This window comes from Anastrepha ludens, chromosome 4 (assembly GCF_028408465.1).
Source record: "Anastrepha ludens isolate Willacy chromosome 4, idAnaLude1.1, whole genome shotgun sequence".
NCBI lineage: Eukaryota > Metazoa > Arthropoda > Insecta > Diptera > Tephritidae > Anastrepha > Anastrepha ludens.
The window spans coordinates 594,280-738,458 of record NC_071500.1 but is presented as its reverse complement, the minus strand read 5'-3'; the positions used below and the strand labels follow the sequence as shown (position 1 = coordinate 738,458).

Sequence of the window (144,179 nt, the reverse complement as noted above, 5' to 3'; positions counted from 1 at the left end):
CAAAATGGAAGCTGTTTCAAGCGGTATGCAGAGCGATCCAAACCTACGCAGCGCAAGTTTGGGGATATGCCTTATTCGATGAGGTAAATAAACTTCAACGTTACTTTATTAAAAGAATCCTCAAACTACCCGAGTTCACTCCAAATTATGCAATAACATTAGAAACTAATATAGAAGATAGCCACATGTATTCTTTAGAATTACACATGAAGTATATCTGGAAAACTAATAGGACTATGAATAAGTTCGTGCGGTTTTACAACAGATGGCGTAACTTGATTATTATTCCATCGATCCACATTTCCAAACATTCATTGGAGAGCTACTGTCGTAAGGCACAAACGTCAGTATAAGTTTTTTATTTGAAGCGTAAACAACAATATTTTTACCACACTTGAAAATGTCGAATTTCGTGCCAAATAATGTGTTTTTGCGGGGAATTCTTCTTCATTATTTTAATATGAAGAAAAAAGCAGCCGAAAGTCATCGTATCTTGGTGGAAGTTTATGGTGAGCATGCTCTATCTGAGCGAACGTGCCAGAAGTGGTTTGCACGCTTTAAAAGTGGTGATTTTGGCTTGGAAGACGAAGAACGCGAGGGTGCGCCGCCAAAGTTCATGGATACCGAATTGGAGGAATTGCTCGATCAAGATCCGGCTCAAACGCAAGAAGAGGTTGCAAAAACCTTGGGAGTTGATCAATCAACCATTTCCAAACGTTTAAAAGCCATGGGAATGATCCGAAAGGTAGGCCATTGGGTGCCGTATGAATTGAAGCCAAGAGACGTTGAACGCCGTTTTATGGCATGCGAACAACTGCTTCAACGGCACAAAAGAAAGGGTTTTTTGCATCGAATTGTGACTGGCGATGAAAAGTGGGTCCATTACGACAATCCAAAACGTCGGGCAACGTATGGATACCCTGGCCATGCTTCAACATCGACGTCGGCGCAGAATATTCATGGCCTGAAGGTTATGCTGTGTATCTGGTGGGACCAGCTGGGTGTTGTGTATTATGAGCTACTGAAACCGAATGAAACGATTACGGGGGATGTCTACCGACGACAATTGATGCGTTTGAGCCGAGCACTGCGAGAAAAACGGCCGCAATACGCCGATAGACACGACAAAGTTATTTTGCAACATGACAATGCTCGGCCACATGTTGCACAAGTGGTCAAAACATACTTAGAAACGCTCAAATGGGATGTCCTACCCCACCCGCCGTATAGTCCAGACCTTGCGCCATCCGATTACTATCTCTTCCGATCGATGCAACATGGCCTGGCTGACCAGCACTTCCGTAATTACGATGAAGTCAAAAAATGGATCGATTCGTGGATTGCGGCAAAACCGACCGAATTTTTCACAAAGGGAATCCGTGAATTGCCAGAAAGATGGGAAAAAGTAGTAGTAAGCGATGGACAATATTTTGAATATTAAATTTGTAACCATTTTACGTCAATAAAGTTTCAAATTTCGAAAAAAAACGCACGAACTTATTCATAGTCCATTATTTATAAATATAATTGCAACAGACTCCCACACAAACTAACACAAGGCATCTTAAGTAAAAATGTGTTTTGGCTTAAACATCTGAACGACATGGGAACGGAGTTCAGTCTGAAGTTTGAAGAAAACATCACCTCTATAGACTGGCACGATCGCTGTGTGCAACTTCTTACCGAAATGAAAATAAAAGATATCAACATGGCAAGGCAAAAAGCACAGTCAAGCGCGAAGCGAATTTATAAACATTTGGACTACTCAAAAGGGGAATCATATATTAAAGAAGATATGCGGCTAGCTGATATTACGACAATTTTCAAAGCAAGATGTGGTTTACTGAAGCTAAATGCAACTACGTACGGAAATGCTCAGAAAATATGCACCCTCTGCAATTTAAACGAGGAAGAAAATATGCAGCACTTCTTAGGAAGATGTCCGGTACTGAAGGAGATCAGAATAAAATACCTAAACGCAGCGAAGCTAAATGAAGCACAAGTAATAGATATACTTAATGGCCATAATTGGAAAAGACTAACTTGCTTTATATACTCAGCCTTCCGCAATAGAAATTTTCTTATTGCAGAGTTCAATTTTTGATTAATTTTTGAGTTGTGATAGACAACATTGTTATTGCTACAAATTTATTATTTCTTTCTTTATGTATTTATATATTTAAACGAATTATTGTAAAAATTATTGAAATGTAAGATGAAATATTTATAAATAAATAAAGAATTACTACTACTTTTTGTATATTCACTTGTTATTTGAGATATTTTTTAACTGAACATGTAAATATTTATATTAAATATTTCATAACGGGTTGCTTCATTTTTAATATATATTTAATACGAGGGTGGTTCAGTAAGTACCCGTGTTGGAAATGAAGACACCATTTTTTCCAAACTTTTTTTTTCAACATAGTCCCCTTTTTGAAAAAAAAACCCTTCTCTGAACACTCCGGCCATTTTTATAACCAAAATACGTCTCTGTCTAGACTCTGACTTCCTCATTTGAAATAAATGTTTGTCCCGCGAGCCATTTCTTCATGTCAGGGAACAAGAAAAAGTCGCCGGGAGTCAGACAGGTGAATACGGGAGGTGCGGCAGCAACTCATGCAGTTTGGCGGCGACAACTCCGGATGATGTGCTGGTGTGTAATCGTGGTGACACAGCACCTTCTTTTTCGTCGAATGTGGCCATGTCTCTTTGAATTTTTTGTGAGAGCGGTCCAATAACTCACTGTAGTGTTGTCCAGTGATCCATGAGAGCAAGGCCGTTCGCTTCCCAAAAATCGTGACCATGACTTTTCTGGCCGATGGGACTGTCTTCGCCTTCTTTAGAGCAGATTAACCGATGCTTGCTTAGTTTCTGGTGTGTAATGATGAATCCAGGTTTATCAACGGCGACAACTGGACGCAAAAGTTCCTTCGGATCTCGCTTAAATTGCTCCAAACACTACTTCGAAGTTAAATTTTTTTATCGCCAACTTATCATATAAAATATGAATTGCCATTGTCGACACTCCTATGGCCTCTGTTACTTCGCGCACTTTCGTTCGTCGATTAGCGAGAATCGTGACGTCGACTTTTTGAATGTTTTCGTCGAAAACCACGTCTGCCGGGCAAACTTTCATCTTCTCCTAACACCAACTTCCCTCAGGAACGCCCTCTGTCATCAAACACGGCTACTTATTGAAGCGCCCTCGTATTATATATAGCAGTGGGCTATTCACATCAATAAAAGTTGTTGAAAAAAAAAAAAATTGAAAATACAAGATTGTATTATTTCTTGTTTTCTTGAATTCTTTTATATATATCTCTGGATTAATATATTTCGCTTTGTTTTTGTTCTATTTCTCTAATGATAATGATAAAAATACTGCGCCAGGTACTAAGACAGAAAATGGTGTCATGATGCTAACCTGTGATGTGATTAAGTGAAAAGTTTACAAATCAGATTGTTTAATATTCTGAATGTCTGACCAAAATTGCCGACATAAATCTTCAATGGAAAATAAGAAAGTCAGGGGATTTCGCTTTTGGATATACAATTAATATCATACCTCACATTTCGACAGAAGATATTTGTATACTTAAGAACGATTAATATCACGATACTCTTTTAGAAAATAAAAATTTATTAAATAAAATAATTATTACTGACAATTCAAACACGTTTCGTCCGTGCAGTGTGACATCCCTGTAGTGAAACCTACCACATAGTTCGTGTTCATGTACGGAATATTAATTATCAGCCCCTACATCAGCAGTATATATACGTACCAGTTAATGTACCAGTTCATAATAGCGGAAATCACTAGTTTTGAACGTGTTGATGAAGTACTTACTTAAAAGAAATAAAAATTGATAAATGAAGGTTTCAAAAATGATTTTTGTGAATTAAAGCGTACACAAAATGGTGGAGTAGTTTAGCTTTTGCATGTGTTCTATTTTAAATCTTTATCTAATTAATGAGCTAAAGAGCTTAAACTATACTTATAGACACAAGTTGCAACTACGCTACGGAAAACAGACTATTTATATTATGGCCCTACTTTTCATTGGATTCGTGCATGGAAAGAAAATTCATTTGTAAGCGAGTAAATGTTTAAACGTAGAAATTGTATTTGGTTTTCCCCAAAAGCTTTACCAATAACAAAATTGTAACTTTGTACTAACATTTTTGAAGCTTTTTCCACTACTAATCAAGTAGAAAGCTCAGTTGCTTACGTGCGCAAAATATAACAGCTGAGCATTCACCGCCAAAAATGTTGTAAAAGCTCTAAATAAGCGGCAGAGGCAAAGAGTGAGGGACAACTTTTGACAGCAAGAGCAGCTGTGCATCTTCAGGTGCAACGATACAAGTAAAAATTTGTAATTGAAAATTCGAAACAAACTAAATATTGTGTTCATATCATTATATACACACCCAAATTTCTTGGTTGAGATCCTCCCATTCTTCGTTCAACTGTTGATTGAGGAGAAAGCGTTGGTAAAAAGAGCCGAGGTCAGCCAATTTGCTGTTACTATCGGCCAAGCCACTGAACATTTCAATTTAAAAGATGCAATCAAATTACACAAAAACACTGAACAGAGCAACACAACTCAAATATGAACTTATGCTGCTATCTATGAAAACTTATAAAACAAATCGAAATTTAAATAAAAACTAAAATTTGGGGTATGCACAACACAAAATAATTTAACAAATAACATTAAACGCCTAGCTGGAGCCGCAGTCGAGTTGCAACTGAGGTCAGTAGTAGCTGCAAAGCGGCTGTATAGCGGAAAGGAGAAACGGAAGCTAATGGAGTTCCAGTGAAAGGAAAAGGAACCAAAAGCAAACTACATAAAAGCGTTTGGTATTAGCGCCATCCAGTTCCCTTGCGGTTGTTAGGCGCGTGGTAAGAAACAATAAGCAAAGAACGTAAATCTGGAGAACGTAGTAAACGTTCTTTTCTTGCAATTCTCTTCTATAAATTTACGTTCTTTGATATCATATTAATTTACTTAGTAAAGACTCCTACCTACTGATTGCACAAATTTACCGCAGGAAACTGGCGCTTTGGCTTAATTCTGATTCTAGCTCAATGAATCGTCAGAGTCGTTCGCTCGTTGGCCGAGTTGTGCTTGTGTTGATTTTCTTTACTTTTCACGGACAAAGTTTAATATTTCTGTGGCTAAATTGCATGGTGAAAAAAAAATAATAATAATAATGCGAAAGTTAAATAAGTTTGTAGTATTTTGGTGGGTTAGAGAAAAGTTTATCACCGCTTTTCAATTAAATAGGCGCCAAGTAATGAAGAGGATGAAAAGGAGGCTTTGCAGCGAATAGTCTAAAGCGAAAAACTTTGCAAAAAATTCTTTTTAACATTTATAACTAGTAACACTAACAATAATCCGATGAAGTTTGAAGGAAACCAGTGGCTTACGTTTTTGAACTCCATATACACAGGAGTGCAAAATGTTCAGGAAGATAATACAAACAATAGAACAAATAACAACAAAATGACAGCGTAAATTTTCAATGACGATACCTCGATTGCTATGCATGAAAGAAAAATTGCGCGAACCTGGTATAAGGAAAGACGTCAAAGTAAGGAAACAAAGTGAACATTTTTGGAAAATGAGCGAGACACTCCAGTCCGAAACGAATAACTCGAGTAGATATTCTGAATAAAACTAAGCAAAGACGGTAGTATTTGAAAACGACGGAAAAGGCCAATAACCGCAGCTATTTTCCGAATAACGGAAATTTTCAAAAATTTAAAGAGCTGTTAAAAATTTGCTCAAATTAGATTTAAATGAAAACTTTAAAAAAATATGTAACAATCCAAAAGTGCTATCTTTGCATTTTGGTAACAATAGATAGGAGGTTGAAAACAAATCAAAAAGCAACGCTCACTGCCTATTTGTCCATCGAATGAATGACTAGAGCAAAAAATAAATCTTATATCTACTGACTGAAGTCACATGATACTCTTAAAATAAGGTATGTCAACGGATTAAATCGAAGTTAATCGAAATTACACAAATACAAGATTTTGTTTCACTTTTTGACTTTGAGTGGCAGAAACATGATTGCTAGCGTATGAGAAACATATGTACATACATACGATTTCAAAAGTTATGTAGCAGCACTTTAGTAAAAAATAAAATAAAAAAGTGTTGGATTCATTTACTGCGATGTATGCAAAAACAAAAGGCTGGGAAGCACCCGGAATTTAGTTATTCCTCACCAGAACTACAAACTTTTGTGTTCCAATTGGTGTTTTCTGCAGTAATCCGTAAAAATATTCTTTACTTCTCAATGGGAAATTTGATTGGATTTTAAACGAGTTGTTACAACTTTCAAAAATATCTGGAAAACAAATTTTCTCTGTCGAAAAAAAGTAAAGTTACCTGAGTTAACGGAATACGTGTATTTATCGTTGTTAAAAAATATGGAGACTCACCTGACGTTGATGAAAGTCCATAACAGATATGGATCCATTTAACTCCATGGCCGACATTTAAAGTGATTGCAATGCCTAGTCAAGCTGTTGTAAGCCAGGTACTTCTTGTTTAAAAAGCTTTGCTGATTTTCTGCTGAAATATGTTCCACTCTAGAAAACTTCAAGCTGTAGAGCTTTTTTCTTTTCAATTACTAATGCACATAAATTGGTTTGAGTCGAATAAAGACGTTTGATTTTCTTTTTTCCTTGAAGCTATTTTCAGGTTGGGTAAACTGTAGTCTACTGTTTCTCACACTCGCTGCTGCTTCCAGTTTTATTGATTTGGACGGTATAATGCATCATATAGTAAATTTTCTCTATAATCCTCTCTTCCTCTTCGTGTTTTTCCATTCTCTTTATTTTTTCTCTTCCACGCTTTTCACTTTCCTTTCGTGTGTTTTGTTGATATCTGTGTAAGTTACTGATCTTTACTTTATCTTTGGGTGGCAGTAGCGGTTGTTTAAAATCTTTAAGCGTTTACACTCCTTAATTTTCCGCCCAATATGGTCTGCGATCATACTTCTCTATCGAAATTGACATGGCATCGAAGGTACGATTTTTCATAATGATATGTATCATATGAGATAGGGAAGTATTTCGTCTGGAAATAAAAAAATATAATATATTAAATATTCTGAGTCTGAGAAAGCATTACTGGTTTATATGAAAAGAATGAGAGAAGAAAAATCACAAGACCATTAATTCGAAATGTATTTTCGTCTACCCTTCAACTTAGCAATCGCATTTATATTAAAATAAAACTTACGCTGATCGGCTGCCCCCTTTTTGACTTATTAACAGCCAAGTCAAGAAGATATTCCATTTCATATAAAGCGATTACCAGTTGCAAGCTTTTATTACCACCAACAATTTGAGATTCCCGATAGCTGCAGGCATCATTGCATTAAATTGAATCACAAGCAGCAATCATTCCTTTGCTGTTTTCCATGTTGGCAAATCACACTGAATCCGTCCAAGCCATGTGAAATACATACACGATGCTCATGGACTACTCGATTGAAGCTACGTCTAAAAAAATTCACCCCTAGGCGGCCGCTGTATTTATTTGACAGGAGGACTACTTATTTGTAAAGCAAAAAGCCATTGAACAAATACTACGGTCTATGACAATAGTAGTGGCAATGGAAGAGAAAATGTTCTGAATGGAAACGTACGAGTATACATAAATATTGTATATAAAGGCACGTCCGAGCAACTAATAGTTGAATTCTTCATGGTTGGAGAAATCACTGATGCTGAAATTCCAATTGACTGCATTTAGCTACACTGGGAAGTGCCATTAGATGGCAGATCGATTCACCAATACATTTTTTGAAACGAAATTTTGGTTCTTGCACGGACTTAAAACAAAAACATGTGTTCTAAACAAATCATAGTTCTAAAAAGGATACTTTATAGAATTTTCTTGAATCAATCTACTACCTAGATTGATTCCCAGAAAAGCTTGGGATAACATATACACACATATACTTTCCTCTTAATTTCAGATTTTTTAATTTTTAATTGAATTTTTTAATTGTTTTTCTAATCCAAATATGTGGTCGAGGACCCTGCCTAAATGTACTTCTAAGAAAGTTTAGGTTCGAGAATAACTCCTAGAAGTTCCAAGATTTGATTCTTCTAAAAATTTGGATGTCGAATACCTCCTAGTCCTCCTAACCTCTTATTTTGATGTATTCAAACATTGACAACGCTGCAGTCTCCTTTGCAGTAGCCCTTGCTTCTTCTCCACTTACTATTATGGAGCTTTGTTTCATGACCTGTTGCCAGATAGACTTTATTAAAAGAGATCGTAGGACGAACGACTTGTGTCTGTCACAATTGTTTCCTCCGGAAGTATCCATTTGTCCGTTTAGGTTTCCGTTCCAATAAAAATAGTGGTGAGTCTTTTGGAGTTAGGTGGCTGAATAAGAAATGTATGCTTCTCAGGAAAGTATTAAAACTGCATCTTTGTTATACCTCTTTACTATTGTTCCTCAAAATAGATAAAATAAAATAAGTGAAACAATTCAGCACTTATCTACACTTATTCGCTTGCAAAAAGAGTTCAGATTGAAACTAACCCAAAATTAGATGTTACCTGTGTGCCATTTGAAGTTAAAAAGTGTTCAGAGTTCATAAAATTAAAGAGCTCAGTAAAAATTCATTGGCATAATTTAATCCTTTTCATTTTACCTATTATGCTATTATTCTTCCATTAAGCACTTGCCTCTTTGTGTGGCATTTAAATTAAATTCACTGTTTTTTAAATGTATTATCATGCGCCTAACAAAGCGTTCAAACTTTTGAACAAAAAAGGTTTTACTTTGTTTCAGCGGGAGCATTTTGCATTTCCACTTCTTGTCCACTTGAACTTGTATGGTTCGTTGCATCAACATCAGCGACGATGTACTGCAAAGTTGCAACAACTTTGGTAAATAGCAGAAGCAGAAATTCCACAGCTGTTTCATTTAACTTTTCGGCTACACTCAGGCCGAAACAGTCTTTGCTTTCCATTTGTCCAACCGCTGGTCTCTCTGAGTTTTGCAAACAGAAGTTGAACTGCAATTTTGGAAAAATTGTTGACCAAAATTCAATCGTTGATGGTAGCGCGCAACTAAATATGTTTTAGCTTTCGTGATGCGATACGATTCAATTATGTTTAAAGCGCGCACGATGATAAATATGGTTCTTGCACAGCGGCTCTGTAGGGAAAACAGACAACTAAACAGGAGTGCCGGCTGATTGTTAAATTGCAAGAAGAAATAAATGGGTAATTTAATTATCAATACTAATTCCACAGCGCAAAACATATAGCAATTTGAAGACACGAAAATTGCTCTTCGATTTCAAACAAAAGCCGACTAGACCAAGAGAAGAAACTTAATGATCGCAAAGAATGTGTGACTTTAATTTGAGCTAAAAACCCTTTGCATCACTTCTAGAAGTTAACAAAATGTTTAAGGAAAATACTAATAAAACGGTTTGCGATGAAGAATTTCGAAATGTGTTGAAAAAAATTCCTTTCACGTGCGAATTGCGCAAATGAAGTCCTTTATTAGTCTGAAAACAAAAGCAGGGGCATGGAATTTGCCACTGAATATATAACTAAGGATATACCATAGACTTCTGGAGAACAGTAAAGTCTAACTAAATCACAAATTTTGAACATGCATTTTTAAGGAAGTAACACATGGACTAAAAAGTCCCGGACCTAACACATAGACGGCACTAGATTTATTGCATTCATCTCTTTTTCAGTTAGTACTAACCTTAAAAAGACAGCTGTTAGAATTCCAAGATATTCTATTCATTGTTTCGTGAGTTATTGTGCTAAGAGTGACGCTACTTTTGTTATTTGCAAAAGAGTGGATTAAAAGAATTTTGTGTTTCAATTTTACACTGGTTCTTGATGGGGACAAATACCGTTTAAGCGAAACAATGGCTTGAAAAATGTTATGGGGACTCCGCTCCATCAGAAACAACAATAAAACGATGGTTTACTGACTTCATACGTGGTCGCAGAAACACCAGAAAACATCAAAAAAATCCTCAAAATCGTTTTGAATGATCGAAAAGTGAAGTTACGTGAGTCAGCTGACATCGTAAAGATATCAAAAGAACGTGTTGGCCTTTGACTATGAGAAATCTCTGTTTAAAGTGGGTGCCGCTTTTACTCACTGTTAACGAAAAACAAGAATGTGTTGATGATGTCACAGCAACGGCAAAACTACATGAATTGAACTTCGAATTGCTCCCACATCCATCGTATTCGCCAGATTTGGCTCAAAGCGACTACTGGCTGTTCGCAGACCTAAAAAAATCATCGCCGGGAGAAATTTATCTCGCATGGAGAGGTTATTGCTGAAACTGAGGCCTATTTTGAGGCAAAAGATAAATCGTTCTACAAAAGTGGTATTGAAATTTTAGAGCGGCGCTGGATTGATTGCCTTGTTCTAGATGGAAATTACGTTGATGAATAACGTTAATTTTGAACAAAAAAAAGAAGCGTTTTCTTTGTTAGGCTTGCGACTTTTCAGCCCATGTTCATATTATTTGTTTTAAATAATAAACCTTTTATGCAACCTGTAATAAAATGGAGATGAATAAAATTTCTTTCTACAAAGCAGCAACTTACATTAGTGAGAATACACTGCATAACAGAAATGAGTTAAGGATTTCCTCGCTGTCGAGCGTTTTCTGAATGTGGACTGATATATTTAACCAATTAAGCGCTGCATCTATTTCGTAACAGCGAAATACTAAAATATGTATTTTTTGCTTTCTTTTTTCTAGCTTATCTTCGTGAATGAAGGTAAGTGTAAATACGTAATATAAGGGAAATATATTAACTTTGTTTTACATCATCAATTTTCTTTGCCTAATTAAAAAACTAATTTTTAATACGATGAAACTGTAAATACAATGCGAACATAGTTTAGTTTGATTTTTCTACAGAATTTCAGTTACAAAATTTTGCGGGAAGCTTCGAGTTTCAGGAAAAAATTGGAAATTCGAAAAAAGTCGGACTTTCCTCCAACCATCCATCTCTAATTGCGAAAAAATGAAATAAGAATAAAGTATAAAAAAACCCGCAACTCTTTCAGCTGTCAGCCGTAAAATGCAAAAATAAGAAAATGTTGGAAAACAAGGCAATAAAAATGACGTACGTACATCAGCACCAAAATGACGAGTGTAAGTAGCTGCGCAACAAAAAAGCTCTTACTTGATTTTAACAGATTTTTCTCGCTAGACGAGATGTATGATACTTCCGCACAGTTATATATGTACATGAACGTACCTACTTATAAATGAATAGGAAATATTCACGTTTAAACAATTAAAGGAATATATTTATATGTGTATATATACGAGTATATATACATTGATAGCTTTAAAAATTCAAACAGTTTTACTGGCAAATAAAAGAGTGAAATTAACGAAATACTAAATCGTTTTCTTCTATTAAAGTAAAGATTAATTTATCAATTCGCAGCAATCACCATATTACTTCAGAATCTTAGGTAAGAATACAAAACTGAAACCTGCAAGAGCCTTTGGGTCAGTAACTCCCGTCATCGATTTTCTCTCGGCTCTTCTGCAGTTATCAATTAGGAAAACAAAATGCCTGTTATGAACTTAAGATCCCATAAGTCGACCAAAACTTTAAACAGAAAAATTTTATAAAAAAACACTTCGAAAGTTTATTGTGAAAAACTACAGTAACTTAATGCAAAAAGTAATAAAGTTATAATATTCTAAAGCTCTCTCCAAGTGAATATTAAATATAAGCTAATTATCTAAGCATTTAAACGGATTTCTTTAGCAGTAATTATTCAATTATTTGAAAATTTTCAATAAATTAGTATAAAACTTGAAATGAAAAGCAAAGCGAAAACCACTGGCATACTCTCCATCATAATATGAATTTTACTGCTATTACCAGAATTAATAACATAGAAGCAGCATGCTTTTGGTGTTGTTGCTTCCTCATCAACCGTGTGGAATCACAAGACACTCACTTGCACGTGCTTTAAACCATTTTTATCGTTGACCCACCAACGTTGGCTTTTATCAACGGGTATCACTAAAACGGAGTTAAACGAGCGAAAGCTCATCGTATGACTCTTTGCGCACGGGACCGCTCTTTAGCGCACAGCAAACTAGTATACTCTCTCTCTCTCTCTATTTTTCTCCTTCTCTTATTGCTCATACCATTCATTTTACTCATAGCCTTGCATTCTCTAAATCTCAACACTCGTTGGCTTTGCATCTTCGCCTATGGCATCCAAAATGTTGCTTTTACACTTCGTACATCCTTCGGCGTGTCAATTTTGACCTTGAGTTTCACTTTTATGACGCGCAACGTATCACAAAGTACACCTCAGCTTTGTTCTGGGCGTTTCTAACGACAATTTTTGCCCTGCTTCTTAAAATCCACAATATTTCTAATATTGTTTATACCACATGAAAAGAATTACATCTGGTGGAAAACTCAGAGCCGCCAGGGAAATGCCATTGCAGTGAAATAATTTTCATTGACTCCAGTGAAGCAAAATGCAAATTGTTTACGATTGCCGTCCGATTTTTCGATCATACTGCCGAGTGTTGTGGTTTGTTTTGTCAATTCTAAAAATTTTACCTTATACATACAGATATTCCCCTTGATGTAGGTTGCAGGAAAGCACTATCTTTCACGGATGCCATTGGGAGATGCTTAACGAATGTCTTCTTTATTGGTTTACTCTAGTAATACCTGAAACTCCTTGTGCCTAAATGAGTTTCAATATGACTACAGTACAAATATTACTGCGAAGTTTGTAATTGGAAAGTTTGGTAACGAATTCAAAGGTATAATCACATGGGAGAGATTTGGTAACCCGTAGCGCTATACTTTGAGATTCAAATTCCTTTATTTTTCCCTTTGTAGCATAAATGCTCAGTTCATGTAGCAAATAATTTGTAAAAATTGTTACACACTATCAAGCTTTGGTGTTCATATACCCTAAACACTTGCAAGGTAGGAGAAAGTGTGAAGGCAAAATGACATTTCATTTTGAGGGGAAGTTGCGAGTTTTTACTGAGAGCTGATCGCAAAGTAAAAACCAATACAAATTAAAATTTACGGATTGAATCAAAGTTCTAAATATAAATAAAAAGAGGTTGTCTGTAAAGTCGGTTTACTGACGATAGTTTAACGTGATAATGAGAATGAGTTAACATTAACATAACATAATATAACATAACATAACATAACACAACACAACACAACACAACACAACACAACACAACACAACACAACACAACACAACACAACACAACACAACACAACACAACACAACACAACACAACACAACACAACACAACACAACACAACACAACACAACACAACACAACACAACACAACACAACACAACACAACACAACACAACACAACACAACACAACACAACACAACACAACACAACACAACACAACACAACACAACACAACACAACACAACACAACACAACACAACACAACACAACACAACACAACACAACACAACACAACACAACACAACACAACACAACACAACACAACACAACACAACACAACACAACACAACACAACACAACACAACACAACACAACACAACACAACACAACACAACACAACACAACACAACACAACACAACACAACACAACACAACACAACACAACACAACACAACACAACACAACACAACACAACACAACACAACACAACACAACACAACACAACACAACACAACACAACACAACACAACACAACACAACACAACACAACACAACACAACACAACACAACATAACATAACATAACATAACATAACATAACATAACATAACATAACATAACATAACATACCATAACATAACATAACATAACATAACATAACATAACATAACATAACATAACATAACATAACATAACATAACATAACATAACATAACATAACATAACATAACATAACATAACATAACATAACATCACATAACATCACATATCATAAAGCATTCACCAACAGCTTTCATTTGATACCCATATTGTACATACACGTCCGAAGGTTACCCGGGTCCACGTTTTGACCTATATCTCGAGACCCTATCTACCAATAGGTATTAAAACTATACGGAAATCATCTTCCATACCTACTTAACAATGTGTGTAAGTTTGGTTTAATTCGGTTCAAAGACACGGCGGGTCCACGTTTTGGCATATATTTCGAGACCCTAGTCATCAATAGGTATGAAAATTACCCCGTATTAAAGCCCTTATCAACAGCTTTCATTTGATATCCATATTGTACAAACACATTCTAGGGTCCACGTTTTGGTCTCTATCTCGAGACCCTAGTCACGGAACGGATGGAAATACTCTGAACTAAAGCATTCACCAACAGCTTCCATTTGATACCCATATTGTACATACACATCCGAAGGTTACCCGGGTCCACGTTTTGACCTATATCTCGAGACCCTATCTACCAATAGGTATCCAAACTATACGAAACCATCTTCAATACCTCCTTAACAATGTGTGTAAGTTTGGTTTAATTCGGTGCAAAGACACGGCGGGTCCACGTTTTGGCATATATTTCCAGACCCTAGTCATCAATAGGTATGAAAATTACCCCATATTAAAGCACTTATCAACAGCTTTCATTTGATACCCATATTGTACATACACAACCAAAGGTTACCCGGGTCCACGTTTTGTTCTATATCTCGAGACCCCAGTCACGGAGCGGCATGAAAAATACTCTGTACTAAAGCATTCACCAACAGCTTCAATTTGATATCCATATTGTACAAACACATTCTAGGGTCCACGTTTTGGTCTCTATCTCGAGACCCTAGTCACGGAGCGGCATGAAAAATACTCTGGACTAAAGCATTCACCAACAGCTTCCATTTGATACCCATATTGTACATACACATCCGAAGGTTACCCGGGTCCATGTTTTGACCTATATCTCGAGCCCTATTTCCAAAATAAAATATAATCCATGTTACTCGTGGATGATGTAGCTTTCGAATGGTGAAAGAATTTTTAAAATCGGTCCAGTAGTTTTGAGCCTATTCATTACAAACAAACAAAGTTTTCCTCTTTATAATATTAGTATAGACAACATATCTTATAAGGTATATGGTAAATATTACCATACATTTTTTCCTTCATATATATATTAATAAAAAAATTAATAATTATAACATTAAAACAACAGGTATTATTAACAAACTTGGTTTTATTTTAAATTCTTCAAGTGAATCAAATTAATAATAATCAATAAGAAGGCATATGCAAATACAAATACGTGAATTTATATATGTACATATGCGCATATACATACATATATACGCTCACTTAAGTAGGAGAGAGCAAGATGTCGAACGTTGCCGTTCGTTTGCTTTGTTTGCTTTGTCGTTCGTTCCGCGCTTTCGCTTGCAGTTCATGCAATGCAATGAGCAAAGTAACTACATATGAGCAAGGTAACACTAATGAGCAAGGTAACACTAAAGAGCAAGGTAACACTAAAGAGCAAGGTAACACTAAAGAGCAAGGTAACACTAATGAGCAAGGTAACACTAATGAGCAAGGTAACTACATATGAGCAAGGTAACACTAAAGAGCAAGGTAACACTAATGAGCAAGGTAACTACATATGAGCAAGGTAACACTAAAGAGCAAGGTAACACTAATGAGCAAGCATAAAACACAAAAGATGCCTTCAATGCTTTCGACTTGTATTTTGGAAACAGCAGCAACGGTGACTAAATATATTTACTTTCATTCTCAATTTTAATCACTTTTTGACGTGATAACGTCTTATAATTCGATTTAACAGGCTGCACGCACGAAAAAATGTGTCGTTACCTTGCTCATTAGTGTTACCTTGCTCATATGTAGTTACCTTGCTCATTAGTGTTACCTTGCTCTTTAGTGTTACCTTGCTCTTTAGTGTTACCTTGCTCATTAGTGTTACCTTGCTCATATGTACTCATATGTAGTTACCTTGCTCATTGCATTGAATGAACTGCAAATTCTTTCACCATTCGAAAGCTACATCATCCACGAGTAACATGGATTATATTTTATTTTGGAAATAGGGCTCGAGATATAGGTCAAAACGTGCACCCGGGTAACCTTCGGATGTGTATGTACAATATGGGTATCAAATGGAAGCTGTTGGTGAATGCTTTAGTCCAGAGTATTTTTCATGCCGCTCCGTGACTAGGGTCTCGAGATAGAGACCAAAACGTGGACCCTAGAATGTGTTTGTACAATATGGATATCAAATTGAAGCTGTTGGTGAATGCTTTAGTACAGAGTATTTTTCATGCCGCTCCTCTCGAGATATAGGTCAAAACGTGGACCCGGGTAACCTTTGGCTGTGTATGTACAATATGGGTATCAAATGAAAGCTGTTGATAAGTGCTTTAATACGGGGTAATTTGTTATGTTATGTTATGTCATGTTATGTTATGTTATGTTATGTTATGTTATGTTATGTTATGTTATGTTATGTTATGTTATGTTATGGTATGTTATGTTATGTTATGTTATGTTATGTTATGTTATGTTATGTTATGTTATGTTATGTTATGTTATGTTATGTTATGTTATGTTATGTTATGTTATGTTATGTTATGTTATGTTATGTTATGTTATGTTATGTTATGTTATGTTATGTTATGTTATGTTATGTTATGTTATGTTATGTTATGTTATGTTATGTTATGTTATGTTATGTTATGTTATGTTATGTTATGTTATGTTATGTTATGTTATCTTGTGTTGTGTTGTGTTGTGTTGTGTTGTGTTGTGTTGTGTTGTGTTATGTTATGTTATGTTATGTTATGTTATGTTATGTTATGTTAAAGTATATTATGTTATGTTAATGTTAACTCATTCTCTATATCCATACAAAATATCTATCAAACAAATAAAATTAAAATTTTCTTTTGAAAAATGCAACCATTCAGTCAGTATTTTCTTATGACGTTATCACGTTAAACTATCGTCAGTAAACCGACTTTACAGACCACCTCTTTTTATTATATATGAAGGAAAAAATGTATGGTAATATTTACCATATACCTTATAAGATATGTTGTCTATACTAATATTATAAAGAGGAAAACTTTGTTTGTTTGTAATGAATAGGCTCCAAACTACTGGACCGATTTTAAAAATTCTTTCACCATTCGAAAGCTACATCATCCACGAGTAACATGGATTATATTTTATTTTGGAAATAGGGCTCGAGATATAGGTCAAAACGTGGACCCGGGTAACCTTCGGATGTGTATGTACAATATAGGTATCAAATGGAAGCTGTTGGTGAATGCTTTAGTCCAGAGTATTTTTCATGCCGCTCCGTGACTAGGGTCTCGAGATAGAGACCAAAACGTGGACCCTAGAATGTGTTTGTACAATATGGATATCAAATTGAAGCTGTTGGTGAATGCTTTAGTACAGAGTATTTTTCATGCCGCTCCGTGACTGGGGTCTCGAGATATAGAACAAAACGTGGACCCGGGTAACCTTTGGCTGTGTATGTACAATATGGGTATCAAATGAAAGCTGTTGATAAGTGCTTTAATACGGGGTAATTTTCATACCTATTGATGACTAGGGTCTGGAAATATATGCCAAAACGTGGACCCGCCGTGTCTTTGCACCGAATTAAACCAAACTTACACACATTGTTAAGGAGGTATTGAAGATGGTTTCCGTATAGTTTGGATACCTATTGGTAGATAGGGTCTCGAGATATAGGTCAAAACGTGGACCCGGGTAACCTTTGGCTGTGTATGTACAATATGGGTATCAAATGAAAGCTGTTGATAAGTGCTTTAATACGGGGTAATTTTCATACCTATTGATGACTAGGGTCTGGAAATATATGCCAAAACGTGGACCCGCCGTGTCTTTGCACCGAATTAAACCAAACTTACACACATTGTTAAGGAGGTATTGAAGATGGTTTCCGTATAGTTTGGATACCTATTGGTAGACAGGGTCTCGAGATATAGGTCAAAACGTGGACCCGGGTAACCTTCGGATGTGTATGTACAATATGGGTATCAAATGGAAGCTGTTGGTGAATGCTTTAGTTCAGAGTATTTTTCATGCCGCTCCGTGACTAGGGTCTCGAGATAGAGACCAAAACGTGGACCCTAGAATGTGTTTGTACAATATGGATATCAAATGAAAGCTGTTGATAAGTGCTTTAATACGGGGTAATTTTCATACCTATTGATGACTAGGGTCTCGAAATATATGCCAAAACGTGGACCCGCCGTGTCTTTGAACCGAATTAAACCAAACTTACACACATTGCTAAGTTGGTATGGAAGATGATTTCCGTATAGTTTGAATACCTATTGGTAGATAGGGTCTCGAGATATAGGTCAAAACGTGGACCCGGGTAACCTTCGGACGTGTATGTACAATATGGGTATCAAATGAAAGCTGTTGGTGAATGCTTTATGAGATGTGATGTTATGTGATGTTATGTTATGTTATGTTATGTTATGTTATGTTATGTTATTTTATGTTATGTTATGTTATGTTATGTTATTTTATGTTATGTTATGTTATGTTATGTTATGTTGTGTTGTGTTGTGTTGTGTTGTGTTGTGTTGTGTTGTGTTGTGTTGTGTTGTGTTGTGTTGTGTTGTGTTGTGTTGTGTTGTGTTGTGTTGTGTTGTGTTGTGTTGTGTTGTGTTGTGTTGTGTTGTGTTGTGTTGTGTTGTGTTGTGTTGTGTTGTGTTGTGTTGTGTTGTGTTGTGTTGTGTTGTGTTGTGTTGTGTTGTGTTGTGTTGTGTTGTGTTGTGTTGTGTTGTGTTGTGTTGTGTTGTGTTGTGTTGTGTTGTGTTGTGTTGTGTTGTGTTGTGTTGTGTTGTGTTGTGTTGTGTTGTGTTGTGTTGTGTTGTGTTGTGTTGTGTTGTGTTATGTTATGTTATGTTACATTATGTTATGTTAATGTTAACTCATTCTCTATATCCATACAAAATATCTATCAAACAAATAAAATTAAAATTTTCTTTCGAAAAATGCAACCATTCAATCAGTATTTTCTTATGACGTTATCACGTTAAACTATCGTCAGTAAACCGACTTTACAGACAACCTCTTTTTCTTTAATTTAAGGTAGCTCAACGGAACGTTTTTTTTAATTTTTGTGGTATTTCCTCCAAAAATTTAATCAGCCGTTCATAAAACTTGCAAATTGTTACTGGACTTGTGCTCATGTGCTGTTTCTGATATTTTTCTCTTTGAGAGCGAATTATCGGAAATTAAGTTACTGGCAAGTTACTGGATAATTTTTACATGAACAGGCCTATATATACTTACATGTACGAATCTGAGCAAGTACCTCAATATTTAATTTAAGCTTATTACAAGCACTCGCGAACACATACGTAGGTAATCAAATTTAGGTACATTCTTACTTGATAATCGACTAAATTTGGGTATATAAAATGATAACAAGCCAATGTTGCCAAACTCACTGTTTTAAATGTAAATTATAATTTTTTAGACAAGTTTGCAGTTATTTTAAATTATCTAATACGCCGGCAGCCGTAGCTGAATGGTGCGTGATTACGCGGAAACGGGAAGACGTTTTTTCTAATAGCCGTCACCCCTCGACAAAACCTCGGCAATTGCAAACCTCCAAGAGCCAAGTCTACTATGAAAAAGCTCCTCATAAAAACCGATCTGTCGTTCGAAGTCAACTTAATTTGTGATAAAACAATTATATATATTGTAGAATATAAATATATGTATAACGGTATAGGTTACAATTTTTTCGAAATTCAGGTTTGAACAAATAAATTAAAATATCTATCATTCATAGTCGATTATCAAATGTAATCGGCAATGAAGAAGATTGAAGTTGAAGAAGATTAGCACGAGCTGCAACATCAATTTGTGTGCGTCTAAAATTAACTTTAGACGCCACAGTAAACGTGGAAAGAATATTTTCTCAAATCAATTTGAATAAAATAAGGTAAGAAATAAATTAGAAATATCCGTATTCTCAGGTAATATAAGAAATCAAATATATGAAAATATTAAAGAAGCAATTAGCAAAAAATAATGGCAGACATATACTCGGATTTATTCTATCATTTTGTGCTTCATGCCCGGGGTTTCAGGTGTCACACGCCCACCCATTCGGCTACGGCGACCACTGTTTTATTTTATATAAATCGGCTTTGTTATTTACAGAAATACAGTTTTTATTGGAAATTTATAGCATTTAAAAAATAATTATTTTCATAATAAAAATATAGTATATTTTATAATTAAAAATTTGTTCCGAGTTATCAGCATCTAACACTTCCCTGAACATCGACATGGCTTTCAAATTTTCAATTAAAAAAAAAAAAATAGTTTCCAGAATATATGAGGGATATTGGCAAGACTTTTCCAACAAAACGTGGGCACGTGAGTAACAGGAAACCAATTATTGAAAACCCTATCTGCTTGCTTATTATAGGTACGAGTAATTAGGTAAAGACTACATAAAGCAGCCAGAGCCTTACACTTAATCCAACTCCCTAGAAACTCAAATTTCTTCGGTCACTAGAGCTGCGTATGTATATGTGAATGTTGTTTAGTGCTATTTGTTGTTATCTGCCTGTGGTATTTACGTAAGCCAATGCAAAAAAACTAAACGGAAAATAAATCACAAGTTCTACCCTTTTTGTTTTTGCCAAATATTACACATACGCACGAACTATTTTTGCTTCTCGCATTCTGTTGCATTGGTACACGTACTGGTTTTTGAGGGCTGGCGTGCAACTGTAGAATTACCCTTTTTTGTTGACACCTTTTTCCTTCAAGCTCAAGGTTGCAGTTTTGAAAACTTTCAAATTGTTCAAGAAACTCTAATTTTTTAAACCCTCAGACAAGCGATACAAACATTCACACTGACTTATTATTTAAATAAATGTTACGAGTTATAAGTAGGGGTGAATTGTAGAACCAAGAGCAGAAACTGATTGAGTGCAATGGTCTACCAGGTAAGTATATGAGTTAGAGGTTATCTGCTCAAAGAATCCTGGGAAGGTAGTTGAATTGATACGAATTTTGCTACAATACGATTTCACAGTGATATTTTACCTATCAACACAGATATTTGGTGCTGGATAATTTTAAGGCAATATTTTTTGGAATGGCTAATATATATATATATCATGCAGCGATATCGATTACCATTGACAGTTACGGCACGACCTTCGTCATTCCCGAAAAAGAAAGGCCCCATAACGTTCGTAGAACACACACCGCACCAAACAGTGGCACTAACATTAGAACTTACTTGAAACTACAAATAAAGATACGCAGTCTAGGTTAGAGCGCAAAAACCTATTGTGGGAAGATTCCAGTGCGCACTCATTTCCCTTCAAATATCAACTTCGCGTTTTTTCGTAGGGCAAATTTTAGGAACCACTTTTTAAAAATTGGAAGTCAGCAAATTTCTGCTCTAAAGCAAATGTCAAGCATCGATTCTTCTACTCGTATTTGCGAATGCCATGATCTAATAATTCCATGAGGCAACCTAATTTTGTCTGCAGAATATTTTTACTCTAATGTAAGCAATATCATTTTCCGCAGATGTACAGCCTGTATATTTTTGTCTTCCTCAATCCCGTCTCCATGTTCTTTCATAATTAAAAATTTTCTTTTCCTGTCCCTACAAATGCAACGCTAAGACATTGCGAACCATGCGTAAAATTAAGTTTAATATAATAATAACATAGTGAATGGCATAGCTAAGCAAATCTTACATGCAAACAGTTGTTGATTAATTTTTGCGTACTTCCTCCATTCACTTATAGTTTCTATTTTGATATACAGTGAAAGCAATAATAAATCCGTGATGTCCTTTGGAAAATCTAATCTTTATTTCAGAGCAAATTCAAACCCAAAGAAATGAAAACTGGTTCGCCCATTCCCATTTGTTTTGACTTTCGCATCTTTCAATTCTGTTATTTACACACCAAAAGATCACCGTTGCCTTGTGAGTCGACTGTCTCAAAATGGCTGCAAAAACTCTAATTCTGCGTATATCTATATTTACATTCTTCTAACATGGATTTCATACTTGTAACTTTACAGGTAATGTGTGACTAGCGGCCGTGACGAAATGAAATAGAAATTTTTTTTTCGTTAAGAGTTTCCTCTATATTTATTTTATTGGTTACTTCAGTGTAGGTTCAGAAGTGGAGCTCAAGTGTAGTAAAACTAACCTTTTTCGTATGAATTAAATTTTACGGCAGGCGAAAGATATTAGTATATTCATCTTTCTAAAACCTGAAAAAGGCATAACTTGTCTACAATTACAAACAAAAATACTATGAATTATAATATAAAATCGCTTGAAAAGTCCGTGCAAAGTCAGAGAGATGGATTGGCGCGCATCGAGGTTATGTTTAGTTAGTAGCATCTAGTGGAAGAACAAACAACATGTTTCAGACAGGCTGGTATAAATCTTTGTGTTTGGCATTCGATTGAATCGAGGAAGTCGAATGAATTTACTTTTCCGTCACAAAATTGCATTAACTCACGCCTCAGCAGTTCTGGTCGCAAAATTATTCTTTTATAATCCAACTCGTTTAACTCACTCCTATACTCCAGATTTGGCTCGAACGGATCCCTCGGACTAATATTGGTTCCCCAATTTAATGATGTGGCTAACGGAAAAAATATTTTTTTTTAAACGAGGAGGTGATCGCAGAAACGAATGGCTTTTTAGACTTCGACAAAACCTATTATTCGGAAGGAATAAGCAAACTAGAGCAGCGATGGACGAAAGACGATTGTGTCGAAAAATAAAAAAAGATTTATTCCAAGCAATTAAGTAGTTTACATTTATGTATGCAAACGGGCTTTTCAAACGAACCTCGTATATGTAGATGCGCTTCAACTTTTTTCCGATAGGGAGGGCGAACGACGCAATATTTTTTATTTTTCGTTTGTCATTTGTAAACTTCATTAGTATACATTTCATCATGGAACGCTACACACTTGAGCAACGCTTGCAAATCATTGAATTTTATTATAAAAATGCGTGTTCTGTTAAGAAAGTTTAAAGTCGAAAAATCATCTTCAGTGATGAAGCTCACTTTTGGCTCAATGGCTTTGCAAAATATGCGTTACTGGGCAGAAAGCAATCCACACGTGATTCATGAGGCACCGTTGCATCCCGAAAAAATCACTGTTTGGTGCGGTTTACATGCCGGCGGCGTAATTGGCCCATATTTTTTCGTTGACGAGAACGATCGCCACGTTACTGAGAATGGAAATCGATACCGCGACATGATAAACGATTTTTTTTGGCCACAATTGAATGGTATGGACTTAGACGACATGTGGTTTCAACAGGACGGGGCCACAAGCCACGCAGCACACGCTACAATTGATTTGTTGAAGAGTAAGTTCGATGAGCGCATTATTTCCAGAAATGGACCGGTCGAATGGCCGCCGCGCTCGTGTGATTTGACGCCTCTAGACTATTTTCTTTGGGGTTATGTGAAGTCATTGGTCTACAGTAACAAGCCGGCGACGATTTGTGAGCTCAGAGCCAATATTGAACGCGAAATCGCTGGAATTTCGGCCGATTTATGCAAAAGAGTGGTCGAAAATTGGGTTCAACGATTGGACTTCGAAAACGTGCACGCGGTGGTCATGCAAAAGAAATCGAATTTCATACTTAAATGTATATGTTCAAACTCGATAATAAAAAAAAAATTAGTTAAAAAAGTCAAACCGTTTGTGTTTTATACAAAAAAAATTTGAAGCGCTCTACTGAAAAACGCTTTATATGTGACAATCCACTTAACCATAGTTAAAAATACCATAATAGTAAGTAAGTACCGTTCATAAAATAACATAAAATTATTGTATGGTTCACACCGACCCTTTTCCAATTTTTTATTACCTTTACAGAAAGGGGATAATAAACTTAAGCCCTTTTTCCTCTTAGTTCCAAATTGCATCAATGGATTAAGTAGCGTCCGAAATCAGGTGTCAAACTTTACTCAGCCTTCTAACCATGTAATCTCGTCTTGTTTATATTGTTTCTGATTTGGGTATTTTTCGTTTTTCATAATTTTTTAATTTTTGCAGGGGTTGCTTTAGTTTATTGGTAAAGCACTGAAATACTGTACAAGAACAATCCAGTCTAATGTTGACTCTTCCATTATTTGACAAAGTTGACTTATTCCATCAATTAAGAAGTTTTTAACATTGAAAGAAAATGTGAAATAATAAACGCCTATGACAATGAACAAGATTTTGTTCGATTTTTAGTAAAACGGTTTAGCACCTTTGATTTCAAAAAGGAAAGAAAATACCAAATCTCAGTGGCAAAATGGAGTTAATCAGAACATAAAAAGAAAATCTACGTGCAGTAATGATCTAACAATGAATAAGTTGTCTATGGAGTGGTGGAAACTTTCACTGCACACATAAAAGAGTCTTAATCTCGTTTATGCTGTCAGGAATCCGTGAAGTGGAACGCCCCCATTTAATTTATATTATTAGTCAAAGTCAAAGGAATTTATTTACCGATGTCGATCTGACGAGCACAATGGCGCATGCCTCACTGGCCCTCTTTGGAATTCTTGTAAGCCGGTGCTGCCGACTCATAATACACTTCATGAACCAAATATAATTCATGCCACATTGTATACACAGCGATGCTAGATGAAGTCGGCTTACCCATAAATGCGTATTTTGCTTAAACACGGTGCTATAACCACTCTAAATCGAGTCAAAATCGTATTTTGTTAAGACATTTTAGAATTGAATAAATATTTGCAGTTTTCTCATTTTCTTTTTTATTTGGGTTTGAAAACTTTAGAAGGCCGCAAGTCCATTGAGTGTTTTATTGCTATCTTTTCTTTGTTTTTACTCAACAAACGTATTTTCTAGCAATCCCATGAAAGCCTATGTAGCTATCGGCCACATACATACGCCCACTTATTTTAGGGTTTGAGTAAATGTCGATAATGAATATAATGCGCCAGCAAGTCAACTATGTAAAACTACCAGTACTGTCGCAGTGTTGCATCCTTTCGCCCATTAAATGTCCCATTTTCTATTTACACCACTATTTGGTTTATATGCCGCAGTATTAGCATCGTTCTATGTTTATGGATTTACGGTTTGCCTGCCGTGAATTCCCTGGAAATTGACACTTAGTGAAGAATGCAGTACCATTTTGAATTTGTTTATTTATTAAGTTGAGAGATCATTAATCCTAGACAGGGAAATCAAATTCATAGATACCAATACGCGCACATAGCTGCAGTCAGTTAATAGAAGAAAGTGATTATTTCAAAACATGTTTTAGTTACTGTCATTACATGGTTCTACCTTTAAATAACGCCGTCTGCCCAAAGCATTATAATACGTTCGGATTAATGATGGCTGAATGCGTTCAGTACAAAGTCGGTACAAAATGTGGCATTGGCACTACGGAGCTCATTAATGGGGGGACTTCTTATTCGTTTATGCATAATTATTTGCATATGTATGTTGGTTGTGGCAAGCATACAAGCCCATATAACACATACCACACAAATTTGGAAAATTTTATTTTACTCGCTTACGGTCTCTTAATTTCCGCCCACAAAGCATTTGGTGAAATTTCAGAATTACAAATAATTTTGGTGATGGTAATGCCTAGAATATGCAAGTAAATATATATTTTCAGCCCGCCCATAACGATTATTTTCCATATTTGACGTGTTTATCAAACCACTCATACATTCGGCGCCTTCGTTTTTTTGCTATTTATGAATTTGATATGTTTCCATTTCCCCGGATTGCACGTGTAATAGTGTTATGTGATCTGGTGTTGCCTAAAAGAAGCAGGGGATCAAACGAATTTTAATTGGCTTCCAATTTAACGAGTTCGCTTGATATTTGTGACGGTATCAAAAAATAATAATTGGATTATGTGCGCCATGTTTTTCCCTCCAACAACATAATCAGTTTTTGCCACAACTTTGTTGCACCGATTATATTTACTAATATATAATATATATATACACTCTTTCTGGGTGTTTGGCCGAGCTTCTCCTCTTGTTTGTGGTGTGCGTCTTGATGTTGTTCCACAAATGGAGGGACCTACAGTTTCAAGCCGACTCCGAACGGCAGATATTTTTTTTATGAGGAGCTCTTTCAGGGCAGAAATATGTACACTCGGAGGTTTGCCATTGCCTTGAGCGGCGACCGCTTTAGAAAAAACTTTTTTTTTTCATTTTGGTCTTTCATTGAGATTCGAACCTACGTTCTCTCTGAATTCCGAATGGAACCCATTCGGCTACGGCGGCCGTTATATATATCAGATATAAAGTAATTATTTATTTTTGAGTGACGAAAAATATATATTTATAATTGTGCTTTTTAACGCAACAGTTTAAAAACTCAGTAAAATCAAACCAATCTATGCATATCGAGACACTTTGACTAGAGTTGAATTCACTTTGGGGTATATAGCCGTCAAACCATCGCTAACGTTTGTGTTTTGGATGTGTTTTTGAAAAGTGTATTGTTTGTACGGAGGATGCGATTTTTGTTTAAGTTAAGTATCCGCATTTCAAACTTCCCATTGCACCACTCATTTGCAATTTTTAAATTGAATTTCAACACTAAAATTGTCTATTTATTGTAAGTGCTCTGCACTTATTAATTATTACCATTGTTTTGAGGGGTTAGAGAATTGTTATTTTCAATAAAGAGATCAAAAGATAAGCCGACACTCGAAAACTACTCAGAGAGTTTTGAGAATACATGGCGATTGTCAAAAACAATTATGCTCGCCTCTTGGCAGAATAGGGCCTCTACCAAGATAGTAGTAGCAATTGAAATGTATAATGTCAAAATCTAATTTAAACACAATTTTACAAATTATAGACCAAATAAATAGAAAAAATTCAAATCAGATTTATAAAATCCACGCAAATTTATACTCTTTATTGGGTACTTGGCAGAGCCCTTCCTCCCATTTGTGGTGTGCATCTTGATGTTGTTAAAATTATTGAAACTTATAATGAAAGTGGAAGATCTCTAAGAACAACAAATCACGAAATTCAATTTGGGGGAAACCATCGTCCGAATGAGCCAACGATTAAAAGCTTGCTGAAGTTCCTTCACGTCACAAGCCTCTAAGCACTTTTTTCTAATGGAGAAACATTGTAAATTTTACAAAATTTCACCCCATAATTTTCGCATACCTACCGCTGAATAGCGTAACCTGAATGGTGTGAAATCCCCAAGAGTTTCTGAGTCCTCCGTATATTGTAGTAGGGAAGGGTTTTCGAAATAGCACATGAGGAAATGCGCTTTCCTGAGAAATAATTTGTGCAGTTCCCCTTTAACAACTGTCAGGGCGATGCCGATGACCGGGTAGGAGGGCCCTGAGGCCAATTCAGTCCCCTTCCTGGCAAGCTCGTCAGCAATTTCATTTCTACATTTACGACTTTACCAATTTAAATGAAACAATTGCTTGTTGTTGATCAGCTTCTTCGACGGTGATTGAAAATAAGTTTTGTGCGGGCAAACACTAAATGTTTGTAGTGTGTTTTTTTGGATCTAAGGAGACTTATTTCATGCTTTATCTCTGACTGCGAAGCCAAAGAGTGTTGAGAGATTTTATTGAGTAAAGTTTTCAGCGCTAGTTGTCGGTTTTTTTTTTTGCCATTCTTCCCTAACTTTATTTTTTCGGCTTTGAGAGAAGAGATTTGATCTGGTGTACTATACCATGAATTGACGAAAAACTTGATTTATCCAAAGTAACGCTCGAAAATTTCGGGTGTGCGGATACTTGTTGCCCATACGTCAGTGCTGTTCGAAAATGTGTAATCCTATAATAGTTTTTATAGTTTCAACATGCCTCGAACTGAAAGTTTTAGTTGGAAGCTTCTTAAATCTTATTTGTACTGTACTAAGAAAAGCATTCACTGTATCGCCTTCCGTTTAAATTAAATTATTAAAGCAATGCATTTCTTTCAGTCCAAAATCTTTCTGTACGAAATTGCAGCACTCATAATTTAAACGTGGGTATTAAAGTCAATGTTGGAGTTTTCTTTCATATATGAGTTAGAAATTCGGATTCCGGATTTATTCAATTGGCAGTATTTGGGAATATTTGCCATTCATATTTCAACTTACTTCGAAGAATGTCCAACTGCACTGGGCTTGTCTAACTTAAGTGTCCTATTTCTTCCAACTTTTAATGAAATTCGCTGCACGCGCATCTGCTCCAAAGCATGTAAGGTAACACCCGAAGTGAACTCCATTCTGCTGGCCAAGAAACTTCTTGGGTCGAGCTCAGGGTAGCAAGTAAATTAAAATCATTGTAATGGAAACTTTCAAAATTCAAAGTGTACAAGAATTTAAGCTTCAGTGTAGTAAAAATTTGTTTTTTAGATGCATTTTCTCAAATCTTATTGGTTATAGATATCTAAACACCAAAAATAAATTGATTATATTGAGTTCTAACAAACCAAGAACTTGTTTGCAAAAGAAAAAAAAACAATATTTCCCTAAGACCTCATAAGAAAACTATTAAAATAAAATGAGACACATTTATTTATGTCTCTGACTCCATACCATCCATTATTGAATTATATTGCAGTAACCAGTGTTGTTGTTACCCTAGACAACTCTTTTTTTTTAAAGCCTACGGACTGGTGCAAGCGGTGTAAACGGGATTACTGGTGTCAGCGACTGAGTTGTATGTAACATAAGTTCTAGTTTGTGGTATGCGTGTTGGTGTTGTTCCACAAATGGAAAGAATTACAGTTTTATGCCATGCTTTTTCGAGACAGAAATACATTCGGAGGTTTCGAAGCTGTCCTACCAAATGAGTTTTGTGTTACTTGTTACATATGTATGTATGTGCACTTAATTCATTCAAGTAAAAATGGAACATATTTCGTTTTTTATATAGTTGAATTTTATACCATTTTTTATGGAGGGCTTTCGAAATAAAATGGGAAGTTTTAACTACTTGCCATATGTGCAACAAATAACTTGTGACAAAAATAAGACAATTATGCCTTGAAATAAATAAATAACTGTCTCTCAATGCTAGTCCCAATTTTCTTCAGATTAAAAAGGATATCATTATATAATATAAGTAAACTAATTTTAGTTAGGGTTGTAGTATATTTGTAGTACAGTCAAATAACGATACCTCGAAAGCTCGATAAGATTAAAATCACTATAATTCGTAATAAACTTCGGTCCCTTGGATGACTCGTACAAACTGTATGTAATTTGGTACCCTCGAGTGACTTTGTAAATTTTTTTCTAGCCGTTCGTGTCTGACAAAAATCTGACGTAATACTAAAAAATCAGATCGATTTTATCCTTATCCTTTTTACTTTTCCTTTTGGTTTCCGAGTTAAGGGGCTAGAATTGACATTCTATATAGAATAATAATTTTAAATCTGTAGGACCCTATGTCACTCAGCGGCCTACAGTGGCTCAATAAAGAGCTCGGACAAAAATTCAAAGATTTTCTTAGAAATGCAAGTAAAATATTTTTATTTTTATATTTTTTTATTGCAGCATTCGCAAAATCGGTGCCAAAAACGAAGTCGGAAGTTTCAGTCGAGTTTTGTGGAATAAAAGTCCAAATTATAAATTTAGATAGACAGCGTGGACAAAGCTCAATTGAAGCAGGAAACCGGAAAATCGCAGAAATAGTGGAGAGACCCCGTTCGATTGTATACGAAGTGATAAAACGTTTCAAAGAAACAAAATCCGTGTAAAATAAGAAGAAATCGGGACGACCGAAACTGTTTTCGGATACATATGAACGGTTGATAGTGCAACGAATTGAAAAAAATCCAAATTTGAGAGCTCCTAAGCTGGCAACAGGAGTTGCGAAAGAATAATTATGATGAAAGAGTTGCCCGAAAAAAACCTTTCATCAACGAGATTAACCGACACAGGAGAATTACATTTCGAAGAGCGCCATGGGCATAAGGATTTCGAGTTCTGGAAGCACGTTTTATTTGCAGATGAAAGCAAGTTTAATATATTTAGGTCAGATGGACAATCATATGTGTGGAGAGGACCTAATTAAGAGTTGCTGGAAAAAAACTTACATCCGACAGTTAAACATGGGGGTGGATCGGTAATGGTATGGGGTTGTATGTCCGCTGGTGGTACTGGAAATTTGTGCTTCATTAACGGTAATATGGATCACAAACAATACCTAATAATTATGAAAGAAAATTTATTCCAAAAGACTGACAAGTTTTAGTTCCCAATTTCCAATGCTATCAAGTACTTTTTTGTCATGTATTTGACACGGTTTTATGTTTGTATTTTCTATGTACGAATGAGTTGAAGTTTGTTTGTTTTTGTAGCTTTGAAAAACACGCTTGAAGAACGTAAGTAAATGTGACAAATAAACAAATAAGCATTATATTTGTTACTGATATCGAATTCATTCAATATCATTATGAAAACAAATATACACCGTTTTCTCGCAATATGCCCGCTTTCTTCTTTTGTGTATGCACAGTTTCTTTTTTCAAAGATGAAACAAAAACATAAATGAAACCTAACCTAGAGGTATTGTAGCAAATAAAGGTGTCTGGCCATTTACCCACATACATAAACATATTGTTGTGAAGTACGTGGAGTTAAGCAGAAGTATTTTAATTTTCATACACAATGGGCGTAAAAAATAAGTCTTCGTACACCATTGCACACCATTAAAAATAGAATTTGTCAAAGAGCTGTCAGCTGTTGCTAAAAAATGGAGAGAGAGTTAATAATACATACGACATACAAAATATTTCCCATCAATCGTTTACCTTGCTGCAGGAGCTCAAATGATGGCAGTACGGCTAGGCGTTTCTTTCAAACTGCCGAGACGTCAGCAATAATAACAAAAGTAGGCATCAATTTAATTAAAATGACAGTCACCGATTAACCTTCGTACCGAGCAGTTGTGCCCACAATCGTTCTCTCGTTGATTTTCAATTTTCGTAGTGACATTTCCAAGTGTGCTATTTTTTTTATTCTCTTATTTTACTTCGCATAAGTAAGTTACTTTTCTCTTTCATTTCTTCAAATTAGAAGTTTACAAAAACAAACGTGTAGTGAGTATTTGAAATGGGGAAAGCTTCCCCGACCCCTTCGGGGAATCGGTATAGTATACTGTCCGACAGTATACCTAAGCCCCCAAAAGCTAAACGCAAAAAACCCATCATCACTGAAGACTCTTTCCCGGTATTACCGGAACCAGTGAAAACAATCAACGCAAATGATCCGAAATTTATTTTAATTAAATCAACTGATACCTCCAACCCTATTGCTAAATACAGCGTTTTTGCTAAAAAGAAGGCACTGGATAGCATTAGTACAGAATATAGCTCAGTGAGCATACTTCGCGATGGGAGCCTACTCGTACTAACTAAATCAAATAAAGTGGCGGAAAAATTTCTAAAATGCAAAAAGTTCGGTGGTTTATGTCCAGTTTCAATTGAATTACACGCATCATTAAATACATGCAAAGGTACTATCTTTGATCTAAATCTTGCGAACACAGAAGAACAAGAGATTCTTGAAGGTCTTAAATCCCAGGGTGTTGTTGCTGTATATAAATTTACAAAAATTTGTAACGGAGAAAAAGTCCCAACAGGCCGAATCGTTCTGACATTTAACCTTTACAAGGTCCCATATGACATTGATATCGCTTGGTACTCAGTAAGAGTAGAAGAATATTTCCCAACACCAATGCGATGCAGAAATTGCCAACTGCTCGGGCACACTATCAAAAGATGCAACAACAACCCCACTTGTGAGAATTGCAATATGCCCCCACACAACCCCGAATTATGTCAACGTACCATGTGTGCAAATTGTCTTGGCTCTCATTCAGCTTCTGACAAACACTGTCCTTTATATTTGCAACAAAAAGAAATATTGAAAATAAAAACACAGAACAAGTGTAATTATAAAGAAGCTAAACGTCTGTACAAAATCCATAATCCCACACCCGTTAACTCAAAGCAATCTTATGCATCGGTTGCTAACTCCACACAACCGCAATCAAGTACACTCAATTCAAACTCCATCTCTCTTTCTAACTGTTCAAACAGCTCTAACGACCCATCGATTCCATCACAAACCAATCATAACTCTTACTCTAACGGACCCAATAAATCATTCGATTTGATAAAAAATACCAATAACAACTACAACACAACAGATCTGCAAGCTCTCTTCTCTTCCTTCATTACTTCACACAACTCTCTTCCTCTTACTACTCACGGCTCTAATGTAAATTCAAACCTCTCATCTTTTTCTACTCAACAAAATATAGTTACTACACACACGGTAACTCCCCAATCTCTTTCGATACGTAACTCTATTAATTCAACACCCAACTCCTCTTTACTCAATAACGAACATAACATTGCTACCACATGCTCTTCAAATAACGCTACATCTCTTTCATCCAACCTAAATCCAACAGAAAAACAATCTCTTACAACCATCTCTTATGAGCACTTGGAATGTGTAGATTCACATCTAAGCAACAAAGTGACTAAAGAAACTTATACAGACATCCTCAACAGCGACCACGAAGAACCCGTACTATAGGTTATTTTGCTCTGAAATAATCTGAATAGTACAATAGGTAACCATTATAAATATCGTTAATGATTCTTAGTATTCTTCAATGGAATATGAAGGGATATTTTAACAATTACATAGAATTAGAAACTTTGATTAAAGATCGTAGCCCCCACTTAATTTGTATCCAAGAAACACACTTGAGACATAACTCTACACCATACCCTCCTAAACAATACTCAACTTATTTTCACAACTTCTCCCACTTCAATCATGCTAAACAAGGTTGTGGACTACTAGTCCATAAAAGCATCCCACATAAATTCAAATCCATTAATTCTAATCTGTCAGTAGTGGCAGTTGAAATTAATCTAAAAACTCCTATAACTATTTTTTCTCTATATATTCCTCCAGCCCAAGCCTTTTCAGATTCAGATTTAATTCAGTTATTATCTAACATTACCACTCCTGTTATTCTCTGTGGAGATTTAAATAGCTGGAGTCCACTATGGGGCTCACCAATGGCCAATCGCAGAGGCACTATAGTCGAAGACTTCATACTACATTCCAATTTAGCAATTCTAAACAACAATAGCCCAACTCACTTTTCTACACACAAAACCTTTACGCACATAGATCTAACAATATGTTCCCCGCAACTACTTCCGCTCGCCTCATGGTTCACCTTAGATGATCTGCACAACAGCGATCATTTCCCCATACTATGCTCTATCACTCTATGTCCCACAAACTTCTCTTGCTTCAACAAAACCAAAAAATATGACACATCAAAGGCTAACTGGAATAAGTATCAAGAAATTTTGCTTACGAAGTGTCTACCAGCATTTGATGCCCAAAATATCAACAAAGAAGCAGCCACGATTCAAAAATCTTTACGCGAAGCTGCAAACTCTTCTATTCCAGTAGCTCACTCCCGCGCAGCTTCAAGGAGAGTCCCTTGGTGGACACCCGAGCTCAACGCTCTGCGAACCGAAAAAGTTTCGGCGTGGAGAACATACAAAAAGTCACCCTGTACTTTCACACTTATAACATATAAAAAATGTAATGCCAGATTCAACAAAGAAAAAAGACTTGCTAAACGTAAGAGTTTTGAAGAATTCACAAAAAATTTAAGCCCAAATTCTTCAACAGGAAGCATTTGGAAAAGAATAAAGACGCTTACAGGTACATATACGCCGAAAATCCCTAAATCCATAACTTCCAATAGCCAGATTTTTTCCGACCCATCGGACATCTCCATAGAATTCGCCAGGTACATTTCCGAGGCATCGCTCACATCGAACTTTCCGTCACAATTCATTGACCAATCAAAGAATACTTCGCACGCGCGCCCTGCCGACTACATAGACAGTTTGGCCATTCACCTTGAACATGATATTACCTTCTATGAATTAGAATCAATTCTTAAAACAATGAAAGGAACTACACCAGGACTTGATGATATAAATTATCAAATGCTGCGTTTTACTCCTGTGATTTTCAAAGAACGTTTGATTAAATTTTACAACGCTATATTGAGTTCTAGCATTATTCCCCAAAGCTTTAAAACAGCTCTCGTTGTTCCAATAGCAAAGCCTAATAAAGATCCTGGCTTAATTGCTAACTACAGGCCGATTTCCCTTATTTCGTGTGTCAGTAAAACTATGGAAAAGATAATATCGTCAAGGCTAATGTGGTTTCTGAAGGAAAAACATAAAATATCTCCATTTCAAACTGGATTTAAACCTGGAATAAGCACTCTAGATGTCTTACTCTTCCTCGACCACCACATCTCTAAAAATATATCCTCGAGAAACCACACTTCTATTCTTTCCATTGATTTCACTAAAGCTTTCGACAAAATTGGTTGTCACGTTGTACTAAAAAAGTTACAAGAATGGAAGCTTGGCCCGAAGATATTCAACTTCATTAAGTCCTTCCTCAGCAACAGAAAATTCCGGTGTAAAATTAATAATGCTTTATCACCAATATTTCCGTTAGAAAATGGCATCCCCCAGGGGTCACCTCTCTCAGTTACACTATTTCTGATAGCATTCGATGATGTAAGTCGATTGCTTAGCCAACAACATAACGTAAAGCATTGCCTATATGCCGATGACTTATACATATTTTGCAGTCACAAAGACACAACAAAAATTCAAGATGCTTTCAATAGCGCTCTAAATGCCATTGAAAGTTGGAGTGAATACTCCGGTGCTGCCATTTCATCAGAGAAATGCAAGCACCTACATATATGCAAAAAACATAGTTGTAAGACCTTTAATATAAGCTGTATAAATTTTAAAATTCCAAATGTAACTACTCTAAACATACTCGGTGTTATATTTGACAACAAACATAGTTTTAAGGCCCACTGTACTAATTTAAGATATGTACTAGCTACCAGGCTTAATATAATTAAATATCTAAGCTCAAACAAAAGCTTCGCACACACAAATACTCTTCTTAGTGTCACCAGGCTAACGTTACAGAGCAAAATCGATTACGGACTACAAATATATGGTAAATGCAGCAAAGACACCCTTAATAAGATCAAGGCGCCCTTTAACATGGCAGTAAGGCGAAGCCTTAGAGCGTTCAGGTCGACACCAGTAAAAAATCTTCTAGCTGAAGGTGGCTTTCTATCAATTGAAGACCGCATACAATATCTACGCAGTCGTATTGTCTACAAACTATTTTGCACCAGTGAACATATTCTACATCAAGAAATTCAGCTTCTTAAACAAAGGAAAACTTGCATGTCACATAAGTCAGCACTATACGAAATAAAAGAATTAGCGTCTGATTTGAATATGGACGCACACCCAATGAAGATCCCCGCCACCAAATTTCCACCATGGGCGCTTAAAAGAAACGTGTTTGTGAATGAATTAACTCTCCTGCGTAAAGAAATAACAAATAACTCTACTTACCAGTCACATTTTTATAGCGTAGCAAATCCATTGCAAGAGAATGGCTGGAATTTCATATACACGGATGGCTCAAAACAAGATGATGGAGTCTCATTTGCTGTTACAAACAGTAATGGCGACACTGTAACCTGTGGACTACTCCCGAACTATGCAACCATATTTGACGCGGAACTGCAGGGTATATTATCAGCTTTGTCTGTGACTAAAGTCACCAATAATAAAACGGTAATATGCACTGACAGTCTATCTGTCTTTAAAGCTGCAAAAAGATTTCGTATTACTGTCGATCCTCTATACCGTTTACAGCAACTACTAATTAGTCTGTCACCAAAAGTAAAACTCATGTGGGTGCCTAGCCATGCAGGTATTACAGGTAATGAATATGCTGACAAAGCAGCAAAACGTGCTTTAAAATTGTGTCTCCACTACCACATGCCGTTCGGACAAAAATCCATCAAAAATATATTCTCCAAAGCTATGGGTTCACGACAAGAACGTAGTTGGTCCAATTATAAACACCAATACAAAGAAGTGAATCTTCATGGGAATGGGATCATCTTACCAACAAACACATCAACCTGGATGAATAAATGTTTTATACGCCTAAGGTTAGGCCACTGCCTTCTAACACATGAATACCTTTTGAAGAATTCTCAACCACCTTCATGTACTTTCTGCAACAAATCCGATCTAAGTGTACGTCATATTTTGCTAAGTTGTACCGCTATTTCCCATCTACGCACGCAATATTTTGCAAATAAAAACCCAATTGAAATTCTCTCCAATGCATCAGAAACCAACGTAAAACTCATTTTCAACTTTTTAAAACATTTGAACATGGCGCATCTAATCTAAGATATTATAATAGATAGGTATAGTATGTAAATAAATATAAGTATATAATATACAATAAGTAATACTAATCATTCACGTAATGACTTAGCCGATAGCCCTGGTAGCTAGTGCAGTAAACATATTACTTTATAATTTTAATTATAATTTAATAAATAAATAATAATAATAATAATTAAAATGATGCGTAAAATTATAACAGATTTTTCAGGTGGACATCAAATCGAGGTGGAAAACTTTCCCGACTACGCTTTAATATTTTGGCGCGAAATATTTTGGTAAATCTTATGGTTAGTACAAAATGCTCCAACACCCACAAATATTTATTCTATGGGTTAGAGATAATATTTCATGCTTTATTACCTATCCGTCAATTGTTGCAAGAAGCACTGGAAGCTGGAAACGTACGTTTTTCTCGCAAATGAATATAGGTATATTCAATAGTCTTTTCACCCTGTCATATTAAGTACGAGGAAACTACCCAAAAAAGTCCAGGATTTGCGAAAGAAGTATTACAATTGATGATTATGGCGAATCATACTGATAATGAAGATGTTGGTAATGATGGTAATGACGCAATGCGACAAGTTAGCTTCTAAGTTTAAAAAATTGGTAAGGGCATTTCAAACCAAAACGATCAAACTGGATAATTACCTGGACATACTTAGTCATGTTGAGGGAGAAAATGTACAGTGTATCTCTATTAGAGCTCTTGATTTGGTTCCCACATTTTTGAACCGCGCATCTGTTCGATACTCACTACGGGAAAATTTTCGAGCTTAAGCTCGAGTACATTGAGATTTTTTGAGTAATTCGAGAAATACTTTTGATTATTTTGACTTTTTTGTCGCCATTTTTGTTTTTAAGTTTCACAAATTATTAGACACAATTTTAACATAGTTCGAAAACTACTTATAGACATACTGATAAATAAAATAGCCAATTTTCATTTAGCCGCTCAAATTGTTCAAAAGCTCCAAAGTTTGAAACAAGCCTTTGAGCAGTTTAGCAAGGAACAAATTTCGAGCGAGTATCGAGCTACTCGCACTGCCCGATATCCGGGTATCTGGAGCTCTAATCTCTATTAGCAGAGTACAGGCAAGATGGCTATACCAAAAAATTGTATACACACTTGGCGAACCTGAATTTCCATTACGGTGTAACGGACGATTTGTTATATTCGGATCATGCTTATTCCTAACAATTTAACCTTGTTTATGTTAAGAGCACAAATAAAACAGAAGGTCGGACGATGAGATCTATTTTTGTACGATAATATATCTTCCTTTCACCTCTGTGTATTGTCGACATTCAACTTATTCGCTTATTTTCCATAGGCAATCAAAACTTGATTTGGTACTAGGTCAATAAACCTCATCAAGTATACTTACCGCCACATAGCCACTCGGCACAACTTATATTCTCCGTAAATATCAATGCCAAAATTCCTGAGACACTGACACGCAGCCTACTTTGGACTGCTTCCTAAACAGGGCGTTTCGTGACAAAGATAAATAAAATTAGAGCTCGCGAAGCTTACAGCAACCGGTGATGATTTGAAAGAAAATTGAGAAGCTAAAATTTTGACACGAAGGCTGAGAAAATAAGTAGAAGGATACTCGTAAGACACGAAATAATATACTGCTGCGTTTATTTAAATTAACTAATATGTAAATACGCGTCATGAAGGTCAGAAAACATTGCAACATTGGGACTGATATAAAAAAAAGCCTTTAGTCATTAAGAGAAAAATGAAGTTGGAAAGCAAGAGCTTTAATCCTCGTCTCCAAGAGAGAATAATATTCGCATCCAATAAGTATACTTCGTTTCATATCCAGAGAGCTTCTGTGGCATGAGCGACGATAACAACAGTCTGTAATAGTTGGTAATTAAGAGTCCTCCGAATTGCTCTTAGTGGCCAGTCAGCCCAGTCAAGTTTTTGGCATCACTTGAATGGTCTAGAGCGAATCGCTCAATTGCCATAGGGCAGGCAATTGTTTTTCTATGTACGTTTTTGTTATTTATGTATGTGCGTGTGTACATATGTGCGCAAAATTATCACCTTTTTGTGTATCTTATTTAATGAAACGCCTTGGATATGTCTTTAGGAAAAACAAACATGATATTATTTGATGGTTTTATGTACTCCAAAAAACTGTACCTAATTAATTCATATTCAAATATTTCCATAAATTTGGTTTTCTCTAAATTTTACCCAATAACTTTTCCTTCAATCCAAGAGTAAAAACAAAATTTTCTTAACTTAGGTATAGCACTACAGAGGCCCTATGTTCCATGCAGTAATAAAGGGGTAAAATATACTTATATATACTATTTCCTTTCCATTAAAACAACGCAAAGAATTTTCGGACAGAGCCTAATGCAGTGGTCGCCAACCCGTCGATCGAGAGCTACCGGTAGCTCGCAAAGGCAATTCTGGTAGCTCGCGCTGCTCACGTTGCAAAAAATCCAAAAGTCTGAAAATCATACCAGTATTAGCAAATTTCAGAAATTTTCATAATAAATAGATAAACAGCGGCAACACTGCGGTAAGCGATTTCGCGCCGACAAACACGACGCGAAGTCGCGTCTCCGTTCTAGGATCGGCTGGAACCGATTAGCGTGTTCGAGAATTTTTTGGCTTTATATATACGCAATGCACGTCGACATTGCGCTCAGTTTAATACTGAACGGCATTATCAACGTTCTGCGTGCAGCGGTTGGGTTAGAGTTCGAAACATTATGGCAAGCAGTAGTAAGAAGGCGAAGACATACCATTTCCATTCGGAATGGGAAGAACAATACTTCTTCACAGAAGTTAAAGGCAAAAGTGTTTGTTTGTTATGTAATACACCTGTGTCAGTTCCTAAAAAAGGAAATATTGAGAGGCATTCGAATTTTGAGAAGGCATTCCCGTTAAATTCTGCCACCAGAAAAGAAAAACTGAAACATTTAAAAATCCAGTTAATTGGACAACAGTCAATATTTTTGATAACAATCGACAAGAATAAGGCTGCAACTGAAGCATCTTATCGTGTTTCCCAGATAATTGCACAAAAGAAAAAACCTTATGCACTGTCAATACGGAGAGCTACTTCTTCACTCTGAAGTGCGATGGTTAAGCAGAGGACGAGTGCTCAAACGTTTCAATGATGTCCTGCCTGCTATACTCCAATTTTTTAAAGAACGCGATGAACCGATTCCAGAACTGGAAAATTCGACTTGGCTCAGAGATTTTGGTTTTCTTGTGGACATTACAGAGAAATTAAATGAGCTTAACTTGCAGCTTCAAGGCTAGGATAAAGAATTAGCGGAAATTATTTCTGATATAAATGCATTTATTACAAAACTTGAATTTTGGGAACAAAACCTAGAAAACCGCGATACTAAGCATTTTCCTATTCTTTCCGAAAAGATATCCAAAAATCTATTAGAGCCCTATGACAGTAAATATCATATGGAAATAGTTTCTAACTTGAAGGAAAACTTCAAAAATCGTTTCAAGGATTTCAGCAAAATTGCTTTAGTGACGCAATTTGTTGTTTCACCCTTCATGGACATTGATATACAACAGTTTGCAACATGTGTTATGAACAACTTTGGCGAAGACATTGCTGTGACAGAAATGGAACTGATTGCTTTTCAAAGTGACTTGACTTTAAAATCTTTAGGTTCAAATACAAAATGTATATGGACTTTAGTAAGTAAAGATAAGTATTCAGTTTTATGTCGTGTTGCGTTGAAAGTGAAAGCGTTATTCAGTTCAACTTATTTGTGTGAATCTTCTTTTTCCAATATGAAATTTATTAAAAATAAATACCGCAATCGGCTTACAGATATAATTTGGATAACTGTATTCGAATGACTGTATCAAATTATACTGCAAATATTAAAATTATCGATGAGTCAGAATGTCAACCTTCTCATTAAATATGCTCTTTTTATCTGCCCATATTTTATTTATAATGTACTATTACTGTTTTGTTGTTTTTTTAAGTCGCTTGTGATTTGTCATTATGACTGCAAAAAATTTTGTTACGATTGATAGGTGTGAACATGGATGTAGTTATGCATAAGTATAAGCACTATAAGTCATAAGTTTATTATATATAGAACGTATATTAGTAAAATAAATACATGTATTGTATTTCGAATATAGCTGTGTATTATTTAATTTATGTTGGCTTGTGCAAGTAGCTCGCTGTTTATTTCAAAATCTTGAAAGTAGCTCAACACATTGAAAAGGTTGGCGACCACTGGCCTAATGGGTTAATGGCTGGTTTGCGATATAAAGGATTTAAATAAAAACACAATACACAAAACACTTGCCTCCCGCCAAGAATCTGAGTTTTACAAAATGAAATTAAAGATATATATTGTATATTTCCAGAGCCAATTCCTGCAAGCCCCAATAATCTGCAGATTACATTTATTTTGCAGGAGATAACCCGCTGAGAGTCCCTTTCCGTTTCAGCAACTTTCTCTTGAAAATTTAAGTGGTAATGTCTTTGAACCTCTTTTATTTGTTCTATGTATTTATATATGAAACAAGTAGATATTTTAAGCCATCCAGGCTCTTATTCTATGCGGCTGACTTTAAACTGTTTCATAGAACTAACGGTGCATACTGTTTCATGGAGCCGTAGAAGTGATTGATAATTAAATATCCAACACTTCCAATCCAATTCATGCAGCATCTAGTATTTGCATGATGCATTTATCTGCATTCAATCTTGCACCTGTAGAATAAAATATTAAAAATAACTAATATTAAGTTTTCAACGCATCGATCGCTATTTAAACCAAATTCTGAATCATTGTAGCCTTAGTTTAATTTAGCTTACTGATTAGCAAGGCACATTCAACAAGGTAGAAGAGACAACCCAGACGAACTCTCTTATACCTGACAATTATGTCAAAAAAGTGTATACGAACCAATTAAGAATGTGTGATGTATGTATAGTATGCACCATTTTTGCTAATGAAAATGTCTCTAAATGCGAAAATATTCAAAACGAACAAAATTAGCTGTTTTTTGGTAGCTATTCCAGTGTGAAATTTTCTTTTTTATTATTATAATTTATTACATATAAGAGGAGGCCATTTTCTCTTCATATTCGATAATGGATAATTCTCGTGTATGAAACCCTGCTATGTATGGAAGCCCATACAAAGTACAAAGTACGTTATATGTCTATGTTTCGTTTGTTTGCTCCATCCGATAAAATTCTAGCTTAAATTTTGTGAAAATTTTTCATATTTATATGTAACTATTAGTAAAATAAATGTGAACTAGTTATAAGTATAACCCTGAGAATGAATGGATTGTTTGTCTCTATTTTACAGTACTACTCTGCATATGTACATATGTAAAGCAAGTGGCTTTTGATACCTGAGATAAAGAAAACACAAACGGATGAATGCATACAAATAAAAAAGTGATTACTGTCATTTAGTCAAATACGCTTACGTCAAATACTTTTTCCACTTTGTTTAATACACTTTTTGAAATTGAAATGAAAAAAATTAGGAAATGTACGAAATTACGGCGTACCAAGTCGTATCCTTTTTACTAAGTTCTATGCAATCGTTCAAGAAAAACAAACCGTAAATGGAAACATGTATGCAGACGTCTTAAGGCATCTGCCTGACGGCATCGGGAAGAAACGACTATATGTGTCAAGCATTATGAACGAATAAAAAACAAAAACAAGGCAAGAAATACTAGTGGTTTCAGTCATATGAGGATTATTATACTTTAGAATCTCTTAAATATGTAAAGTTATAAATATGACCCTTATATGACTGCAACAAATACATATATACATAAAATATATTAAATGTTATCCGCGACTCCGCTTATGTAATCAAAATAAAGACAATTCGTATTTGATTAAGCCCAAAGCTACCCCTCTTAACTACGCATTTTTATTTCTCTTGTTTTTAAAAGTTCTGCAATTTTTCTTTTGTACCAACGTACTCTGAATTTCATTTCTTGTGAGCCAAAATTTTAAAAATCTAATAACAATGCCACCTTTAAAAATAAAGGTTCTTTGAAAAGACGCAGCTGCATGTTGTGTTAAAAAAAAAGCTGTGAACATATGAAATCAGGCTTCAATATTTTCATTCAAACAAATCACGTCTACAGGTAAAATCCGCCAAAAAGCCGATTCGTGATTCCTAATTGTTGAGAACGTCCAGATCGATGTTGAAGGTTGTTCAGGAACACTTTGCGCTATATCAGGAATATTCGCAACAGAGCGTCCAAATTTTAGTCTGTCAGTCGTTTTTCTATCCCCGATAGAAACAACCTCTTAATTGTCGACTCATTCGGCTGATTATTTCCACCAAAACAAAACTACAAATTTTGCGATATTTTCATAATAAGTTTGAATAATTTTAACGCGTTGTTCTATCTTGGAAAACTGTACATCTAGTTACTTGACAAATGTCAAAGATGACGTAAAAAATATAATATATTAAATATTTATATACAATATACATATATATTATTTACATATATAAAAAATACTGTCTAGGAATTAATATTTTGAATGACTTTTTATCTTAATCACCTGGTCATTTGGCGGCTTCATTTTCTGCAAAAGTGTTCCTTCTTAATTAATCAATACATATATTCTCTGAATATGTACCAAATCGAGCCACAAATACGATTTTTCTCAACATTTCGACCGCTACGCCACTACACTAGCGGGTACACTTTTTTCAAAAACAGTAACTTTAAAGTACATAAATAATAATATACATTCTAAGTATGTGCCTAATCAGGCCATAAGTGTGATTTTTTCATTCAAATTTTTATTTGTTTGATCTAATTTTGAATTGCAAATAAATTGCGTTGATTATTGACAGAATTTTGACGTGATAACGTCTTATAATTCGATTTAGCCGGCTGCACGCACGAAAAAATGTGTCGTTACCTTGCTCATTAGTGTTACCTTGCTCATTTGTAGTTACCTTGCTCATTTGTCGTTACCTTGCTCATTGCCGTTACCTTGAATGAACTGCAAGCGAAAGCGCGGAACGAACAAAGCAAACGAACGGCAACGTTCGACATCTTGCTCTCTCCTACTTAAGTGAGCGTATATATCGCACCCTAAATACAAAAGGGGCACAACTCAAAATTTTCCACACTCGAACTTGACTTGTTTACAGTAGCACAGAAAACAAACTATGTGACATATCACGCTGAAATTTGCTATGTAAGCTTATAACAGTCCTACCAAAAAGCAAAAAATTTATTTTTGCCATATGTCATCCGCGGACCGTTTTATTGATAACGTCTCGCTCATATTTGAGCAGAAGTACATTTTGAGTTGTGACCCTTTTGTATTTAGGGTGCGATATGTATGTATATACGCATATGTACATACATAAATTCACGTATTTGTATTTGCATATGCCTTCTTATTGAATATTATTAATTTGATTTACTTGAAGAATTTAAAATAAAACCAAGTTTGTTAATAATACCTGTTGTTTTAATGTTATTATAATTAATTATTTTATTATATATGAAGGAAAAAATTTATGGTAATATTTACCACATACCTTATAAGATATGTTGTATACTAATATATGCATATACATATACAATTTCGCGCAATTTTCAAAAAGAACAAATCTATATGTAAAGATGCATACAAGTCATATGGACATATCAAATATACGAATCTATTCCGTACGCAAGCAAATGTAAGCTAGGCTGTGTTCGTAAATGCAACATGACTTGCAGCATAAGCATCAGTGGCAACACTGCAAGTTTGACATTTGATACTTCTTATACAATTTTTGACAATTTGCAAATACGTTTGTTTGCATTTTTGAACGCGTATAATACTAAAATGGAAATTTTGCTGAATCTAACACTAGATGAAATTTGTGAGCAAAGAAAAGATAGATTTTCTTTAAGTTTAAGAAAAAGAAGGCTATTGAAGTCAAAGAGAAAAATGTTTAGTACAAATGTTTGCCTTTAAAAAGAAAAATACCTAAAAACAAATCGTTTATTAAAACAATAAAGTCGTTTCCCGAGGACCTTTTCTATTCCCATTTCCGAATGAATTGGGCCACTTTTAAAGTAAGGTTTTATAAGTTTTATGAAAATTAATAATTTATAGTTTCACTTTAACAATTTGCTGTTGGCGGAGTCATTGAGTGCCATGTACCATAAACTTCGTCAAAGTCCTCAAAATACCTCCAGGATGTAGCTTCTCTACCGGAAGAATTATTTCTTTTCTTAATGCGCTTGTACGTTACCAAGAGATTTAAGCATTTTCTCTGCGCTGTGGTGCTGTGGTGCTGTCCAGTCTTATATTGGGATTTACATTTTTAACTTCGGTCACAACTTTCTTCCACAATACATTTTTTTTCCTTCTACCCGATTTAAACTCGTCCTCCATATTCAACCGTACTCTCAGCAATAACTGTGTCCCCGCATTACTGAGATTTTCACTAAAAATTTAAAAATAATAATTTATACAATTATTATTAACATAATTTAACTAAATTTCAATACAAAAATTAAAATAAAACAGTTTTGCTTACTTTTCATCAGACATCGTAGTTAAATGCAGTAAACAATTTTTTGATAGAAAGTGACAACTGATAGAATTGTTGTCTTTTTGAACGCTTGATTATTGCAGTGCTGCAATATTGGCATTTCTGAACGTTCTGTTTGTTATGCAATTGTAGTTTGCGCGTCATGTTGCATTTACGAACACAGCCCTAATGTGCTTGAACTGCAAGCGAGAGCGCGGAACGAACGACAAAGAGCGCAATCGGCCCACGCGTTCGGCAACGTTCGACATCTGGCACTGTCCTACTTGAGTGAGCATATATGTATATGTATGTATATGCGCATTTGTACAATATAAATTCACATACTTTTATACAGAAAGATGATAAATCAGCAGTTAAACTAAAATCAAATGAGCAAATGCTTTTCGCTCATAACACTGAGAATTCATGTGTATTTAATCAATTTCAATTGTAATAGGCAAAATTCTGTGAATTTTATAAATTTTTATTAATTTTAATTCGGAAAATGTGTATAATAAAATTATTATAATTGTTCTTTGAAGCTTTTTCCAAAATTGGGACTACTGTAATTGTAATTTAATGCTCATTACTCGGCCGATTACAAAAAGCCTTTTTAAAAAAAAATTTTAATTTTCCAAGATGGAATCAATTGCACGTGTTAATCTCATCCCATTTCTTTGAGACTCCCAGTTATGTTAATCAATGCCTTCAAATAGATTGCCAGCGCTTGTTATACTGCTATCTAATACAGGGTGGCTGATGAAAGCCGCTACCAAAAAAAAATTGAATAACTTTTTTTCTCTTTAAGTTATCTGTTCCATTTTTGTTTTAATTTGCAGATTGATCTTTAAAATTTATTAAAAGGGATAACTGGGACACGCAAACAAGAATTTGGATAGTCCGCCGCTATCACGCACTGGAGTCCGTAGTTTTGGTACAGAGAGAGTACAGGCGGATGTTTGGCGGCGATCCCCCGAGCAGATGGACCATAATGAGACTGGTGAATAATTTTGCTGAGCAAGGAACAGTCGCAAGAAGGCCTTATCATCGAAACCCACCAGTTCGGACGGAGGAAACGATCGCTGCTGTAGCTGCAGCTATACAAAGCAATCCAAGGCTTTCAACAAGAAGCTTATCTGCTCAACTTGGTGTCAGCCGACAGTCTTTGCAAACAATAATGCACAAAGATTTAGACTTATTTCCCTACAAAATTCAAATGGTTAACAAACTGAATGCAGCAGACTTGCCGATTCGCTTGGAATTTTGCCAGAAGATCCTGCAAATGGTGGAAGAAGACCAAAACATGTTAAACTGCCTTTTCATGTCTGATGAGGCCCATTTCGATTTAAACGGCAATGTGAACAAACAAAATTGTCGAATATGGAGTACTTCTAACCCACAGATACTCCACGAGACGGAATTGCATCCTCTTCGCGTGACAGTGTGGTGTGCGGTTTCTTCACGCTGTATTGTCGGGCCTTATTTTTTTGAAGAAAATGGTCACACCGTTACGGTTACTGGAGACCGTTATTTGAAAATGCTGAAAGAATTTTTCTATCCAGAACTACGCCGAAAGAGAATTCCTTTCAACTCTGTGTGGTTTCAACAAGATGGGGCAACGTCTCACATAGTCCAGACTGTTATGACAGAGTTGCAACGAAAATTTCCCAATAAACTGATTTCAAGAAACTCCGAATTTCGTTGGCCCCCCAGGTCGCCTGACCTTACTGCACCTGACTTTGTCTTGTGGGGTTTATGTAAACAAGAAGTTTATAAAACAAAGCCAACAAATTTGGATGAACTAAAACAATCCATTCGGGCAACAATTGCGGCTATTCCTGCCGCAACTCTCAAAGCAGCAATGAACAACTTTTTACTAAGATACCGCACTTGTGTCAACGAGCATGGGGGGCATTTAAATTCAATTATTTTTAAGACTAGTTAAGCTACATTTAATAAAATTTAATGACCTTCAACTTGAAAAAAAAAATAAATGAATTCCATACACTAAAAAAAAAAGTTATTTGAGTTTCTTAATGTAGCAAAATTCATCAGCCACCCTGTACTTTTAAGTGATAAAAATTAAGTCAGAATTGGCAAAGCTAGTACTTCAGGCTATTTAAAAAGGAAATTATGCTAATAATACACAATTCTTTATATATTTACTTGCTGTACAAAACTCTCCTGTTTACCTAACGTTTGAAACACAAAGAATAATGCTGCTAATAATACAAACTACTCGCACTTGTGCGTTAAGTCGTCGGTTGGGGCAGTTAATGCGGAATTACTGCGTGTACTTTTATGCGAAGCGTTTAACTGTGAAAGCGCGTTTAATGTTCAGTTCAATTGGCAAAATAAGAGTTATAATAAGAAAAAATATGATTGTATGTGGCAGTGTACTTCATAAAGAGTCACCCTGCCGTTGCCTCGACTAATTGAACGCTCACCGAACATTGCGTATGCATAAAGCAAAGTGCGAATACACCAACATGATTAAAGTAGCAAAGGACGGTGCAAGAGGAATGGATGGTGTAAGTGTAGTGAATGCACAAAGGCTGCACGTGGTGCTAATTTTATCTCTAAACTAAAACTACAAAAATACCCTATTACACATTTTGCAAGGGAATGGATACGAGGGGACTACCACGGTAAAGAGTGCGTAGCGTAAACACGCAATTAGGCCAAGTAACCAGTTGATAAATCGAGCAGTGACCTGTGCATAACTAAAGCAGATAAGTACCAAGGAAAAGGTAGGAACCAGCAAACATTCATAGGCTAAATGCGAAATACTGGTATTCATACTCCTATCCTTAACCAAGTTCATCTTGTTCAAGCGCAACATGGGAGAAATTATGTGGAATAAAAACTTGAAAATCCTAGGGGGAACTTAAAACATTAGACCTTAAGAATAACCTAAGCTACAATGAGTCAGAGGAAAATGAAATACTAAACGAGGTGTAGGCTACTTCCGTTCAGAAATATCACATCTTCCAGTCCCGCCAGAAACATCAATTTTAATTTTACACTTCCCAAGAATGAGTTTTTTTCTACATAGAGTTTGTTTCTAAAACTTTATCGGGTAAGAAAGTAATGTTCCACAACCATAGATCTAATTAAATGAAAAACGAAAGTTCGAATACTATCGTATACCCTCTTAAGCGTGGAAGAGCTTCGCTCTTTTCACCCTGTCTGCGGACTTAAAGCACAAACAACAGTAAAAAAATGTTAAATATATTTTATTTTCAATAAATTCTACATTAAACGAAAAGGCAAGTGACTTCAAGAAGAGGTACGAAGAGAAGAGATACGTCACTAATCGACTAACAAATCATATCCAGGGTTAAAGGTGTACGTCAGGATCGGTCTTTGGAAAATGGTGGGGCTAGCTTAGCTTTTAAAGGAGAGTGAAGGGATTAATAAAATGTCGCAGACGATGAGAGCGACACAATTGGAAGAGCGCGTTAGGAATAAGGGCTCACTGTTGTTGTTACAACAAATCCGAAAGCTTTAGTTAAGATAACTTCATAAAGGTAATTTGAAAAGGAAAACACAGGCTCCTGAAAATATAGCAAAATAGTACCACCCCCACAGACGTGAACATAAAACGATGATAAGTCTTGATTAATGCATGCATAATGCATACACGTATATATCAGGTCAGTCCATAAGTTCGTGCGTTGTTTAAAGGTGGTTTCAAAATTAATAAAAAAGATGTTTAAAGTATTTATTAATCAATAATATACTTTCCTTCATTATTTACAATGTCTTCCCAACGTTTAGGCACATTTTTAATTCCCTGCTCAAAAAATTGTTTGTCCTTGGAGCCAAAATACGCTTCGATATCCCTTTTTATAGCTTCTTTTGAGGAGTAGTTCTTGTTACTCATATGGGATTGAAGTCCACGGAAAAGGTGATAATCACAAGGTGCAATATCCGGAGAGTATGGTGGATGCGGCATTAGCTTCCATCCGAGCTCGTTCAGCTTGCCTAATGTTTGCCTTGCGGTATGAAGTCTTGCGTTGTCGTGGTGAAACAAAACTTTGCGTCTATCCACTAAAGACGGTCGATTTTTGTTAAGTGCCTCATTCAGGTTTCATAGCTCATGAGAATAATAATCAGCAGTTATCGTCTGGTTTGGTTCCAGAAGTTCATAATAAACAATACCGGCCATATCCCACCAAATAGACAGGAGAATATTCTTGTGGTGAAGAACATCTCCAGGGATCGGTTGGCGTTTGCAAACAGGATTATTGTAAAGGGTCAATTTTTCATCACCAGTAACGATACGGTTCAAAAAACTTTCATTTTCAAGCCGTTGCAGCAGCTGAGAACACATATTCACTCTCTGCTGGAGGTTGGCGACGGAAAGTCTATGCGGAACCCATATTCCCAGCTTTGAAACCTTTCCCAACTAAACCAGGGCCTGTGAACTGTTCCACGCGACGAATTTAACCTCTGAGCTATCATATCGACTGTCAAATTTGGCTCAGCTTCCACGAGTTCGAGCAAGGCGTCGGAGTTAAAGACAGGACGACCAGCGCGCGGGGCATCCGCCACGTCGCAGTTATCACCTCGGAATTTTGAAAACCACTTTTGCGCAGTCTTTACACTCACGGTATCCTCTCCGTTAACAGTGTTTATTTCTGCAGCAGCAGTTGTTGCATTTGTACCACTTTTATAAAAAAAAATACAAAATATGCTTCTTATACGCGTTCGAAGATTCCATTTTATTTTTAAACAACACATGCTTTTATCCACGATTAAAATAACTTTTTGAATGCACAATATATCAAAGAAAATATTAATAGTTCCGTTATATCCCGCGAATAATTTTTTGGATACAAAAATCGTACAAAAGTGAAATTATGGGTAAAATACGCACGAACTTATGGACTGACCTGATATGTATGCACAATTGCACGGTACCTACTCTGGCAAGGGGAACACCGGCACATAAAGCTATAGTTGTATGCGTTCAAATAGGAATAATAGTTTGTTTTGGTTTTTGTTGGTAGTGTGTAAGTGCTGTTTTCCAATTGTAAGTTGTTCTACATACTAATGTATATATGTACCTTTTGCTGTTGCTGTTCTTACCCTTCCACTAGCTCTGATATGTTCATACATTAGAAGCGCAAACTTTCACACATACATGTTTTATACGAAAACAGTCCGTAGGAGGACCAGATATTAGGTGGAGTAAAAAGTTGTGAGCTCTTTCGCTCTATTTCAACGATAAAATTTATTTATTTTTTATATGCCGTCTAATCGGAGATTTCCATGCTTTTATCAGCATTTTATAGGAATGTTCTCAATTAAAAAACAAAAAACAAAAATTGTCTTTCAGGTTGTTAAGGTTTAATTATTAAAAACTTAAAGCATATTGTATAATTTCATGTACATTTTAATTCCATTGACTCCGGGTTCGATGCCTTCTGTGGCTATGACACCTTAATATACATTCTGCCAAAAAATATCGGGAATTGGTCATTTAAAAAGTGCGAGTTACACATACCTATGTCTAAATTTTGTTTGCTAGAATGTTGGTACAACTATCCCCTATAGTGTCACGGAGTTTGAGCGTGATCTGTCTATTAGCTTGAGGGAGATAGCTGGTGACCTTAGCGTTTCTCACGAATCAATTCGCAACATTTTACACCATCCATTGGGCATGAGACACGTGGCAGCTCGACTCGTTCCAAGGTAGTTGAATTTCTTTCAAAAAATTCATAGTAAGAAGGTTGCTGAAGACATGCTTGAGCAAGTGAATTCCCAACGTTTATCCAGCGCATCATAGGAGGTGGGTGTATGAGTTTGACATGCAAACCAGTCAACAGGCGGCTGAATGGAGCTATCCACAAAACCACGTCAAAGTCGGACAAAAGTGAAAGGTATGGTACTCGTTTTCTTTGATTATCAGGGTGTTGTGCACTCGGAATTCGTTCCAAAGGGTTCTACAGTAAATATATAATATTACTTGGAAGTTATGCGACGTTTGAAAGAGAATGTGCGTAGGAAACGGCCCAATTTGTGGAAAGAAAACTTATGGATCTTGCACCATGATAACGCACCGCCTCACAAGGCTCATCGAACCATCGCATTCACCGAATTCAGCTCCCTGTGACTTTTTCCTTTTCCCAAAACTTAAATTGCCACTCCGCGGACGCCGCTTTGAGTCGACAGAGGCCATTAAGGAGAATTCGTAGAAGGAGCTGAAGAAAATCTCTTCAAAAGCTTTTAAAAGGTGCTTTGATGACTGGACTAATCGTTGACATATGTATGTGTATTGCTTCGAATGGAACCTATTTTGAAGGCGACAAAATAAATTTTGATGGCTAAACAATTATTTTGCGTATTATTGTATAATTCCCGGTATACATACAGAATGTATGATGAGTGTGATTTATTTTGGATTTTAACCACTAGGCCTACTACTGTTTGACCCAGAAAAGTACGGCTCTTCTGAATTCGTCTATAAATTTCATATACATACGAAAAATAGTACATTCAAACTTTTAATAGTATGTGAAAAAGCCAAAAATTAAAACGGGATCAGTAAGCACGGTTTGGATTAAGTAATTAAATTACATTATGGAATAGTGAAAGTAGTGCAATTTTTACGATTAAATTTCTTTCTATGAAACTTATGTACATACATGTGTGTAAATATATTCTTTTTGCACTTTCAGAAGTTGTCCAGTTATTAGCTAAAAAGCAATACAATTTTTGGACGGTAGTAGAGTTGTTAATACACAAATTGTATATAAGAAAGTTTTATCGAAAACTTACCGGCTAGCAGTAGTTGCAAATATTTCATCCGACTTATAATTTTGCAACTAAGTTCACCTACAATTAGGCAGTGCCTGAGTTTGAGAATCGATGTCGCACACAACAAATTGGAGGAGGAGCTCGGCTAAACACCCAAAAAAGTGTCTTAATTCCAATTATATAAATGGCCTCAGGTTGGGTCTTAGAAGACCTTAAAGGAACAATTTCTGGCACAGTGATATTAGATGGGAGGAGTTTGAGTATGATTCATTATATAAACAAATTTTTTAATAGGGACTCTATCTGCCAAAAATATTTAAGCTGTTTACGCTCTAATGAAAAAGAATAATAAGAATAGGCCAAACGAAAAATGCTACTCCTAATTCGGTGTAAATTAACTTTCGAATACAACATAAGATCCACCCTAATGTGTATAATACTCTTCAGCTCTTAAGTCCTAAAAATAGGTGCAACTGAAATTACCTCAAAAGTTTCACCATTTAAATACATATGAGTATATGCAAGTGTATGAGAAACCTTCATAATAAGCACACGAATACATAGAAATGGATGGATAAGTACTGCTTTGCAAATGCTGTGGATGACAGAAATATAGCGTCTTCTAATAGGGGCAGTGTTTCCGATATAGACAGGCTGTGCCGGCCATGTTGCTATGGTGGCGTCTGTCAAATCTGCTACTTATATTGACTAAATATCTAGATGGCAAGTTACACGATTCAACAGCACGTGAAAATGATAAAACTTTATTATGAACGATTTTAGTGTATTGCGAGGGTTGCATTTTACCTTCAAAATATTCTCCTTGAAAGTCACTTGAACCAATTTTCAAAGCACTTTTGTCAGCCATGCGGTACCCAACGAGAAAAAAACTTTTTGACGACCAAATGTTCACCCAATATTAAATGTATGCTGATCCCACTATCTTGCGATATGTCACATGACGATCTTGCGCTATTAATTGACGCACATCATCGATTGTTTCTGGCACAACAACCGTTTCGGACTGCCTTCACGAAATTCATCTTGCAAGAATCAACGAGCACGTTGGAACTCATAGTACCAACGTTTCACAGTGACAAAAGTCGAAGGAAGTTGATCAATGCACTAATGCCACGATAATCCACGTAGAAATTCGTAATAAATCATCGCACGAAAATTTTCAAGAGCTAATTCCATTATTTTGGTTGGGATGATTTTTCGTCAATTCAAATGTTCGGTAAACGTTTTACCGATTTTAAAACTAAATTTGTTCGAAACTCATTTTTGTACCGATGACACAAACATACTGACACTTTAGACACAATAACTTCGCTTCCACTGAATCGAATGCCGTGTACTCTTATCGTTGTCGAGTATAGCCTGACATCTTCTCGGCATGTTTTGAAGCTTTTCTGTGTAGCTCATCGACAAAGAGAAGCAGATTTTGCGAGCTTGGCGCACGAGTTGCTTTAAATCGTGGACTATCTTTTCGACAAGATGCGTTTTCATAATTCGCCACACATTTACAATGAGGTTGGCATCTGGGGACTGGGAAGGCCAGTCCATTACTGTGACACCATTTTCTTGTTTTGTTGTTTCTCAATGTTTTTTCTGAGAGTACTGGTTTTGACGATGTGGGACGGTAGGATATGTTCACCACCTTCAGTCTTCGGTCGACGGTGTTGATACTCACATCTATTCCCTTTTTAGCAAGAATTCTGCGTGCTTGGTGTAGTCGCAAAGAAGGGTCCCGCTTCAAACCGCGCTCGGAAAAGTCATCAACATTTTTGTACACCTTATACCGCAAATTCTACATCACAACAAACTTCTTCGATTTTTTAATTACTTTTACAGTCGCGGCGTAAGATAATTTCGGCCCTTTCGAATGTGTGCATAAAAATAACGCCTCAAAACGCTTCGCGTACTTCTCACTCATTTTTGTTTGGTTGCGTTTACGGGAAAGTTTCAAGCGGCACTAACCTGAGTTAGCACTGGCGTCGTAGCCCTTGAGTGTGGCTATTATGCAGCAAAAAGCAGAGCGAAATATATCTTGAAGTTACAAGAAAAAAACCGGTTATTTTCTTCTGACGCAGATTGTAGCTCCAGATGCTGAATTGCAATTTTTAGGATCTTTTTATTTCTTATTAATTGATCCAAGTGCATTCCAAATGATTTTTTTTATAATTTGGGTATTTCAACTTAGAATTTTGAGCAGCATACCAATCTTTTAATTTTAAATTTCAAAAATGCACTAAGCGGGTTAAATATTTTTAGGAGAATGAGGTGGGTGAAAAAAGTGTGTAACTGCTAAGCATGCGCACTGAAAGCAAATGTTATTGCTACCGGGTACACTATGGCTTGGAGCAAAGTGTATAAAACATAGTAATATGTGAAATTTAATTTTTCTACATGCTTAATTGACATGTATGTTGTCACTGACTGATGAACCCTTGTTTACTTTGTTTTTCCAATCAAAACAACAAAAATGTAAAAATGAGCTCGAACACTTGCTGATACAATTATAACGAGGAGAATGAATGGATTAGATATTTGTCCCTACTTGACAATAATAATATATAAGTATTATACATATATACATATGTAAAGCAAGCACCTTTTAATACCTCAGGTACAAAAAAACACAAACGGGTTAATGCGCTCAAATAAAAAATATTTATTTTCATGAAGTCAAATAAGCGTACGTCAAATGCTTATTCCACTTTGCTTAAAATGATCTGGTTTGAAATATGTAGCACATACCCTTTCAATTCCGACTGTTCAATGATATAATTGAGTCCTATCGGAGCATGATGAAGACTTTTCAAGACTTCTAACATATATTACTGACCTGTGAGATTGATTTCTTTGGTGGCCGATTTGTTGGACAAAGGATAAATAATAGAGTCGTAGATAGAGTGAGTGAACAAACTATGTATAACAAACAAGAATGGAATTATGTTCGAAAATCTTATGGTGAAATAATTTGTTTCTATCTTTAATCGACTTTTACTACAATATTGTTTTATAATAATTTAATATATTAAATATTACCAGCTTCGTTTCTTGTTTTTAGAAGGAAATGCAGTTCCTGATGGGAAGTGTAGTTGAATACTGCTCGCATATTCGACTAATATTTCGACAAGATTAATTATATTGCTGGTAAGTTTGAAAAAAACTGCGAGTAAGGCCCTGTACAAATTATGCGCCTTAGAATATAGTAGTAATTTTATAATCTCGTTATGGCGGAACGCATACCTGTATTTTATATACAGGGTCCGGCACTCGAAGTGTAACTAACTTCAGACCACTCGCGCAGCTGATGCACGGGCATCGGATGTCTGTTAGTTGGCTAAATGGCAGTCCAGAGTATAGTTTACAAGCGCGCGGAAGCATTTTGCCGAGAGCAAACGCGAAAAAAGATTTCAAGCGCAATGGTGTGATTGCATTATATTTGGGTGGAAAATCACAACAGCGCTTGTTCGTGAGCCCGAGCACCTTAAAATAAATAAAGGTTTTGTTTATCGCACCACTACGCGTTACAATGATACTGGTAGCATCGCGAAACCTCATGAAGGTGGTCATCAGAAGACTGCAACGTCACGCGAAATGGTTCATAAAGTAAAGAATCGACTTGAGCGAAATCTCAGACAAAGTGCCAATCAAATGACGAAAGAACTGAAAATATCTGACCGTAGCATCCGCCGTATACTGAAAAATGATCTCAAAGTCAAGTCTTATAAGATCCAAAAGGCGCATGATCGCACACCAAAGCAGCAACAAACAAATTAAGCAATTCGTAAACGCCCATAGCGATAGGGTTTATTTGACCCACCATACATACGAGAATTTGAGACATCGATTGGCCACCAGGAGGCAGCACTCGCCACAGGTAATCGTTTGGGCCACTGTAACCGCCGATAGATCCTCTCCAATCGTTTTCATCGAGCCCGGCGTCGATACGAAATACGAAATATTATCGGGAAAGTATTCTAGAGGTTGCTTTGAAGCCGTGGGCAGACAAACATTTCAGTGGCAGACCATGGTCTTTTCAACAGGACTCGGCACCGTCTCGCAAAGCTCGAGTGAACCAAGAATGGCTAAAAAAACAACGATCTGAACTTCATAACGTCAAATTCACCATACGCGAAGCCGATGGATTATTCCCATAGTCGGTGGTGTGTGACTACCATTCGGAAGTGCACAGTTCGAGTCTCCGTGCACGAAACACCAATTCCATGTTTCCACTCCGAGTGTATTTTTGCTGTGAAAAAAACTCCTCATAAAAAACATTTGCAGTTTGGCGTCGACTGAATACTGTCTCTCCATTTGTGGGACAACATCAAGACACATACCATAAATAGGAGGATGAGTGTAAGCTCCAATTATATGTTTCACAAAGTTTCTAAAATTTCAACTCCAAAGTATTTCACAACACAAAAATATTAACAGAAGATTATTTCAAAATGATGTTCGGCTAAAGCATGATTAGGCAGCTGAATGCGCAGAGCTCCATTGAAACGCGTGTGTTAAATATGCAAATATTTAAATTCCAATAGCTTCTTAGTATTTCCAGTTACTCGCAGGAAACATATTTGAATGTGCCGAATAAATAGTGAAAATGTACTTCAATGTACTTCGTCAAAGAAGTTGAATTTGCGGTTGATAACTCTTCGTTTTCCATGGATAAAAAACAATTCCCTTGAGTGTGCAAATAAACAGTTTGTGCAACATTTTATTGAATTGAACGCACGGCAGCAAGGATTGAGAGGCAATGAAATTTTTTATCCTTAGCGGCATGTTGTTCGCGGTTCTCTACTACCACAAAGTGGCCTTTTCTATCTCCAATTCCGAAATCTATACCTACATAAGTATGTACATATGTACATATATGTAGCCTTTTTCTCTGAATAAAAAACGTGTGTTTATGCTTACAGATGAGAAAAGAGAATGAACGAATTTATTATACGCATGTACATATGAGTATGAGAATAAACTGATGCAATGAACACAGCATACAATCAGCTGTTTGTGTGTCTAACAATATAATTATACTCGTATAAGGCAGCGTCATGAATGATTCAAACTTTCGAAAAATAAAACTTTGTTTAAATATATTTATATTTTAGTAGCTGATGTCCATGGCTGCGTTTGCGTTTAAAATGAAATACATTTCAAAAAGCATTTACTAACATACAACTTTTGAAACGGAAGAACTCAATAATTTTAGTTTTATTGTCGACAAAGCACGTCACTTGAACTAAAGGGTTTCCCAATAAGAGGTGTTATTCCCCTAAAAGATAGATGGTCAACCATCTCTCTATAGCGCAATCCATTCACCGTTACTGTTGCTCCAGTTTCATTTTCCAATGACTCCGCCGGACCATAAACCGCCCCAAACAGTCACACGTTGGGGATGAGAGGCTTTTCAACAATAACTCTTGGATTTTCTGAGCCCCAGAACCGACAATTTTGCTTGTTGACGAAGCCACTGAGGTGGAAATGGGCCTCATCATTCAAGATGATTTTTCGATGGAATTCCGGATCATTTTCATGCATTTCAACGACCCAATCAGCAAAAACACGACATTTGATGATCGGCCGGCTTGAGTTCTTGGGTTAACTGGACTCTATAAGCCTTAAGGGGTAACACCACTGTACACGCGTAAAATAAACACGATTTTTAAAGAATTTTTTTGTATAGAAGGAAAGGGAAAGGAATCACTCTGATTTGGGAAGTTATTACTTATATACTAAAATACAAAACTACAAAGTTTGATCGAAAAATTTTACAAAATGGCGGCATTGGAGACATTTTTGTAATGTGGTTTCTCTTGAAGGAGCTCCGCGGCACGCAGCACAGAGGGTGCAAATTTTAATCTGGAACAAAGAAACATTTTTTTTCTTAATCTAGATAAGAATAGCTAGAGAAACACGTAGGGGATTTAAAAAATATTTATTTTTGTGGAATTAGCAAGCATTTGAAGGAAAAAACTCTATTTTGGACTAAAAAACGGCATTTAAATAATTATAACAATCGTTTAAATTAATCTATCGAAAAACCCCTACGCTCTTCTCTTAAGAAGGTTATTATACAGACGTAGTGAAAAACCTGATTAAAAATATTTAAAATTGTTTGAGTTATGCTGCGTGCCAATTTCAGAAAACGTGTTTTGAGAAAAACGCCTTTAAAGATTGGAAATTTGGAGAAGTCGTTAGGTAGCAGTCACTAACGCTTGGTTAAAAGCTTAAAATATTTATGAAATAAACTTCGGTAACGTATAAAACTTTTTGTTCTGTATTTTAAAAGGTTCAAGGAATTTTTTAAGCTTATAAAAAAAAAATCAATTTTTTGAAATTTCTACAGTGCTGTTACCCCTTAAGACCCAAATTTTTATGCAAAATACGGTGTAATAACGTTTGTGGAATGCCTAATTCCAAAGAACGACGAGGAATGGACAAACCTTGGTTTTCTTCAACACTTTCGGCTACAACAGCAATATTTTCGGCTGTTCTTGAGCGACGTGCACGGGTTTTATTCTTCACATCACTATCTTGTTCCAACAGCTCAAATTTTTTCACCAATTTTTGTATGGCAGTCCGACAAGGTGCTTCACGATGACCCAAAAATGTTCAAGTTTTACGAACCGTCTCTGCCAAATTTTCACAATTTGTATAGTGAATTTTAATCATTAAAATGCGTTGTTTAAGGGTGTATCGTTCCATTTTTATTAATGGCGTCGTTTCTACTTGTCAAATATCAAAAAATTACAGCTTCAAAAGTGGCATCTACCGAAATAGCGGCCTATTCAAAATAACAACTCTTATTGGAAAACCCTTTACTTACTCGGGAGCAACGTAAGTGCAACTGATCGCGGAATAAGCGCTCAGCTGTTTTTAAATATGTCCTTGTGCTTTATGAATTGTCATTGGCAAAAATAAACCAATCGAATATTGACGTACATAGCTTGAATTTGAATTGCGTAATTTGTCGGGATGATTTTAATTCAGGAAATTACAACTAACCTTTAATTGCGGCAACCAGCCGCAACTATTGTGACTTTCAATAATATTACCTTGCAATTTTTAACTCACAAAAAGTGTGACACTTTACAACCTAAGAGGTTTTAAATTTCTTAATTTACAAAATCAACAAAATGGTTTTCGTCTCAAGCACTTGCGATACGGTACTAAAAATCTAACAAATGATGAAATTAACTTTTGAAATTGATAGTGATTTTCGCTGATGGTTATAAGGGAGATTCCATACTTTTCGAATTAAAAAGCAACTTTCTTAAACAAAATATCCATTCCCATAACATAAAGCCATCAACACAGCACTTAACTCAGGAGCTGTTCCTAAAATAGAAGTGCGCAATCGTGGGCTTATAAACCTACCTAGTGATATACTAGATTTAATTTCCGAAAAGAAACGATTACGTCCCATTGCGTCAAGATGTGTTAATCCTCAGAGGAAAAACACTTTGACAGCTATAGTGCGTAATATAAGTAAGATTATAGAGGAGCGTATTTGTATACACGAAGAAAAATACTGGACAAATTACTTTTCCAATATACGCATGAATAACAAAACTTACAATATAATTAAGGGATTATGTGGATTAAAAATAGTGTTAAAGATACCAGACCTTGTAATTAATAAAGACGATATTGATATTGACTTCCCTTATGTAAATCCGGCTGGTAACAATAGTAGTGACAACATTGTTCTTACAGAAAACTTACATAAAATAACTGCATTAGCCTATAAGTTTGAACAAATACATCGCCAGAACCAGCAACTCGGAGATACAAATTTTACAGCTCATGCTGAAAGTAGTGTGTTAGAATTAGCTAACACAGCTGAGCCAATTGTACATTTTACGAACAGCATAACAGCTGATGGTGAACAAACTACAGTTTAATCTCGATACACTTTTGTAAACGCGCAGAAAATTGGCATAATCTTACGATTAAAAAATAATAAAAAGAGCTGTGGGGAAGACGGTATCTCAAACTTTTTGCTAAAAAAAACAACAAACACTTTCTGGGGATTCTTAGCAATTATCTTTAATCACTCACTTAATATAGGCTATTTCCCACTGGAATGGAAAACAGCAAAAGTAAAATGCATTCCGAAACCAAACACTGACCTTCGTTCTCTTGTTAATTACCGCCCAATATCTCTTCTTTCAAATATTAGTAAATTATTGGAAGATTTTTTGCTTGAAAAAATAAAACAACATATTAAAGAGCGACATGTCTTAAAAGACTATCAATTTGGGTTCCGGCCATATCATTCAACATGCCACGCACTAACTTTACTCTCTGATTTTATTTGTAGTAATTTAAATCGACGACAGGCGACGATATTAGTCAGTCTAGATTTGGAAAAAGCATTTGATACTGCTTGGGTGGAAGGAATCTTAGTTAAAATTTACAGGAAGTTTAACTTCGAAAAAAATCTTTGCATAATGTTGTATAGTTATTTAAAAGAGCGATCATTTTATGTTAATGAAGGTATATTTAATTCTTTGACAAAGAGACGTTAGCTCAGGTGTGCCACAAGGTTCTTTGTTGAGGCCAATTCTCTATAACATCTTCTTAGCTGATTTCCCTGACCCACCATTAAGTTCCGAAATTAATAATTGCGATATTAAGTGTACGGAAGGTTATGAAAGTGAAGCAAAATGCATCCCACGCTTTTAACTCTAATTTGAATTATTCTATTTGTATCTTAATTTTTGTTATAATTCTGTTCTGAGGTAGTTGACTATGACTGATCGTTCGATTTGCTATAACTTCATTATAGGTCTCTTTGTCATTAAAATTTATTTTCTTCTTTTTAGTTCGATTGGCAATAAAAGCGTGTTTTTTAGTTTTTTTTAAACTATTTTTTATTGGGAGAATATAAATAAGTTTTAAAATTATGCCAAATACATTCCAAATAATAATCATAACCTATTGTATAATCAAAAGAAAAATAAGTTTTAAATTCCTAGATAAATACAAATGTATGTTAGGATAATGCTAAACAATCTAATTTTATCATAACATTGTAAACTCCTATGTTAAAATGATTTTGGGCAATAAATGAAATGAAATGAAAGCGTTAATAAAAATTGTCTGTGTGTGGCGTAGACACTTAACTCGTGATATGAAAATGGTAAAAAAAGTACAGATGAATTAAATAAGTTTGAGGATTCGAAAGGGAAATCCCACCAATGCATAATTCACAGATTCACTAATGTCAAATAAAAATCATGTAAAAAGAATTAGAATATACATATATATAAACAGTAGCATAGCATAGGATATATTTTATCAAATTGGGAATATGGATAAAAAAGATGTACTAATTTCAAATTTAATACAGAGAAAATTTACTTTGCAAAAAATTCTTCTAAGTAAAATGCTTTTTTTTCAAGGGTTTCAACGTATACATCTTTATTTCGGTTTTTGAATTTGTTTTTTAAAATTTTCAACTGAAATGAAAATTAATGTCGTTCATACATTGACACTCTCTTACGAAGCCTTGCATTTAAGATGGGTGAAGAGAAAAAAATATATCCCTTTTGGGGAAAAGTTGTACCAAAAAAGTGTTTTTTACTTAAATGGAAACAAACTGCGAATGGTTAAACAAATAAATTTAATTAATATTTAAGTGCAAATACGCCGAACGCCGTAGCCAAATGGTGCGCGACTACTCCTCGGCAAAACTTCGACAATGGCAAACCACCGAGTGCATTCCTGCCATGAAAGAACTCCACATAAAAAACATTTGCCGTTTGGAGTCGGCTTAAAACTCTTTGTTACGTCAATCCCAGCTTCCTTATAAAGAAATCTGCAATGTATCCAACTCTTCTCCCTATTTTAGATCTTTATAAAATGCTAGGTCGTTGCAAATGCTCTATGATATTCTGATTTAAGCAGGATATCAGGATGCATTTCATGTCGTACTGGTCCTGGACCTTTTTTATTATTAAATCGTGCATACATGGAACAAGCTGTGGGGAATACAGAAGGTGGCGCCTTTCGAAAACCGCAACTTTTTAAGCAAATTTAACTTCTGAGTGACGTCAGTGCAGCAAAGCAACATGTACTTATTCACAAGTTACTTACTCAAAAAATTCAGTAAATACGCCTGCGAAATAATTTGGTACTGCATGGGGTTTGAGTCCACGCTATACGAGGTGTGTCCAAAAAGTATCGCGAATTTCGAATTTTCGCAGGTTACGTATACTTCAAATTCGATTTTTTTGTGTCGATATGTTGGTACTCATTTCTCTCACTCATGCCGACGAGTTCGCCCATTTTGAATGTTCAGTTAATTGTTGACAGCTGCTTTGCTTGCACGTGTTTCGGCTCATATTCGATTTTAACCTATGCAAAAAGATGGATCAAAGAACCTGTATCAAATTTTGTGTGAAAAACGAAATTAAGTGCGCGGTTGCATTCCGAATGTTGACTGTGTCATACGGGGAAGCTACTTTGGACCAAAGCAACGTTCATCGGTGGTACAAAATGTTCTCAGAAGACCGAGAAGATGTGAACGACGAAAAGCGTGCCGGACGCCCGAGCACATCAATAACAGAGAAAAAAACTGATGGAGTGAAGAAAATGGTATTGGCCAATTGTCGAATCACCGTTAGAGAAGTTGCTGAGGACCTAAACATATCGATTGGCTCGTGCCATTCGATTTTTTTCAATGATTTGGGCATAAGACGGGTCGCCACAAAATTTGTACCAAAACTACTTAATTTCGACCAAAAGCAGCATCGCATGAACATTGCTAATGAGATGTTGGACTCTGTCCGCGACGACCGAAATTCGCTCCAAAGGATCATAACTGGTGATGAATCGTGGTTTAATGGTTATGACGTGGAACCCAAAGCTCAGTTGTCTCAATGGAAGCTGCCGCACGAGCCAAAACCAAAAAAACGCGACAAGTTCGGTCGAATGTAAAAGGACGACGCTAAGCTACGATTGACGAGATAAGGACGGCATCGAAGGAGGAGCTGAACAAGATAAAAAAAATGATTTTTTGAAGTGCTTCGAAGATTGGAAAAAAACGTTGGCACACGTGCATAATATCTCATGGGGATTACTTTGAAGGGGACAAAATAGATATTAATGAATAAATAAATAATTTTTGAAAAAACACAAAATTCGCGATACTTTTTGAACACACCTCGTATGTGTGGGGAAATGTGGAGAATTTAAGAAAATTGAGTTTTTTTTTTTTATTTAAAAACTTTAGTTTGTATTCTGTCTATACTTACAATTCTTAGAAGACAATTTACAAATATTTGGTTACATTTCAGAGTGGCTTTGATTTTAGTATTAAAGGAATATTTGCAGTGAAATATCCTTTCTAATAAATAAATTCAATATTTTATAGATGGCTCTTGGACGAGCTGAATTGGTGTTTTTCTTTTCATCCTTAAAAAGACACATGATGGTGACATGAGGGTAGAGGCCAGTTCATTTGGGTGCGATTGAAGTCGATTTCGGTATTTACTGGTTACATTTTGTATTTCCTTTTTTATTGAAGGGATGTCTAAGTCCCGATGAATTTGGGCATTTGTCACGTACCACGGAGCGTTGACTAGGGTGCGTAGTCTTGGACTGGAAACGCTGCAGGATTTCCAAGTTTGAATTTGACGCAGTACCCCACAGTTGGATTCCGTAAGTCCAGACTGGTTTTATCACAGATTTGTAGAGGATAAGTTTGTTATCCATTGAGAGGGTGGATTTGCGGTTTAGCAGCCGGTACATATTACGAAATATTAGACCTAGAGCTTTCCTTTTTGTAAAGATATGCGTTTTCCACGTAAGCCGTTTATCCAAATGAATGCCTAGATATTTAGCACTATCACATTGCAGAATTGGAATACGGTTTAAGTTGATTTGTGGGCAGGTGGTTCCTTTTGTGGTAAAGGTTACGTGTTGAGATTTATGTTCGTTTACTTTCAACCGCCAGCTCCGTAGCCATTTGGAGATTTTATTTATGCTTATTTGGAGCATATAAGAGGCTTCTACGGGATCCACTGCTGTCGCCATAATAGCGGTGTCATCGGCAAAAGTCCCAGTTAGTACACATTTTGTGGTTGGCAGATCGTGTGTAAAAATTAAGTACAGGATTGGACCTAATATACTGCCTTGTGGGATCCCAGCTTTAATTTGTTGGAAATTGGAAATTTCATTTTCGTAATTTACGTAGAACATTCGTTGGTTTAGATATGATTTAAGGAGCAAATAGGCATTTAGTGGTAATTTCTTTTTTATTTTAAAGAGTAGGCCTTGGTGCCACACTCGGTCGAAGGGTTGTGATATGTCCAGGAAAACTGCTGAACAGATTTGTTTTCGGTCGAGCGCTGTTTGTATTTTTTCGACAAGTCTATGGACTTGCTCAATTGTCGATTGCTCATTCCTGAAACCAAACTGATGTTTCGGAATTATTTGTTTGCGTTCGATAAAAACCATTAAACGTTTAAGGAAGATCTTTTCAAAAACTTTTGACAGTATTGGTAGAAGACTGATAGAGCGATAGGATTTCACTTCATCGCCTGGTTTTCCTGTCTTGAGCACCATTTTAATTTCTGCTACTTTCCATTGAGCTGGGAAAATGTTTCTGGTTAAGCACGCATTAAACAAATGGGTAATGAAATTATAGGGTTCAGGAGGTAGTTTTTTGAGGATTTCGGCCGTGATGCGATCATATCCTGGTGTCTTGTGATCTTTTAGCTTTTTAATAGTGCTAACTATTTCACTTTTGGTGAACTTCTTCATCGGTAGCTCCATTTGGTAAGGTTCGTTTAAAAAGGCAGCAACAGTGCTGTCAAAACAAAGATCAGCTTCAGTATCGTTTGGTGTAAAAATATCTTTTAGATATTTAGAAAAAAGCTCAGATTTCTCGATTGCGGTTTTCGCCCATGAACCATCTTTTTTACGATTTGGAGGACGGTGCTCTTTTGTGGTACTTACTTTTTTGCTGACTTTCCACAGGGAATAATTGGTGAGGTGTGTTGGTTCCAAACCCCATAGAAACTGCCTCATTTCTTTATCGCTTAATCGAAAATTGAGTGTTGTATCTATGGGAAAGTCTTAAGCAGTTCTGTTCTCTACACAGTTGATCAAACCATAAACCCTGCTCCCAAAACAAGGACATCGCACTTGTGTGGCGAAGAATTCCAGGCTTGTTTAGACAGAAAAATGCTGCTCGAAAACGTAGGTTGTTGCATAACACCAGAAGAAATCAAGCTGAGTATAGTGAGGCAAGGGACCTTTGTAAAATGTGCTAAAAATCTGAGCTGATTATTTTCATGATATTTTAATTTTCAAAGTAACATCGCCAACGGTGCCTCATGTCTACTATGGCAATACAATTCTCGACTTAATACCTTAATCCACTTTGAATGAAACTTGCCGTGCACTATGCAGTAAAATAATTACAAAGCATTTGGAATCGATGGCATAAGCGAAGAATTACTCAAAGAAGGAGAAAAGAGGGTACACAATGCTCATCAAGCCATAATACTCGTACAACCATCTGGTCCATTAAGAAGTGCCTGCAGACTGTCACGTAGGGGTCATTATCCCACTATATTAGAAAGGCGCCTGTCCTGCACAAACTACCGTGGTATTACTATTTTATGCGCTGCCTACAGAATATTTGCCTCCCTGATAAATGAAAGGCTTAGAATATAACTGATATAATTGGCACCTATCAAGCAGGATTCGTGAAAGGAATTGATCTTCCTTCCTGGAAAGGGTGAAGAAAAGCTTAACCTGTTTGCGCGAAAAGTTCTATGCCCCATTCTCGGGCCGGTGCAGATAAATCACGTTAGCTATCGAATACGTTATAATGATGAATGCCTAAACGATGCCGACTACATAAAGCTTCTGCGTCTTAAGTGGGCGGGACATGTTCTGAGGATGGACCCTAACGAAATTGCAAAGATCAATCAAGAATCAATAATAAGCTGTATGTGACTTATAAAAGGGATCACCCGAGGAAAACCTGGATTGATACAATTAATAACGGCGCCAAGATCTTTGATATTATTGAGATTGACATTATTGATCGAAGTTATTAATGGTGGGTAAGGTTCAACCCGGACCGTCACGCCAACCATGATTATGATGGCTTTCATAAATCTGCTAAACTAATTACTGAAATGCACTGTCCTGAAAACGGCCAACAAAGCCGATATTCTATTCTATACCTCACATAACACAACTGATAAGTACTTCCTGTGTTGGTTTTCTGACTCATTTTATTTGCCACAAAAGCTAGTCCCAGGCCTAACACATAGATGGTACTAGTGTCATTGCATTCACCACAGCTTACACTGGTTATTGTTGTTGTTGAAGTGGTTGAGTATTTCCACTGAAATAATCCTCGTGTGATGATGTTTTTTTTTGTTATCAGTCGGATCCATTTAGTATTGTCTGAGATCTCATGAATTTGCTGTAAAAGGCTTTCCGAAGAAACGAAGTCGTGCCCTAGCTAGCCCTGGCCATTCTCATATGTAGGTAGTGGAAAAGACTTTCCTTCACCCCTTCCGCTTGACAGCTTCTGCAGATGGGGTTGAAGGGTCGGTTGAGTCTAGCTACATGATCCCCTACTTTCCAATGGCCTGTAAGGGTTGCAGTGATGCGTGAAATGTTTGGCCGAGAACATCCTAACAGAGATGGTTCTTGGTGGAGAAAAATACCGTTCAAGCAAAGCAATGACTTGAAAAGTGTTTTGGGGACTCCGCTACATTAGAAACAACAATAAAGCGATGGTTTACTGACTTCAAACGTTGTCTTTATATTGCATGAGCAAAACAATGGCAAAACTACATGAATTGAAATTCGAATTGCTCCCACATCCATCGTATTCGCCAGATTTGGCTCCCAGCGACTATTGGCTGTTCGCAGACCTAAAAACACCATCGGCGGTAGAAATATCGCTCGCATGGAGAGGTTATTGCTGAAACTGAGGCCTATTTTGAGGCAAAAGATAAATCGTTCTACAAAAGTGGCATGGAAATGCTAGAGCGGCGCTGGAATGATTGCGTTATTCTTGATGGAAATTACTTTGATGAATAACGTTAATTTTGAACAAACACAAAACGTGCTTTCTTTGTTAGGCCAGGGAGTTTTCAGCCCATGTGTTATGTTCCGATATAAAGCAACAAGTGCATATAAGGGGTGATTTTTTAGCTATTATCTCTTTAAACAGTTGGCTTAAACAGCTGACGCACGTTTCGTGTTTTGTTTCACTGTCAAACATCTTCAGTTTGGTCTATAATTGAACCATGAATCGTCTTACAAACGAAGAACGCTTGCAAATCATTGAATTTTTTTATAAAAATGCGTGTTCTGTTAAGAAAGTTTATCGCGCGCTTCTTCCATTTTATGGTCAGTTTAATCGACCCACTGAAGCGGTTATTCGAGCTATTGTGACTAAATTTAGAACCAAATTTACATTATTTGACACGCTTACGTAGAGTGCGAACTAAAGAAAATATCGCAGCTGTATCGGCCAGTGTTAATGATGACCATCAATTATCGTCGCCGTTCGCAACAATTGGGCCTCCGTTACTCAACAACGTGGAACATTTTGCGAAATGATTTAGGTGTGAAGCCTTTCAAAATACAGCTGGTGCGAGAATTGAAGCCGAACGACCTACCGAAGATCCACTTTTTTATCGAAAAATTGTGTTCAGCGACGATGCTCATTTTTGGATCAATGGGTACGTAAATAAGCAGAATTGTCGATTTTAGAGTGAAGATCAGCCAGAAGAATTACAAGAGCTTCCAATATATCCATAAAAGGTCACAGTTTGGTGCGGTTTATGGGCTGGAGGTATCATTGGACCGTACTTCTTCAAAGATGCTGCGAATCGTAACGTAACTGTGAATGGTGAGCGCTACCGTCAAATGATATCCGACTGTTTTTTGCCCAAAATGCAAGAGCTTGACTTGCATGGCATGTGATTTCAGCAAGACGGTGCCACATGCCACACAGCACGCGTAACAATGGACTTTTTGAGAGGCGAGTTCGGTGAACATTTTATTTCACGTTCGGGACCTGTCAATTGTCCACCCAGATCGCGCGATATAATGCCTTTAGATTATTTTTTGTGGGACTATGTTAAAGCTCATGTCTATTCAGACAAGCCTGCTTCAATTAACGCATTGGAAGACAACAATAAAGCATTTGTATGTGAGATACCGGCCGAAACATTTGGAAAGAGTATGCCAAAATTGGACTAAGCGGATGGACCATTTGAAGCGGATCATCATTTGCATGAAATAATCTTCAAACATTAAATTATATGGACTGTACTATCGATTTAAATAAAAATTTCATGCATTTTTCTGAATTTTACGTGTGCTTTTTTGAAAAACTGTTCTACAGCTCTTAAAAAATCACCCTTTATTATGTACAAATTTTACAATTATATTAATTTCTAAAAAATGGAAATATTTTATTTTTTACTGTCTAAAGCTAAACTTTATATGAAATAGTTTGCCACTTAAAATTAGTAATACAATACAAATATCTTGCCTAAAAGTTTTTCTTTATAATATTGTAAAATGAGTTTGGTTCCTCTAAGAAAAACTGGAATCAGTACCACCTGTGCGTACAAACATAAATACATAAGTATATTTGTCTCCTGAACTGTTTGTAAGACAAAAGCCTTTGAAACCAAAACAGTATAAAAAGTCTAGCGGCAATTTGTAGCAAATAGCGTACGTGGATATGTACGCACGGATTATATCCTCCTTAACAGCGATTGGTAATACTGGTACTAGAGCGCACGAGTGTGCACGAGTGTGCAGGATTGTTCATAATCATGTGTTACTTCCATTACAAAACATATGTACGGAAATATATTGAATTGCATAGTGCATATTTACCAAAGTTAGTTACTAGTGAATCATTGAGATGAGGAGGTGCTCGTATCACTCCCTTTATGTTCGCGTTCCTTTTATCCAAATTTACAAATTTGTATTTATTTTGTTTACCACAGCACGATTAAAAAAAACTTTGAAACTTTGGCAAAGAGCTGGCACATGTTAACGGCATCAGTTAAATGAATTTCAACCGCCTTTTTTTTCTTTATTTATATTGATGAATACAAAACTATCGAAAACGTATTATTTTTATTATTACATTCTGCAACTTAATTAAATTTTGAACACGAATATTCACAATTTGAAGTGGGTTTAAAGAAAGATTCGTTCAATGAAATTCGTAACTACATAAACTCAAATTTTCCTTAAACACTTTTTCTACGAAATTTCTCTACTATATGTACCATAATGGATGAAAGCATATAGTGCATATAGTTAGTCGAAATACATAGAAAATCACTGCTCCGTATGTTTGATAAAAGCCTTACTGACCGACTCTCACTTTCTTAAATAAAATCTCGTTCAAGTATGCATCCACGTCTTCGAGTGTGAATTTTCTTTTAACTTCCAACGATTTTGCGTTACTATTATTTTGTGTTGCGTTCGTTCTACAAGCAAAGCGTCTACATACGTCTAAGGGAACGCTGTAACTGTTTCACGCAGCGCGCCCTGACTTGTGCTACACGCTTTAGCATGGCTGAGATATCAGTCTCCCAGCATCCAGTCTCTCTTAAGCGCTCTTACCTACCCTTCAATAAAGCTCATGTCACTTTATACCAACTCTTCGACTACGTTTTCCCAGTTAACAGTGTTGAAGTAAAATACAATACAATTACGTACTACGTCAGTTGGTTTCTTGGTGCTGAGTAGAGAAGCATTTAAAAAATACCAAAGGTATTTATAAGGTAACTCTTAAGAGTTTTTGTGCGACTTAAGTTGAGTACTTCCCTCTAAATATTCTTGTTTACAATTAATACTGTTAACCGATTTACCCTGTAATTCGGCTTAGAAAATAATTATTTTAATAGAAAATTCTTTCCTCATTGTAATGGATCGTTTATCGACAGTAGTCCGAGTTTCCCCAACAAAGTCAACCCCTTGGCAGCTGGAGTGTTCTGTATACTCTATTTTAGTTTTGTATTAATATTAATGCTAATAAATAATAGGTACTAGTAATTAATAATTTCGATTTCAACAGTGTCTAACAGCATAACTCGGAAATATTTATTTGCAGCAAAATTTAACAAAAATCAGTATTAATTCTTTGAAAATCCTTTAACATACTAATATTTTTATGAAAAGTAAATCGGACGTGTAGAGGTGAGTATCTTTGAGTGGCAGAATTAGCTTTTTTTTGGAACAACATCAAGAGGCACGCCACAAATAGGAGGAGGAGTTCGATCGAAATAAGCGCCAATTATATTCAAACAAATATATTAGCCTGTCACGTTCTGTCACAAAATTTCTAAAACAGATCAAACGTCGTCTGTCAGTAAATGTCGGCAACCTGATGGCCATCACTAGCTAATCATGCGCAAAGTTAAAGTAAAAATAAATTTATTTAATAAATACTACCCACATTTCGTCCAGTTTGTAGCAAAATAGATTCTGCTAAATTGCGGCAGCCATTAGCTTATATCAGCAACAGGCAACAACCCGGAACCTCTTAATTGGCGATATTATTTTAAAAGGAATTTTACGTCCGAACAAGGGCATGAATCAGATTTTATTTAAGAAAGTGAGATGCTCCTTCAACCACTAGGGAGAATTTACGGCGAACACACGCTGACAATATTGACTGCAAATAACCAAACATTTTAAGTGTTACCTTGGACAGCATTTTCTGTTGTTTTAGTTGTAGCAGTGAACATACTCTTGCTTAGAACGGTAAAGCAGTGGTAGTAGTCAACAATCTCGTCTGTTGGTACGCTCAGGAAACAAACTATTTGACGGTTTGGGATCCATTCCCACGACCGTCGGTTCTAAGTTACCGGAATGACCCCGATTCATATCCAGCCAAGGACTTGTCACTCCAGCACCATTCCCCGTACATGCATTTCATATTATTTATTTATTTAAGTCTATGAATTCAAATCCTTACAGACTATGGCACAAAAGCTGCTTAGATTAAACTACTGATATATTACGTCTACTCAAAAACAACTATAACATAGAATTCAAGAGATTTAAAAAAGCTTCTCTTGAAAGTACCAAATCAAGAACAACATCATTATGAATGGTATTTAGTTCACGTAAAACATGAGCAATGGGAGTTTTCTCCACGAAAAGAGTAGAGGCTCCTAAGAACTCGTTAAGTAAAAGACAGACACAGTATAGACCTACGCATTTCTAAGTACTTCAGACTTATAAGCATGAGACGAGCAGAATATGATGGCATAGGACCAATAAAATTCAGAGGCCGAAGGGCATGTACAGAGTAACTTAATGGTATAGGGATCAGATTACTTAGTGGCGTTCCGTCTGACGAAGCCCAACTTCGAGAAAGATTTTGAAGTAATATAATTTATTGGTTTTTAAAAGTTTTATTAGTTATTAAAAGAAAATTTGTTATCAAAAATAACACCAAGGCCCTTAAACTCCCTAAAACACTGCAGGACACAAGTCGAGATATTGTATGTACTTAACAAGTTCAGCGAAAGACGTAGATTATGGCACCACAAGTAAAGCCTATCCATATCCGCTTGAAGTTTAATGAAGGATGCCAGTCTTAAGTCTTGATCGCTGAGAAGATCTTAAGGTTATCAGCATAAAGCAGAAATTATATTGTAGCAAATGAAAAGCAACTTTTGATGTCGTTAATGAATAACACAAGTAAGAGCGGGCCCAAGATACTTCCTTGCGGAACACCAGAGGTGGCAGCAAAGGGAGTAGATGAAATACCATCAATTGTTATAACACAATGTCTATTGCTCAAATAAGATTTTATCCATTGCAGAAAAGAAGAATGAAAGCCAAAACAAGCAAATTTTTTAATTTAGTTTCTACGAAAAACTTTGTTCAAGGCTTTCGAAAAGTCAGTTTAAATATAGTCGACCTGGAAACCAGCCGAGAAAGAAACAATGGGGGCCGAGAAAGAAACAAATATATGGGGAATATTTATGCTGCTACAACAACAACAAGGGTTTGGTATCAAACGGAAAAGGTATTTGATGAGTGGGCACGTGAAGAGGTGGTTATTGTTATACGGGAAACGTTCATAAGCCGGGATTGTGTCAATTCTGGATAGGTAAGAGTTTAATCTGCTACAGTATTCATAACGTAATAATGAGGTGGCGGAAGCCCTTCGTCTGCTATCGGTCTCCGATAACGGTCTTCGTGGTATATTGTTGTTGTAACAGCATAAACATTCCCCATACATATACGAGGAATGCTGTTGAAGTGACAGTCCTTGGCCGGATATGAATCCGGGTCATTCCAGTAACCTAGAACCGACTGTCATGGGAACGGCATATTATAACAGCATTCGTGGTCTGTCTATAACTGTGATGATTTTTGGCGTACCTAAGAGATGGCTCAGCTTCCAACAAGTTACCGTAGAAACTCCCTAGCAGGGACTGCTTGTAGAGAATTGTTATGAAGATGTTGGATAGGCGACATCAAGAGACATCCAATTACTGTCCTGAGTGCATTATTGTGGTGGCCAAATGGGCATTGCACAATTTATAAACAATTTATTTGAACTGGTCTCACAGCTTTTTTCGAGTGTTTAAATAAACTTAAAAATGTATACAAATTTTGTTTTAAAACTGGCGCAATATAGGCGCCAATAAGGGTAAGGTCGTTTTACTTTGTAGTTTCTTTGTGTTTTAAATATTCTGAAGTTGAAGTTACTTTGAATTTATTTGTTGGTATTTATAATTCTTATATGCAGATATGGGTAGAGAAATAGCGCACTTCCCCACAATAACATATAACGGTAATTATTTCTGCTACGAAGTTATTTATTTACAATAAAGCAGTTATTTTGTACAATTCAATAGCTACAATTGGAAGGAGCTCAAAGAATCGAAATTTATCACATTTTGAATTGTGAAATATGTTTATTAATTTCTTACCTGATTAGTATTTTGTTAAATATCCACAGTTTTCAAAAACTGATTCACACCTACGAAGTAAACTTTCTATTAACTTTTGTCATCTCCAAAGGAATAGACTTCCCCTCTTCCTGTATTCCATGCCATCGTTCATTGGCATTTTTAATTTTTTTCACTCAATCACAACCTTATGTTAGAACCAGAACTACATTTTTTTCTTTGGCCAGTCAATTTTGTTACCACTTTTGCTCTATGCTTGGGGTGTTATAATTTATGCCAGTTTAGTGGCATGGAATCGAAGTTGAATGGCTTCATCGTATTTTTGAGAATATCGAGATAAGTAAGCTTATCCATATTGCCATTTAATCTCACTATTGGTCCCACTTCTTTCAATGAAATTGATCCCTAAACTTTCAAGTTACCCCAACCGCGCATTACAGGGATTGAACTCTTGATTTTTTTCAACATGAACAAAAGTCTTCTCATCAGGACCAATCAATCATGAAAGTATTCTTTGCAGAATTTTACGTCTTTGCTTCTATAGGCATTTGCGAAAAATAAATGCGTCTTGATATTATTTTTCGACAGTAGCGATTTTTTTCTGCACGCCCTTTTTTATTTATGTCTGGGCTTTAATTTTCACCACTCCTCACTAAATAGGTAAATAAAAAGTATCTGCTACAGGATTAACTTATTAAAATATGGATATTTCTTCCTAGCGTTGTTTTTTTTTTCATTTTATTTGGGTGAATCTGTTGCGTATAATTTTAACTAACAAATCGCGCCAATCATTTCTTTCCCATGTTAATCGACGCCAGTTGAACACACTAAATGAAGTCAAGTTCTCCTCTACGCTGATCTTTCCAACGCAGAGGGCGCTTCCTCTTCCTCTGCTTCCACCAGCCGGTCAGAGGCGGAGCGTTTGTATCCATACGGATGACTTGACCCGGCCAACGAAAGCCGCTGGATCTTTATTCGCTGCGCTATGTCTATGTCGCCGTAAAGCTCATACAGCTCATTGGTCCATCGCTGTGATACTCACCGTCGCCAACAAGGCCCAAAAATCTTCCGCAGAACCTTCATCTCCAACACTCCAAGGGACGCCACATCGGATATTGTCATCGTCCAAGCTTCTGCGCCATATGTGAGGACGAACATGATGAAAGCCTTGTATAACTACGGGCCCATAAATCGTATTCTCAAACATTTGGTTAACACGCTCTTTTATTCCAGTATCAATATTAAAGCCTACATTTAAGAGGCAAGTTTTGTCATTTTTACTTGTGCCATTTTTGATTTCTTTATTTCACTTTATGTATATTAAACTAATTTAAAATTTGATTTTCTTCCCTTCAGGACAAGATACCTTTCGAATGATATATAATTCGTTACCCCTAAGAAATATAGTTTAGCCGTAAAAGGGATGTAAAGAAAATATATCTGCGTATTTATATATAACACGAAGTTGCTAAATCAGGGCTATTGTTAACTAAAGGATACTTCAAAAGTATACTTAAGCTTCCGTCCTTAGTTAAGCATTCAAGAAAATATAATCCTCTTAGAAAACAATTAAAATTATTTATAGTTAAAATATAATCAGACTCATTTATGTTCTTCCGTTCACTAGTAATTTTATATGCATCCTATTAGTGTTTTCCGAAGTGCGCAGGTCCGAAACTGCGGGCACAAAACACCAATTGATAAAAAGTTTTAGACAAGCATTAGACATAGTGGTCGCCCCTCAGCACACAATGGCAAACCCCTGAGTATATTTCTGCCATAAAAAGACTCCTCATAAAAAACAAAAACCACCTGGCGTTTGGAGTCAGCTTAAACTGTAGGTCCACATTCTCCTTCATTTGTGAAATATGTGGCGCCAAACGCCCAAAAGAGGGTGATAGCGCCAATTATATATACATATCCAAAATTTGTATTTTCAATTCGACGAACTTAACACTTCCAGACTAAGGAACCCACACATATCTAACGATACGTCAATAAAAATAGGATCACAGCTAATAGGTCGCTTCGCAAATATTCCATACGCAGCTGTCAAATAAATGTGCAAACGTTATGTATATATGCACACACATATATGTAGGTAAAATCACATCATCATGAATCCGCATACGTCTACGCCCCTTAAAGTAGGACGTCTGTACTTAATTATAATTGGTCATGTCGAAAATTTGTCTTTCCTCAAAGGAAACCATTTTAGGACTTGAAGATTTGCGACATATTTTTAAGCTTTACTAAAATTCTCAATTGATTACTACATACGTCTGTAATTCCATTAAGCGTTGCTCCAAACCGGAGCAGCATTAATTTCAACTATAAAGTGCTAATCAAGTACAACAAAATAGTCAAAACTATATAGTGTGCGGGTTCCGGAGGAAGCGCACTACTAGTGGTGAAACATGGCACATTGGCTATGCCAATGGAGAGCCGAGTGAGTGTGAGCGATACACCGTCGTCGAAACGATCTGAAGCAACTGAACAAGTTGTGGAGAATGTGGAGATGGCGGACAATCTCTCAGTAGACTCAGATGGATCTCTGGTACCGAGTAAGTCTTTGACAACGGTTAAACCTGGTGTGAATCAGGTAAGTACCGGTAAAAAGACTGAACTTATTGGAGAGTCGAACGCAGGTGCAAAGGCTAAGGGACCTCAAATGTCGAATGACACTCTTCCGTCAACATCTGGGGAATCATTCGCGAGAATGACAGCAAAGGCAATGATGGTGGAGATACATACCGACAAACAAGACGGTCTACTGTCCAAAGGGCAACAAGACTATCTTGACAGCTATCTTTGGAAAGCTATCGGTGAGTCGAAAGACACGCCGACTTTCGAGGGGAAAAGCGTGGTGGACGGCATCATAAAGGTGCACTGCTCTAATGCTTTTTCCCGAGAATGGCTTTAAAAATAGATAGTAAAAATTTCAGCCTGCGAAAACAGCAAGTTCATTCTTGCTGAGAGTAGCAAAAAAGGGTGGAACGAGCGAATGTCTGGATTCCGGATCCTTCCTGTAGTTCAGCAGAACTCCTCACAGGCATCCGTGTTCAGAGCAAAGATCTTGACACGACTCGTGCACCAGGCAGAAATCCCCTACCACTTCGGAGGCGGGTTTCCACCTGGCACTGGGTATCGATCTTGGGTCACTCAAGGTTATTAAGTCGAAGTACGGGTGCCGTCCTCGCCTACATCTGGGGCGAATCCACTTCCGTGCCCACCTTATCCATGGAGGACAAAGCGTAAATATACTCAGTCTCATGACTGAAGTAATATTTTCACAGATAAATCTGCAACATAGCACAGCGTCTATGGCTCTCCTGTGCCGTAGGCGTGCAAAACTGCAAACAAACCCACACATAATACTAATACATACAAGAACCATGGGTATGTCACAAGCGTATCTGTGGTCTAAGTGCTATGTCCTGGGAACAAATACTTCATTGTGAAGGGAATGTGAGACCGCGAGCATGTATTATCATGCCGAGGTTGATCGAACACACGATGTTAAAAGAGCTATGCTCCGAAAATATCGTTGCTGCAAAAATAAAGTACTTGAAAAGTGGGAACAGTGTCGAAGCTATCATAGTTTCGGCCTAGCTACCCTACGACTCTTTACAGCCACCTCCTTCGAGGCGGAAGCGCACTGACCAATAGGTCAGTTGGAAATCAAATCAACCAATGGCGAGTTTTGGAAGAGGACTCTCTTTCTGATAGTCATCTTATCGAATTCCGACTGGGAATTGATACAATATCAATACCTTCCGGTAGGAATCCTCGAAATGTGGACTGGGACAGGTAGGGCGAGCTTGTAACAGAGCGATTACCAAGCCTGAAAAAACTCAAATCAGCAGAAATGATTAAAGATGCTACTAAGAAATTAGAAGGTACTTTAATCAATTGCTTTGAGGAACTGTACAAAGTACTCAGGCAAAACATACAGGGGAAAGCGGTTCCTTGGTGGAACCCTGAACTGTCGAAGCTTCGTGTACGGTCCAGAAAACTTCTTAATAAGGCCTTAAAGACCCAAACAGAAGAGGACTGGGCTAATCATCGACTTACTCAGAGAGAATATAAGAAAAAAGTACGGAAAGCCAAACTTTAATCCTATAGAAATTTCTGCAGTAACGTCGAAGAAATGAGGGAAACAGCGAGACTTTGTAAGGTCCTTCATTTAGACCGCTCAGTAAGGCTGGATTCCATTCGAAAACCTGATGGTTCATACACCATTTCCAAATCGGAAACGTTTTATGCTCTACTCGAAACCCATTTTCCGGGTAGTAAAACTCTTCTGATGTAGAAAGTGACATGAACAATAACGGTAGCAACGGTGGAACCTCTAGGTACAGCTGGTATATTGCTAGTCGGATAGTGACAAAGGAATCGATAAAGTTTTCCTTGTCTTCCTTTGAGACCTTTAAGTCCCCTGGACCTGACGGAATATATCCAGCAATGCTAAAAAAGGAGGGAACAGGCTGATTGAGGCCCAGAAAAGGATCTTCACAGCCTGTCTTGCATTTAGTTATATACCATCCCAATGGCGACGCGTAAGATTGGTATTTATTCCGAAACGAGGAAAAGATGGCTATTCCCTAGCAAAAAGTTTTAGACATCAGTTTGACATCGTTCATGTTGAAAAGTCTGGAACGAGTGGTGGAAAAACATATTCGAGTGGGGGTATTGCCGAGAATTATCCCTACACGATCTTGTTAGCAAGATTGAAGCCGGGCTGGAAGCTGACGAATACACAATGGGCGTGTTCGTGGACATTGAGGGGGCTTTTGATAATGCCACTTTCGGTATGTTCGATTGTTGTTGTTGTTGTTGTAGCAGCATAAACATTACCCACACATATATGGGGAATGCTGCTGAAGTGACAGTCGTTGGCCGGATATACATAAATCCGGGTCATTCCGGTAACGTAGAACCGACTGTCGTGGGAACGTATGTTCGATATGTTCTTCTGCCGAACGACACGGAGTTAATCAAACCATTGTAAAATGGATATATTCCATGCTCTCTGAGAGGCTGTTAACCGCTGGTGGGAGCAAATAAAAAGGATAAGAAGCTGACTAGGGAGACACACGTTTCACTGAAGGTGAATCGTGCATTGAAGATGTCGCAATGCCATAGAGCCTTTGGTAAAACCTGGGGTCTGAAACCTACTGTGGTCCTATGGATATACACATCACTTATCAGACCAATCATCACTTACGCTTCTGTGGTCTGGTGGCGACGAAGCATGGTTAAGTCCACATTCCGGGAACTATACAGGCTGCAAAGAAGTGTGTGTTTATGCATCACGGGTGCCATGAGTACAACCTCTGGTGATGCCCTAAATGCTATGCTTGATTTGCTTCCCCTGGATCTTAAGGTACAACAGGAAGCAGTAAAAGCAATGTGTAGATTCCATAAATATGGTGTCTGGCACGAAGATGGAACTTCGGGACACAGAGAAATCTTTAAATTGCTATCGGAGCAGTATCCACTGTTTTTGGCACCTAAAGATGGCCTGATATCCACAGTTTCATTTGGAAAGAAATTTTATGTCAGATTTCCATGGCGTGAGCAATGGAGCAATCCAAAATGCATGCAGGGAGATTTGACGGATATTTTGTTTACCGATGGGTCCAAGAATGAAATAGGGTCTGGAGCCGGATGGTACTTAAACGATAGTAATAAGTATCACTATGCTATGAGGGAAATGGCAACTGTTTTGGAAACAGAAGTTTTTGCCATCCTGAAAGTAGCCGAATGGGTAATCGAGAGGAGATGGAGCGGGAAACCGATTGGAGTCTTCAGTGACAGTCAGGATGCATTGAAGGCCCTGGAGAACGCGAAGCAAACCTCAAAGATTGTTCAAGAATGTAATAAGAAGCTTAATTCTGTCGCAAGACAAAACAGGCTTGTACTTATATGGGTTCCGGGACACTCCGGTGTTCAAGGAAACGAAATTGCCGACGAATTGGCCAACCGTGGATCAGCGGTGCCCCCACACGGGCCAGAGCCAATAATCGGAATCAGTTCCGCAGGAATCAAGAATTGGATCAGCGATTATGTAGCCAATCTACATAACGAGCGATGGTCCGGTCTAGAACGCTGCAGAACTGCAAAGTGTTTTGTGACAAGTCCGAACAGAAAACTGTCAAACTTTCTACTAAAACTTAGAAGGAAAGTCATTCGGTTGATGGTCGGCATCATTACAGGACACAACCCATGGGGTCAGCATATGACCACCATTGGAATCATCGAGGACCCGGTATACCTGTCATGCTTGGAGGAGGCGGATAGCACTGAGCACTTTCTCTGTGAGTGTCCTGCCTTTGCTAGAGCAAGGCTACGAGTATTGGGTTCCGATGTCATGAGAATGAATAATATTCGTTCTCTAAAACTGGAGGACATTTACTGATTTGCCAAAGAATCTGGAAAATTCTCACAGGACTAACTATCTCTATCTCTATTCTTTCCTTTCTCTTTCTCTGATAGTTTTCTCCCTCCCTCCTTGACTATTTACCCCCTTTCAAGAGCTCTCAAATGAATATCCAAATAATATATACTGAAAATTCATCCAGTGTTAAAGCCGACAACTATTAAATTAACATTTTATTTGTAAAACTCTTCAAACTTATAAAAATCTAAATTTACAAATTTAAAATTTAAATAGTAAAACTTTCATGCGGGTTCTTTTCAATATTATTTTTTCTATTTTACAAATACAAGCACCGCCTTGTTAGATAAATGCTCGATTTTTTATCGGTATTTTCGATACCTGCGTTATTTTGAAAATATAGCCGAAGTGCGTGCTTTGAAAAAATTTTTGAGCGGACGTAAATTGAAATCGAATCAATACTTCCAGAAGTTTGGGTTTTGAGCCATACGTCGCTGAAAGTTTGTGTACCAATTTTGCAATGTGGACAGAGGTACGAATGCTTCACTACTCAGAGGCGGAATTTGTTGCGGAGTTACTGTAAAACTGGACGCGTAGTTGAAAAAATTTTCCAACATTTTTTGGCTAAATTGTAGATTTTCATCTGCGTTTTGCTGTAAATTTAATAAATGAATAAGCATTTTGTTTCAAAAATTGCACGAGGTAGACAATCGTAACTCAATAACCCTGAAGTTCAACAAGAAACCACTTTATTCAATGGAACCCTTTATATCTTATTGAAAAATTGAATGGTCATGTTATATTGCGAGAAAATTGAAATGGGTTAACTAGAGTTATGATTATTTACCTCTAATAATGTACGTTTCACTCACCACTGCCGGCGTCAGCTGAGCAACCGTAAGTTCCGGCTCCACGGATATACCAATTTGCGCAGTATGTGAAATTTCTTGTGCTCCGAAAATCATGCCATGCTCCGCCGCCTCTAGCTCATGACTTTTCTTCAGCTGTGATATTTTGAAGATCGCTGATGGCTTAGCGTTGGAGATGTGACCTAAGTACTGCCATGTTGGAGCTGAATTTGCATCAGGCCAGCTGAAGTATACCGCAGCTGCCGTTCCCTCTGGAAGTGCTGTCAAACCAGTCAGAAATACCACAATATAGTTCACATGATCTATATCCGGCACATTTATAACAACCTTATTTTCATCCACGGGTGTGAAGTCAGTTTGCGGCTACAGGTAATTCACATATACATACATACATACATATATATGTATAAACGCATTGAAGATCATTATTAATTTAGACAGATACAATAGCTCACTTACCAAACGACCAGAAATTATGGATCCAAACATTTTAAACGTATTTTTGCTTAAAAAATCAGAAAGAAAAATAACTGACCAAACACAAAGCGTTCTAGAACAATTTGTAAAGCAACGCGTCGCGCCTGTCTACACACGCATAAATAACAACAACCAAACAGCTGTTTTCTCCGTTTCCTCTAAAAGGTTGCCAGCACAGAAAAGTAAGCGCAGTTAAAAAAAACATATTCCCATTTTTTTATACAAACGGGTCATCACATTTTGAAATGCCCCCCTTTTCCTGATTTCAGTGGTACATAAAAATTGTCGTTTAAGGTGAATTCATTATTCTGTTTTGGTTTCTCATCCGCTCGCTGCTGTTGTTAGGGTGTTCGCGAAGTTTCCCGGTCGCAACCAAGAATGATAGAATACACGATTGCGCCTTGCGAATTCGCCGTGTCGTAAGAGTGGATGAATAAATTAGTAAAAAGAAGGGGAATTACTTGTTTGTGAAGAGGAGGAGTAGGCGCAAGCAATGAAAACAACCAAACACAATAAATTATACACACACACAAATACTTTCTTGCTACGGCGTCTCCCGCATAAAAACGCAAACAAACTGCATATGGTTAAATCTTACAAATTACAAAACTACCACGTCATGCACTGAATTTTCACAAATACGTACTTTTTCCTACTTTTGATTGTTTGTTCCTCTGTTTTGTATTCCGAACTGAGCTGACGTCAGACTTGTCAAACTCACGAAAAACACAGTTAACTGTTTTTTAATAGCGCCACCACAGATACTCAATTCACCTTAGTTCGCATCAATATTAACCCACCCTAATGGATGTACATGGCTTTCCGAACGGAGAAATTCACGAACCGACTGGCAACAATAACAAGCGAATGAGATGCCAAGACAAAAAGATGAATTCGCCTTGATGGCGAGAAAAAACCTGCCAGAATATATGAGCTGCCATATCTAAAAATTATGATAGTTATTAAGCCAAGAAGAATTGAGTACTGATGGTGGCGCCTTTCCGAAACAGTTATATTACTTTATTTTTCCTCGTTTTCCTTTAAGTGCCTTGTGTTAAATTGTAAAAGCACAAATTAATATAACGCCTCCAAATGCATTTTTTTGCGTTTTTATGCGGAAGACGCTGTAGCCTCTCCGTGCAGATTGGGGAACTGTCATGGCCGAACTTATGGAGGTATGTTCGAAATACTCCGTGCCCTGAAAGAAATTTGGTTAGTTCCACCTGGTTCGTTTCTCACCATGTCGTAAGAATGGGTATTAGCCCATGCATCCATCTACCTTTAGATGATTTGTCCCACCGGTCTTGCCAGTGGGCGAGAGAACGACGCCTTTCTTCTTCCGCAACAGTTTTACGATTTGCTCTGCCGTCGTGTTCAAATAGCCTTGTATAAACTCTCGCCGAAATTGTACGGAAACTGCAGATAGTCCGCAAAGCGCTTAGACAGACAATTGTCAGTTTTTGTTTTTTTGTGAAGCTAAATATTTAAGTTCAGCGCATCAGCCCAGATTAGTGCGGCATACAAAACAACCGAGCTGACTTCCCTGCTATATAGAATTCTTTTGCTACAGCTAGTCCCGCCATTGTTGGGCATTATTCGCGACGGACAGGACTGCACACTCGATGCCTTCTTCACAGCGTATTCCCGGTGCGTTTTGAAGTTTAAACGACTGTCAACCATCACAGCTAGGTATTTAATAGCGGGTTTTGAACTAATAGTTACAGTCCCAACATTTAAATTTATAGTTTCTACTATCTTTCTGCTACTTATTAGGACTGCATCGGTCTAATGCTCAGCTAATTCCAGCTTCATAGACCTTAGCCAAGTCTTAATCCTGCTTACTGATTCGCTGGCGATTCTCTCTATTTCGTGGATATGTTTTGCTACCATTGCCACCGCGATGTAATCTGCGAATCCAATAACTTTAGTTCTACGGGGCATATCCAGTCTTACAAACCCGTCATATAGTCCGGGAGCCAGGGGTCGATTTTGGACTGCGTTTTTATACCGTTAAATTCTTGACTATACTTGTGATTTAGCTTTCATTAATAACGACGGCCTTCCCACCGCTATAAACGCAGCTGACCATCAGTATTATATTTGCATATGTGTCCAAAATTATGTAAAAAAATTTCAATCGGAATAAAGTAGTTTGACTTTTTATTTTACAAGTTCGCCTGTTCAGCTAACGTATTTTCCCCCCTCTACGGGACAGCAGACGTTTTTTTTTTTATTCTACTAAATGCCAACAATACACCAAAAAACTTTCAGCCGGTAATAAATGAGTTGTTAAAAATTTTTTTTCGACACGTTTCGTAGCATCCCACGCACGTACCCACCGCTACTGAACCAGCTGACGGTTAGTTTCGTCATCCATTGGATAGCGTCTGCCTTCAGTATTAAAATCAATCGGCATGAATGATGAGGTCAAAATGATCCCTGGCTCCCGAACTAATACAATAGGTTCCATAGCAGTGGTTCCAGAACTGATCCTTGAGGAACCCCTGCTGGCACCATATCCTCCTCAACGCCTTTGTCTCTTCTAAACCTCAGTGCTGAGCAGTTTTTGTTGTCGAAGACCCAAGTGTTGTGGTTTTCACACCTGCGCCTTCCCTGTTGCTTCGCTACCTCAGGTGGCACCCACAATAGTTTTGAAATCAGTAAATTTTTGGCACGATTTTGTCAGTTTGATTTAGAGATAGTCTTTTTGGGTTCTCCTTATTTTCGATACTGATTCAGCGAAATTCTTGAATTTTTATTGCCAATTATTATGGCATCGCGTTTTACTCTTCCCGTACTTTTTTTAATGCTTGTTTTGCCTTTTTTGGGGTTTTGTTTTTTACCAGTGTTCACTCATTTGTTGGCTTCGGCTGCACTGTGTGAAAAGAGGCTGGACTGTGAACGTATTATCGTCGTTTTGTTCCAGGATTAGCAAGTGTTGCCCAGGGTCTCCACAATTTCACTAAGAAGAATTGCGCGTCTGAGTGACAAAAAGAACAGGAGGAAGCCTTTCAGCAATTGAAAGAGATTCTTTGTGCTGCGCCTACGTTAGCGTATCCGGTGGCGGGAGAAAATTTCGTTGTATGCTAGCGCATACGGAATAGGGGAAGTACTGTCACAGATCATCAATTGGTAACAAAAAGTGGACGCTTACTACAGCAGAGTTCTCTGAAATCCAGAGATGAATTACTGCGTGATCAGACGCGAACTGTTAGCTACGGTCGAGTGCATAAAACATTGCCACAAATACTTTTACTTTAACGATTCCAGTTAAGAACAGACCATGCAGCAATGAAATGGTTACTCCCGTTCAAACATCCGGAAGAACAAATTACACGGTGAATCGAAAGGCTGCAAAATTATAACTTTGAAATCGAGCATGAACAACGGGAACAACATGAAACTGCTGATGCACTATCTTGCTATGGACTACTTCCGTAAGTGGCCAGAAGTACCAAACTACCAAACCAAAACCAGGGCAAAACTATTGCTGAGGTTTTTTTGCAGAATTAGGTGACTCGGTTTCAGATGGAATGATCGAAAGATTCAACCGCACTCTGGAGGAGCACTTGTGAAAGGTAGGTATAAAGTGCTAAAGAAATTGGAACCAACACATCCAAATGTTGCTTTTGGCCTACGCTCAGCTATACCTGAAACTACTGGCCAATTGCCGGCTAGAACCATCTTTGGGAGCGATTTAAGGCTTTGGGGTGATTTAGCTTCCGGAAGAGGTACCGCTCCTGCAATGGGCGAAGGTAGTCATTGCTAGAGTTGACCGTGCTGTGAGCTCCAAAGAAAGAAGGGACTTCTCCAAAACTGTAAGCGTCCTGGAAAGGTCCATATAAGGTGATTAAAAGATGAAATGATGTGGTGTATCGTATACAGCAATGCAAAGCTGGACAGGGAAAAGTGAAAGTAGTGCATCAGGAAATATTAGCTTCATTTGGATCGACTTAAGCGGTGGGCAGTGTTGTGAATCTAGAAGCTACGCGAACCTACTGGCAACAAAAGGTAGCGAAAGACATACTCAAGGCGTATGAATGAAAAGTAATAAAGTGATTCAATAATGCAGGTAAAGTGTATTGGCATTCATTTCTGACTTTTATTTGAAAATCTAGTGATCGAACCCAGAAGATGTAAATAAATATAAAAAAACGTAAATTATTAATTCTTGTTCAGTCTTCAACTTGAATAAATTATTGTTATTAACGTTCCACCAATTGACGCAAAGAATTCGTAAGAACAGATTTCAGTATTATAATTATTTAAACATAACATGCCCTTACATTGTCTTTCTTCACTTTGAAACACATTTCTTCCTATTTTTTACAACGATAATTTACCCTTACGCTTTCTTGAAAATCCGAATGCATTTTTAACCATTTAAAACTTACAGCATACAACATTACGACATTTACGAGACCCAAGAATATGTTCTAGTATTTGTCGTAAATATATGCATTTTACTTTTAAACCTAAGTGCCTTACAAACATTCGCTCCCAACACTTAATTAAAGCAACTTTAACTTATTTTTAAAAACACTTATAGAAAAGCTTGTTAATGTGGAGACAAGATAGCCCTAGTTTTATTATAGTTTAGATTTAATTTCATATGGTATGTATGTATGTATGTGTAAGTGCATATACAAAATTATCAAATAAAGCATAACAATTTTTTTCTGATTTTTGCAAAGTTTAACGAACTTGTATAAACATCAATCATTTTGAATAACCACCCTTTAGAAAAAATCACTTCTTTTTATTGGGATGTTTTGGAGGGTCTGTTGTTTTAGTACCTTTAGGTGTCGGCGGCGTTTTTATTGCAGGTTTGTTTGGTGCCAGTGTTGATCCCGCTTCTGCTTGTTTGGTCGTGGCTGGCGTTGTTTCTGTTGATGGCGCAGTTTCGAGCTTCTCTTTCGTTGTAGGAACAACTTGTGGCTTAGAAAATAATTCTTTCTCCAGTTCGGGTAATTCACCAAATACTTCGGTCAAAAATTTTAGAACCTCCTTATTATGAGCAAATTTATTACCAACACTTGGCGCCTCGAGGCAACATCGCCCTTCGTACTGTATGCATCGCCTGTAATTAAAATATTTCTTTCCGTATAATCAACGTGAATTAAACTGTTGCTGTTAGTTTTCAAAACGTCAGGGAGTGCTTAGAAGTCTATCCCTCTAAAGGTAAATCATGCATCTTTTTGTCAATCAAATCAAAAATCAAATTTAAATGCATCCTCAATGTAAAACAGATATGCATCTATTGCCGCTCGGAAATTTTAAAACGAAGTGAAATTACTGAAAAAAAGAAGTGTTTTCAAAGATTCGAAAGTGTTAAAAAATTAGGCAATTTTGACTTTGAACACAAATCTTTATTATACATTTTGAGGTAGTTTAACAATATTATATTCATGTATTGTAATACTTAATAACGGAAAGAATTGATTCATAATCAATACAAAATCAGTAGCAATAAAAATTAAAGCAGGTGCATTTCAATCAGAAAGGAAATTAAAGAAAGAATCTAAAGGATACAGATTAGAAAGTGTTTACAATTGTACTCGTAGCTGTGTTTTCTTGCTAAACAAAACTAACGATGCCAACTTTTAACTTATTCGGTTTAGACTCTTTATTATTTTGGCTTGTAAAAATATAATTTTGGTATGAGAGCCAAACTGTATGAATCTCAGGCCACTGAAACAGGACAGGAAGCAGCTGCTGCAGAAAGGACTCAAATAAATGATAAGTCTCACCTCGTGGATACCTGAAGGGCAATGTCTGGAAACGATAGGATAAATTTAAAGCTGCGACTTTGCTAGCCTTAGAAGTATTCTCGGGCGCTTACGATCTACCTGTGACTAGAAGGATCTCACGACTCTGCGTGTTTGTCCACTAACTAAGGGCTCGCTGAGTTGACGCGAAGCCCACCTCTCCACGAGCAGACCGCCGCAGAAGAAAACCCCAATTCTCTCATTTCGCGGGGACTCCGCCCCGAGCGTCTGCTATCTAACTAGCTCATTTGCCTAGCAGCTTCCCCCAGTTTCAGCTTTGACATGCTGGAAATATATATAGATTTCAGAACTTATTTATATATTTAGCATTGGACATTAGAGAATTCCGTTAAACTTGCATTTCAGCAACTTCCTCAATGCGTACTTTTTCAAGGAGTGTTTGAAGATGTGCTAGATTATGTGTTCATGGGAAGTAAATATTCATTTTTCATTGTGATGTTCAAATGTCGCACACAAGCGAAGAAGAAGAACTTTTAAGTGAGCAACGTTTTCAAAATGCGTTATATTTATTGATGAATGATTCAAGTAATTATTGTTTGACAATAGCACTACTTTGTAACAATGTTATTTCGTAGGCTACGATTACAATGAGGAGGACATCACAATGACTTTTAACATGAACAACAAACCGATGATTAACTAATTTTTGTGTGCAGAAAACACATCAATGGACGCATACTGGGCCAGTTTTGTTAACAATAGAAGGCTCTCTTTTCTCATATTCGATTCAAATAGAGAGAACGCATCCGACCGAAAAATGGAAACTATTTAAATTAATTAACGAATATATTTAGTTGTTTTCTTCCATACCTTATTATGATGGTTTTCATCAGCCATTGCAATCAACTAAAATTTCACTGTGTGACAAAAAAAAAAAAAAAATTAAATATACTTTTATGGAGACCTAGCACAACTTGTGGCTATAGAAAAACTAAACAAAATGGTATAGGAGAAATTTCCAATACACCCCCAAAATCTCATAAAACCGTTTTTCAGTAGGTTGATGTGAACAATCACTCGTAACTTCGCCAATTTCCATCCTATTTCGAATTTGTTTTTTTAGTTCGAAAGAACAAAAACAAGCCTTTTTGACAGTGTGTTGACAATTTTCCTGAAATGACAACTGACGAGACTGTAGGCGGAAGTATTTGGAATTTTTTATTTTTTTCTCTATTTTTTCAACTTTGACATAATTTTTACGATATTATCCGATATTGAGGATTTTTTTAGTACACTACTGTTATAGTAAATTTAATTTTGCGTCGAATGAGCTATATTTGACTGTAATTGAGTTAAAATAAATAGAGTTGTGTGAGTTTTAAGATTTTTTTTTTTTTTTTACTAATTTGGTATGTAGGCATCGAAGCATGAAAATGATAACAAGTGTCATTATAAACACATAATATTTATTGGGGTATTGTGCAGTGCAGCACTGTACGGTATGGTACGGTGCGGTACGGTGCAGTACACAACGGAACTGGTTCCAAACGTAAAAATGCATTGGAAATGGCCCTTTGGAGTTTAGTATGGTACGGAACATTTGTCATTCTTTTCATCAGTTTTAAATACTTCTCTGTAAGAAGTTCGATCATCATCATTCATCTGAAGTCGTAATCAACTAAATTCCATGGTTTAAATCGTGAAGCGATAGAAGTAAATCACGAGAAAGATCCTGAAAGTCTGAATTTGATACAATGTGTCGTTCTGAAGACTTAGAACCAGACGGAAAGTACTCTTGATCATCAGGTTTATTGTTATCAGTTTGATTATCATCAGCAATGAGTTGAACTTCCTTCAGTTCCTGCAGTTGAGTCAATCATATCGTCCAAGACTACGGTGTTCTTAACAGTTGCAACATCAGCATACTTTATATGCTTTCGAGCTTTATAATGATGACCGTTTACGTCCGTTTTATAAAAATAGCAATCATCTGGTTTATGATAAGGCTGATGATGCCACATCATCGGAGAATATTGAGAAATTCGACTTTTCTGGCAACGTTTTGATTTATATCTCTTGAATTTCAATGAAACAAACAATAAAACTTTGACGTTTTAATAAGGTTAATTTTTTTTTTTTTTTTTTTTTATTTATTTACAAGAGTTACAATTATAAATAACTGTCACTTGGGAGCTTTTTCATATTTCCATTGAAAAAAAATGTGCTATAATATGTCAGATATTTTCGTAAGTTCTAACCAGTTCTGTTGTATGCAGTACAGTGTACTCTTATGTATACATATATACTCCAATAAATATTACGTATCTATAATAACGCATCAAAACACGTCCTTATTCCCATTTAGCGTAAAGTTATACTTACATACCAAATTAGTAAAACAAAAAAATAAAATCTTAAAACTCACACAACTCTATTTATTTTAACTCAATTACAGTCAAATATAGCTCATTCGACGCAAAATTAAATTTACTATAACAGTAGTGTACTAAAAAAAATCCTCAATATCGGATAATATCGTAAAAATTATGTCAAAGTTGAAAAAATAGAGAAAAAATAAAAAAATTCCAAATACTTCCGCCTACAGTCTCGTCAGTTGTCATTTCAGAAAAATTGACAACACACTGTCAAAAAGGCTTGTTTTTGTTCTTTCGAACTAAAAAAACAAATTCGAAATCGGATGGAAATTGGCGAAGTTAGGAGTGATTCTTCACATCAGAGAGATGGGGGTGTATTGGAAATTTTTCCTATACCATTTTTCTTAGTTTTACTATACCTACAAGTTGTACTAGGTTTCCATAAAAGTATAGAATCACTGTCGCACAGTGTTATTGCTCTAAAAACGGCAAAAAAAAATAAGAAATTGTCTCCCGCGTTGTGAATGTCGACTGGAATATGCGACAAACATTCACATTATTTATTGTTTACATCTTAAGATCCGTAATTCCCACAAGCATAAATTACTTTTCCACAATTTTCAAACCAAATTGCTCATGGTATTTTATTTTCTCACAATAATGTCGCAATTATTCCACCCTGCGCCAGAACTGTCCAATTTTCAGCTTCTCAGTGAGAAAGACTCCAAAAGTCATTTGTGCTACAAAGAATGAGTTTCTGGTGATAATTCGTATCCTCTTTGCGAAAGGTCAATTAGGGAACTATATAACCATGGTTGAATAATAAAGACGAAATAATAATAGTCCTTGGTGGCCTTAGCTCGTTTTCCTTGGGAGAGCTTTTACAGATATGGTCCAGTGAAATCGACAGCGGTGCAAGTAAAATAACGGGCGTAGGTTGTGCGAGTCACAGGCAGATCACCCATGGTCTGTGTGGTTAGATGGCTGTTCAAACAAGTAGATGTCACGCACTTACGGTATATGTTTATTCTTTCTTCTACACGCAGAATACCGAGGCACGAATGCTACTTCGAATGCCCGGGTCTGTCGTGTGCTTTTTCTAAAGAAAATAGGACCAGCCCACCACAGCTAATGAGGTAATAATTTGGTGGAATTATATCTCGGTCGCCGGAGGTGAATCGGTTGGTGCGTGGCTACCATTCGGGAGTGCGTAGGCTCGAATCTCCCTGCATGAATCAGCACTTGTAGCCATGCCAATATTATGGTGGAGTCTTTGTATTGGAAATATATATATACATATAAACTGAAAATACATACATATAGGAGATATTGGAGATTTAGTCGATGTAAATTAAGTTTTAATAAATTATTTTAATAACGCAATTAAAACGTCTTATAATTCATTAATATAATTTTTCATCGTTTTGTTTAATCGAGCGTCTGTGTCACGTTAAGGAATTTTTTTTCCAACCTAACCCCAAACGTGTTCAATTTCGCTCTCAATCCAGCCAAGGGCACTTCAAACGAGCTAGCGGAGAAACGAACAGTAGCAGTCCGCACTTCTCCGCAACGTCGCCTTCACGGTCGCGTTAGCCAAAAGGAAATTTCGACGCGGATTGTAAGCAGAGCAGGTCCAGGAAGTTTAACAAGAATCCACAAGGACGATGTAACATATCTTCATAGCCCATAGGTTGCTCAAGAAAATAGATTTTTTTATTGGTTTGGGCACTAGTCCAGTCAAAAGAGACAAAAAAAATAGCCAACTAAGTAATTTTAGGAGTATGCGAGTTTATGGTTTTATTATGTAAAACCCATCACTGTGAACTTAAATTTGAGTTTTCGGGTTCGGGGGTTGTGTCCCGCGGCCGCCATCTTGGAAATAAGGGTGCAACTGGTTTTTGCGATTATCTCGTGAATTTCGAAAGTTACGAAAATTTTGTAAAATACTTTTTTGTAGATAATAATGTTATCTACAACTTTCATTCAAAACTTTTTATTGTATATTAATATATATTAAAATTAATAATAAAAAAGTTATAAACAAAATTACGCGAAAAATTAAGGGATGAATTGTTTTAAAGCGTAATAACTTTTTTTTTATTGATTTTATGGAAAATATACATTAGAGCTTTTTTATAGAGCATTCTTTTGTGAACATTTTTATCTACAAGTTTTTTCCGCTATCTTTATTTAGTCGTATGATTTTGAGCTGCTAAGCGGAGCAACCAATACATTAGCGAAGCGCGTGCATGATTACACAGGCCGACAAAATTTAACCAACATTCGGACCCAGAAACCAGACTATATATTTCCGAAGGTTTATGATGCGCTGAATCCAAATCTGGCCTCAGAATTGCTCTATCAGCTCTGGTTTTCGAGATATCCTAACCTAAAAGTGCAAAAAACACCATTTTTGCCCATATTTGAGGTTATGTAGCCTTGCAGATGTTTTCTTTCACCAAAATTAAAGGATGACATCTTTAAATACAAGCCTACTTTTTTCAAATGGCGTTCTGTTTGCTCAAATATCATTTTTTTCGCAGAGATATCGCATTTTGAAATTTTCATGTTTCGAAATTTTCCTACACCTGAAAATCGATTAAGATAACATAGACATGATATAGTCGATTACTAGTTTTCTTGAATTGAGTCTTATTTTTCTTAAAATTTTGTCTCACACCATAAGTGTGCTGACTCACCACACCTCTACACTATCTAACCTTTGGGTACCGAGTCACACACAGCCCTAACCCCTAGAAACCACCCCTATCATACCGCGAGCAGGCTAACCCACATAACCGCAAGCAGGCTTTCCCACAAACTCCAAATTTACATACTATTAATCCATATATTTCAGGCCCTCAAACCCAAGAAAATTAGTAATCGACTATATCATGTCTATGTTATCTTAATCCATTTTCAGGTGTAGGAAAATTTCGAAACATGAAAATTTCAAAATGCGATATCTCTGCGAAAAAAAATGATATTTGAGCAAACAGAACGCCATTTGAAAAAAAAAGGCTTGTATTTAAAGATGTCATCCTTTAATTTTGGTGAAAGAAAACATCTGCAAGGCTACATAACCTCAAATATGGGCAAAAATGGTGTTTTTTGCACTTTTAGGTTAGGATATCTCGAAAACCAGAGATGATAGAGCAATTCTGAGGCCAGATTTGGATTCAGCGCATCATACACCTTCGGAAATATATAGTCTGGTTTCTGGGGCCGAATGTTGGTTAAATTTTGTCGGCCTGTGTAATCATGTACGCGCTTCGCTAATGTATTGGTTGCTCCGCTTAGCAGCTCAAAATCATACGACTAAATAAAGATAGCGGAAAAAACTTATAGATAAAAATGTTCACAAAAGAATGCTCTATAAAAAAGCTCTGATGTATATTTTCCATAAAATCAATAAAAAAAAAGTTATTACGCTTTAAAACAATTCATCCCTTAATTTTTCGCGTAATTTTGTTTATAACTTTTTTATTATTAATTTTACAATAAAAAGTTTTGAATGAAAGTTGTAGATAACATTATTATCTACAAAAGAGTATTTTACAAAATTTTCGTAACTTTCGAAATTCACGAGATAATCGCAAAAACCAGTTGCACCCTTATTTCCAAGATGGCGGCCGCGGGACACAACCCCCGACCCCGAAAACTCAAACTTAAGTTCACAGTGATGGGCTTTACATAATAAAACCATAAACTCGCATACTCCTAAAATTACTAAGTTAAATCTTCTTTTGACTGGACTACACAGCCATTTTACAGGTCATCGCTGCACTGTTAAAGCATAGCCAAAGAATTTAACAGGCAAAACTGTTGTGTATGTGCAATATACTAACATCCGCTTATACTCGCAGAAAATAAATATTTCGTTGCGCTCTTTCCAATTCTGTGGCGAACGGATGTCATTTGCTACGACTACAATAGATAATGACGATACAAATTCATTTTTAGTTAAACTTTGCATGGCAAGATTATTTTCAACTGTTTGACAGTCACAAATTCGCCTTAAAACGATGCATTTCGTTTATCTACAAGGCATAGCAAAAACATATTTTAGTCGCATGATCGCATAACTCGTTTTATTATTTGAGAGTGAAAGGCGGCCCGGTCACAATTATTCAATTAGTGAGTTTAACTCAAATAATACATTTTTAAGCGCTCAAATAAAACGAACAATTTACCACCGATTAAAATATCGAAAGTGAGCCGTCTTCTGTTAGCGCGTACATTGACGTTCTCACAGCAACAACATAGGTCAAGCAGAATCCAAAATTAAAGAGAATCATCCTCCCACCCATGTATTCTGTAGTCCTTTTTCCCACAACCATCTCACTCCTCTCGTTGGAGCGCAAACAGGTTTAATCTCGAAATCAACAACGACCGGGCTGGCTAATAACAATGATATGAGTTGGTCAAGTGTTGAAAATAGCTCGAACGCCTACCCCATGGAGAAAAATCCGGTAATGAAGGCGGCGATTGCTTCTGATACTTCTGATATTGCTAGTAAGTATGTAGGATCTTCATCAGAGGCGTGCTTCAAAGCGATGGAAATTATAACGAGTGGAATGTGTAAGTTTCCAATTCGATCGAACGTATACGAATGCAATTTCTTTCCGCCTTATTTTACAAAATCAGATGAAAACAAGTCTCTCGCCGTGTCATTGGACAAAATCGATGTCATTAAACAAAATAGATTAGAAGTTGATCGTTTTGAGGATTTTTGTTTTAAAGGCTGTGTAGCACGAAACCATGAGCTGGCAAATGTACTGAATACTTTTCCAACCAAAGATTTTATTATAAAAACCAAATGTACTTTTCCAATAAGAAGCTCAAAAAATATTGGACCAGTTCTAAAATCTCAAGGGCAAATGTCGATGAAAATCAATTCTTCACAAACAATTTCTGATCAAACTAAGTTTCCCACGCTCTTCACCAAAAATAAACTAAAGTTTCCATTGAATGAAAGTTTGATGGAAGTAAAATCAGGTGAACATACGAGCCATATTAAAGAAAAATTCAATTTGATAACTTCTAGTACCTACTTACTTTTACCAAAACCGAAATATATGAAATCTTCTGATTATTTAGTAAAGCCGCTGCACTTTCCCATAACCAAATCGCCTCTCAAAGAGTCAAAATCTGTAGTGGATTATGACGATAAACTCGTTTGTATCACGGAACCGGAAATATTTTCCAATGGATGCGTAAGAAACATCAACACGGGGGAGAATAACATTTTATCATTAACAATGACGCAATCTAAAAGTTTTGTCAATAAAAATTACTATGGGGAGGCAATGGGGGAAACATATACCGAAAAACAAACAAATTTCAAAAACAGAAGAAATGAACAAAATGAGCAAGAACAACTAACATATCTACAAAATTACAATGACGATGTATTGGCAACAGAAATGGCTAAAAATATAACCAATTCGGGACAGCCAAAAAGCTGCTACGAGCTGCCGCACTTCACCGAACATATTCAAAATTCAAGATCAACATCGAAAACACAGTCCTCTCCCAAAAATATGAATGATTTAGAAAAAAATCATCGACAACAACAAAGTGTAGACAAAGACGTGAATAGCACAAACACAAGAGTAGAAATAATAAATACATCTCCACCTTCACCTCCACCGAAGCAACACACAGCAAAAACAATAGAGAGCGTGAAAAATACAATGCCGAAGGAAGAGCAAATCATCAGCATCGCAACCAACGCTCAAACGAACATATCTAATAATCTCTATGATATTAATTTCGAACATTGCCAACAGCCATGGTCGACTTATCTCACTCACTCAGAAGTGCGCGATCCGTCTACGCAGGAGGGTCTAATCGTAAATGGCCCAGTTGTGTGTGAACCAAGCACTGCGCGTATTAAGATAGAACCAGTCCCACCCCCCGCTGACCAGTCGTTATATGCAAATGAAGCAGCAACAGCATCCACCTCCACCAACTACCTGCTGACATCATTGATATCCTCTTCACATACGAACACAACTACAGAGGCGCCATTTGTGCTGAATGAGTGCCAAAGTTTAGTAACAAACAAGTTTTTGTCGAATTTAAAAAGTGACGCTTTTGCAGTCCGTAACGTTTCGACGATATATGGTGATAAGGAAAAAGCATCAACTGAATCGCAGCCAGCAGCGAAAACAAGTGTTTTTGACAGAGGGGTGGACATTGAAATGACCCTAACAACAGTTCAAGAACAGAAAGAAGAAGATAATATCAGTGTATCGTCATCTCAATTGGATGATATTCCAAACTCATCTGTTGACGACGGATTGTTCAATGAAATGAAGTTCGAAATGAGTGGTGCTAAAATCGGGTCGAACGTCACTACGCGTACGTCGAGTGGTAGTAGTCAAGTTAAAGCCGAGTCAAGCCCATTGACGGTAGCAAGTGGCAGCGGTGTTTTGTCGGCAGTGACAGATATATCGAAATTAGCGAATTTCGGCAGGTCGCGGCGGGATTGTAGTCTTTTATCCCATTCTGATTCCAGCACATCTTTCGACGCAAATGATTCTGTACTTCCTGCACGTACATTGCTTCGAAGGCAGAGACGTTTGCAGTCACAGTGTTCAAATGATAAGCAGGAGGATCCAATCGAGCGGTTGAATCGCTTGCGAGCGCGAATATCGGGTGCATTAAGCGAGGTAAAAGTTGTGCTAAAGCATTATAGTGTTGATGATGGTACCGAAACTGAGCAGAAACCAGCACAAGCATGCTCTGTTTCAACTATAAATAGGCCCAATGATTCTTCAAAGTTCACTGATTCACAAGAAATTGCAACCACAGAGGCAACTGTAAAGGATGAAGGTCCGGTGAGTTTTCGTTTTGTTAGAAAAGTTCGGCGCCAGAGCGTGTTCAGTGAAGAGGAAACCAGTGAAGTGAAAACTGTAGCAATACCCGAAACGGCAGAAATTAAATTGGCTACAGACGATGGCGAAAGTAAAAGTTTTGTGTTTCCAAAAGAATACACCAAACCAGAAAAAGGCACCATAGAGGTTGAAGACAAAGTTTCCTCGGCTCTTTTAGACCCTAGGAATGGAAATAATAAGAAATTAAATGGAATTGAATGCTCGACTTTAGAAAATTCTGTTGTAGTAGTCACATCTCCAGATAAAAAGAAATCGGTGAATTTAGAAGAAAATAATGGAGCTCATAATTTGGATCTCACTAAGAACTTTAGAGAACTAGAAAACAAATCCATCCTGGAAGCTGTTGTAGAATCTAAACTTGAATCTCAAACTACAGATATCGAAGTCGGTAAAGTTGATATTCAAAGTTCTATTACTGACATTTCCCATTTAGCTGCTCTGAAGGCGAAAGCGAGCGAAGGGGATGAATCTCCAAAGGGAGTTGAGTTAAAAACGGTTGAGCCGCATACTCTGAATGTACCAACAGATGGAATAAGAAAACCAAAAAAACGGGTTATAAAATCAAAAAGCAATCTTCGACGAGCTTCTATTGCCGCGGTTGAAAGTTCACAAATCGACCCACCCGATAGTCAAGCCAATATTCCTTTTGCTAAAATACAAAGACGGCCTTCAGATTCCGAAGCAATAATAAAAAGAAAAGCCAAAACTTCAGAAGCAATCAACAATATATCAACGAAAAATGTGATAACAGTAAAAGAGAAACAACCGCCCGTGAAAAAAAATGCCACAGCCTCAAAGGCAGAATTAAAGGTTACTACTTCAACGACACATATAGAAAGCGACACAATAACCTCTGTGGACAAAGCGGCTGTGAAAGTAGCCACCAAAACAGCAGTGCCAATATCATCAGATACGTTGCCAACACAATTAGCAATCACAATCGGAATCGATGATCCACCATTGAACAGTGATGCAAAGCTAGATAACACGAAAACCGATGGTACGCAAGCATTATCAAATTCAACAAATAATTCGCGGTCGCCAACAAAATTGGTCGATGAGAGCAATGCAATGGTGGCGGCACTGGTAAGTCAATTGCGGACTGGCGAGGCGAGCAGTCACACAACAAACGCAGAAACGCAGCCAATAAACGTTGTGACAAACAACGTAGAAATCGCACCGCCCATTACAGAAAAAGCAAAGGATCAAGATAAAAATATACGAGAGGATCACTCAAGAAATTTGACAACTACCGACTCTTCTGACTTAAACATTCAAGAACGAAAACCAATTCATCTGAAAGCACAGCCAACAAGTCAATCTAAATGTGCAACTCCTCACCAAACAGATACGACTGAACACTGCTCAAAAGAATCACATAATTTAAAACCCTTTGAAAGTTTATATAAAACCAACGACTCTGCACACTTGGCTACACCATATCCCGCTCCTGAAAGTAATACAGTTGAGATTATAAAATCTGATCCAGTTTTCAACGAATGCACCCGTCTTGAACAAAACATCGCTGAAGAGATTTTAAATCAGTTTTTAGAACAACCAACAGCCAGGAGCGAAAGTGGTGATAAAATGCCAGAGCTGCAGGTTACCCCCGTACCTGTGAAGCCTGTGCAAGTGTTTGCAGAAACCGACACTGGAAAAATTCATAATCCGACTAATAAAACGACAGTGAAAAGAATTGTGCGTAAAAACTCAATAGACAAACCCGTTGAAAAGAGGAAATCCAGCAAAAATTTAGCTACAGAAACTGAACAACTCGTGGACCTAGATATAAATATAATAAGCGATAACCAACCATCAACGAATTTATTAACAGAAAAATTCGAAAACTCAGAGGAGGATAATGTTCTTGGCGAAGAAATAACGACTGAAGAAGGGCCTTTTCTCGAACCGTCTGTTGCACCCACCAAACCCAAAAAACCACGCAAAGTTAAAAAGAAAGTAATCATTAAACGTGAGCACCGCAAACTCTCCGTTGGAGAAAGTACATTTTTTAAAAATCCCGAGCAACCAGACACTACATCAGCCGCTCTCGAGACTTTAGAGAGAGCTATAGCATATGTAACAGATGACGAGGGCGAGGCGACAGAGCAAAATATCGACCCCGTAAAACCAGTCAAATCCTGCATGAAGCAACGGGAATTTCAAGTAGGTGAGTGGGTGATGTATGGAGAGCGCTTCCGTAAGACGCAAATCCGTTGGAAGAAAGGTCAAATTACTGAACGCATCACCAGCATTTCTTATAAAATCAAGCTCGACGACAAAGAGGTTTCGGCACACATCAGCTACATCAAAAAGTACACTGGTCGTAAAGTTAATTTCGGCGGCAAAGAGTATCTGGAAATCGACTACGAGCAAATAGAAGAAGAAGAGCGTCGAGCACGCACATATAGTATATGGAACATGGTCTGAAAGTCATGCGTCAAATGCCGAATAGCATATTTGAAATACTACATTGGATATGTATGTACGTTGCAACAAAAGTTGTACTTGTATATATTATCTCAAAAAAGGAAAAAACACCATCACCCTGGGTTTGTTTTGCGCTTCTGGCCTCGCATTAATTCGACTACCAACCAGAGCTTTTGCAGTAGACTAATTTACTTGTACGTATTATAACTTATTTATTTACGAAAACGTTATTAAATAATGTTGATTTTAATTTCGCATAGACCTTAGAATAGGATTGGCTCGTTCGCTCTACATTCTATCGATATAAGCCATTCATTTATGTAAATAGTAGTCCATATTTTTTAAGTCTTCCCAAGTTATTTGCTTTGTACATAAAGGTCTGGATGCTATACATTTTTCCATTGATGAGAGATGCAATTAGTGTACAATTTAGTTATTAGATAGATCCTTCTCGTTTGCTTCTTTGAACAATGGAATTAGCCATTGAAGAAAAAATAAAAAAAACAATTCATGTAAATACTGAAGTCTGAATTTATGTACATAAATAAAATAAATTTTAAATAAAAACGTCTTAGTATTTTGCTTATGTATTTTGTCTAACAAGCCTTTACATAAGAGCATTCCTTTTTGATTTATATAAATGTGTACATATGTATTTATGTATTTTCGTGATTCGGATTATTTTAATGTGTGAAAAATTTGCAAAAATGTAAAATGATAAGTTTAATTGCTTTTAAATCCTCCGAGTTTATTGCCTTTGTTCATTAAATCATTTACGGAGAACGCGAGGAGTGGAAAGAACCATCACAAAAATCGTTCCGATGAATGAAACCTCAAGAATACATACACACAAAGTATGAGCATGAGCCACCCGACCATGGCCTCAAAACAAAACTATATTTGGGGGCCACACATTCTCTGAATGGATGCAATCAGCAGCCTTAAGGCGTCGATGCGTCGTGCAAACGAGTCGACGGGTACGCGAATCAGCGAATCAGGTTGACGGCTACAAGCGGCAAACCGGCACAAGTGGTCAAGTTCGAAATTCCTTTCAGGCTAAAAATATATTCCTCTCACAATGTCAACCACATACCCTCAAACACATTGTGGGAGCCAATAGTGAATCGTAAGAGATGCAACACCAAAAATACAAATAATGAACAACATACATATGTACGGATGTATGTATATTTGGCGAAATGGCATTATTCCACTCAAGGTAATTAATTAATCGCAGTAAGTATGTAATCTCTAATTAGATCACAAACACTGTTTTTAATAGTAGAAGCTTTGGCAAAACGTTAAGTTTAACAAGTTCCAAATATATACTTATGTGCATATGTACATATGTAAAGTACATACAGTACAACAAATAATCCTAACATAATTTTCTTTTATTGCGGAATCTCCTTAAGTCGGCAGTACTCTAGCGCATACGCATACTGAAATTAATTCTCAGAACTTTTGTGCTCATATACAATACTATATAATACTCAAAGTTGGAATTTTTTCAAAAATTTTTGTTTTCGCTTTTTGTTTAATTTTCACCCGTCATAGAATGCCAAAACACATATCGCCCGCTTGCTCGAAGAAAATCATAAATCAGAATATCAAAAATTCCAGAAAATCGCCCTTAAGATTACGGCATCTTAACCGTGAGTCGGGCTTTGTATCACAAACGATACATTTCGGTTTTATGATTTTATGTGCATCAATAATAGTTATAAATTTCATTTACGATTCCTAGTACTTTTAAAGCTCGATTTGCGGTTAGGTAAAAATAAAGGCATATTTCGAATTAGTATTAACACTTAAATTACCGCTTGATACTTCCCGTAGATTTACTCTAACACCGGCGATTTTCTCGTTTGAAATTAAAAATAGTTACATATAGGAAATTAAAAATTCATGTATTTATTAGTCTTATAACTAATATAAGTATATACAAATGTAGCCTTTAAAATAAGTTGAATAATTCCTCAGGGCTGATATCTTTGAAAGTAAGTTTCTTTATGCAAAGGTACAGCACAAACGTTACAAATATTACCTGGTTTCCCTCCTTGCTTATGGTTTGCACAGCCTCGACATGGCCGTGTTGGAAATTTTATTTTACCGAGACAAGGGATTGCTTTCACACAAACTAGCGTTTTTTCTTGACATTATTCAAGGAAATATATTTTTCTTTAAATTAAAATTATTAAGAGAATACCAAACAGTTACCAGCAAGCTCAAGATGTATAAGTATATATGCACTAAATCTTACAACATATGAAGTCGTTCCAATATTTTGTAATATCTAGCAATTACCGTTAGAACAGATAATTTTCAGAGAAGAGAGATAAAAACGAGGAATCTCGTTGGCGGTCTTTTACGTTTCGGCACTGAAACACAAGAGATATCGTACGCGGTCGTTTAAGTGTTATTAACAACGGTTATGGATTTTTTAAACAACATAAAATAAGCAGCCACGGTAATTTCTGAATACTTAAATAATTTATTTTGTAGTATTAGGGCGTTCTTCAAGCAAACAAGCGAACTGTATACATAAATACGCACATACATAATATCTGCTCATGACATTAAGTTTTTTTTTTTCAAGGCAACTTCTGAAAACCAATACGCTTAAATCCTTCACGATAGTTCGAGGGCACATTTTACTAGCTGATCGGCAGGCCTTTAAGTTAAGTGCCTACGCAAAATAATAAGTTCCGTTAACTCTACCAACTTTGGAATTTTCGAAAACATTGTAAATTTCCCTTGAATTTAAATGTAAGATTTGTTTGGTTTTCTATTTTTTGGCATACAATTTTCGAAAATCCACAGAAAATTTATAAAATTTAGCAAATTATTCCGTCATTGATAATATACCTACTTATGTGATCATATATACGTATGTCCGAATATACATGCGTATAACACGAAAAACCGCACATGCTATGAAAAACTTATTTCGAAATAAACACATGCAAAGGTGTGTATGTATGTACACCCACCGATATATTATTCCTCTAGATTTCTGCATATGCACATTAGGGTACCTCATCAAGAAAAGTTTCGGATTTTTCACCTGATGTATGTGAGCTGGACTGATTTGAGAACACATCCAAAAATCTGGTTTTTTATAAATAAAATTATTTTTTTTAATATTCTCCCCAAAAAAATACGCAGAGTTTAAGCTTATAATGTTTGCAAATTATATCGACGGAATCAAATTAAGGAGATTTTTTTACTTTTTTTAGAATATAAGTCTAAGGAAATTTGAATAACTCAGTCAAGCCTTGGTCGGTTTAGACGTCGAGAGTATCATTGGAAGGGGTTTTCTCACCCATTTTTGTTTAAAAAACTCAATTTTTTATAAAAAACTCGATGATTGAGGTACTTTAAAATCGGTCCAACTCACGTAAATCATAATATTGTCGTCAAATATTTGAAATATAATAAATTTTATTATATCGATGGAAAAACGGTACAGTTTTCTTTGTATGAAGAGTGAACACCTTAATGTAGGTATGTACGAGTATATATATTACCTTATACATGTACGCTTTGTTAGAGAGCAATCTAAGAGCAACAACTCGTGTGTCCTCTGTCAATTGTTTTTTTTTTTATAATTTACCATTGGATTAGACACGTTTGGAATTTGTGCCAAGTTTTTGCGAGAAGGTGTACATTGTCAAAGTTACCGCTAGCTCACCGGTACTTGCTTATTGTACTCGTACATATGTCAATGTGCAGCAGTGATGGATAACATCGTTCTTTAACAGGACACATACATAGATCATTCCCATGGCAGCCGGTTCTACGTTACCGGAATGACTCGGGTTTTTCCCGACCAAGAGCTGCCGCCCCAGTAAACTAACCCCGTCTAGTGTACCGTAGCGTCTAGTGTACCGCACTACACCCCCAATCTATCGCAGCATGTCTGCCCTCTTCATAGCTGGTATCGCAGCCAACCCTGGACCAGGGGTATTCTATTGCTGCAATTACCACAAACGGTTCCACCTGGACTCCACCTCGGTTAGGCGCAATAAATGCAACGGGTGGTGCCATCTTAAGACCTGCTCAGACCCTAAGACACATAGGGAGTAGTCCACACGGTTTGTGACCATGTGTTGCTACCGCCAATAGGCGGCCCCTGCCACAACGGCTTCAGCAGCAAATGAGCCGGCACTTCAAACTGCCGCCACTAATCAAACCTTAACGGGTAGGAGCCCACCGGTGCAACACGACTTTCTCTCTGACCCACAACACTCCTGCTCCAATCCTAGTACGGGGATTAAACAACAGGCATTAAAGGCACCCCGCATGACACTAGCCACCTTTTCACATACCCCATCAAACCCACTCATCTAACACTCCTCTCCCTCTGGACCCAACCTGTTGTCTATTCGTTCTAAGACTTAGCTGTCTTCCTCGATATAAAAATGCCTTTGGTTGGCTAGTTAGCAAATAAACATATGTACTTAAACTATTATAACAGTTTCGATGTTTACATGAGTTTGCTTTGCCAGTGGTTTTTGAGAACGGGTTAGGGCAACATTTAAAACGTGTTTCTAAATTTTTTTCATATAAGGCCTTTGATAGGGGTGACGACGATATGAAATACATACAAAACAAAAAAAAAAGATTTTGAAATTCTGCCGAAATGGAAACACATACCTATAAGGAAACAATGTAAACCTGTATCTGTATTTAATTGCTTACCAATAAGTTGGCTTGTAATGAACAGAATAAAGTGCGATGTATTCTAGAAAGCCCTAAGGAGATAGCCAAACAACATCGACGAAAAAAAATCAAATAAAACCGCGTAAAAATATCGGTTTATTTATTCAGCCATTCGGTCTAAAAAATACCACAAATTGTTTATTTTTTTATGCGACACAGTTTATTCTGAATGCATTCGGAGCCAGTAGCTGCGTCGATTGCCAAATCATACGGCGAACAAAGGCGGGTGGAAACAATTTCGAAAGGTGACCACGACACCGCAATCAAAATTTAGAAAAAATATTTACTACACTTGGAAACTCGCCCGTAGCAATTGCTTGATTTTGGCAATTGTAAGCCTTTTAAATAAAATGTGTATGTATGCATGTACCCATGTACATAAATGCAACGAACTGTCGTCACTTGCAATTAAATGTTAGAAGTAAATGTTAATACGCAATATACGAACTACTATATCTACCTAAATGCATATATGTACATATACTCGTGTATGAATGCATTATATATAAGTATGTATACATAAATACATCCTTTGCTAGGTGTTTCGGTTCAACACCTTTCCAATTTATTGTACAAGCCTAGTTGCTTTCCTGCAAATAGGGAGTCCCTACTCTAGACGAAATAGGTATTGAATTTTTTGTTTAATAAAACCCAGATTCTCCAGTACAAGTACAAAGACTATGAAATTGAAAAATTAATAAGTTGCATTCCTTACCGGGGAAATTTTTATATAAAAGTCGAAGGCCAATTAGCAAGAATTCTGCAACAATTAAAAAAAACGAAGAAGCCACGAGCACGTACATAGAACTAGCGATATTAGCCACCACTAGCATATGTATATATACATATGTGCACATATGTGTATGTATTTTTATTTATTATACAAATTTACATATGTATAGTCCACTCGTCTTTCAACGACCTTGCATTACGTATATACACACATACGTATGTAAGTACGCCAAGAGTATACAACAGATATGGTAAGCAATCGGATTTAGAAGAACTTTGCCATCCTTACACCTTTTGCTGCATTTATAAAATTAAAAGGTTTTGTTTTCATTTTCTTTATTTAATAGCGTGCATTTACTCATCTACAGGTTAAGACCATATTTCCATATTTATGTAAATGATAACTGATTGTAAATATATCTATGTACTCTTATTTATTATGCTAAACCGCATATATCTGCAGCAGCGAATACTACTTATAGCTTTCATTCATCAAAATTTAGTAAGAGTTTCACATAAATCGCTTGAAAGTTTTGAAAAATGATATATTGGATTTTCTAGTTGATGTGCTGCGTTAAGTTTCTCAAGTAAAGTTTCTTGAACTACGACTTTGTCTACGAATAACTGGAATGGCTTGAGGATTAAATCAATCGCTTCCTTTTAATATGTAATAATCTTTCATGCATATTGTTATAAATTTTGTGTGAAACTTGCCGAAAATTGTTGCTTAGGAATTGATTATCTTTCCTAATTAAAATATCTGTCTTTGTACATACAAAAGCTAACCCTTTCCCAGATGCGCATCGTTATCAAGGAAGCATTTCTTCCTTCTACTTGTACAATTATGTAAATATTAAAGCAAAAATTCCAATTTGGTTGTGTGTATAAAAACACACTCGCTCAATTTGCAACTAAACCTTACATATAACTTATCACTTGTTTAGTTGGTTGAGCAAACCAATGCAGTGCGTAAACCTCAACGAAACTTCAGTGTATAAAAAATAAAGATTATTATGCTATTTTATATACGTACATATGTACTCATATATATCTAGTAAATATCAACTCTGCATCAATGTTTAAAATCTATACAAGTGCTGAGTAAGTATGATGTTTTGTGTTTATTTAAATATTTCAATTTTTTATTTAATAGTATCATGTAGACTTATAAATTAATAGCATTAAATCATAGGCAACGATAAATCATAAACAATAGAATACATAAATAAAATCAAGAAATAAAGAAGCGAACCAAAGCCCGCGACAGGGATTTCACTTTTATAGGCACATTTATTTTACAAATTCTGAGTCATAATTAAATCAATGTTCTATTTAAATATAAAATCATAAACATAAAAATTGTTGTTTATTTTTACGCATCTATAAATATTACTTTTATGTCTGCGTATGTGGGCAAAAAGATGTATACCAGCGAAAAGTGGAAAGCATTTCTATGACAAAAAGTAGCTGGCTGAGAATATCAGGAAAAAAAGATGTTTATAAAAAAATAATAAACCAGATATTGCTCATTTACGATTTTGCAATTAAATTTTCATTTGCACCTTAGTTGAAAGGACGAATATATACGTTGGTACCTGGAGCTTCCCATCGACAACGCACAAAAGATAAATTAACAATACATATTGAAATTAATTAATCCCTGATAACTGGCTTCTTCGTAATTCACAAATTCAAAACTACTTTGCTACAGCAATTTATTAAAGTTTTTTTTAGCGTGTTTTCACGAACAATCAAAAACAACAAATTAAATTATGATGTCAATACACAAATTAAAACATTCACATAAACAAGCATTGTTCTGCTTCTATTTTAAAAATATTTGCATTTTTGTTCGATATATTCACATCTTTGAGTTTCACAAATGTTGAGACGATCTTTCTCAATACATTACTTAACAGTTTATCTTTATATCGTATTAATTATACTCTTTTTTACAAATGTCGACAGCACAAACTGCAATAACCATATATGTATGCAAATAGTTATTTATTATGCTGGTCAATAAAAATAAAAAATAAAATAATTTTATAAATTAAGTGTCCATTATTGTTGTGGGTTTAAGTCGCAGATTGTGGATGCGTGTACCTACAGAAATATCTCGAGCTGGTTGTTGACTTCATTGTGCATCACGTCGTATTCAGCCATTTAGACCGTCGTAGCATCGTTGAGCAGTGCGTTAAGCTCACGGGTGTGCTGCACCTTGGAGCCGGTGGCAGCAGAAGCGCTGCATGGCCTTCCAATATAGCTATAGTAAAAAATTAAGAGAGGAAGGAAAGAAAGGAGAGGAAGGAAAATAGCACAATGATTGTTTGTGCAAAAGTGGATTGGAAGGAAAGATGGAGGAAAAATAATAAATGGTTTGTGGGACGAAGTTGTAACAAAAACATAGGAAGGAAACAAATTTAATGAATAAATATTAGTTAAAAATTTATCAAGAAAAATGTTCTTCATAATGGAAATATTCGAAATTTATGGAACAATGCAGCGATAAAAATTTAAGAAGCGATTTATGGCGTACATTTCAATGAGTGAGTGATTCAATGCCTAATATTCATTACGCAATTTTTATGATGAATTAAACCAATATGGTGACCAATCCGGCATTACATGCCATTTCAATTCGTCACATTCAAAATATATGTAAAGGCCATAATGGAAACCCGACTTTATGAGCGAATTCAAGCATGCAAAATTAATTATAATTAAATGAGCGACTGATGGTTAATGGCACGCGCTTGAATGAATAGCAAAAATGTAAACCTGAAATGGTTATATACTCCATTTAAGGTTTATATTTTCGTTTATTAGTGAGATGATAGCCAATTACATTTTTAAAAGTAGTAGTCCTAGAATGAGATTTTATTCGATAACGGATAACTACGGAGCTCGTCAAGTTTACTCTCTACATATGTAACAAACTCTACCCTACCCAAAGTACTCAAATGGAACAGCTTTATATAAAGTATTTATTTCTATTATGGCCATTTGCCCAAAACACATACAATTACTTTAAAGATTTTCCACATCGAATCTCTTGAAATCAACGAAATATTGTCGTTCATGTCCACATTTCAGGCAGCCAGAGTGAGCGATTTGTACGGCGTCGCAGTAGAGGGATAATGTAAATTATTTAAATTGTATTTGAAACCGATCGGATGCTTCTCTTTTGATCTTCAAAGTTGGCTGTACTCCTTAATAGATTGACAAACATTTTGCAAAGACAACGGATAAACGAGAAAATACAAGGGGTGCAACAAACACTATGAGCATGCATTCAAGCCATTCAAGCTACATGTATGTATATGTAAATGGCAGGGAAATTCATGGAGGAGAGGGCTCAAAACGAAAAATTTGGTGTGATGTCAAATGGTTAATCAAATGGAAGAAGAATAAGATGAAGCGTATTAGTTAAATCACAACATTAAAACACTGAAAACATAATGCGTGCATTCAAAAACTAACTTCAACCAATTTTGCGCTACCTTACTTTCGGTTCATTTAATTAATTAAAATTGAAAAAATACAATTTTGGCAAAATCAAATTAGAACTTAAAAACTCTGTCAAATACAGAAATTTTGGAACTTTGTGTTTCAATGGTCTTTCTAAAATATATGTAAGTCGGAATTTTGTAAATGCTATGCCAAAACCGTACATGAAAAAATAAAATTTTAACGCACAAACAAGTGAATAAGGCTATAAATTGTTCCAATGATGTTTGTTGTTTACAGAAAATAATAGATTTTATGCAAATGTAAATAGATAGCGAAACATTCGCTGCTGCAGCGCATCGCCCCATTTAATTTCGACATACACATTTGTGCGCTGTGAGAATGCAGCTCGCGCTCTTTCCTCACCTAATTTTACGTCCAAAGTTGTATTTTGGCGAAATGTCCTGGATGCCAGCGGGCTTATTGAAATTGCCTTGCATATCACGAACTTCGCGCATATCGAAATAGTCGACTGGTTTCTGATCGCCTGCGGCGCCGTCGGCCTTTTCATTGGCGAACATGCGACTCAACCACGGTTTCGATTTCGAATCGGAATCGGAAGCAGAGTCGGCACTAGTTTGTCTTGTGGTCTGGGTAGAGGAGCTGTAACAATAACACACACACAAAGGATGGATTTTGTTCTTTCGGCATTCGAAGTTACGAGTTTATTAAAGTATTCCTTTGCATTCGCACTGTGGCTGTTTTTAACAATTCCACGGTGAACATATTTAACACTTTAATACAGTATTTACACATGTATATGTATATATGTATTATACATATATATATATATATATATATACGGCACTCTTTGTTAGAAGAGCGTATCTATACAGATAACGTTTTAGTAGGAAAATGAAAAATATTAGTTTTTGGATAGAAGTGATTAAAATAAACAAAGGGGAAATCATTTAATTACAAGAACAAACTCTCAAATAAAAAAACATTTCATAACTGTGCTGTCAGAATTAAACATAGTTTCATTTTTAAAAGGACTGTGATTTGCGAAAAAATAAAAAAACGCTCGCTTCATGAATTTTTGGGATTTTGCTTGATTGCATATTCGTTTTTTATTAATTTCCCTTGCCTGAGCATTAAATTATATCAAAAATGTGTATTTCAAGAAAAAAATATAACTTTATACTATACTATACTTTTTCTATAAGTGAAAGTAATCTCTTTTCTAACATTTGTTATTCTAACCTAGCGTAACCTTATACCGACACACGTTACCGACAACTGACTAATACCATAGCGATAAGCATACAATAGATTAAGACTACATGAATGCAGTTAGAAAATTTTGTATTGCATGTATGTGAATTTCAATGACTCTTTCATAGTTTTAAAAAACATAGTACTCAAAATTTAACTGGGATAGAATATATTTGAAAACTGAAATCGCTTTTGACACACCACATTACAAAATCATAATGTGTTAGCATGTACTTATGCGGTTTTCTCAATAACTCTTAAAAAAATATTCAATATAAAAAGAAACAAGTCGTAAAACGAACAGAAGAAAAGAAAAGAATGATGAAACCTTCATGCTAATGTTAACAAAGACTTACCCAATATCTTTATCGTGGTTTAGTGCGGTCAAGAAACGAGGTTGCACATACGTCCAGGCACCCTGGTTCTTGTGCTCTTCCTGTACCCAGAACAAGTCGGCATTCTTATATACGTTGCTTTGTTCTTTGACTAAGTCGAATGGGAAGGGAGAAATCTAATGCACAACGAAACCAGGCACAGAAAAATCAATAAACCTTAAAATAACTCTAAAAATGTTCAATAGATTCCCAACCTGTTCCACACGCACGATGGCGATGTCTTTTTCTAATTTCTTATCCTCGCGTGCCTTTAGCAGGTCGTAGAAAACACGTCCAGTACAGAAGAGCACTTTTTTCACATTATTTGCGTTTTCAGCAGCAGGGCCTTCGTCAGGAATTATGCGTCTGAATTCACTACATTCGGCCATTTCCCTGAATGGACTTCTTGCTAATGGATGACGCAACAGAGACTTGGGAGTCATTATAATCAAAGGCTTGCGGAAAGGCAAGGCGATCTGGCGACGCAAAATGTGGAAATAATTAGCTGGAGTTGAACAGTTGGCTACGATCATATTAATGTCATGCAATTGTCGAATGGCAAATTCTTCAGACTCGGGAGGGAAATAGTCGGGATCATCAGCGCATAGGTTCAGAAAGCGTTCTAGACGACCCGATGAGTGCTCTGGGCCCATACCTTCCATACCATGAGGCAAAAGACAGACCAATCCAGATTGGCGAACCCATTTGGCTTGACCGCTCGCGATAAACTGATCGATAATACATTGAGCAGTGTTACAGAAATCACCGAACTGAGCTTCCCACAACACCAAAGCATTGGGGTTAGTCATAGAATATCCGTGTTCGAAACCCAAAACAGCAAACTCCGAAAGGGAACTATTCGAAACTGAATAAGGTGCTTGATCGGGATACAGGTGTTGCAAAGGATTATAGACTGCTTTGTCCACCAACTGGTGATGTAATACATGATGCCTGTGTGAGAAGGTGCCACGCTCAACATCCTGACCAGACAACCTCACATGAATACCCTCTTTAAGCAGCGATCCAAAAGCCATTGCCTCTGCTAAGGCCCAGTCAGCAATCCCCTCGTCAACCATTGCCTTGCGAGCAGCCAACACACGTAGCAAACCCCTGAAATATTCAAATATTATATTCATTTGTATTCATCGTAAAATGACAAATACTTGTGAATGACGAATTCAGCGGCATTTGGAGGAGGTAATGAGAATCGGTTGCCAATGTGTACAAGGGTTTCCTCTTTCACGCCTGTTGGTGATACTTTCAGAGGATCTTTGCCTTCGAAGAACCCAGACCAGGGAGAATCAAGCCAATCCTTGTACTATTGAAATGTATTATTAATATTATAAAAACATACTTTTATTTAAGTAGTGCGATATACTCGTACATAGCTTTATCTTACCTTAATATGTGTTTCCTGCTTAGCTAATTCCAAAGACTCCTCGCAGATTTTATCGTACTTGTCTGCCACAGTCTTCACTTCTTCAGGTGTGACAGTGCCTTCTGCGATGAGTTTGTTCGCGTACAATTCCAAGCAAGTTTTGTGCTTTCTAATCTTTTGATACATGAGCGGTTGTGTGAACATAGGCTCATCCACCTCGTTGTGGCCATTGCGCCGGTAGCTGACCAAATCGATAACGACGTCCTTGTGGAAGGTAGCACGCCATTCAGCGGCTACTCTACTAACATGCACAACAGCTTCTGGGTCGTCTGCATTCACATGGAAAATTGGAGCGTTAACAACACGTGCCACATCCGTGCAGTAGGGCGAGGAGCGTGAGAAACGCGGATCTGTGGTGAAGCCAATTTGGTTATTCACGACAACGTGAATGGTGCCATGCGTGGTGTAGTCGGGCAGATCTGACAAGTGCATCGTTTCGTATACAACACCTTGACCACTGAATGCAGCATCTCCATGCAATAATATAGACATCACCTTTTTGCCTTCTTGATCACCGCGATAAAATTGTTCAGCGCGAGTTTTACCCTGCACTACAGGGCAGGATGCTTCCAAATGGGAAGGATTGGCAACAACGGCTAATCTAATATTTTTGTTTGTGACACGATTCAAGCGTTCAATGTAGGTTCCTAAATGATATTTCACATCACCGGACCCCTGTAATGATTTCATTAAATAACATCTTCAAGAAATCAAATCAGAAATAATAAGACTGAAACTCACGTCGTCTTCTGCTTCCAAACCAGCGAATTGTGTGAATATTTGGGGTAAAGGTTTACGACAAACATTGGCTAAGACATTGAGGCGACCTCGATGTGGCATTCCCATTATAACCGATTCGACGCCCAACTCAGTTGAAACATCAATAACCTCTTTCATGGCTGGTATGAGCATCTCACCACCCTCTAGACCGAAACGCTTTTCAGACGAATATTTCTTGGCCAAAAAGGCTTCAAACCTAGAACCAGAAAAAGTTAATTGTGTCTAAAAAACGAAACCGTTGATGCGTTGCAGTAAAACTTACCCTGTTGCTCGGGTCAAACGTGCTAAAATAAGCCGCTTTTGTTCTGGTGAAAAATTCGTAACTCCAGGTGTCTCAAAGCGTTTTCTAATCCAATTGCACTGCTCCAACGAATTGATGAACATATACTCCACACCCACTTTATTACAGTATACATTTTCCAGGCGGTTAAGGATCTCACTAAATAATTAAAAAAAAAAGATGTATAATTGCTATTCAAGAAAATTTAATAAATTTACTCACCGCAAAGGTAAAGTAGTTTCATCTCCACCGATGAATGTAGTACTGGGAAGTTTAAAAGGCCGATCCATATCTTGTTCTCCTATATTTCCAGAGCAAATTAATTAGAGTAAGCCCAATTAATATATGTTTCAAATTAAAACATTTTACGAGTACATCAAACATATGCATATTTTTAGAGTTTGCTTTGAAATCCGGAGATCCTTTTTACATAACATGCTCTATGTCAACGCTTAGTTCAAGCAGAAGTTATGGATGCACAGTTGTGGAGTTCTTGGTAAGTTAGACAAAATTCACGACCTGCCGAAACGTACTTTCATTTCAAACATTTATGTATGTGCAAGCGATTTGATGTGAGTGCAAATTCAGCGTTTCAAAGTAGTATGAAGGAGTAGCTTCGAGGGATCTCTAATGTATTTTTAAACAACTATTTTAATATATGTATACATATGTCTTTATGTATGAATGTTAAAATAAAAATTTCTTGTAAGCATCAATTTTGATGAAACGAATTTCGAGTATAGCATTCAGTTCAATTTCGAATCACTTTTTGTGAAAGCCCATTACCAAGACTACATTGATTCAATAATACATTTTTTGCGACTGCACATGTATGTATGTATATATGTAAATATGAATATTTAATGCTCAAAACTTATGAGTACATCCTTTATGTTTTCTTTTCATTATTGCGCCAATGTTTCAAAAATGTATGCGGGAATTCAAAATCTACTATGTAATTGTGTTCATAGAAGATGATTTTTAAAAGAAAAAATCTACCAAATATTACAAATGTTACTCCGATGAGTGTTCGAGGCATGTAAAGGATAATTGGAGTAATGAGTGGATAGATAGAAAATTATTTGATGAGCTGACAAACAAATATTACCAAATGTATCAAATACATTTCAATATATATATGCTATACAGATGTGAGAATATACGTTATATGAGATTTGGTTTAGGATAAAATACATACGAACACAGGACATTTAATGCATACTTTGGGTTCAAGATATCATTTCGAGTTCGTGTTTGAGTTTAATTTTGATATGATGTCTATTTGGCGTATCCTACTTACCAAAACTGAAATTAGCGTAAATGGCTTTCGTCGTGCAGTTGTCGGGCAATTCTGCGACATTAATTTCAAGAGGGTCGAGGTGTGCAATGTTATGTCCTCGAATCTATTGAAACGGTTCAAGTTTGTGGGTTTGGTCATTGACGAACAAGCACATAGAAAAAATTTGGAATCCGTTTTTGTACATATTTTTAATTTTTTTTCATTTTTATTCGAATTAGCAACATATGTGGTAGCATAGAAGGATAGGCAGAAATTTTACGAATAATCAAATAAGAAGAGATATGTAAAGAAAAGAAAATAGAGGATTAAAATAATAAAATCACATCGAACAAATAATAGATTTTTTCCAAAATAAAAATAATTACAAAAGAAATCCCAATTTTTACAAGAATGCAAGCGTTTGCAGGAAATGCAGATGATCTGCGTGAGGTGCGTACGAAATTCATGTAAGTGAGAGGTGTTGATGCGTACACTAATTAATTAATTCCGTTTTAACATTTGCGAAAAACATATTTGATTGTGATATTTTTACATACACTTGATCCTCTTTTCCCATAATTTTTTTACAAGTTTTTCTCTAAATATGAACGATTAATAAAATGGTTTCGTAGAAAAATCGATCTGTCTATGTTATTCATTATTAACTATCTTTTACACAATTTCATGAGAAACTTGAAAACTAATTTGATCTCGTAATGATCTCCTCGCCTGTGTGATAGCGAATATTTTCGTTTAGATCAAACATTAACAATACAATAATTATTTATTTATTATAATATTTATAAGATTTGCATTATAGCATAAACAGATGCAATGTTCTTACGAAACGAGTTAGTGCATTTGATGATACATGCAAACACATTTCTGTTCTCATGAAATTTTTATATGCCCATATATTTTTTGATAAAAATAAATAATAGGTAGTTTTGCAGGAAATCAGTTTCTGTAATAAATCGACAAAATTGTCGATCGTAACGACGTTACAGCGATTCGATCCAAATTGTTCAACTGGTCGAGAAAAGGTGTTTCTGTAAGCATTAATCGACAAAATGTGGAACAGTGAGAAAAATGGTATGCCAATCGACAAGGAATATGCAAACTGTTTTAACAATTGATTGTGGCAACATTAACAAAAACAAGCATGAAAACCAAAATGTGTATACAGAAATTTTTACATTGATAAATAAGCGAACAGAGCTGTAATTAATTATTGCACATATTTTCAATTCATATTTAAAATTTAATTAAACAACAGCCCTATAAAAATGGGCATCCCTCACCACAGAGTGTATTGTCACATTTGTAATCAGCCAGAGAAAAACGAAACGATTCTGCAGTTCCTCTGTGAATGCCCTGCCTTATGGCAGAGATAATGTCTCGAAGAGAGAGTCTCGAACAACTGTCTGGCTCAGACGTCAACAACCGAATAAGGTTCTTAAACCGCACAGACTGGATATAGTCAAGATAAAAATAACGATCAAACAAGTTGGTAGCGAGGATGTGGCAATAAAATAGTGGGGAAGTGCTGGTTGGATTGTGGATGAATCACCACTTTTAACAACCAACCAACCAACCAACCTCTATAACTGCGTAACATAATGCAGTAAACTGATGCCCATTATTTGTATACTTAAATATGTAAATGCAGTATTAAAAAAGTTTAACAAGCACAGACTAAAGGCTCTGTATTTCTGTATAGCCTAATCCGTAGTGGGGCATGGGATATGCATGGGTGGGTGTTGTCTCTGACTTAAACTAAGTCGCAAAAAATTAAGTTCCACAGATTACAAAACTCTTAGCTAGATTCTGTTATGAATTATTCACATATATAACAAACGAAACGTGTGTTGTCACCACCTCAAGGAAAAGTGAGAATAATGGTCGAGAATATTTATTTTCATTTGGTTACAGAAACACGTGCAATCGAGTATTTCTTCTGGAATGGAATGGAGCACGTCAGTTGAGTACCAGGGTTGTCGATCAATCCGACTCTTTTTTTTTAAGAAACGCAACAAATGAGAGTGACGTCAAATCGACTAATTCAATCGATAACTTGACCGAGAATAGCTACAGAATCGGGCTACTGGTGTACTTGTTTCCAACTATTGCCTGCGCGCTTGGGAATTGTAGTATTTTTAAGGGTACCCATAATGAGAGTATGCCTTATAAATACTTGAGTTTTTTTTAATTACTACCAAACTTATGTAAAATAACTTAATTATACTGCATTCAAAAAACAAAGCCAGTGGTTTCAAAATCAATATTTCAATTGCTATGAGCAACAACATTAAGCATTTTAGAAGTATTCACGAGTAACTTAATAAATTCTAAGTGGATACCTCTAAAATGTAAGTATGTACGTAACTATGTATAATGTTTTTCAGAACAGCTAATTATAAATTCAACTGTAAGACAAACTTGTATTACCGTTCGAAAATATGGAGTCAGACAGGTCGGTTGTCAATTAGAATTAGAAAAGGAAAATTAGATCAAAAAAACTTCAACTCCGAATTTCATTGCGACAGCAATGAATCGTTGATGCATAGTATTATTTCTTTTCTAGTTATATATGCCTCATTTTCAATCTCAAATTTAATTTTAAATTATAAAAAATTAAATCAGTTTTAGCAATTACCAACGAAAAAGGAGGAGTGCTGCCGCAGCACAGCTTCGTTAGCTCGTCGGGTCTGACCATCTTTGCTGACAGCAATATCCTTTCTCAAGATGCCGATTGGATCCAGATCAGCTGCCAAATGACCACGAGACTTAAGGCGTAACAACGTTATTCATTCAAAGGAATCACATTAATGCACGATTATTCAGATCGTTCATTCATTTTATTTCATATCATTTGGATGTTGATGAAGGGTTTCATTGTTGTTGGGTTGATTGTGTACAATAATCGATTATTTGAATGATTTATGATTGTAAATAAAACAAAATAAGGTAAATTGTGCAAATAAATGGCCAAACTTAATTTTATGTTGAAGTAAAATAAAAACTCACTATAGATATAAAACTTATAAAATGTATTAAAACTGATAACACCAAGACAATTATGTGTCGCGTAATATGAAATATTTTATAAGTTAGGCCAATTCTATTTAGTTACCGATTTAAATTGTACTTTGAAAGTTTTAAAGTGTTAAAGAATTTGTTTTCAACGCCCAGCATCAAATTAATACTAATATACTATTAGCATATTAATACCATGAAATTGCCTTTGTACGTATTATAGTAAGAGGCAAATATCCAAAAAGATATTTTCTATACTCATGCACACCGGATATTTTAATCATCCACGAGATTAAGATTTTGTATCTCAAATACCTATCTTTAATTAAAAATTATAAATTAGATACTAATAATTTGAACAATATTTATCTATTTAACACGGGATCGCAATGAAAATGTGCATTCGTGAATGTTATTAAATAATACAAAATAATAGTATTTTATACCATAAATGGGACAAATTGGGGGCACTAGTTTTATTGTTATTCCGAGGTTGGAGTACTGAATGACTTACCTGATAACTCCTTATGATAGCTTGTACTGCCAAGTGGTCCTCGATTGTCTTCGAATCAATGGCTCCACTAGAGGAGAGCCCACTAACGCCACTGGAAAGTGGAACCAAGTTTCTCTGAATAGGTTGGAAATCCGGTGGGGCATTATACGAATTGCTACGGAAATACGCATCCCACGACTATAATAGAAAATGTTTACACAAAGTCAATCGTAAATTTTTATATAAAAGATGTTTACCGTGTGCACTGAAGTTGGATCGCGTAGCCATGAGTTGTACATTTCTTCGACATACGTAGCGGACGTACCTGAGGCGAATTGCTCAGCTGGCGCCGAACTATATGCACGGATGGCAGCCAAAACTGTGGAATTTTTCCACATCTGTAATCCCAAGAACATTTCTATCAAAATTCATTATTTTTAGAGTAATAAACAATAGGTTTTCATGCCTTTGGACTGCCATCCTTAACCAACCACGTGGCAAAGTTTTTTTGTGCAATGGGTGATAGCACCAAATTAAAAGCCGTATGTGCTCTATGCATCTTGTTCTTGCCTTTTGAATTTCACTGTAATTATAAATATAAAAGTTTAAATTAATATAAATGTACAGTGCACTCGCGGTAACTCGAATAGCCGCTAAGTCGAACGACGTGCTAACTCGAACACATTTTTTTCCCTATTGACTACTTTGTAACTCGAACAATATTAAAAAGCGCTATAACTCGAACAAAAAAACAAATTTATTTGTACACACATTCTTTTCAAACATGTACATTTTGTACATACACACATATGTAATAGTATATGTATATAAATTATATGTATACTAGTGTATTGTCCATATGAATATTTCGGCGTTAATATCACGTTAGTTTTCTGGGAACAACATCTTGCATTGACCAAATTGCTTTAAATTTGTCATTTGTAGTGTATCAGTGCACGTGAGTAATGGATCGTAAAAGGTTGAAGTGTTTAACATTAAAAGACAGGGCTGAAATCTTTAACAAAATTAAACGTGGACGTAGTGTTACTTCTCTAGCGAAGGAATATGGGGTAGCCAAGTCCACCATTAGTCTTATAAAAAAGAAAGATAAGGCAATTTTAAAAGCAGTAAACAACACGTTTTTGGGTCCTGGGAAGAGAACTTTAAAAGCTTCTGAGTTTCCTAAAATGGAAGCCGCTTTATACAAATGGTTTCTGTCCCAAAGGAAAAAGAATTACCCAATAAGTGGACTCATCTTGAAAGAAAAAGCGAAAGCTTTTCATACCCAGTTGTGTAGGGAAAATTCTACATTTTTTGCCAGTGACGGGTGGCTTCAAAACTTTAAGAAACGTTATGGAGTACGTTTGTTAAAAATTTCTGGAGAAAAACTGTCATCACAGCCAGAGCTGGTAGACCCTTTCAAAATGGCTTTACAAGAAAAAATAAAGGAAATGGAGATATGTTCCCACCAAATATATAACGCCGACGAGTCCGGATTGTACTGGAAACTTCTTCCTGAGAAAACTTATGTTTCGTTGTCGGAAAAACAAGCACCGGGAAGAAAGTCTGAAAAGCAGCGTTTTACATTTATGGCATGCACTAACGCTACCGGCAACCATAAGCTTAAGCTTCTCGTTATTGGCAAAGCAAGAAATCCTCGTGTTTTCAAAAATTTTAACTGTCCGGTGGAGTACAAAAATTCCAAATCAGCCTTGATGACTTCGGCGATTTTCAAAGACTGGTTTCATAATTCGTTCGTGCCGCAGGTAAAATCCAGATTCATTAAAATAATTTTTTTAACCAAGTTAAATGACTTTAATATTTAGGTAAGAAAATATTTGAAAGATGGGGGACTACCTGAGAAGGCTCTTCTTCTAATTGATAATGCCCCATCACATCCCAACGAAATCGAATTAAAGTCCGAGGATGGTTTAATTTTAACTATGTTTATGCCGCCGAATGTGACACCATTGATCCAGCCAATGGACCAAAATGTAATTCGTATAACGAAACTATACTACAGAAATTTTCTACTGGCTTCCATTTTCAACAATAATTGCGATGTAACCGAATCTATGAAAAAAATTAATTTAAGAGACTCAGTAACTTTCTTAGATGCAGCTTGGAGTCGGTTAGAAAAGGAAACCGTATCCAAATGTTGGAAAAACATTTTGAGTTTTGCCAACTTAGGCGACTCTGATGAAGATAATATTCCATTGAGCATTAAAAAAAAAACAAGACTCTCTTCTTAATAAGTTTAACAATTTAGCCCCACAGGTATTCTGACTGGAATATATGTTTTAAAACTTTGACTTCTTTATGAAAAACATAATTTACAGGTCGAATTTACGCTTCATGATGTTAACAAATGGAATGATGGTGCCGAATTTACCGACACAGAAGTAATAATTGAAACTAGTGATTCTGAGTCTGAGTTTAACAACACAACTGAGACATGTGAGCGGATATCATCTGAGGAGGCAGTTAGCTCTATCAATAAGGTAATTCAGTGGGCCACAACTGAACAAGTAAGCCCCGCAAAGGTTAACACTCTTCAATTGCTGCGTGAAAAAGCCATATTCAACATTGCTGCAGGCAAGAAAAGACAAACACACATTACAACTTTCTTTTCGGCCTAACTTTTCTGTTAAAGCTGACTTTTTTGTGTAACTGACACAAAGACTGCCAAATATTTGATGAAAAATATTGAAACGAATTAATTATTTTAAACATATTCATGTTCATATCCAAAATAATAAGTAAATTTAATTGAAAAAAATCGATATCGATGACTGTTTTTTTAACATAGCACACTCAATTGATAAGTCGAACAAATTCGATAAATCGAACAGCGCCTGTTTTAATTAGTTCGAGTTATCGCGAGTGCACTGTATATCAATATTCATCAAACAGAAACTTTCACGATGAGAATACTTAACTAAATTTGCGAAAAAAGGATAGGCTAGTGCAGCCTTGCAAGTTGTACACCCACATGCATATATTATGTCAATTGCTATAAAAATATTGATTAAATACTACACTATAGTTTAATTTTTAACTGATTTTTCATATGATTTTCCACCTCATTTTTACTGAAGGGTATTTCCGTCATTGCTTTGCTATGGCTGCGAAAGTTGAAACTGCCACAGCGAAAGCGAAGTAATACAATAAAAACCGAAGTTGTGCTCTCGGTGTACTGCGAAGATGGTTACAACACGACAGTGGTTTAGAAAAGGCCTTTATTTTGCAGTGGCTATTGCTACCATAGCTGCGGCCGTAACTGTTATGTTTTGCATTTGTGTTACAAGAAGATCACATATGTTCTTTCGGTCTAGCAAGGCTCACAACTTGAAAATTGCAATGAAATCTGAATTCAGTAATTAATAAAAATGCGAAAAAATAAATTTTAATATTTCCATTTTTCGAATAAATGTTTCAGTTTATTTTCTACGATAATGTGTAGTATATTCCCACCAGAGTCCACCGCAGATCAAATATTAAAAATTAATAAAATTGCATTGTTTTAGTACACTTCCCATTTAAAGATATTTTTTGTCTGTTTTTTGAAGTTTGTTATTATTATGTGATGATTAGTAAAAATTTTAATTGTAATCCTACTTCCTTTTATTCCTAATAACTTCCGCGGCCTATCTCCAGAATTCTTCACCTGTTTTCCTTCTCAGCGGTGTTTATATCTTATCAATTTTATTGAGAACACTTCGGCAACTTTTTTTGCTGATTTTCCTTTATAGCAACTAAAATATAATATTATATAACTGAATAACGTAGTAACCAATGCGCTTTCCTGGATGTTGCAAATAGCATAACTTTGCTGTTCAAGGCTAACAAAAACTATTTTTTCCACAATGGAGAGTGTTGCCACATGTTAACACATATGTGTTTTGCTGTTGTTGCATTGTTTGCTTAGATTTAGCAAAGAATTATTTGACACAAACAAAATTGTATGTTTTGTTTTCAGTTGAAGTCACAGCACAGCTAAACGAAAAACTTAGTTGTGCTTATTCGGCTGTTGAAACGTGATCAGCAAAGCCAAAATGTCTCCCTAACTTTCTCAACTTTATGAACCACCCTGTGTACAACTCCAAATGTATGTATGTAAATTTGTCCAGAAGCCAGAATATATTTTTCCAAAATTTTTCGATAAATCCAATATTTTAACATAAGTGCGCACAAAACACGATTTTAACCTAGTTGAAGTGTAAATTATACAATTTTAACCGAAAGTTGTCATTCTTATCTTAATTTTCATTTAGCCCTACCGAGCCCTATCAAATTCATCAGCAAATTAAACCGATTTAGAAGCGCAGCATCACCTTACTTCGGGATGATTTGTCGGACCAGTTTTGCGTATTGGTTTTGTTTATACAATGATGAAAATAAATTGATTCCAAGGAACATTGTTCGTATTTACTTGCGTTGCTCGCTTAGACAACTGCAGGCGAAGAGATGTTTTAAATTAAGCTTATCACTAAACATAATTACTGGCCGCCGCACTTGACACTAAATATTTAATGACTAAGTACGCCGTTAAAGTCACTGGACATCGGAATATACTGTATAATCACATTTTGACCTTTTCGGCTATGAGTTGGCAATTTATGTTTACTCTCTATTAGTGCGCATATATGCACATCATTAATCAAGTGATTGAAAGCATCGGAAAAGTTGTTGCTATGTTTGGGTTAATAAAAAAATAAAGTCAACGGCCTTGGCCTTAAACTATTGCCGACAAACAAATACAAAAGGCACGGGCGGGTTGAGGCAGAGAAGTTTTCTGCTGTTCAAAATTGTATCAGCCAGTCACGTGAGAGAATTGCATTCATAACATACATATGCACAAACACACTTGAAGTTAAAACACACAAGTCGCTCTAACAAGGGCGTGGAAGACGACCAGCTGCTGAATATTTTTTGGTTAATTATACAAATTTCTTAATATTACTGCATCAAGCAAAATATAAGCCGAAATCAATAGCATATACGCGTATATTAAAATATTACGGTCTAGTTACGTAAAACTAAAATATAATTTTTATACACTTTTCACTACCTAAAAACGAATAATTGTTACGACAGCCATTCGATTACATAATGACGAAAAATTTGTTAGAACGAATGCCTAAACCAAAATCCCCAAATTACGATAGAGGCAGAACACACTAGTATCACTGAATGGGGATAAATTCACTCTTAAATTAATTCATTCTCAATCAAAAACTCAGATCAAGGTTAGACGGAGAACGCACTTCAATAATATGCTTAAATTATGTCACATTTTAAATCTTCGGATTTACTTTTATTCTTTAATACGACATACAACGACATTATTAACAAACAAAAAAAATACTGGAAAACTCTCGCACTTATTGCTTTCTCACATACCTTGCAAACACCTCTACCTCCCGCAGCACATATGTGATTCCACAATGCGTTTTTGTCTATGTCTGTACGTTGGCACAGCCGCGCGCGGACTGAACGAACTCTCGCCACCTATAGGCGAAACGCAAGCAAAGAACTGAAAAACACAAAATTCACACAGAAAACTGAAAAGTAATTATTTGACAATGCGGGCCAATTTGTGCAACGGTTATATCCCGCGATGAATTTACCTAACGATTTCAGTTTTTGAGAAAACAAACAAAGGGTAAAAAATACCACAAATTTAAACAAAAATGAATACATGAACTATTTGGCCAAAATATACTACTATAGAGTAGGTGCCGATCGGCCACATAATTCAACTGCCGTATATGCAGCACATCTCAAACTGTAGTACGGGTATATACATATGTTTCCGAAGGTGGTATGCAAGGGGATAAAGACAACAAATAAAATACACGATGGCTAAATTTGATAAAAAAAAACCTATAGACTTACATTTTGTATAGTCCATAATTATACTATGTTGCGCTCTGGCAAGTTCTACTTCAGAACCAGAATATAAATATTATGGATCGAAACTAAAAACTTCCAAAGTAAAGAAAATAATTAAAAATTATGATACAGAATTCATTGATTTGAAATTCACGTTCACAACCATAAACCATAAGCCCAAGACTCAATTTAATGAAACATATCTGTGGCAATATATTATAACATTTTAAATCAAGTCAAAATCGAGTAAAGTCATATTCTGCAGTAAAGTCATATTCTTTTTGCAATCCACATTTGGATCTAACCCGTTTTCAAATACTGCATTTTCCGAAAAAGTTATCACGGTTAGTTTTTCAACGTCCATACTTTTTGAATATATTTCCTACGACAAATTATCTTAAGGCTACGTTTTTTCAAATATAATGCCGACTAATAAAGATTTTTTTCTTAAAAACTTATGTCAACGCAAACTCAATAAATAATAGACCATTTTTAACACATTTAATGTAATCAAACGTCATACGTTTACTTACATACGTGTTTATGTACAAAATACATTTTTAGACTTCCATCACTTAAATGGACATAAGAGCTTATGATAAAATAAAAATTACCAAATAGGTAAAATGTGACGTTTTGCAAAACCTTAGGTCTACTTACAGTTCTTTGATAAATTATCATTTGACGATAACGGCTTTTTAAATCAACATATGTTTGTTGTTGTGCGTGTTCATTTCTTTTCTTTTTCTACTAAGCTGTTCTGTTGCTGAAAGTCTGTTTTGTTAAGAGAATTCGCTTGTAAAAATGGGAAGTTCAAATATATTTAGCGTATAAGACTTTATTAATGTGAGTATCGCTGATTTCTCTAGTGACGACTCGGTTGTTCATTCCAATTTTAATATACTTTATGTAAGTAATATATATATATATATATATATATATATATACATATATATAATAAGTAAGCAGGCGGCCAACAAGTGCTACTTTGGAATAAGTAGGCAATTGAATAGTAAAGTCCTCTCTCGACGAACAAAACTAACACTCTACAAGACTCTCATCATGCCCGCCCTAACGTATGGCGCAGAAGCGTGGACGATGACAACATCCGATGAAGCGACGCTTGGAATATTTGAGAGAAAGGTTCTGCGCAAGATTTTTGGGCCTTTGCACGTTGGCAACGGCGAATATCGCAGGCGATGGAACAATGAGCTGTATGAGTTTTACGACGACATAGACATAGCGCAGCGAATAAAGATCCAGCGGCTACGTTGGCTGGGTCATGTCGTCCGAATGGATACAAACGCTCCGGCTCTGAAAGTATTCGATGCGGTGATGAAGGCCTCCTCTGCATTGGAAAGATCAGGTGGAGAAGGACTTGGCTTCCCTTGGTGTGTCCAATTGGCGCCGGTTAGCACGAGAAAGAAAGGAATGACGCGCTTTGTTAAACTCGGCCAAAATCGCGTAAGCGGTTATCGCGCAAATTAAGAAAAGAGAAAGCAGGCGGCCGCCGTAGCCGAATGGGTTGGTGCGTGACTACCATTCGTTATTCAGAGAGAACGTAGTTTCGAATCTCGGTGAAACATCAAAATGAAGAAAAGGTTTTTTCCAATAGCAGTCGCCCCTCGGCAGGCAATGGCAAACCTTCGAGTGCATTTCTGCCATGAAAAAACTTCTCATAAAAAATATCTGCCATTCGGAGTCGGCTTGAAACTGTAGGTCCCTCCATTTGTGGAACATCAAGACGAACGCCACAAATAGGAGGAGGAGCTCGGCCAAGCACCCAGAAAGGGTGTACGCGCCAATTATATATAATATATACAGCTTCCGTAAAAATAATAGCACCATAGGGTGTTGCGAAATTCTAACTTTAAAAAGATTGAAAAGAACTCAATTTTTTGAACATAAAATAGATTTACTTAATTAATTAATTTATCAGCATATTTTTAATAAGAAGAGACCCCATATTTCTGGCATATTTCAAAATATATTCACTTACTAAGTTATTTCAGTCAAAATAATAACACTATTTCAATCACAATGGCGAAAACAAAAAATTAACTTAAAAATGTAAAACAAAAGTACTTTTAATACATAACTATGATATTTGACTAGTATGTTAATACTTTATTGAGTATCCTTTATTGGCAAATACGGCCGCTCAGCGCCTTGCCATAGAATCTACTAAATCCTGGCATCTAGTAATCGGAATACTCTCCCAACTTTCCTTTACAACCATCCAAAGGGCCATATTACTAGTTGGATTGCCAGTGTGAACTGCCTTTTTAACATCAGTCCACAAATTCTCAATTGGGTTGAGATCTAAAGACTGTGGGAGCATTGTCCTACTGGAAGACCTATTTTATTGGCATTTTATCCTCTGCATATGATCCATGATCGTTCTAATCCAATGAATCGGACCTACTCCATAACAGGAAAAGCACGCCCATATCACAATGCTGGAACCCCCGCGTTTAATGGTTTTTTTAGTGTACATCGGTCTATATTCCTCTCGTTTGGTGGTCTCCTAACGAAACTACGAGAACCAGTCCCTCCATACAACACGATTTTGCTCTCATCTGTCCACAATATGTTTCTCTATTTTTTCACTGGCCAATTGGAGTGTTGCTTAGCAAATTTCATGTGTTCATTTTCAAGCGGAACTTTTCTCGGACTACAGGCGTTCAAATAATTTTCTCTCAGTCGAGTGCGAATGGTTTCAATATCTGTAATATCTGTGTAGCAGTAATATTTAGGTCCTTTTTAAGCTCCTTTGCTGGATTGAATGGCTCCTTCTTGCCCTGTCTAACTAATCGCTTGACGAGTAATGGCGACATAATAGGTTTTCGTATACGAAACTCTACTTTTTGGGCAAATTTCTTGGCATTACTAATCATTTTGTTTAAGCAGCCCAGGAACCGACTTATTTCGGCGAAAGTTTTGCCCTCCTCAAGCATTTTTTTAAATAATTTTCGTTTTTTCTTCAGTGCAGTGCTTTCCGCGGCCCATGTTTGAAAAAAAGATATTAATTAGATGTTTCAACTATTTTGTCTTTTAAAAAATCACCTTTTCTAACAAAAACGTGTGTTTCCTAATAATAATTTTAGCGCAAATGCTTTTTTTCGACAACAACATGTGCTTGGTGCTATTATTTTTACCGCGCTATTTTGCATTCCCCTTTCAATTTTGCCTCTTTTGAGAAGAACCGGTATCATTTTAGTTCTGTTTTTTGCTCTCCCAAATGAGAGAGACTGTCAGTAAGACAAGAGCTGCTTGTTTTGTTGCTATTACTTTCACCGGCACTGTGCACAATGTAAGTAATTGTACTAACTCAGTTTGAGAAAACGAAGTTGTAAGTGTTGCCCTATACTCATATATTGGCTGGTATTATAAAAAGTAAAATCTAGGAAATTTCAAACACGTCGCGAAAATAATTAAGCAACCTTGGGGAAAGTTATACTTTATCAGCTGAAAAACTTGCTCCTACTCGTGTTGGGCGACCACTGGAATCTTTCAGAAACAGATGCGCTGATAGAATATAACTTACATAAAGCATATCAGATACAGATGCGCTGATAGAATAACATATGTGGAACAGCAATTAATACACAAGCAGTATTTGGGGCAAGGCTCCTATAACTTACATAAAGCATATCATTTTTTAGAGATTGGTAGGATATGATTTGAATTGTCAAAAATGCTTCAGATTTACGATATCTGAGACAGAACAATTCATAAAAACCGTTGCAAAAGTAAAAGTAGAAGCTTGTGGTGGTGATTTGTGTGGAAACCTTCGTGTTCTAGAAAACTTTCTATATCAAAGGAAAAGAAAATTTTAGATTGAATTAAAAGCTTTCCGTCATACGAGTTGCACTATACTCGTCGTAATAATTCTACGCGTAGTATGCCGAGTTCGGAACATTTAATTAAAAATTTAAAACCTTCAATGCAAAATACCAGTTGCCAAATCTAAAGATCTTGAATCTCTAAAGTTCTGTTCTCTAAGCTTATGATAAGGAAAAATCTCTAAATGAAACTAAGCATTAACATTCCCCATACATGCACGGGGAATGCTGCTGGAGTGACAGTCCTTGGCCGGATATAAATCCGTGTCGGTCCTGTAACGTAGAACCGAGTGCTAACTGATACTAAACTAAATTGTTTTGATTTGATGTTGTTGTTGTTGTTGTAGCAGTATCTTCGCCCTGTCAGTGTAGTGTTTTGATTTGATCTTCAGCAGTGCCTTCCTACACTTCTGTTGAGAACTTCACTGTCAGTCTACAAAAGACTCTATGGATCTGTAACCTTAACATACATGGCGCAATTGCCACAAGAAATGGCAACGAAGTAGCTTCATGCGTATTCACTCATATACTGCAATTAAATGCCAATGTAAGTCATCTTGTATTGTACAGTGATTGCTGTACGCGTTAAAACAAAAATTCTTTCATTGCAACTATGTTTGCGATTTTCATACAATTGGACAACAATGTAATAGGTCCTATTATAAATTTATGGTTCCTGGCCGCACACACATGGAGTGCCATAGTGACCACGCTGCGACAGCGAAAAACAAATCTTCAATAAAAAACCATCATCCCCATGATTGGTACCAATTCATTAGAACAGTCGGAGTAAAAAAAATGTTTGGTTAACGAAATGAGACAGTAAAATATATTTTATTTTGCACCCGCATCAAAAATTTTATTAATACGCCGATACCTTTAATAGATTCACTAGACGCATAGAATTTAAAAAATGTTGTATACTTTATTCTTAAATTTTGTTATCTTGTCTGTAAAATTATATTAATTAGTAGTAAACATCGAATAAACGTTATGCGTTGGGATTATTATCTGGAGACAGCCTTAAAGACAGCAATAGAAGCAAATTAAGACTTGATGTATTAATATTCATATTTATAAATTATTGATAAAACTCTTAATTACACTTTTTTCGAAAATTAAAAATAGAGAAGATATCGAATATCAAAAGTCAATTTTACCGTTTACAAAATAAGTACTTCATTATAAAGATGATTGAAATACCTTTCGTTTATACCTTAGTATTTGTATAAGTCTTTAAAAACTACAATTTTTATAAAACAAATTACAAAGACTCTTTTTTCGAAAATTTTAGTAAATATCCAGTCTGTGAGGCATGAACATGGAGAAATTTATTAAAAAAGTACTAGGGGTACCAGTAGATGCGTACTAGGTGCAGTATTAATAATAATTATTTTTTACAGTCGGAAGTTCTTAAAAAACACTTCTATAATGTTTCACGACTTTTTTATTCCAAGCTTTCATCTACGGCGATTTGAAATTTTTTAATACTCCACCAAATTGCACTCTTTGTTTTGTTTTTTTATTTTTATTTAAATGACGAGATGACAATCCTCATAACGCCAGGGTATTCCACAGTCTGTAAGATCACTGGTGTGTAAGGCAATGATAAAACTCAATGTTAGCTTCTAAAATAAACGAAAAATAAGTGTTTAGAGTGCCATTATTTGCTGCTTCTTTTGCAATTTGATCTGTCTTTTCATTAACTGTCTACCATAATGACAAATTTCATTAAAGTATTCAAAATAAGTTTAGTAGAAAGCTATCGCTTAGTATATCAAGGCCAACCCGATGAGAAATATCAAAATGTTGCTGCCTAACAGAGATCACTCCTCGGTAGGTAAGGGAAAACCTAGGAAGACCAGCCTGGCCTAATATTTGGTGTTATAATAGGTTAATTGACACACCACCGACTTAAGTATTTTTGGTTGGAAGTCATCAGTAGCGATTTCCAAATATATCGTATCTACCACAATTAGTTCTCGTTACCGGAACAACCCGGATTTAAATCCGGTGGAGGCACTTCAACAGCATTCCCCAAAAATGAATGGCAAATGTTTTATGATGTTACAACACCAACATTACCAATACATGGTAAAACATACTCATTTTTCCTTATCTTAATAACAATTTTCTCTTTTCATTTAATCTCATTTGTCAGCTTTCAATTATCGCCGAAGGCAGAAGCCGTGCCCCCTCTTAACAAATGCCACACTAATACTCTGCCCACATTATGTAAGTGCGCATGATGAAATTAAATTGTTTTGCAACAACGAAAAGGAATTTAATCAAGCTCTGAATTCATACGCAATTTATTGAATGTAGTATCAAAAATTTATCAAATGCAAACAGTACTCACAAACGTAAAACAAATTTCTGGTGAGAGCCAAGTGTTCACTTTCTATTATTGGATAATTTTATAATCAAGAACATTGGATCGAAGGCACTTCCAGTTGATCTAAATTTTACGTTTTTCTCACAATTATGTTCCAAGCAAAATGTCTGTATATTTTAAATTTTTATATATTTGAATTTAAATGGCACAGATATGCTGTCGAGATTTTTTAACAATATATTTTATTATTTCTACCTGAAAAGCCGACTGCAAAGTAATTCGCCTGAATGGAAACCGAATTGGATTTGACAGATGACAATAATAGGTATTGCCAAGCCAACATAAAATCCAATAAACACTCTGTTGGAGACAAATACTTTTTGTTCTGAACTGTCTGCTATTCCATGAATTGAAACATGCTATTATTCGATCGCATAAAATTTAAATAAATTAAAAGTATGATACATACGTTTCAGATCCTGATGCAATTGTACATGATGGTTGAATGCATTATATTTTTATTTGTATGAAATACCCGAAAGTAGGACCTATATTATTTGAATGTACGTTTCTTTCTCTTTTTGTCTCCTAATGGTAGTCTTCTTAATTGTGTAAATGAGGCATGTAAGTAAGTTGGGAAATTTTTTTATAAATTGGACTTTGAGGTGAAGTATTACAAAAATATTGTTGTATACTCATTTTATAGAAACGCTTTTTTTAATCATTTGTTAGTTTTGTGTGGGTTTTTATAAAATGTGTCGATTTTACTAATCCCAGAAAATTATGAAAGAAATGTGGCAGACCAAATTAACAGTCTAATTATGTTTCAGATTGTAAAAATGTCCCAAGTACTTTAGTCTTGTGTCTGAAAATAATATAGATAGGCTTGCTGTTATGTATGTATATAGTTTTCAAATGAAAAAAATAGCTGTCTCTAAATTAGTCTTTACCGCAATAAACAACGAAATTGCAATAATGAAATGAATGAAAAAATGGCTACATGCAAGAAGCACTTGAGTTTTAGATTGGTGAAACCCTTTAAATTTCACTTTTCCTTTATTTTTGACGATACATTGAGGTATCGAGAATACTGGATACCTTTAAAGTCGGTACTGAGTCTCGATCTATATTTAAAAGTATGAACTCAGCCCATCTCTCATACATATATATATATATGTATAAACAGGAAGGGATGCATCGAAGTGCTGCCACGTTTGAAGTTTGTAACAGTGATGGCAAGAAAAAGTTTTACTTAAAAAAATAAAACATATTTATGTGAAAGGCTTTAGCCACTTATACAAATTTGAGAGAATTGTTGGGAAAGTTTCTGACGTATCTTAGGAGTTTCGAAAGTATCTAAGGACTTAAGTTCAACTAATTCTCATAATCTAGACGGAATAAGGGAATTTTCGATGGCCACATAGCCGACACAATATATATTGCGAATGAAAAATAATTAAACTTTTAAAGAGAAGAACAAGAAAGATCGGAAGATGCAATGCTAGGTTGCACTAACAAGTTCGGAATTATTTTAATTGTTTCGATAGTTTGAAGGAGTTTGAAAAAATGTAATTAAGAGTTTTGTAAATATGTAAATAATTATTTTTAGTATCAGAGCAACTAATACCCATATTTATTGTTTGCGGTCCATCTTTCACTGACAAATGCGTGGATTAAACAAATCAGCTGTCCACTAACCCACGTAACAACTGTCTGTCACACCATAATTTTAATCAGAATTAGATGCACCGGTAATACCTATTAACGCCGATGTCTAAGATATTAGCGAATTCCCTGCTTTACTGTCATTTCATAGTTTGGCAACCCAATTTTCATTTGTTTGCGCGAATATATCGATCCGCTTTTCTTGAAAACCATTTTGAAAATGAAATATTCAGACAGGAAGGTGTAGATGTGGGTTAAACTGCTACAGAGAAATTGGCGTATTCAAAGACAAAATCTATAACAACCCGAGAGTTGAGATACATTTTCTTTCAATATTAATGATTATATACAGTGAGTCCACTCAAAATAGCCCACATGTAAAAAGTTTACAAAACGTGGTATAATTCCAAAAACTAAGATTTTCTTTTTCAAATTTTTTAATTTTCCTAAATTATAGATAATAGCCAACAAAAAATCGTAAACATATTTCATTAATAAAATAAAGTTTTCAAAATTTTTGCAGAAAGGAACAAAACACGTGAAAAATGCGCGCCACTCAAAATGACCCAGTTATTTAAATTTAGTTAAATATATATAAATTTCAACTTATTAGGGATGGATTCCACCAATTTTTTTATTAAGTCTGGAGATATTTTCTCCCACTGCTCCATTATGGTAGTCTGGGGTCGTTTATATTTGATATTGGTCGCTTCCGAATTTCAACTTCCAATTTTTGCCATAAATTCTCTATTATATTATATTTAAATCGGGACTTTAGGGCAATTATACAATAACCATTCTTTGACGATGTGGGCAGAATGCTTTGGGTCGTTATCTTGATACAAGTGAAATGTATTTTCTATTCCCAGCTTTTGTGCACTTTGTTTTAGATTTTCTCACAAAATTTGCAAATATTGAAATTTATCCATCCACAAATTTCCAACACCATCACGTTCCCACCACCATGTTTTACTGTAGGTCGAAGATGTTTTGAATCCAGCTCTTCATTCGGTTTTCGCCATACGTTTACCCTCCCGTCTGATCCGAATAAATTGAATTTGGATTCGTCAACAAAAATTACGTTGTTCCAGAATTCGAAATCTTTCATGTAGTAGGTGTGAGCGTATTCCAAACGATTTTTCCTATTTTTTTCTGCGTGACCTACTAACTATAACACTTCTTTGGCTTTAACCACTTTTATAATGCTGTAGTGGAGCTGCTTGTCTCCCATCGGATGCGTCCCCAGGTGGCGGATCGGGGAATGCTCCGCAGATATGCAGGGTGGGTGGGAAATGAAATACCACTCGCGGACCAAAACAATCCCATGCGGAGTTGCTTGTCTCCCATCGGGTGCGCCCCCAGGTGGCGGATTGGGGAATGCTCGGCAGATATGCAGGGTAGGTGGGAAATAAAATACCACTCGCGGACCAAAACAATCCCATGCGGAGTTGCTTGTCTCCCATCGGGTGCGTCCCCAGGTGGCGGATTGGGGAATGCTCGGCAGATATGCAGGGTAGGTGGGAAATAAAATACCACTCGCGGACCAAAACAAGCCCGTGCGGAGTTGCTTGTCTCCCATCGGGTGCGTCCCCAGGTGGTGGATTGGGGAATGCTCGGCAGATATGCAGGGTAGGTGGGAAATAAAATACCACTCGTGGACCAAAACAAGCAAAAAAAAAAAAAAAATCCAGGAGGGTCGGACTCAGAATGAGCGGTTAGCCTGGTCGGCGTCTGTTCTCCAAGTTAGGAGCGGCTGATTACAAAACAATGGCGTGGCCTGAGGGCCATCAGGACCGATTCCAGTAAGTTCCTGGTTATGGCATACTGGAGTGGAAGCAGATTGCAAATGGGCTGGAGCAGTGAACCTCTGTAATTCAAGTAAGCGGAGTGAAATCTTGCTGAAACGACTTACAGAAGGGTTCTCTACTTCTCTGCCCTATTAAAACCTGGCAGGTCTTACAGAGCGCCCAAGGCGCGTTATCTTAATTGACTATGTAGGTTGGGTTGAGATAACTCCCCATTAGTCCCGGATCGAAGTCTGGCACTGAACACAGGTACCCATAAGGACCTGTGTCAACCCTAGTATGGCCTCCCTGTTTTCATAGATAACCATAGGACTTACGGGTACTACATACACGCGCGGCGATAGCGGCTGTAAGTTTGGGCCCTATAGCATGGATAATAATAAAAAATTAATTGAAAAAAAAAAACAGCAGTAATATAAATTACAAGGACAAGGTCGAAGTTGCACCGCTCTTCAGGAGGAGCTCTGTCATAAGCAGGACACCTCCAGAAAAAGCAGCAACCACAAGTAATACACCGGTGGCAGTAACAGCGGAAAGTAGTCCAGCAAACCTGGCTGCCAGCCAACGACGGGCAAACAAAATGGCTGGACATACAATTGCCCTCGGTGGATCGGCAGGTACTCCGACAAGCCACCAGCAGCAGCTAGTGTTCACCCCAAAGGCGAGCAATGGACAGCGAACTCTGACAATTAGTAACCCTGCGCCCAAAACAGGGGTGTTAACGGAGTTGATAGAGCGCATGGGAAAGGATATCGACGGTCTTTTACAGTACGTTGAATACCATCGAAATGTACATGGTGACATCAGGAAAATGTGTAGCATTATAAAACGACGTGCACACAGAGGTAGCAATACAGCAGAAAATCGATGAGCGCACCATCGGTGCTAGGTCTGCACCAGCGCATACAAGGAAAATAACGGCGGCTGAAAACACTGCGACTCTATCCGCAAAAAGATATAGAACTAAAACTAGTCCTAATGCAGTCCACGGAACAGAAATATCGCCAGACACCAAGAGGAGAAGGTCGAAATCTCCACAGAACTTACCCCCCAAGGATCATAGAGAAAAATGGCAGAAAGAGCAAAGCAAAAAGAAGCCGGCAAACAATAGGAAGACCAGCGGCTCACTTCGCCCGCGTTTCGATGTAATCATTATCGAAAGAAAGGAGGAAGGTACATCATACGCGGACATGCTTCGCGCTATCAAATCGAACGCTATGCTAAGCGGATTCGGCGATAAAGTTAGGACAATGAGACCTACGCAAAAAGGAGGGCTATTGATAGAGCTCAAAGGACAGCGAATCATCTAGTTGTCAATCTGCTGACAAAAAAGCCCTGGATGGTGTTGCAACAGTCAACCTAAAAACCCATTGCATCACGCTGCAATGCAAGGGCCTTATAACAGAACTGAATTCGGAGGAAGAGTTGCTGGACGCGATAGCAGAGCAAGCTCAGATAAAGAGGCCAGATAAATCCGCCATCAAAAGTATGCATGCCACGTACGGCGGTACCCAATCAGCCCACATTTCGTTACACGCTGTGGAAGCCAAAAAGGTTCTGGCGCTCGGTTCCCTTAAAGTGGGACGGGTACGCTGCCGGGTATCAGAGGTCATATCTCCAAAGAGATGTTATAGATGCTGGTCATACGATCATGTAGCGACCGTATGTAAATCATCTGATCGCACGAAACTCTGCCGTCGTTGTGGGGAGGACGGCCACATGGCAGCGAGCTGTAGAAATGCAGAAAAATGCGTACTATGCGATGGAGCACACAAGGCTGGCAGCACAAAATGCCCGCGCTACCAAGAAGCGGTACGTAAAATCAAGCGATGAGAATCCTGCAACTTAACACCCACCACTGCAGAGCTGCGCAGGACTTACTCGGGCAAACAGTCGGAGCCCTTCCAAATGATGAACTCTCACAGCTGGATAGCAGACTCCGAAGAACAAGCAGTAATCTGGGCGGTGAACGACAAAGTTCCTCAGAGCAGGATGTCCACACCTTGTAAGGGGTTCACGTGGATGAAGTTGGGCGACATTTTCTTTGTGAGCTGTTATGCACCTCCACGATGGTCAATTGAAAACTTTACTTCGATGATGGCGGCACTAGAGCTAGAAATTAGGGGTAAGCGACCTATTCTAATTGCAGGTGACTTCAACGCATGGTCCCGAGGTTGGGGCAGCATATATACAAAAGCAAGAGGGAAAATTGTAGAAGAAACGTTTGCAGCAATGGACCTTGTATTGCTCAACACTCCGGGGGTATATACATTTGATTGCACTAGAGGGCGCTCTATAATTGACCTAGCATTTGCTGATCGTATCACAGCGAATCGCATAAAATGGAAATTGGACGAGTCAATTTATACTCATAGCGACCACCTGGCCATTGTAATGGACGTATGCACTGTAATGCCGAGGACTGCATCTAAGACAGTCAAGAAAAAATGGATACAAAAAGATTTTAACGCAGTGGCTTTTGAACAAGTATGGGAAGACACATACATCTTCAGCAAACCAGCAGAGGAGATGACAGAAGAAATAGCCGTGCGATTAGAAAGAGCTTGCGACGCAACGATGCCAAGATCCAGATAAAGGGGAAACCGAAGCCAGCATATTGGTGGACAGATGAAATAGCTAAACTACGTAAGGATAGTAACTCTGCTAGAAGAAAAGTTCAAAGAGCGCAAGGTCGTACAAATTACGATGAACTTCAGAGTGATTATAAATGCCGAAAATTGTGGCTTAAAAACGCAATACAAAAAAGCAAAAATCGTTGCTTTAAGGAGCTGCGAGAGCAAGCCGACAAGATAGTTATGAGCAAAATTAAAGGACCTAAGAGCGCCACAGCCGACCTGTCCGGTACTAATGGAAAAAATAGTTTCAGTACTCTTTCCCCTACAGGAAGCAGGGGACTCACAAAATAGCGTAATAACAGAAATTGCAATAGTTCCACAAGTTACGGAAGAAGAAGTTCTTAAGACCTTAACGAGGATAAAGGATAGCAAAGCCCCCGGGCCTGACGGGATTCCCAATATAGCGTTAAAAGAAGCAATACGGTCAACTCCGGAAATTTTTTCAGACCTATACCCGGCATGCCTTACCGAAGGAAGGTTCCCAGCGAGATGGAAAATACAACGTCTGGTTCTCCTGCTTAAACCGGGTAAACAACCCGATCTACCTCTGTCATACAGACCCCTATGTCTGCTGGACACAGTGGGAAACGTACTGGAACGCATTATCTGCGGGTCTCTCAGACGACCAGTTCGGCTTCCGGAAAGCTAAATCTACGGTGGATGCAATAAGAACGGTGGTGGAAATAGCACACAGGGCTATAAGTTCGGGAAGATTGGCAAGAAAGTTCTGCGCTGTAATCACCCTAGATGTTAGAAATGCTTTTAACTCGGCAAACTGGCCTAGCATCATCACGGCCCTCAGAGGTTTCAATGTACCAGACTACCTTGTCCGCATTATCAGCAGTTATCTAAGTGACCGCATTCTGCGATATGAAACTGAAAATGGACAAAAAACGTACAAGGTCACAGGTGGTGTACCGCAAGGTTCAGTGCTGGGACCAACTTTGTGGAACAACATGTACGATGCAGTCCTGAAGGTGAAGCTCCCGCCAAACGCCGAAATTGTGGGATACGCCGATGGTATTGCCCTGGTGGTAGTTGATAGGAAACTTGACCACTTAAAGGAAAAGTGCAACGATGGCCTAACGAGGCTAAGTTAGATTTAGCCGGTAACAAAACTGAGGCAGTTCTAATAAGTGCTGGAGGGCGAAAGTCCTTTGAGCTGAACATAGGTACACACCGTATATTCTCGAAAAATGCGATCAAATATCTTGGGGTCTGGATCGACACAAGACTTTGTTTCAGGCAGCATTTAATAAATGTAAGTTCCAAGGCGGCTTCTATCAATGGTGCCCTAACGCGACTTCTCCCTAATATAGGAGGGCCCCAGGGAAATCGCAGACGGCTACTGTCATTGGTTGCTGACTCTATAATTCTGTATGCAGCACCTATCTGGGCGGGGACCAAAAAGTCTAATCTACGGGAAGTCACCCAGACATACAGGCAAGGCGCGCTGCGTGTAGCTTGCGTGTATAGAACGGTGTCTGATGATGCAATCTGTCTCTATAACAGAAAGGGAACGCGGCCCACACCTGGAGAAAAAGCAGTGGAGCGACTGCTGACAATAGGTCGGTGGCAGCAGCGGTGGGATGAGTCACAAAGCGGACGTTGGACCTAAAAACTCATACCACGTGTTAATGAGTGGTTAATGAGAAAACATGGAGACACCGACTATCACCTTTCACAGTTGCACAGCGGACATGGCTGTTTTCAGGAATACCTGCACCGTTTTAAGCTGGCAGACAGCCCTTTCTGTCCAAACTGCCCGAATACAGACGAAAACGCAGAACACGTCATGTTTCATTGCGACCGCTTTAGAGAGGAACGGGCTATACTGGAGCAAGCACTGGGCTATCAACCGTCCTCCAGCACCCTCATACGAGACATATGTGCAACCAGCGGTAAGTGGGAGGCAACGCAAACGTTTGTAGGTAAGATTATGACGCCACTTCGCCATATTGATTGGGAACGCAAAGCGTTGCAGCAACAGAGAAGGCTGACAGTCTCTGACGAACCGACAACAAGCACAGATGTTTGAGTAAAACACTCAATACAGTATCATACAGAAGACAAGACGGTAGTGAATTAAGATAACACTACTGCAAGCTTTCCGATGCCTCCTATACTTTGGACCACCTATAAACATAGTGGGAGTAATTGAGACTATCGACGGTGTATAGCCTTCATACGCCTACAGGAGAGGAACCTGGACGCGGGTACCTGTTGTGTCTTCGGACATAAACGCGGCTCTACCCAGAAGTTATACTTTTGTGGTCCCAGGGTAGAACTAGCCGAGGTGGAGTATTGTTATAGTATTAGTGGGAGCGTGCCTCACATACCATTGGTGTGACGGCACCTTTGAGATGTTTCTGACATTTTGATTTCAACCTCCTTAAAAAAAAAAAAAAAAAAAATAATAATGCTGTATTATCAAATTTCGCATTTCTATTGTGGTTTGAGGAGACATTTTAGGAAAATACGAAATATCTCACACTCTTAAATTCGCTCGCGCAACTAATAAGCCGATCTAATGAACAATGTATTCAAACCAACTAAACAGGAACAAATTTACAACCAATTTTCGTGAAATACCGTTATATGAGTTGCTTTAAATGAGTGGGTCATTTTGAGTGTCGCGTCATTTCTCATGTGTTTTGTTCCTTTCTCGTAAATTTTGAAAACTTTATTTTATTAATGAGTTATGTTTACGCTTTTTTGTTGGTTATTATCTATAATTTAAGAAAAATAAAAAAGTTTAAAAAGGAAATGTAAGTTTTTGGAATTATACCACGTTTTGTAAACTTTTTACATGTGGGCCATTTTGAGTAGCACTCACTGTAACTAAATTGCTTAAATTTTTCCATATGTATTCATGCGGTATCTCTCCAATTTATTTTTCCAAACTTGGTTGGTTGGTTAGAGTGGTGATTCTTGCAGAATCCAACTAGCGTTTCCGCACCATTTTGTTGCCACATCCTCGTTACCACCTTGTTTAACAGTTCTTTACAGCAAGACTACAGGGTTGCCTATATTCGACGGACCCGATGGATTTCGATGACTCTTTGGGCCCATTCCAATCGACGAGGCTTGTCCGCGGGCAACAATCTTTGCGTCAATTGAATCTTATACGGGAATAAATGCAAATCAATGCGGATAATTCGTTGTAAAGTGGTCCGAGCAATGCCCAACTGCTGAGAACGGCGATTTTGGTATGTCCTTGGCGATGCCTTGGTCGGTTTTGATTTGGCCTCTTTGGATTAGAAAGAGCATCACCAGTCGAAAACCTTTCGTACAAACGTTTAATGGTGTTCGTAGAAGGCGCACTTTTCACATTATTTAATTTTTTATACGCACGTTCAGTTTTCACAATTGACTTCTTTTGTTGAATGTAAATTTCAACAATTTGGGAGTGCTCGCGTGGCGTGTACTGTTCCATGGTAAAAACCTGCTTGGACTGACGCTTCCTACGCGGTATGTCATTAAGCGATCTGACGTCTCTGTCAAAAGATACAGGGGGTCCGTCGAATATTGGCAACCCTGTATATCCAGTCTGTGCGGTTTAGGAACATTATTAGGTTGTTGACGTCTAAGCCAGACAGTTGCTCGAGACTCTCGAACAGCGGTTTGCCCAGGGTTAACATTCTGTCCTTGCATAGGGCAGGGCATTCACAGAGAAAATGGATTGTTGTGAGGGATGCCCATTTTGGCGGCTTGTTCTCCAATAGACCAGAAGCCAGTTATGACTGCCGTTAGTCTGCAGGCGTCCCGTCCTTTCATATTTATCCGTGTAGATCCCCCTCTTGCCAGTTCATCGGCTTTTTCGTTACCTTCTATGTTCCGGTGTCCCGAGACCCAAATTAAGGTTACTTTATGGTTTTCACTCAAGGTGGTGAGGCTATTCCTACTTTGCTCCACCACTTTAGAGGTTGTTATAGCCGAGTCCAGTGCCTGGATTACAGCTTGGCTGTCCGAAAGAATAGCGATATTGCCTTTAAAAGAGAAATCCGTGATTAGTAGCCTACAAGCTTCCCCAATTGCCATTACTTCCGCCTGGAAGATTTTTCAATTGCAAGTCTATGAGAATATACATATACCAGCTCCAACACCACAATCAATTTCACTGCCATCTGGATATACTGTAGTGTCGAAGCTGTTTAGAGAGAGTCCCTTATTCCATTCTTCCTTAGATGGAAAGAGAGTGGAAAAATTCTTATTGAAAGCTACCGTCAGGACGTTGTAGTCAGTCCTCACCGAGATTATATGTTTTATATGTAAGTTTTTTCTTTCCAGCGATCCGCTTCATTTAACCTAAATGCACTCATGGCTGCCGTCTTCTTTATATGTAGGTCTATTGGAATAACGTGTGTCAGTGCATTGAGAGCCTCTCTAGGACATGATCTGATTGCACCGACCATTATTGCACAGGCTGATCTTTGTATTCTGCCGAGTAATTTGGTATTGTACTCTCTCCCTAGAGCTTTCCACCAAACTACGAACCATACGATAAAATAGATCGTATAACCACCTTATACAGCCATAATGTATGCTTAGGTTGAAGACCCCATCTTCTTCCAAGCATACGTTTACAGGCATATAAAGCAATTTCTGCTTTCCTTGCCCGTTCTTCGACGTTTAACTTCTAGCTAAGTTTGGAGTCCAAAATTACCCCTAAGTACTTTGCACTGGGCGAAAGTGAAAGAGTTTGTCCGTTGAAATTTGGTAGGGTAAAAGTTGGTACCTTGTATCTGGTTGTAAAAAGCATAAGTACTGTTTTACGTGGGTTTAAACTTAGGCCACATCCTGTGGCACAAGAGTTAAGCTCGCCTAGCGCCCTTTGGATGATCCCACTGATCGTATTGGGACACAGTTCTGACACCATTAGCACCACATCATCAGCGTACGCCACCACTTTTACCCCACCTTTATTAAGTTTTATTAAGATTTTGCTGATCACATAGCCAAAGAAGTGGAGATAATACTCCTTTCTGTGGAGTACACCCGTGGACCTTCTTGGTTATGTTGATATTACCCATATTAGCTTTGATGATCCTGATTTCTAACATAGAGATGACCCAGTTACTAATGCAACTGTTCACCTCTAGGTCTATCAACGCCCATTGGATGGCATCTGTACTAACATTGTTAAAGGCGCCTTCTATATCCAAGAATGCTGCCATGGTATAATGTTTGCTCTCTAGAGAGCCCTATATTGTTCGGATTACCTCGTAAAGCGCTGGCTCCGTAGATTTGCCTTTAAGGTATGCTTGTTGTGCAGTTGATATACCAGAGCCCTCCAAAGAGCTTTTGAGGTGTATATCCAAAAGTCTTAACAGGATAGACGAAAGACTTATTGGCCTCAAGTCCTTCGCTGATTCATGCCCGCTCCTACCTACTTTTGGTATGAAGACGACCTTGAGTAGTTTCCAACTATCTGGAATATGGCCTAAGTTTAAACACGCTTTAAAAATTTCCTCTAGCCATGGTAGGATATAGTCCAAGCTTTCCTGTAACATATTTGGAATGATCCCATCTGGCCCCGGAGATTTAAAAGGTGAGAAAAATTTGATTGGCCATGCAACTTTCTCCTTGGTAATAACTTCATTTGCAAGATGCTGTGGATTATATTGGCTCCGCCTAATAACTATTCCGTGGAGGCGTTAGGAGCTGAAGTCCTTACTGTACTCCAGGGCGAGGTTTTAAAGTCAGATCACATCCGTTAGCTTCCTGTTGAATCTTCTTCCGGCCAGGTTTTCTGCTGCCTGATTGCAAGGATGAGAATTCCGTGATACAATAAAAGTCAACAGCTTAATATTCAGAGGGGGATAATATGCTACCCACCTACAATGTGGCAGTATATTCCCCAAGAAATGCGTAATAGGTATACCCAAAATGGTGGACTGAACACGGTCTAGTGTATTCTAATAGCGACATCGGGGACACTGGTTTCAACCTCAATCATGAATAGACAGGAAGCGACCCTCAAGAACAAATGAGCCCTATCACATCACAGGCTCATCCAGTTTGAACTGAGAACAGAAATACCTCAAGAAAATCCTAAGCAAAACCTCTGAAATAAATATAGAAGTATGATATAGGTAACCATCCTAGAACTTGATGGAGCTAGAAGAAAGGCTGAACCCCTGTCCTTGAAAGGAAATAGATTTACAGATGGCTCGAGAAGACCCGAAAGCATGGGTGCTTAGATATACGGCCAAAAAGGTTCTAAAGTTTTATAGGTTGCAGTACAAACATCCTTTTGTTCCATTATATTCTAATAAATAACGACAAATGAATTTAAATATATTTAAAGTGTAATTAATAATAATCGTTTAATGCCACCAATCGACCGAAATAAAATTTATTTTGGAAAATAAACTAGCTGTCTTTCTTATATACATATATAAAACAAGAAAACTTAAAGAAAGAATTCCTTTTTAGCGATATAAAATTATTACTTATATTGATCCAAGCAATAACCCGTTATTTGGTCTGAAATGCAGTCGAAGACGTCGAAAGCTAAATCACAGCTTTCACCCCTCTCCGGCAGCTTGTGACGATTAATACGATACTTCATGGTAACTGCACGTAGGCAAAGGTTTACAGAACGCAGAGTGGCCATGAAAAAGCCATGCTCGTTCACTCCCTCCGAATAAAAGTCCACTAGGCCGTCTAGTGTAGGCCAGCCGAGCTTGTCGATTGCATTGTTTTTAGCGTAGACACAGTGTAGCAGGCACTGCAAAGATTCAAAGCAGAAATATTTAATTATAAGGCGCTCTTACATAAGATAAAATGCTCTTAAACGGCAAATAAAGAGCATAATCACTGATTAGCGACGGTTGAATATTTTCTTACTATAAAATTGTTTTCTTATTTTTTTTATTGTGTGGGGTTTTCTAAAAGCACACAAATTGTAGCGAGCTGTTAAAAAGCGTGTGAAATTGTGACTATTGTTTGTTTTGCCAGTTGCAGTTGATTTTTAAAGTAGCCATGACTCTTTGTTGTAACAATTAGCATTTGCGGGTGGTTTTTTTAAATCGGTTGCATGCATTTCAATCGTCAGAAGTCAATGGCAAACGAAGATGTAACGAAAAGGGTATAACGGGGTAGATACAAACATACACACAAGTATAGGCATGAACACACATATATACGCGCATGTGTTACCAGCGGTAGTGGCTCGTGGCTGCCATTGAACTTAATTACACGAAAGCAAATGCGTTTTGTATTTAATAAAACTTAGCCAATTAACGTGCTTGACGGATTTTGAATCCTGTATATAAGTACATATCCTATTTCAGCGAATAAAAACTTAGAAGGTGAAGTACAAAATAGGTTTTTGCGTAAAAGGGCGACGGTAGTTCTTAACGACACACAATTGAAGTCTGTCTAAACGAAGCGAGACCGCCATAATTTAGAACCATTGTATGGCCTTATAATGTTTATTATACGCCAGATATTCAATAAAATGTAAAGTATGGTCACCACCATTAGCTATAATGCCTTCACATCTTTGAGTCATTCTTTGTGTTAATTTCTGCGCTAGTTGTGGAGGTAATCGGCTCCAGATCAGCTGAATTTGCCTTGACGCCTGTTAGACCGCCTCTATATATATGTTTTTCTTTGAGTTCTTGCTTAAATATTGTCCAAACATTTTCAATAGGACATGCATCAGGCGACTGTGAAGGCCAGTCCAATATCTCAACCCCATTTTGACGCTTCCACTCTACACATTTTCGGCTTAGATGCTTGGGATTGTTGTTTTCTTGTAAAATCCAAGGTTGGCTAGTTCTTCCACACATTTTCGCAACTTTCGGTAATAATGCTTTTGGTAAATGTTATTCATCAAAACTGCATTTAAGTTGGAGGTAATCACAAAGAAACGGATAAGCAGTCCCAAATATGAACCTTAAATAGATGCCTACCAGTTCGTTGAGGTAGTCAATTATCAGTAGGACATACTATACATCCACCGCCGTATGCAACTATTCAACCAAAAGTGAGAATATCACGTTTACCCAATTCCTTTGTGAAATTACCTTAGGCCCTGCAAGTATATTTTCAATGAGTGGTAATAAGAGCAGTGGGTTTTTCCATGTGTTCTGGAATTTAAGCTCTTCTGCACATAAAAGTCCTCGAATCTTGTCTATGGATATCACTGCTTTTCCTTAAAATTGCTTAAACTTTACGCAACGATAAGATCGGCATTGTCACTGAAATTCTGATCGCGCTTTGGAGAGAAATTCGTTTTTGCACCTCTTCCCGGAGAAGTCGACAGCATTTTTATCTTTGGTATGCCTACTTGTGGCTTTTTGTTCCTTTAGATTGTTAGATTGTGTACATCGGAACACTGCTTCCTCATTTTGTAAAAACAAAGTAGGCTTTCTAAATTGTGTACAAAACTAGCAAATGGTTGAACAGGTAATAGCAGTGGAGTTGCTGATGTGACTTTTTTTCTATTTATTTGGTCTCTGAGTTGTCAAATTTTGTTCAAATTACTCTTATACATTTTGACATTCTATGGACCAAAAGCAAAAACAACGTTGCTCTTGTTGTTTTGCTCTAGTGCACTTTCGTTTTCATGTAAATGTGGAAAGGCATAGTTCTTAAGGAAAATGAACTAAAATGAAACATATTCAGGCGGTATATTTTGTCATAGTGTTCGCGGAGCATTTGTTTTATTATAAATTCAGTGTAAACTTGGATCGGGTCGTGCTTGTTCGTGGCAGACTTATTCGGTTTGGGTCTGTGCATCAACAGCGAACTTTGTCAGCACAGACGCCTCAGGTATAATAGACACTTCAGGCATTGAGAAATCGAATAGTAAATGTACTAGACTTGCGAAGAAACGTTGTGATGGGCACTGCCACAGATTTTCGCACACACGCACAAGTTTATTGTACTGGGTTTTGCAACAAACTGCACACCGTTTGAAATTTCTTTTAATTTTACTATTTAAAATCATACGCGCAGATCACAATTTGAAATTGAAATTCAAAAGAGGGCAACGTCGAATGTGCCTTAGTCAGACAATAAAACTTCGAAACCTTTTATGTTTATCTGCATGCATACCTAAATATGTGCATTTGTTTATAAAATCCATGACAATAGAGAACTGTACTTACGCCCGCTATCCGTTTATCCTCGAAGGGCACCAAAGTGGGGTGGTAGATGTTGTTGGGCTGGTCATATGTAATGCGACGAATACTATGCATTAAGCGCGTTAGTCGTCGTTTGGATGGTTTAACCTGATAGCTGTCATAGCCCAACGGCAAATCAAAACCTTCCGCAGTGGTAAGCGAAGAAGCCGAAGCACCAGACTGAGCAGAGGATCCCGACCCTGTGCCCTGAAATGCCGCGGAGTCTGGCACGCTAGTCGGAGGATCTCTCATCAACTGTATATTGTCGTCGTTAGCATCTAACGGCTGATAATCTTTGTATACCTCCTCCTTAAGCATTTGATAGGCCTCTGCGTGAAATGGATTCTAATTATCGAAAACTTCCATAAAGAGAAAAAAGTAATTCTTACCGTTAATTAGTTTATTCTTAACGTCTTCCTGACATTCCTGTATGAAATTTTCTACACGGCGAGCCGTGCGCGGCGGATTCAAACATCTGTTCTTCTATTAAGGAAATACACAACAAAAACAATGAATATTTAAAAATAATTGATGGACACATTGCCTTGGATTTGAATGTCATAAAGTATTACCTTTGCCAGGTAGTGACCTTGTGAACCATTTGTACATGTAACAGTCCTGGCTAGAAGGGCTAGTGTAATAGATATTCGATAAACTGCATTAACTTTCATGATGAATTAATTTACACCGCAACGTAACAGTATATTTATATATTGTATTTGTATTCAGTACGCTTAATGCAGTATCGTTGTTGCTACTTTGTTGCAAGGCAATGTGTTGAGGACAACTTCAACGGACGAATAACTCGACTTGAATGAAAACGAAACGATATCCAAACCATTTTTCAATGTCACTCTAGCAGCAGCCCAACAGCAGAGCTGCACTAAAAATTCACTTTCTACTGCAGATTGCATGATAAACAGCAGCAGCAATGATGGAGGCATTGGCAGTGACAATAGCGGTTTCAATGTCAATGTTGCACCGCTAAACAAAAAATGCAGCGGTATTACCGGCGAGTAGTTATGTTGCAACATTGCCGCTGGACCGGTGGACCTGTTGCTGCTGCCTTCGAGAGAAAATATTGCAAAT

At 36.8% G+C, this 144,179-nt stretch overlaps 5 protein-coding genes across 12 annotated transcripts; 2 read left to right on the top strand and 3 right to left on the bottom strand.

Annotated features, from left to right (window-relative positions):
* Positions 1 to 79,328: 79,328 nt before the first annotated feature.
* Positions 79,329 to 80,719, bottom strand: LOC128860041 (protein OPI10 homolog). Its single transcript, XM_054097265.1, has 3 exons — positions 80,457 to 80,719; positions 80,001 to 80,360; positions 79,329 to 79,781 (listed from the first exon to the last, which is right to left on the bottom strand). Exons 1-3 carry the CDS (start codon positions 80,484 to 80,486, stop codon positions 79,584 to 79,586), a joined length of 588 nt encoding a protein of 195 aa, XP_053953240.1. The 5' UTR covers positions 80,487 to 80,719; the 3' UTR covers positions 79,329 to 79,583.
* Positions 80,720 to 92,611: 11,892 nt separating this feature from the next.
* Positions 92,612 to 98,489, top strand: LOC128861289 (uncharacterized). Its single transcript, XM_054099315.1, has one exon. The coding sequence runs from the start codon at positions 92,994 to 92,996 to the stop codon at positions 97,908 to 97,910; it is 4,917 nt and encodes a 1,638-aa protein (XP_053955290.1). The 5' UTR covers positions 92,612 to 92,993; the 3' UTR covers positions 97,911 to 98,489.
* A 5,980-nt stretch (positions 98,490 to 104,469) lies between these two features.
* On the bottom strand, positions 104,470 to 128,194 carry LOC128861288 (2-oxoglutarate dehydrogenase complex component E1). Of its 8 annotated transcripts, none has more exons than XR_008454359.1 (15): positions 121,176 to 121,308; positions 116,239 to 116,355; positions 116,030 to 116,170; positions 115,794 to 115,970; positions 114,900 to 115,029; positions 111,187 to 111,265; positions 110,947 to 111,123; positions 110,646 to 110,880; positions 109,866 to 110,579; positions 109,630 to 109,784; positions 108,682 to 109,576; positions 108,449 to 108,603; positions 107,244 to 107,480; positions 105,474 to 105,633; positions 104,470 to 105,382 (listed from the first exon to the last, which is right to left on the bottom strand). XR_008454359.1 is itself a non-coding variant. In XM_054099311.1 (14 exons), the coding sequence occupies exons 2-14, from the start codon at positions 116,329 to 116,331 to the stop codon at positions 105,534 to 105,536; spliced, it is 3,288 nt and encodes a 1,095-aa protein (XP_053955286.1). In that variant the 5' UTR covers positions 116,332 to 116,355; positions 128,103 to 128,194; the 3' UTR covers positions 104,470 to 105,533. The 8 variants fall into 8 exon arrangements, 6 of the variants coding, with proteins under 6 accessions (XP_053955286.1, XP_053955285.1, XP_053955284.1 ...); XR_008454358.1 differs by having other exon boundaries at positions 105,478 to 105,633; XM_054099311.1 differs by lacking the exon at positions 121,176 to 121,308 and adding an exon at positions 128,103 to 128,194 and having other exon boundaries at positions 104,470 to 105,633.
* LOC128860671 (jerky protein homolog-like) lies at positions 117,197 to 119,002 on the top strand. Its single transcript, XM_054098327.1, has 3 exons — positions 117,197 to 117,538; positions 117,599 to 117,835; positions 118,871 to 119,002. The coding sequence occupies exons 1-3, from the start codon at positions 117,197 to 117,199 to the stop codon at positions 119,000 to 119,002; spliced, it is 711 nt and encodes a 236-aa protein (XP_053954302.1).
* A 12,201-nt stretch (positions 128,195 to 140,395) lies between the features above and the next one.
* Positions 140,396 to 143,565, bottom strand: LOC128860422 (general odorant-binding protein 70). The gene is made up of 3 exons (XM_054097948.1): positions 143,480 to 143,565; positions 143,076 to 143,419; positions 140,396 to 140,686 (listed from the first exon to the last, which is right to left on the bottom strand). The coding sequence occupies exons 2-3, from the start codon at positions 143,406 to 143,408 to the stop codon at positions 140,405 to 140,407; spliced, it is 615 nt and encodes a 204-aa protein (XP_053953923.1). The 5' UTR covers positions 143,409 to 143,419; positions 143,480 to 143,565; the 3' UTR covers positions 140,396 to 140,404.
* Positions 143,566 to 144,179: the final 614 nt, after the last annotated feature.

Excerpts from the sequence above, each read along its gene's own strand:
- LOC128860041 (XM_054097265.1), bottom strand. The coding sequence starts at position 80,486 with ATGTTTGGATCCATAATTTCTGGTCGTTTG. Across the intron at positions 80,361-80,456 it reads CCATAATTTCTGGTCGTTTG|CCGCAAACTGACTTCACACC; the intron begins GTAAGTGAGCTA and ends AATTACCTGTAG. Across the intron at positions 79,782-80,000 it reads CTCAGCTGACGCCGGCAGTG|CAAAACGCAGATGAAAATCT; the intron begins GTGAGTGAAACG and ends TTAAATTTACAG.
- LOC128861289 (XM_054099315.1), top strand. The coding sequence starts at position 92,994 with ATGAGTTGGTCAAGTGTTGAAAATAGCTCGAACGCCTACCCCATGGAG.
- LOC128861288 (XM_054099311.1), bottom strand. The coding sequence starts at position 116,331 with ATGCATAGAGCACATACGGCTTTTAATTTGGTGCTATCACCCATTGCA. Across the intron at positions 110,580-110,645 it reads GTTTGGAAGCAGAAGACGAC|GGGTCCGGTGATGTGAAATA; the intron begins GTGAGTTTCAGT and ends AAATCATTACAG. Across the intron at positions 109,577-109,629 it reads GCTGAATTCGTCATTCACAA|GGGTTTGCTACGTGTGTTGG; the intron begins GTATTTGTCATT and ends TGAATATTTCAG.
- LOC128860671 (XM_054098327.1), top strand. The coding sequence starts at position 117,197 with ATGGCTTTACAAGAAAAAATAAAGGAAATGGAGATATGTTCCCACCAA. Across the intron at positions 117,539-117,598 it reads ATAATTCGTTCGTGCCGCAG|GTAAGAAAATATTTGAAAGA; the intron begins GTAAAATCCAGA and ends TTTAATATTTAG. Across the intron at positions 117,836-118,870 it reads TTTTCAACAATAATTGCGAT|GGTATTTCCGTCATTGCTTT; the intron begins GTAACCGAATCT and ends TTTTTACTGAAG.
- LOC128860422 (XM_054097948.1), bottom strand. The coding sequence starts at position 143,408 with ATGCTTAAGGAGGAGGTATACAAAGATTATCAGCCGTTAGATGCTAAC. Across the intron at positions 140,687-143,075 it reads AGGATAAACGGATAGCGGGC|TGCCTGCTACACTGTGTCTA; the intron begins GTAAGTACAGTT and ends GAATCTTTGCAG.